The sequence below is a fragment of the Schistocerca serialis genome, chromosome 10 (genome assembly GCF_023864345.2).
Source record: "Schistocerca serialis cubense isolate TAMUIC-IGC-003099 chromosome 10, iqSchSeri2.2, whole genome shotgun sequence".
Taxonomy (NCBI): Eukaryota; Metazoa; Arthropoda; class Insecta; order Orthoptera; family Acrididae; genus Schistocerca; species Schistocerca serialis.
Genome location: NC_064647.1, coordinates 72,485,497 through 72,629,675, shown reverse-complemented (window position 1 = coordinate 72,629,675; position 144,179 = coordinate 72,485,497). Strand labels below are relative to the sequence as shown.

Genomic DNA, 144,179 nt, shown 5'->3' with positions numbered 1-144,179 from the left:
ATTCTATGCAAGAATTTAATATTGGTCCACAAAATAATATTGAGTACTAATGTTGTGTTAATTATATTGTATGTTTGTATATGTATGAGTTCACCAGTCATACTGTAATCATTGGCAGATACTTTAATCGCCCAACAATTAACTGAGAAAATTACAGTTTAATTAGTGGTGTGCATGATAAGATGTCCTGTGAAATTTTACTAAATGCCTTCTCTGAAACCTACTGAGAAAAGATGGTTTGGAGCTCCACTCATTATGCCAATATATTGGATCTAATGGCAACAAGTAGATCTGACCTCTTTGATGATATTCACATCAAAAATTGTATCAGTGACCATGATGCACTTGTGGCAACAATAATTACCAAAGAACAAAGATAAACTAAAACAAGCAGAAAGATTTATGTATGTCCTGCAAACTACATAAAAAATCTGTAGGAAACAGAGATTAATGCATAATATGTGTAAAACAAATCATAGGGCTATAGATAGTGAGATACGGAACGAAAAGTATTTGGCTGTGTAGAGGGCAATGTGTGAAGCCTTCAGTGCCATAGCAGAATACTGACCTGTGATCTTTCACAGAATCCAAAGAAATTCTGGTCATATGTAAAGACTGTTAGTGGCACCAAAGTTAGTGTCGAGTCGCTAGTGAATGAGACAGGAACTGAAACCGAGGGAAGAAACACTTAACTCTGTTTGTAAATGTTCCTTTACAAAGGAAATCCCAGCTGAATTACCCCAATCTAATCCTAGCACCAATGAAAATAGGAGTGAAATAAGTATTAGTGTCAGTGATGTTGAGAAATTGCAGAAATCATTAAGAATGAACAAGGATCCTGGGCTCAATGGAATCCCTGTTGGATTCTATATAGAATTTTCAGATGATTTCCCCCCTCCACCACCACCACCATGACCACCACCACCACCACCACCACCACCATCACCACCACCACCACCACCACCACCACCACCACACCTTTCTTCAAACTATAATCTATTGTACATCACTTGAACAAGAAACAGTGCCCCCATGTACAAGAAGGGAGGTAAAAGTGATCTACAATACTACAATCCAGTATCCTTAACATCGATTTGTTGCAGAATCTTTGAATATATTTGAAGCTCAAACGTAATGAGATATCTTGAACAGGATGATCCCCTCAATGTAACCAGCAAGTATTCCTGAAATATTAATCATGTGAGACCCTACTCACACTTTCTCCAGTGACATACTGAAAGTTTTATATCAAGGCAATCAGGTAGATGCAGTATTTGTTGACTTTTGAAAAGCATTTCCCTCAGTACCACATCTATACTTATTGCCAAAATTATGATCATATGGGGTATCAAGTGAAATTTGCGACTGGATTGAGGACTTTTTGGTAGGGAGGACGCAGCATGCTGGTTTGTGTGGAGAGTCATTGTCAGATGTAGAAGTAGCTTTGGGTGTGACTCAGGGACATGTGATGGGAACCTTGCTGTTCATTTTCTACATTAGTGAACTTGCAGACAATATTAATAGTAAAATCAGGTTTTTGCAGAAGATGCAATTGTTTGTAATGAAGGTCTATGTGATAGAAGATCCTGATATGATTTCAAAGTGGTGCAAAGATTGGAAACTTGCTTTAAATGTCTGGAAATGTAAAATTTTGCACTTCATAAAACGAAAAAAAGTAGTATCCTATAACCATAATATCAATGATTCACTGCTGGTGTCGGCCTACTCATACAAATGCCTGAGTGTAACACTTTGTAGGGATATGAAATGCAATGATCACATTGGTTTGGTCATGGATAAAGAAGTGGAGACTTCAGTTTATGGTAGAATACTGTGCAAGTGCAATCAATCTACAAAGAAAATTTCTTACAAATCAATCGTATGACTTGATCTGGAATATTGCTTGAGTGTGTGGGACCCATACCAGATAGGTCATATACAGAGAAGGGCAGCATGAATGGTCACAGGTTTATTTGATCTGTGGGAGAGTCTTGCACTGAAAAACTGAACTGGAAGACTCTTGAAGACAGATGTAAATTATCATGAGAAAGTCTGCTAAAAAATTTCGAAAACTGGCTTTAAATTATTACTCTAGGGACATATTACAAACTCCTAAATATTGCTCACACAGGGATTGTGAAGATAAGATTAGAATAATTACTGCACACACAGAGGCATTCAAATAGTCATTCTTCCCACACTCCACATGTTAATGGAACCGGAAGATATGGTAATAACTGGTACATTGGGCATATCCTGCACTGTGGACATCATTGTGGTTTGCAGAGAGTAGATGTAGATGTAGGTGTAATGTACTGTTACAATATGAAATTATACTGTGATGATAATGGCTTTGAATATTCATTTCCCTGGTGCGCAAGATATACAAGACAGACTTCAAGACCTAGCGAGGTGGTACAGTGGTTAGCACACTGGACTCGCATTCGGGAGGACAACGGTTCAATCCCACGTTCAACCATCCTGATTTAGGTTTTCCGTGATTTCCCTAAATTGATCCAGGCAAATACTTGGTTGGTTCCTCTGAAAGGGCACGACTGACGTCCTTTCCCATCCTCCCTTAATCCGATGAGACCGATGACCTCGGTGTCTGGTCTCCTCCTCCAAAAACAACAAACAACCAAAGAGACTTCAAGAAGACTACAATAATTTCAATTCCAAAGAATTCAGGTACTGACAAGTGTTAATATTACTGAACTAAGAGTTTAATAAGTAATTGTTGCAAAATATTGATGTGGGTTATTTACAGAAGAATAGAAAAACTGATGGTAGCCGACCTTCAGAAAGATCAGTGTGGGTTTTGGAGAAGTGTAGAAACCATGTGACACCATACCAACTCTACAAATTCTCTAAAAAGACAGGATAGAGAAAGTCAAACATACATTTATAGCATTTGTGGAGTTTGAGAAAGCTTTTGACAATGTTGACTTGAATACACTCTTCGGTATTTTGAATGTAACAGAGATAACATACAGAAAGCTATGAGTCTTAGGACATGAAAGAGCAGCAGTGGTTGAGAGGGGGGTGAGACAGCATTGTATCCTACGCTGTTATGTTGTTCAATTTGTACTTTGAGCAAGGGGTATAGGGAAGCAAGAAGAAATTTGGAGATGGAATTGCAGTATTGAACTTTCCATGCAGATCTTATGAACTATGAGGGTTGATCCTGAATTAATGTTCCCGAAGATCTCCAGCTGCACTGGAAGGTGCTAGGAAAAACTGTGAACACTGCTGTGTACAGCTGTATTGGCTAAGGAGCCATCAGCAAAGGAGGTGCCCACCATAGATTCATACAAGTGCAATATTCATTCATAATTTGCTTTTGCACATGTAAGGGACTCCATGCATGGATATTCATCATCAGTTGACGCAAGTGTATGGTGACAAGTGTATATCCATTCAATGCATTTGAAAATAGTGCACGAAGTTTAGTGCCAGTCAGAAGAAGGTCCACAATGAAGAACAAAGTGGAAAAGCTTCAGTTTCCGAGGCAGTTATCGAAATGGTCCAATGCAAAATGCTTCAAAATAGGAGGTTCAATATCCGTGAATATTTTGCTAGGATTCCTGGGAGTTCTTATGGTACAGTTGAAAGAGCTTTTATGGAAAAATTGGGGTATCACAATTGTTGCCCTTGATGGGCTCCATGTATACTGAGAGCAGAACTCAAGGATATATGACTTTGCTGTGCTGGTCCATTTGTTCAACAGTAGGGAAACTCAGGCAAGCTATGCAGAACCACCAGAGAGGACAACTGGCAGAGGGTGTAATGCTGCTTCACGATAATGCCCGACCTCATGTCTCCCACCAAACCCAGGTACTTCAGACAAAGTTTGGTTGGACTGTCATGCCCCACCCATCTTAGAGTGCAGACCACATGCTTTGTGATTAACACTTATTCCCTAAGTTAAAGGAACATGTGGATGGCAACCACTTCTGGAGTGATAATGAAGCGAAAGAAGAGGTGAAGTGCCTCAGCGGGTTGGTGGCAGAGTTCTACGGCATGGGGAATCCGAAATTGGAGCACCATCTAGAAAAATGCATAGAAAAAGTTACAATTATGTGTAAAAATAGAGCTAAAAAGTTTCTTCTTTCTAACAGTGTAAATTTCTATAAAAATTATCAATGTTGTCTGTTTGTAAAAATGAAGGGAACCTTACCTCTCAATCAACCCTCATTACTTCAAGGGAGTGATTGTTAAGAACATTGCCTCTCTGGCTATCTTGTATTAATGGACTACTTTCTTTGTTATTAAAGTCACCACACTGCTTAACTGATTTCTCCTTTAGCTATTACTCATATAGATTTAATTTTATTATCTCAGGTGTTGATTTCAGTCAGTATACAGAGATTTTTGATCACTTTCTTGAGTACAGTACTGTGTTTATCGCAATACAAATTCAGTCCTACTTTATCATTTCAAACATTTTCCTTTCACTTGCTCATATTTTGATTCCTTTTATAATCCAGGGCTTATCTGAACCATACTCTGTCATTTCATTGGGAAAGCAGCTGTTAGAGCTTGATCAAATCCAGTATATAAATACATTCAACTTGCTGGAATTGATGTCTTTCACATTATATACATCTTTCTAATCAATCTTTTGTAAGACTGCATTGAAAGTTTCTGTTGTTTGTTCATTTATTTGTATGTTTTGTATGGTACAATTTAGTATGACTCGTTGTGCATCATGGTCAGAGAGATCATTCACTATTGGATAACATTTATGTCACTGATTAAATGTTTACTTACGAAAATGTTGTATATTGTTATATTGCTTTTCTGTGTAATTCTGGTGGAAAGTTAACATTATAACTCATGTTCCTAGTGGTAAGCAATATTCTCTAATCATTCCTTTTATCTGAATGACCAGAAAAGTAATATTACTGTAATATACAAAGAGTGTCATTACAACACTGCATGAGCCTGAGTTATTTTAATTTTGAGGCCAGTCTCATTATGTTGTATTTAGGTTGGTATAATGCATATCTGTTTTCATTTTGGAACATGTAGTAGGGCTAATTGAATTTTAAGAGTAAGGCTTCCTTTGCTTAGATGTCGTTCTTGTGAAGTCTCCCTCTGCAGTTTCTTGAGCATTCCTGTGACACTCAAGTGCTGCCCAAGCAAACACAAGACAAGCACAGCAACTCTTCTCTGAATTTTTCTGTCTCTACAGTTAATTAACTTAGGAAAAGTTCCCACAACAAGGAACAATATTCAAGTGATGGTTGAATGATGGATTTATACATGACATCTTCTTCTTCCCTCTCCCATTTTCACATACATTATCACTGAAATAACAATACCTGTAACATGGTCTCTGTTGTAAAATTTAGAGAGAATAACCTGTAGAAGGCTATAGAACTCAGCAGATGTGGCTGGCTGACAGTTAAGAAGAATCCGGAGGCTGGCAGTTAAGAAGAATCCGGATTTTACAGGATAAATGTATCTCAACTACTCCAGTTACCTCAGGAATACATGTAAATCAACTCAAGTTCCAGATACTTTAATTGAAGATTGTACATAAATTTGTTCAGATGTGGCAACACATATGCCCATTTCAATTTAGTTTTTCCTGGGTGAAAAACCTGTTGTGATATAGGCTTAGCTGCTTCGATCCATGGCTTTCAAGATGCAATGTGGGTAAAGCACAAGTCAGATTTTGCACAACTGATGGTTTCGAAAATGGTGTTAGTTGGCACAGAGAAGGTCATTGTACATCATTATGTTTGTATTCAGAATATATTCCAAGACTGATATTCAACTTTACTGTTTCATTCCTGTAGTAGTTTTGATGTGGTATATGTAGGATATAGTAACTGTAGAGCTTACAAATTTATTTCAAAGTTAATTATATGTATGTGAATAACATTATTTAAAGGTAAGAGTAGTTCACAGATCTATAGTACGTTCTGTGAATCAAAATTTTTTAAAGTTGTTTTGTGGGACTTCTATGAACCCTTTTTGTAGACGCACTACAAATGAGAATAACTCTACCAGGTATCTGCTGGATGTTTGTATTGCTATTAGATATGGGGAGATAGGTGGAGACTTGCCTTAAATTACCTACTGTATGTTGCAATAAAATGGATGGTTAAGTTTGTAAGCTTAGAAACACTCTGTATGGTTTAAAGCACTCCCTCAAATTATGAATGTTAAATTTGAAAAAGGCAATAGCTGAGTTAGGATCTGTGAGTAGTGGTTATGAGGACTGCTTGTATTCAAGCAAGAATTAAGGATTAAGGTCTGATTAAGAACTTATTGGAAATGAAAATTTTTCAAAATTTACTGAAGGGTACTGTTACTAATTGTGAAGGTTCCTGTCTTGAAAAAGTATTAAAAGTTTTTGATATATATTAAAGTAATTCTGTTTCTATTCCCATTTAGTAAAGTGTGTTGAAAAGAGAATAATATGAAAATGAAGACATTGAGAACTGATGTAAAACGTTAATGGGATCATTGATGTATGTCACAGTAGGTTCCATACCAGATATTCATGTAGCAATAAGTATTGTGATCAGGTACCAAACATAAGCTAGTATGTGTTTATGGAATGTTTTAAAATTTGTGCTGCATTAAATTACGTGAACCATAAAATGAGCTTGTTGTGTGCTAAGGATGAAAACTGTACTGATACCATAATTGGTTATGTTCACTCTCACTGGGCTGGTCACAGAGAACATAGAAGTGCACAAATGGTTATCTTTTCAAAGTTTTCGGTTGCAGAGTTTCTTGGGCATCTAAGAAACAGCCAACAGTGTCCCTGTCATCAACAGAATCAGAATTTTTAGCCTTAAGTATGGCGAATAGTGAAGGCTGTCAGCACAGTACTAAGTAACATAGTGTTTCTGGCAGTCAAAGAGCTGTTGTACTGCATGAAGATAATATGCCCATAACAAGCTTTTGCAAGAACCCACAGCTCCATCAAACTGAAGCATATATATGTCAAAATTTTGCTCGTGAGGGAGAAAGCTTTTGTGAAGAAGTTGTGTTAATGTATGTTAGGACAAATGAGCAACAAGCTGATGTTCTGACACAGCCAGTAGGTGATAAAATTTTTTAGAATTTTACAGCCTTGCTAGGACTTACTCAAATCTTATAATTTTTGTAACACCAATAATTAACATTGAGGGAGGGCATTAGCGTTACAATGTGAATATTCTTTTAAAAAACTCTATACAGAGACACTCATTAGTGATCTTGATTTACTGCATCTGATTACAAAAGACATAGATCTATTTTGTGACAGTACTCTAAAAGTACTGCATATCCAGAATATTCATTTCTGAAACAGTTCAGTCAGTTTGTCCTATGCATATCATCTTCGAAGGCCTAAGATCAGAGCAGATTTCTCCGTTTTTGTCCCAACGTATCAAACTACATTTCTTGTGTTTTCAGATTCATTCCATGTTCACAATCCATTACCGTTTTACCTCTTCCCTGGTACTGCATGTAAAAAAAACACCACTCCGTGTACGATTATTTAGGAGTGCGGTAAGAAATGTTTAGCTGAAAGCATGTTATTTATTGAGTGGGAAACACGTGCTGATAAAATTTAAACAAAAAACCAACATTGCACTATAATACTGTTGTTGTTGTGGTCTTCAGTCCTGAGACTGGTTTGGTGCAGGTCTCCATAACACTGTATCACATTTTATTTAGTAGTTTTTGAGGAGCTGGCGTACGCCTTTTCTAGTGGCGATCGAGGGAAACTATGTTCGTAAACATATCGTAAGATACTGGCATGTTACATATTTCATTATTCGCCTTTTTAATTTACGTCGGGTCGACAGAAGCGTCCGATCCCACGCGTCGGCTTTGACCCGAGACTTAAGGGTGTTGTCGTGTGTGACGTCATGACGGCGCGGAGTTTGGTTTGTGTGTGGCTGTCTCCACTTCTGTTTTATCTTATTTTATTTACTTTTCTGATCTGTTCGTTCTATCTCGTGAGATTTTTTTTTAGATTTAAAAACACTTATTACTTATTTTAATTATCTGTTTCATCCAATTTCTGTTTTAGTTTATTATATTTATCTTTCTGATCTGTTCGTTCTATCCCGTGAGATATTTTTTTTTTTTTAAGACAAAAAACACTAATCAGCTACTGAAGCATCTTTATCTTCTATAGGTTGCAGGGGTTACGACCCCTGGGTTGGTGTTCATGTATGGCTATCTTCACTTACACGTTGTAGCTACGCAAGGCGTCTAAATTTGTTTATATTTAGTTTGCCCCCCACCCAAAACACCCCATTTCCCGCGCTTGTCCCGTTAGTGTCATTAGGCTTCTTGTGGAAAGTGTGTGTGTTTGTTTTTGTTTCCGCCATATTTGTGACGTCATGGGTCAAAGCAGACGGGCGGGATCGGACGATTGCTCCTTTACGTCCATGTCATGGAAAGCTTTCAAATGTCTGTACAAATCCTTCCTGATTGTAAAACCCAAACCATATAATCCGCACAGTGCCTTCCACAAATACGTATTTCGACTATAATCTGAAATAGAACGCAGAATACCAAAAATTTTAAGAGGTCTTGTAAAGGGGCAGTTAATTTTTATTAGAAAAACTACACAGTTAACTGTTAATTATATCGCACTTCGTGCCAGAGAACTTATACGTTGTGAATCTCACAGCATTCTTATTTCTTAGCAACAATTTCGCGAATTCGGTGGTCTAGACAAAGATATCTCTCCACAGCGCGAGGGTCGTCACGTGACCGATTTCAGACAAACTTCCTTCTCACGCTATCTTATGACAGTCATGCCAGATTGTATTTAAGGCTGGGTTTACACTAGCAACATATTGCAGCAATTTACTTGCGCGGAGGAACTTGCCGCGCGAGTTGCGAGTATAAACTTATCGCCAAGTCGACTTGCGACCGTAGCAATTTATTGCGGAAGTTGCTTGCAGCACGTTTTCCGCTTCCAGTGTGAACACCACGCAAGAGCTATCTGCAAGTGACTTGCAGCTTTTAGGATTTATTTCTATTTCCTGCAAGTAGGAAGCGCAAGTTGTAGTAAGTATGTCGTCTGCATAACACTCATATTTAACAGTTTACTTAATGTGGTGACTTAATTTTATGCAGCTATCTCACGTGTTATATGCCAACAAATTTCAGAAATGGAGGAGAAACGAGAATGGACGAAGCAGGACACTGAAAATTTTATTGAAGCTGTGGAGAGCTACCCCGAAATTTGGGACGTACACAACCGGGACTTTAAGGATCGAATGAAGAAGAAGTGTGCATTGAACGAAATCTCGTCAATATTCGACACGTCAGTAAAAGAGGTACAAAGAAAGTGGCATAACTTAAAGACCCAGTTTTCTCAAGAAGTTAGGAAACTGCAGAAAATTAAAAGCGGCTCTCCTGGCATAGTTTCGGATTCTCGGTGGCCGTATTTTTCAGCAATGAAATTTCTAGAGAGTAGTGTTGCCACAACCTCTAACAGAATATCTTCGCTATCAACAAAGGTAAGTAGCTGTGAAGTTAAGCTGGGATTCCTTGTTTGTTTACTGTAGCTCCTTGTTGGGAAGTAAAAGTGGGGTAGGCTGCTCTTCATTGTGAGATTTCAATTTTATGAGTTTTACCACCTATCTGTATTATGTTAAAGAATTAACTGTTAAATACTGTGATAGTGTACTCTCATGATTTATTTATCCCCCTTGAGATGTTTGAGAACCTTGTTTTTACACCACTGTCTGTTGCCTCAATATTTGTGTAAATGATTTGGGTGGGTTCATATTTTTTAAGGCTTCTTATAACACTTAATAATGATTGTTTAGCATAATATCACTGTTCAGAGCCCAATAATTAAGTATCTGTGTAATATTTCTCTACTGAATGCTTCAGCACAACACTTATCTCCTTCCAGCATTATAGTTCCTCATGTACGTGAATGACCTTCCAGCTAATATCCAAGAAGCAGAATTAGTTCTTTTTGTTGACGAGACTAGTATTGTAATCAATCCAAGCATTCTTCAACAAAAGAATTGGTAAACAGTGTTGTTAAAAGTATCGTTGCCTGATTTTCTGCAAATGGTCCCACCCTCAATTTAAAAAGAAAAAAAAAATCAGTCCTGCACATCCAGGTGTGTACTACACCAGTGATAAGTTAATAGATGGTGAGGAAATAATGAATTGGGTGGAAACTTCAAAATTCTTAGGTGTCCATATTGATGAAAATTAAAACTGAAAGAATCATTGGGGAGAGACAAATCAGTAAGTTGACATATTTTCATACAGTGTTATATGGAATAGTGTTCTGGGAGCAACTCATATCTAAGTAAGAAAGTCTTCATTGTCCAACAGCGTGCTGTGAGAATAATATGTGATGCTCACCCACAATCATCCCGTAGACACCAGTTTAAGGTATTGGGTATTCTGACTACTGCTTCACAGTATATTTATGCCTTAATGAAATTACATTAATTACTCTACATTAAAGTTGTCTTCAGCGCACCATGCTGCAACTAAAAGTTTTGACTACTTACACAGTGATATGAAGTGTCTGACAGATAGTAAAGTAAAAAATTGAAAAGAAACTGAAAAAGTTTCTTTGACAACTCCTTTTCCGTAGAAGAATTTCTTTTACTGTGATGTGCAGTAGGTAGTGGGTACTAACGAGTTTGTATGTTATAGACTTTTATGGATATAAAAAATATATACGCCTTATAAATGTTCAGCATGTAGACATGTTCACAAATTAATTTGCTATGTATAATGACTCCTTCCACATTATTACAATTTATCATGCTTAATGATCCACGTAACATGAAACTAACTATATTAGTCTCTGCAAATTTGATTGCCATTTGCAGTAAGATCATTAGTCATAGTATTGGGTAGATCCAGTTTTTGGGAATGTAAATAAATTATTTTCATAATACCACCACCAACAGAACCAGGGCTTGCAAAGCCCTGTGATGTTCAAAACAATCTTTTGATTGCTGACTTACACAATAGTTGTTCTCGCATAACATTAACACAGATAGTACAAAATGGTATAATTAATATGTATTAGTCACATTTTACATTGTGAACTTAAATTCTATTAACCTTAACTGTCTTTTGGTTGTAGTATGAGCAATATGCTTCCAATGAAGTCTATTGACACTGTATGGAAACTTGGTTATGTTCCATTTGTTTGCCTCTTGTATTCCTTGATCTGCTGTTATATTCAATTTTGTTACTTTCTGCAGGAAGAAGAAACAGTTACAGGAGATGATGTGCCTGTTGCTAATGAGGGGAAGAAACGAAAAAGAAAGGAGACTAAAGGAAGTGGTAATGGGCTCATTGAAAAGGCAGAAAAAATTCTGGGCCAGGAAATTGATGCTTTCCAAACCTTTGGAGATTATGTGGCTAGTGAGCTGCGGTCACTAAAGAATGAAAAAAATGTAAACAAACTGAAAATAATGATTCTGAAAAACATCATTGAAATAAGCGAGATTGACAGTGCAGAAATCCCATCCACTCCAGTTTCGCCAGTGAGAGATACAAGTGCTGCCAGTCAATGCGTACTTAATATTACAGATTTTATAAACATAGAATAATGATAATAGAATATCTGTATGATACCGAAATAAAACATTATTTTATTTTCAGAATGTAGTGTTTATTCAACAACCTTTAAAAAAATGGTTCTCTAAACCTGTAATGATTGGTGAATTTAGGCTCACTGGAATGTGTACATTTTGGGCTTTTGTTAAGGCCTTACAAATAACATCTTCAGAAATTGATTTTTTGAATGTTTCACATACAGTAACAGTATATGCTTATTAAATCTGTATGATTATTAGCTAGAAACTTAAATGTGGTACACTAACGCTGATTGTATGAGAAGTAGTTGTATTCCAATTCTGTGCCAAAATAATTAGCCACAAATGTAAGATTATATTAATAACAAATGAAAGACAGTTCATAAAGAAACTGAATGGTAGGTTGTGCTTAGTTTCTTGGCCTACACAACTCTGTTGAAGCTGTAATTGTACTGTGCAAAATATTTCAAAATTGCAATGAAGGAAGGATTTTTGTAAAGAAACAAAGTGGGTTTCAATTCCTAACCTGACCTGGATCTCCTAGTGAAAGTTACATGCAGAATAGTTATTTTCAAAACTGCAATTGAGGAAAGAATTTTTGTGAAGAAACTCAAAGGTAGGTTGTGATCCTTTCTTGGCCTCCACAGCTCCTTGTGTAAATTGTATTGTGCAGACTATAGTTTATTTCAAAATTGAAATGTTTGGTTGCATGTCAAATGTAGTCTATCAGACATATTAGCTGCCATTTCCCATGTTATCCTCCAATAAAAAACATTGCCTACATATTGCTACCTTCCAGCACAAAACAGTGAACATAAATTGCCAAGTATTGTGAATACCAATTTGCAGTAATGTTGGAGGAACCTGTTTACATTTTGATTCCTCAAATAACTTAAATGCGGTTGGGCCAGTGCCATTATGTCACTTTGTACTGTCACTGACTACATCTACAATTTCTATAAATAAAATAGTATACAGTTCTCCAAATGTGAGATTTTATACAAGACAAGAACGCCATAATGTAAATGGAATATGAATGAATATTCTCCTGTTTCTAAAAATGTGTTAAGGGTTGTAATGGAATAAGCATACAAAACACAGTTCACAATTTAAAGGTATTACACAAAGGTAAGATAAGTTCTGTAAAGAAACCAAACTATAGAAGATTCCTTGTCCGTTCATCATAATTGTTAATTTGTAAATATATTATTCATTAATAGTTGATTTCAAAGAATACCCTACTGCACCACAGCATACCATACACATGATGTTCTATCTTCTGTGCAGCTGCAATTACATTGAGTGCCCATACATTATGGCCATGTAGAACAAAATTAGGCACAACTCTTGTCAAGTAGTGCAAGCTCCAATTCTTCTGATCTTAAACTGAATTTCACTACTTACTAACACACTTCTTTGCAGATATTGATAGGCTTTATACTTCTTTTCACTGCAGCCAATCTTTGCAATTTAACATTAAGTAAATAAGTGTTCAACTGGTCCTGCAGTTGCACGTTAAAAGAAAATTACTCAAAATTACTGAGAAACTTTACTATAAAGTCCAGGAACATGTATGTAATGTCAGAAATCAGTAACTCCAAAAACATGCTTAGGGCCATATAGAATTTAGTGAAATGAGTGCTGGGGCAGCCAGCCACAGAAAAGAACACCACTATTGAACTTAATGGTAAGGCTATAAATGATAAGTCGCAGGCAGCAAATATATTTTCCAAGTTTACAGTTTACATTTTAAATATATCTGTACTGCCAAGGTACTTCACCTAATGGCGATACAAAGTAATTCATGAATTCTTCACGAATTGCTCTAGTATTGTGAGAATTTCTGTTACATTGCCCTGTTTGAATGGGGATTAAATTGTGTGTTCCTTGCTCTTCATTCCTCCATGAGGCCCCTATTACCTCACCATTCTGTACATCCTCTACATCAAAATTACTTCAGTTTGCATAACTGCCATCTTTCCTGTCCATTAAGAAATTGTGTAGGGCACATATAGCTGAAACTATTGTCACAGTTTTTTCTGGACCTAGTAACAATGGACGCCTCAATATCCTAAACCGTTGTGCAATGTGTCCAAAAAAAATTTCCACAACTCTTCTGGCCCTCGATAACCTGTAATTAAACACTCTGTTCGGACCCGGCTGGTTATGGAATGGATAGGGCTTCATTAAATATGACCTCATTGGAAATGCATCATCTGCAATGATTACAAAGGGGGTGTCCTTTTCTCTGCCAGGAAGTGGTTTGGGCAGAGGAATGTCAAGATGTACTTGCTCCAAGGCTGAAGATAAGAAACAGGTACTGAATACACCACCATCTGAAACTCTTCCATTGCAGCCTACATCCATGTATAACAACTTGTAGCTGGCATCTACAAGTGCCAATAATACAACACTGTGGCAATGTTTATAATTATAATAATAGCTTCCACTGTCTTTTGGAGCTTGCATCACAATATGCTTCCCATCCAATGCCCCAACGCAGTGTGGAAAGTTCCAGTTCTCTTCAAACCCCTTTGCCACCTGCATCCACTCGCTTGTTGTTTCAGGAGTCTAGAAACAGATGATGTGTAATTATTACATGTTCTATTTAATTAGCTAGTCACTATCCATTTTATGAGCATTAGAAATTTTTTTTATAAGTATATCATTCTGTAAAATGCAGTTTATTTCAATAAAAATTTAGTTTCATTGTTGTGTTTTCACATACCTTCAAATAATTTTCCCTTTTCAATACGTCAAAAATGGCTCTACATACGTCAGGTACGATCAGGGAAATCGTGCTGACCGGAATACGAAACAAGTACATCAGGGACCTGTATGAGTCTCCTACAAAGAAAAGATTTTAAAATTTAAACTTGTTTTCGTTCTATGTTTCACACAAATAAACGAAAAGGCCTATTTTATTTGTAGCTCACCTGTAGCTATAAATCGTAGAGTGACAAGCAAACGTTCCTTTGCTGAAATAGCAGTACGGAACTTTGTGTCTCGTTTTGATATGACGGGCGCTATTAATGTCAACAAACACTCCAGATCATTTGAGGACATTCTGCAAAAGTTTTCAAACGTATCCATGCTCTCGATACTAAGTTCTTGCAAAAGGTTATTATAGGCACCATATTGCGATCTTCTCATTATCCACTCTCTAACCCAAATACTTCTCTTCTTCTTTTTCACGTTTTTCATTAAAATTACAAGAGCTGCAGCACATCTCACACGCCTACTTGTCATTTTATACTTCGGCAGACACTCGTAGTTGTACTGAAAGCATATGTAAACAGTATCTGCAACTTGTGGACGCAAGTTTCTTGCCAAAGTACTTGCGGAATAATCTTGCTTAATTCTTGCGTTGTAGTGTAAACACAGCTGCAAGCGGATCGTAATAACTTGCAGCAATAATTTCTGCAAGCGACTTGCTAGTGTAAACCCAGCTTAAGAAATTTGCCAGTGGCCTCTATGGTGCTTCTCTGTCGACTACAACCGTGTCGGGCGTTCTTGATCTTTCGAGAAAAGAAAATGTACAATTTTGTTTTGTCATATCTATCACCACTCTCGCTTTAGTTTGCAAATAGTTCATTGGACAAACCATCGTCATCTCAGTAAATTTATCATCCCCGTCAACGAAACATCTTATAAGAAATCATTTGCGGGTATACGAAAAATTAACACAAATGCAACATATTTCCCTGCATTCAAGGGTCGCTGACAACATAGTCCTAATCACACTACGCCGTGGCTGCGGTACATAAAATTTAATCGGGTCATAATTTTATCTTTCGTACACTGCTCATTATTTAAATGGTTTCACTATTGGTATTGTTTCCGTTACATTCTATTTTTTTTTTTTTTTTTAGGAAATGTTGACAGTTTTACCTTATTACGGAAACAGGTTGAACTATCGACAAAATACTTCACTATTATTCCGTTACCACTGCGGATATTTGTGGGATTTATGTCTTTAAAGCAGAATTTCATGTTCTGTGGATTTCCTGTCATCCGTTATTTTTTACTCTGTTGTCGAATTTGTTTATGATGTTCATTACCTACTGTTGGTGCAAAATAATCCAGCATGTAATCGATTATACCACAAAACATGGCATAAGGAAGTTCTATATGTTGGCATAGCTGAAGCAAAGATGATTCACTTTACCTCAGGCGAGTAAAGGAGCGCAGTTTTATTCTTGCTGCATCAGGTGTTGTTGGTGTTTGATAACGGAATAACGCATTTGTCATGGCTGATGGTAAGCGTTGCAAATAGTATTTTGTAAATAGTTTAGACGGCAGAGTCTGTTCAGTGATGCAGAACGCATTGCTAGTCGATTTAAGCATCTGGTATATTATGTAGCGTCAGTTGTAGTAACGTGTTTCCCTAAACAGACGCCTGCATTTTGTTCACAGTACGTTAGCTGTAAAGCGGGATAGGTATACACGTGGTTTATTTCCGATTTTGAATAGTGGTAGAATCCTAGCACTACTACTTACATATGTTCTGGAGCGAAAGAGTTCAAGCACGATGCGGAATAGAAGTGTTACCCAGTGAAATAAAGATCGAGAAAATGAAGGTTTCCGTTTCGTATGCAGTTTAATATTGAACAGCGTGAGCTATGTTACGTATATTATCTTCCCACATATTAGCTATTTTGGATCTGTAATATGGTTTTCATCCTAAATCGAGTCACCGGAAACAGGTGTAAGGTTACAATGTTCTACCTAAATTTCATGCTTAAGTTTAGAACGTCTACTTCTGCTGTAGATATGCTACATATGTTACGTATTTACTTGGCTATGCCACTCTATCCTTTCTTCATACCAGATAGAATTTCGTTACCAAATTATTCATACAGTATATCGTTACATGATTTTCCAAAGAAGATGCATTTTCTTCCATGTACTATAGCTTGCTTCAGTTTTCTGCTGTAACTGTACTGACAACTTTCACGAATAGATATGATGCGCAGTAAAATGAACGCAACTATTCCTTTGAAAGCATTTTGGAACAAATAATGGCATCAGAAAAAACTGCTCTATGTACTGTTACTAAATTTAATGTAAAAATATATGGCTATAGCTGTAAATTAATTTCCATATATTTACAGACATGTCATAACTGATACAGTTTTAAATATCTTGGAATTTTGCAAAACGAAGTAAGAATTATTACTTAAAATATGTTGTTCAAAGTCTCGCCGAAAATTAATGTTCTTTCTTTCTCACCAGGCAATGACTGTCCCTGCTGTAATTTACCAGAACGGCTGGAGATCTTTGTGCGGTACAGTATGATTTTCGTATATATTCTATACAAGTTCATAGTTAATGATTGTTTAAACACTCATTTATGCGTACCTTAGGTTTCACTTTAAATGTGTAGCAAATAAACAGTTACCTGTTCTTGAGTCCAACCAACAGTACTGGACCTCTGATTTGATGTGTGATATAACGTGGCATGTGACGTCTACATGCAGAAGCAGAACAGTCCACTTAACTGTCTTTGCTTATCTAGTAAATGACGTGGTTCAATGGTATAGTCTTCGAAGTTCCTTTTGTGGGCTCCTGCAAGTATCTGTAGTTTGTTATAGATGGCCAGATGTCTATTGTTTGTCTTTACGAAATCATTTAAATCTTGTGAAAAAGAGGGGGAGGGGAGAGTGTCTGTTGTTCATGAAGTTTGATAAAAGCACATACATTTATTTGACATGTTTGCTACATTTGTCATCATTATGCTGTTCTCCTACCATCAGTGAAAACATTCTTTACCTTTTTTGTTTTTGAGGATGTTGGTGTGACACAGTGTACTGAAACCAGAGTTCTGGATTAGGTTGGATGAATTATCAGTTGACCTATTTTGCTCTTTCCCTCTTTTAGTGGAGACAATGTCACCTAGTCTGAGGTCTTGACTATGTCGGGGGGTTGCTTGAGTTGATATTCCAGATCCAAACAATGGAATGAATAATATTATTACCTGTAATGTTATTTATTTGTAGTGTCATTTGTGTAAGCGATTGGCTTGTATGTGGAATGAGTCACAACTTACTGTCAGTACTGGTGCATAAATAACTGTAATATTAATGTGATAAAGAGTATGATGAGTAATGTGTAGAAACAATGGGATAAAGTGGAATTGGGCAGTACTTCCTTAAATCAGCCTTTAGCAAGGATGTTTATTTCTTATGTCTTTCCTACAATCTGGCATGTGAGATGTTACTATCTTGCACCAGAATATTGTGCTGTAACATATTCGATGAAACAGGCTGACATCAAGATGCTGCAGCTACCAAAATGGGGGATCGCTGTGTTAAGGGGATACGGAATCGGATTTTGGGTTAAAAAATCGAATTTTTTTTTATTGGCGTATTATATTCTGCCATGTTTCCTCTTTAAAATGACGTATCATACATAGCTCTACTACAATTATAACTATTTTATTTTTATATATTTGTGAGATCGGGTATTGCGCTTTAGTTATACACGTCTCTCGTGGCTGACCATGAACTTTTTGGCAGTACCTTTAAAGTGACATGAATTCAAATATCCCGGTTTCCAGCGACTATTTATACACTAGTTGCCCGAAAATGTTTCTCTCTGGTTTCCTCAAGTTACTCTTTGACTTTGTGGCGGGACTGTTTTGTAAACAGTGTGATATAAGAAAGTAGTTGTTGTTGAGTTATTTCGTATTTAGTGCTTCATTTTTCGCAGTGAAAATGCCTAGAGCTAAAGCAAAAGTATTTAAAAAGCGTGTGAACTGGCAAAAGAAAAGAAATAATGATTCATTAGCAAAGCAAAGCAGTTTATCATCATCACTGTTGGAAAATGTGAATCCACTTATTACTGATTTGCCGAACGAACTTACACCAAATGAAAACAGTGCTTCTCATAAAAAACTAAGAGATTTGGAAGAGAAATATAATTTACTTGATAGAGGGAATGAAGTTTTTGAACTCATTGATACGAATATATTGTGTGAAGCTCTTGAAAACAGTTTGTGCTGCAAAAAATGTCATGGAAACGTTTCTCTGAAAGTAGAATCCCATGTTGGCCTGGCTGCCCAGTTTAATTTAATATGCAGTGTTTGTAAATACAGCTGTAAGTTTCCAAGTTCGGTTTCAGTAACTGTAAATAATGGATACAAGAAAACTGAACTTTATAGTGTAAATATTAGGTTAGTTTATGGATTGCGAGCAATTGGTAAGGGCAAAGCAGCTGGTGATATGCTATGTGGTGTTCTAAATCTTCCAAGTGCACCTTCAAAGTTTGAAGCTTACAATTATGTACTAGGATCTGCAGTTGAAGATGTAGCACAGAAGTCAATGCAGGTTGCTGTGGAAGAAGCAGTGGAAGAAAATGACGGCAGTCGTGACCTCACAGTGGCGTTTGATGGCACGTGGCAGAAAAGGGGCCACACCTCCAACAATGGTGTTGTAACAGCAACTAGTGTTGATACTGGCAAGGTTATTGATGTTGCAATAATGTCTAAATACTGTAGGTGCACAGGCAGGCTGAAAAATGAACACAGTGATGACTGTATTGCTAATTATTATGGTAGTAGTGGTGGCATGGAGGTTGCTGGGGTGAAGAAAATTTTTCATCGCTCTTCACAGTGGTATAATGTTCGCTATGTCAAATATCTGGGAGATGGTGACTCTAAAGCATTCAAAGAAGTTTTGGAAAGCAAACCATATGGGAACAGTGTAAATATAAGCAAACTTGAATGTATAGGACATGTGCAGAAGAGAATGGGTGCCAGGCTGAGAAGGTTAAAATCAGTTATGAAAGGGAAAAAACTAGATGATGGGAAAACCTTGGATGGCAGAGGAAGATTGACTGATTCCATAATAGACCACATTCAGAACTGCTATGGTCTTGCAATCAGGCAAAATACAGGCAATCTTGAAGAAATGAGGAGAGCTATATGGGCTTTATATTTCCACACCGCATCCACGGATGAGCATCCACAACATGGTTTGTGCCCCAAAGGTGAAAACAGCTGGTGTAAATACAATAGGGGACTAACAACAGGAGAGAAATACATTCACCACCACAGTCTACCATCAGCCATCATGGCAGAAATAAAGCCCATTTTCAGAGATCTGGCTGACAGAAGTCTTCTGATGAAATGTCTTCACGGAAAAACGCAGAACCCCAACGAGTGCTTGAATAGTGTGATATGGCATCGTCTCCCAAAAACAGTGTTTGTCGGAATTAATACACTACATTTTGGTGTGTGTGATGCTGTGGCAACCTTCAATCTTGGAAATATAACTAAATGCCAGGTCCTTCAAAAGTTGGGTATGTGTGTTGGTTCCCGTACGGTACGTGCTATGTTCTTTTTAGATCAGCACAGACTAAGGCATGCTGATAATATAATCAAGACATTAGTGAAAAAAGCAAGACAGGTGCAGAGGGGTGCCAAAAGAAGACTTGAAGATGATTATGAAGACTGTGAAGGGGGTATTAGCTACGGATCAGGAATGTTTTAATCTTCTTTCTCCGTTTCCCGTAAGTTTACTTTTTACTTCATCTAGGAACATTATCTCAGGTACTGGTCAACCTAGAAGTCTGAAATTTTTATGACGTAGTGACATAGGTCCCTATTACATACTGAAACAACGATTTTTTAATTACTTGATTTACAAAAGACTTAGGGGTGATAGTCTAGTAAAAAGCGATGGAAAAAATTTACTTAAAAATAAATGTACAATATCTCTGTAAGAAAATACTTTGACAATAAACTGTTGTTTCAGTATTGTTGTAACATATGAATGCACATACAGTAAAATTTGTACCTCTCTGTCTCCAGTAGTTTGTGAGAAAATGTTCCCTATAGTAGGCATATATTAACATTGCGGGGATAGGTGATTCCGTATCCCCTTAAGACAATTTGTGTCTGGAGAACATTTAGATACTGGATGTTAATAGTGGAATATTATTTTAGTGTAACATACATAGGAACTGTTGCCTCTTAAGTTAGTTTAAGAGGTAATAGAATTTTTTCATTTCAGATTTTTACACTCTGTGTCAAAATCTAAATTATTCTGCCACCAAGCCAACCCAAATCTGTGTCTGTCAGCTCAAATGGAGCCACTTGTGGTATGTACGGAGAATGAAGGTACAGTGTCCCATTTTTGCTTTGGGAGTGTGTTTGTGCTATAAAATGGTGAATTTATATTTGTCTGCTTCCATTCTCCATCTGTTAGTTACTGTTTTCCATGTTTTGTGTGTTGTCTTTCTGTAGTATATTAATGCAGTATTGGTTGTGCTGTTGAACCTCGGTGCAGTTAATCCGAGTGTGACTATTGTGAAAGCAGAACACTAGTGTTTTTCATATAGAGATCAATGTACATTGTGGACCTGGTGCACTAATTCACAATCTGCATTGACTTTGTGGATAAAATGCAAAACCATGGCATTGATATTGTGGGTAGTGCGTTCATAGATTCTGCCCAGGATGGAAAACTGCATCCCTGCTTCTCAGTTGATCCCAGTATTTTACCATGAGTTGCTTATGTTGTGAATGAAGTAGGAGCTTTGAAAGTTTTCTCCAATCCATGTGATGCACAAAAATAATTAATTTTCCTATATCCCAGAACTTAATTATTCCGAGCATGTCAGGTTTAAGCATTTACCTTAAGCTTGAAAATAAATTTTGGGGGGGGGGGGGGGGGAGGGTTGTTCCTTGAGGGAAGACAATATTTTTCTCTTTCATCCCAACATGGTCTAGTGAAATTTAACCTGTTCATGTATACGCCTGAACTGCAGTTGGTCTGTAGTTTTTTTGCGTCCACATTTCCACGACTCCATTAAACTACTAACACACTTTCTGTATGTGAAGTGTTCAGATTGTCTCCTGTCTTGTTTAATGTTCATGTATGAATAAAACATGGTGGAGCTGTTGAATATTTCATAAACAGTGACACTATGTATGTTCGGCTATAATTTTATATGCATGACAGGGTGGTATCGGCATAAATGCCAGTGATAAAATGGCATAAGCTGCACTTTCAACAAGGCAGTTAAATGGATGACAGTAATTGCAGTTGCAGGGACTAGATGCTGATTATGCCTGCAGTGCCATGCCTCGAATCTGCAGGGTCCACCCAAACTTTAGAAAATTTTCTTTGTATCTTCACACTTCATTAGAGCTACCTTCCCATAGCTAACGTAGTGCTGTAGAAAATTGAATAAAGCTTTAATATGTAATGAGGTATTTCTGACTTGCCAGCAGAACTTTCATGTATATTTGTGACACTTCATTTTAATGCATGTACAATTTTTTTAAATTGCTCACTCAATGTTAAAAACTGCAGGTGCATGGTACCACTTCTTAAACTGGGATATCCTCAAACTGAGTTGTTGGTTTTTACTACAAACTTTCTCTTACCATTGCTGCACTGAAAAAACCTGCTTTGACAGTTAACATTGTTTTTGCAGTGTGCAGACCAGACAATCTATTCTGCAGAGCAGGCTGGAAGTCGTACGCCCAGGATGTACTGCTGAGGGCTTGGTGGAAGTCAGGTATGGTTTGTGTAATAGAATGGTTTATTAAGCTTATTTCTGATGCTTTGTTTCATGTTTGCCCGATTGGCAGTGCTAATTATATTGTGTGGCAATATCAATTTATTTTCGTTATGAGATAACTATTAATGAAACACTGAAATTCACAAATAAGAAAAGCTTTGTTATTATGGGTAAGTTTATTGCTACGGCTACAGTGAGTGCTATGTATACTTAGATACGAAAACCTGTTTCTACTAATGGAGGTAATTCTTTAGTGTTTGTGTATTGTTCAGTCACTCATAAAACTGAGCTCTTAGCTGTGGAGTATACAGTCAGAACTCTTCAGTTCCAAAACAAGTGCTTCATTGTCCCACTGTTAAATTGCCAGTTATGACCTCCTGGTATTCTGGTACTTCACAAAAGTGCTGTACTGTGAGGAAGGCATTCTTCACTGTATTCTACTTGCACTGGATTCTGGGAAGTTGGCATCTTCTAGTGGTCTACTTTAGCTATGTAACAACAATATTACATTAAGAGAAATGTCATCAAGTGCTGGTTAGGGTGTTTTGATAAAAAGGCAGGAAACAGTCAACACTAGCTTCTCTTGTCAAAGACACAGATTTTAGCTCTAGCTCCTGATAATTTACTTTCTTCAGTGGTATGCAAAAGTGAAGATTGGTACGATTGTAACAGAACTATCTTTGTGATTAGTCTGTTGGGGTATATTTAGAAAATTGTAGCTTTGTGTCGTACCAGTGTGCATAAGGGTTTACATTTTTATAATCTTGTGGTAGGTTTGATTTTGCATATTCCAGTAGATGGGATTGTCTTCCAGAAGAGGATTTGTAATTGGTGCATTGGCCATGTGTGAAGGGCACTGAAAACTATAGAAGTTGGCTGTACAAAGCTAGTTAGGTTAATTTTACATGCTCAGTTAATGTGGGTATACATTTGTTGTTTAGGTGTTATGATCCTTTCTGATGTTTCTCAATTTGTTAGTTTTCAAAACTGAGCATACAATTGAGCATCCAGATGACCTGATATTTATGATGTATGGTACACCCTTGTTTAAATGGTTTTTATTCACTTTTCATTGGCATTTGTTGATGTACTACGTATCAGCTAGGGTGGCCCCTGGGTGGTGTGGTCTAGGTCAATTCTCTCACCCCCTCAACTTCCCTTAGGATCTAAAAAGCAGAGGGAAGACTTTGGGGTAGCCTGATCTGGCTGTGATTCTAAGCTCACACCGTTGGCATAGTATTCTTTCTGCTACAAGTGTTGTTTGGGTAACATTGGATGAAGTAATGACATTCAGACCCACACCTGTCCTTCAGAGTATTCATGTGGCAAGACTGTGCTTAATTTGTGCTGTTTCTGGTATGGTTCTGCAATTTTAGTGCTACACAGTAACCAGCATTTGGTTGTGTCATTATTGCGTGGAAGTGTCTGCAAAGAGAGCAGTGATGTGCATTGGTTAGTATTGCTATTTCGTTTGAGAGGTAGTCATATATGAGGGATTTGAATTTTTTCACAGGCTTAAAGATAATGACAGAAGGGGTGAAATAGCATTGGAACAACAGACTGAATCACCCAAAGCATGTGGTGTTCCACTACAAATTTTACTGAGAAGCTTAGCAGAAGTACAGGCAATGGGATACTGTGGTCAATAAGTTGTTTCTGTCTTCGGAAAGATACTAATGAAGAACTGTCACTTATTTGGACAATTTCCAGCAGTACATCGTTCATTGTGCTGGTTGGAATTTTATGACTATTGCTTGTTTTCTGAGGCAAAAGGTGGCACATGTTTCAGTACAGTAACACTGGTACAGAAAGTGCAAGGCTAGAAAGGCTGGCTTTGATTCGGAGTTTCTGACGTTGTAGTAGCCAGAGCTAGTTTTCAGAAAAGACAAAATGTCAAGGAAGACCTTCACTTTGGCTCAATCAAAAAGATGATGCCAGAAAACACATTTGACAGGATTCAGAAGGCAATGGCAGGATGAAAGCACTGTCTGGCAAAGAAAACTTCAGTGGGATAATCTGAATATCACTTTAGGCTAATACTTGCATCCTGGAAATCCAGTTATCAAGAAGAGAATAGTGATGTATAGGAAATTCATGTGGTTCATAACAGAATAGTGTTGTTATGGATAAAACCAGTTATCATCCACAAAAACAGAAGAAACTTCCTAAAGGACAATTAAACAACAATTCCCTTAACCCAATAGCATTCAGTTTCTAATTAATTTACATGTATTCTTAATTTCTGGAAAACAGTATTCTGGTGGCCCATTTTATGGAAATATGAGGAAATTTAATTTACTTAGGGCATAAAAGAAAAAAAAATTTGGGCCATTCTCATTTTACGATGCTAAGTGCTTGGCAGTTTTCACCTTGCACTGCTTTGTAGGAAAATGGGTAGTATAAGGAAATTGATAATAAACTGATAACATTTCACTATTATTGTTTATTTTACAATAACTCGCGTTTATGAAAGATTTAACCTATCATCTTTCCAAAACAAAAATTTAATTAAGGCCAAATGCTATGTTTGGAAAGGATTTGGTAGGGAGCGTAACATTCCACTCACCACAATATGTTCTAGCCTTTCCTTTACAATTCTCAGACTGGCATAATCTTCGCTTTTCTCTGACTCACAGTTTGTGGTCGTATCGTGCTGGGGCATGACAAGGGATTCATAAGTGTTCCATTAGTTGACATTTGATATGTTCTGGCAATTTGTTTTCTGAACCCTTTCAGCGGGAGAAGTTCCTTCATTGCACCTCTTGGAAGCCAGTTGTGCATTTGTAACAATCATATCTACAGTTGTTGTAAAAACAAAAAGGAACCAGTATCGCTATTAACCATGTACTGCAATTGTATATTTCTCTTTTAGTTATCCATGAAGATTGGCACCTCCATGATATTCTTGTGTGTTCAGTGCCTGTTGTTTTGGATTACTGAGCTTTTGTTTCTGGGATGAATTCCTACGTTAGACTTTGACCGTGGGGGGTACAGGGTCAAAATCAGTTCCTAGTACAACATACTTCTTAACATTCCATTTTGTGACAAAGATTTCCTTCTCTATCAAATTCAAGCTGAGAACCTCCCCTCCCCACCTTTCTTTTTCATTACCTTATCTGGTGATAAGGATGACATCTTTGTTCTGCTTTCTCTTAAGGTGGCACATGCACAGAAGCCTAGTCCGTACTGGTGGATGTGGTCATGACTAATAATTAGTGACAATGGACAACATATCCAAAAGTACTTTGGAACTCAGTGATAGATCCTCATTGTCATCATTCTGGTCCTTCCCAGTATATAGTAGAAGATTTAAGGCACATCGTTTACATCCAAAGTGTGTGTGGACTTGAGTCTGATAAACTGCTTTATAAGATGTATCCCATATTGAAATGTAATTCAGGTTTCAGTTCAAGGTACCTATTATGACTCAAAGAATATTTCACTGTTTGAACACCAAGGTCATCATCAGACCAATAATTTCTTTCACTGCATAATTTGATAGCCAGTAAAGATTGACAACACAACAAATACACGAATTTCATTACGTACAACCAAAGAATGTGTTTTATTTTTACATTTCCCAGCATATCTTGAGTTTCCTCTCCAGTGATGCTTACTGTTGTTCAGAAGTCTGGGAAGAACAAAATACAGAACATTTACCAAGGAAGTGTTGGCAGATGAGGACAGCAGGCTTTGATGCACTGGAACACAAAATACAATGAAGTATTGACCTACACACACTACTACAGTATTATTTATGCAGCAACCAGAAAGTGACAGTGTCTTACCATAGGTGCTGCCACACTAATAAAAATAGAAATAAGCAGCAGGTTCTGAGAAAGTCCACTCTTTTTAACAGTCTTGAACTGTATAACTGTAAGAGAAATATAACACAAACACTCATTGTCAAAGGAAACCTCACCTTACCACAATGATGGCATTCTTTGTTGGAAGCAGCGTACATTGTAATTGAGGGCAATGGCCACAGAAGGGTTAAACATTGTTCATTCATCTCCTGAAAGCCTTTCCTCTCTTCCCAAAAAATACGTAAATATCTGGCAGACGGACCATTGTACATACAACATTGTGTTGCTGTCACGTTTGTTGAAGACCCTGGTTTTGTACTAAGATTAATATTGATGTGAGAATCTAAAGAATGCTAAACATTCACATAATCAAAGCTAATTTACTTTATAATTTAACAGATTAGTAGCGATAAAATGAATTGTTTGTAGTGTGCCTCCCAAAACCATAAGGGAGAAAATCTAATGCTGCATGAAATACATCCGTTCATGATTTTTTGCACACTTATTCTATTTTGCAGCATACTTCCAAATTTTTTTTCAACCTTAGGTGCACCGTCTCGGAAGGTTGCCATAGTACAGTGTAGAGTAAATGTATGCAATGTAAAGAAACATTGCTGTTGCCAAGTCGGCTTACTAAAATCCTGGTGTAGTGAGAAAACGGTTAAGAATGCATACAGTTCCTACTTTCATTCTCACCTTTAATATGGGGTCACTGTTGTGAAACTTCAAAGCAGCTATGAGCACATTGAAACTGCAAAACAAAGGCAATTAGAATCGTGTTTGGATGAAAGCCTACTCTTGAGTAAAACTATGAAAAAGATTTCTGGTATTCCTCTTTTAACCATGTACCTACATTACAGAAAATAAAAGTAGAAGGGAAGCACAGTATATTTAAAAAATGGATCACCACCACTTTACCAGGCAAAGAAGAAAATTATACATCACTCACATCAAATTTGCAGCATCGCTGCTTTCACACCAATCGAAAATATCTAATTTTATTAAATGTAGAGTGGGCACACATGAATTAAGTGTTATTTGCAGTATTAATGTACGCATAAACTGCTTTCACTTCTGTAACCTACTTACCGGTAGACTTTTCCAATGTCGTATGCATAAGCTGCTTTTGTAGAAAATGGGATAAAAATAGTAAAATAGTGGTTTTTATGAGTACAAAACAGCCCTCAACTGGTCTTCATTTGTTTTGAATTGCAGTATTAAGGTAAAGTGTTTTCCCTGAACAAATAGCCTGTTTTTGTGGCTGTTTGTTCTCTTAATCCTCGTGCTTATATTGGCAAACTTCATTTTATGGAGTCATTCAGTGTCTCTTATGTTTATTATGTAAATTCAAGGAGAGAGGGGTGAAAGGGAGGGAAGGGAATATTGACATGTGCTGCATCAAGACTCCGCACAGCATCAAAGACAATGAGTGAATGTGAGTGCTGGCCTGGGATTCGAAGTTGGGAACCACAGCGCCACCCAGTCACAATGTTTATTGCAACTATCTTGGCATGCCTCTTCCGACCTTGTGCCACCTGTCTACAGTCCCTGTTCATTTCCTCCATGCTCACTACTTTCAGATTCCCAAAGGAGATCGGACACTGAATGTGGTAGATCTATTGCGCATTGAGGCAAATCAGTTATGACTGTGTGGTGTGTGTTCTTTTGAACATGTCTGAAAGAATGGTCACTGTGGATTTGTGTTATTTCATATTAGTCAATGTGCCACGTACTGAGCCTAGAGTGATGTTGTCTGCCCACTCTTGATTTAGTTTCATTCCTGTTCTGACATTTGCTAACATGATGATCGGTTCAGTTGGTATAAGACTCCATACACAAAGGCATACATTAATGGCATATGCTTCACCATAATCTAACTTTGTGGTTTGCACAATTGAGAGTGTTAACAAGGAATCATCCCACGTATGTAATGCCCCCCAGGGGGTCCACAACTCTTTTGTGGATACGTGCGTGGCGAGCACGGGGCCCCGAGCCATTGCAGCCTTCTTTCTCTCCCGGGCTGCATTTCCTTTCCCTTCCCCTCCTTTACCCTCCATGCTCCTTTCCCCTCGCCCTCTCCTCTCCCTCTATTGGTGTCCTTGCTTATGTTGGCCCCCGCTATCCTCCTGGTTCTGTTGGTTTTACACTCTGGCTTTGTTGCGTAATAATCTCCTCCTTTTGGCATTCCTTGGTCCCCCTCTGGGGTTTGACCTCCATTCCAAAATTTCTCTTCCGTAGTGTGAGCCATTTGGGGAAGAGCACCTTACCTAGTGTCTCTGACGTGCGCCCTCCTAGTACATTCCACCTTTTCTTTCACGTCGTTGTCTGATGCTAGGGTGCATAGCCAGCACGGTAGCCAGCCCGTGTGGTGGGGTCGCTATGTACCCTTTTGGTTGAGCCCCCTGAACACACAGGGATCACACTTCTGATACCTGAGCTGTGACCACCTCATGCATGCCTTGGAGTGGTTGCTCGTTATCCTGGAGCATCGGAACTCCCGGCAATGGCCGCCGTGCCAGACGGCCCTTGCTGTGGCTGGGTGGCGCCCGTGAGGAGAGCCCCTGATCGGAGTGGGTGGTATCAGGGCGGACGCTATGCAGATGAAACACATACGGGTCCAAAACTCTGGCCGTTCTTCTGCGACCGTCTCTCTCCGTGGTACTGATTCCTCAAGTGCTGCTTCTCTTGCCCCCTTCGGCCTTCCCTTCCATGGCTACCCCCTGGGAAGAGGGTCAGGCCCGTCGTCTAGGGGCAAAACCTTTCCCCTGTTATCTAGTTTGCACCAGGACTGATGGAGATACTTTCACCAGTGTCAAACCTTTATTCTTTGTGGAACACATTGAAGACAAGTTTGGCGAAGTGGACTCCCTGAGCAAGATGCGGTCGGGTTCGTTGCTGATAAAAACTGCTTCAGCTGCCCAATCTGCGGCCCTTCGTGCCTGTACCCATCTTGGCACAATTCCTGTGTCCATTACCCCTCACCAGTCTCTAAATATGGTACAAGGTGTGATTTTTCACAGGGACCTCATCCTTCAAACTGATGAGGAACGTCAGGACAATCTCGGACGGCGGGGTGTTCACTTTGTTCGGCGTGTTCAGAAGGGTCGTAAAGATAATCGTATTGATACTGGTGCCTTTATCCTGGCCTTTGAAGGGGATACCCTTCCTGAGAAAGTTAAGATTATGGTCTATCGCTGTGATGTGAAGCCGTACATCCCACCTCTTATGCAGTGTTTTAAGTGCTTGCGTTTTGGCCACATGTCTTCTCGCTGTTCCCAGGACCCTCTCTGTGGTGGCTGTGGACGTCCACTCCATGAGGGGAGTCCCTGTGTTCCCCCTCCTGTATGTGTAAATTGTCATGGTAGTCATTCTCCACGTTCACCAGATTGCCCAGTATATAAGAAAGAAAAAAAGATACAGGAGTGTAAGTCCCTCGATCGTTTAAGCTACACAGAGGCCTGTAAGAAATATGCACGACTGCACCCTGTGTCCATGACATCTAGTTACGCCTTGGTTACATCTTCACCCCTTCCTCCCCCTTCCTTACCCCCATCCCGGACCCCTCTCCTCCTCCCCCCTCCCCTGCGGCTCCCACACCTTCTCCTCTGGGTGCTGCTCCCCCTCCCCAGCCGGAGAAGTGTCCCACTCCTTCGGCATCTGCTGGTCAAGGGCACCTCTCCCAGGATGCCCCTTCCCGGCACCTTCCAGGTCAAAGGTCTGCTGCAGCGCGGCGACCGCGAGAGCCGCGCCGCGGTCTGTTGGCCCCCAGGTCGCCCGGTCTCTTTCTGTTCCTGATCTTGCTGCAGCTGGCTCCTTTATGCCACACAGCCCTCCTCAATCTCAGCCTGAAAAGAAGAAGAAACATAAGTCCCGGGACAAAGAGCCTCTGGTGTCACCGGAGGTCCCTTCCCCGACTTCACAACCGGATTCTGACCTGTCGTTCATGGATGTCGCCCCCTCCTTGTCGGTGACGGGTGGGGACCCGGCGGTATGACTGGATTTAGTGTGTTCCGCCCTCATTTAAACCATCGTTCTGTGGTTCTCCTATGGAATTGTAATGGCTACTATCGTCACCTTCCGGAATTGAAATCCCTTCTTTCGTCCTACTCTGCAGCTTGTGTGGTTCTCCAGGAATCTCATTTTACTGACCCTCCGTGGGTTCCGTGTTTTCTGTCGAAATCGGGTTGGACCGTTGCGGGCTTCTGGTGGTGTTCGTACGTTGGTCCGTACAGACATTGCTAGCACGTGGATTCCTCTCCAAACTACATTGGAAGTGGTTGCTGTTAGGGTCCACTTAGACTCTGCAGTCACAGTTTGCAATCTTTATCTCCCTCCTGACAGTACTCGTACACCTGCTGCCTTAACCGCCCCTCTTCAGCAACTTCCTCCTCCCTTCCTCCTCCTTGGGGATTTTAATGCTCATCATCCTTTGTGGGGCAGTGCCTTTCCATCTAGACGAAGTCTTCTTATAGACCAATTTATTGCAGACCTGTGCCTTCTTAATGATGGCTCCCCTACTCATTTCAGTGCCGGTCATGGTACCTTTTCTGCCATTGATCTTTCTCTTTCTTCTCCCTCTCTCCTCCCTTCATTACACTGGTCGCCACACGACGACCTTTGTGATAGTGACCATTTCCCGTTGATTATCACGCTCCCTTCCCGCTCCCCGATGGACAGGTTACCTCGTTGGTCTTTCCACCGCGCCGATTGGCCTCTATACACTGCACAGGTCGAGTTTTCTCCCTCTTTGTTGGGTTGTATTGATGATGTCCTATGTGACGTGTCTGACGCGATTGTTTGCGCTGCTAACCTTGCTGTCCCGCGCTCATCTGGACCATTTCGTCGCCGGCAAGTCCCGTGGTGGAGTACGGCCATTGCCATTTCCATCCGTGATCGCCGTCGAGCTTTGCAACACTTTAAGAGCTACCCATCCGTAGCCAGCCTTACTACCTTTAAGCGCCTTCGCGCTAAAGCCCGTTATTTAATCAAACAGAGCAAGCGGATATGTTGGGAACGATTTGTTTCTTCCCTTGGTTCCACTGTCCCTCTGTCACGGGTATGGGCTACACTTCGCTCTCTCCAAGGTTGCCATCGGCAGTCCACCCTCCCAGGCCTTCACCTCCCAGATGGCATTTGTACGGACCCATTAGTTCTCGCAGAACATCTTGCGACCCATTTTGCAGTGGCATCAGCGTCGGCCTCCTATCCAGCTGCTTTCCTTCATCACAAACAGCAGGCTGAAGCTCTCACCTTATGTTTCACCACTTGTGAGTCAGAATCTTACAACGAACCTTTTACTGAATGGGAATTTCTTTCTGCTCTATCTTCTTCTCATGATACGGCCCCTGGCCCAGATTCCATTCATAACCAACTGCTTCAACATCTCAGTGCTCCACAACGGCAACATCTTCTTCGGGTGTTTAACCGTATCTGGCTCCAGGGTGACTTCCCTTCTCAGTGGAGTGATAGCATTGTGGTTCCTGTCCTTAAGCCTGGTAAGAACCCCCTATCTGTTGACAGCTATCGGCCAATTAGTTTGACCAATGTTGTTTGTAAGTTACTTGAACGGATGGTAGCCCATCGGCTCACTTGGGTCCTCGAATCTCGGGACCTATTGTCCCCTTACCAGTGTGGTTTTCGAGAGGGACGATCTCCAATCGATCATTTACTTCGCTTGGAATCCGCAGTTCGGCAGGCGTTTTCCCAGCGCCGCCATTTGGTTGCAGTGTTTTTTGACCTTCGCAAGGCCTATGACACGGCCTGGCGCCATCACATGTTACTAACCCTTCATCAGTGGGGTCTTCGGAGCCCACTCCCGATTTTTATCCGCCAGTTCCTGATCCATCGGTCATTCAGAGTTCGAGTTGGTACTGCTTTTAGTTCTCCATGGACCCAGGAGACGGGCATCCCACAGGGTTCTGTCTTTAGTGTCCTTCTTTTCCTCATTGCTATCGATGGACTTGTGGCCTCTGTTGGTCCCTTGGTCGCCCCTGCCCTGTATGTGGATGGTTTCTGCATTTGGGTTAGTTCCTCCTCGATGGCATCTGCAGAATGGCAGCTCCAGGTGGCTATACGGCGTGCCTCTGCATGGACCCTCTCACACGGGTTTCAATTCTCTCCTTTAAAATAGCGGGTGGTCCACTTCTGTCGCCGTACTACGGTCCACCCTGATCCAGAGCTCTATCTCGCTGCACAACGATTGCCTGTGGTCCCACAGTTTCGTTTCCTGGGTCTTCTTTTCGACAACAAGCTCACTTGGCTGCCCCATATCAGACTCCTGAAGGTAGGATGTTTCCGTAAACTCAATGTCCTTCGCTTCCTTGCCCACTCTTCTTGGGGTGCGGACTGTTCCCTCCTCCTCCGTCTTTATCGTGCTCTCGTTCTGTCTCGTTTGGACTATGGTTGTCAAGTTTATGGTTCAGCTGCTCCTTCCACACTGCACGTGCTGGATCCAGTCCACCATCGTGGTATCCGTTTGGCCACCGGTGCCTTCCCTACTAGCCCTGTTGATAGTCTCCTGGTTGAAGCTGGGATCCCCCCCTTTCTGTTCAGCGGTCCCAGCTTCTGGTGTCTTATGCCCTCACTATCCGTTCTTCTCCCACTCATCCTTCCTATTCTATCCTGTTCCCAGACCATGGACGTCACCCACCCGACTCCTGCCCTCGGGCGGGTTTACCAGTTGGGCTGCGCCTTGCGTCTCTTTATCGTGATTTTCAGCTTTCTTCTTTGTCCTGTCTTCCTCGCTCCCTCCCCTCCACCCCTCCTTGGTTAGTTCCTCGGCCTCGAATTCGGATGGATCTCCGCCGCGGTCCGAAAGATTCCATCCCCCCGGTGGTGTTCGTTCCTTTTTCCGCCAAATTTTATGGGAGTTTCGGGATGCTGTTGTTTTTTACACTGATGGCTCTAAATCTGCTGATCATGTTGGGTATGCCTTCACGTCCTCTGTTGGAACGGAAAATCATCTGCCGCCACCTACATGTGGGGTGTTTACTGCGGAATTGATGGTAATTTCCTGGGCCCTTACCTTTATTAAACAATCCCAACACAACCGCATTTTGTTATGTACGGACTCGATGAGTGGCCTTCTTGCTATTGACCGGTGTTTTTCGTGCCATCCCTTGGTCTCTGCCATCCATGACCATCTCGCTGATATTCACCGTGCTGCTTGTTCCATTGACTTCCTATGGGTCCCTTGCCATGTGGGTATCCCAGGTAATAAGCTCGCTGATCGTTTGGCTGGGGGAGCAGTTACTTATCCCCCGTTTTCTGTAACCCCTCCTGCAGCGGATTTACGGCTTCACATCAAATCCCACTTCACACAGTCATGGTCCGATTCTTGGGAGGCTACTCCACTATCTAATAAACTTCATGCAATGAAGGTGACACCAGGCCCATGGCGTTCTTCCTTACGCCTCTCCCGAAAGGACTCGTCCACACTGTGTCGTCTCCGCATTGGCCATACCAGGCTGACCCATGGTTTTCTTTTGCGTGATGAGCCACCCCCGCTATGTGGTTGTGGAGCCTTCCAGTCAGTGGCCCACATTTTGGTTGAATGCCCCCTTCTTTTGGCTCTGCGTGCTAAGTACAGACTCCCCCACACTTTACCTTTGATGTTGGCTGATGACTCCCGGATGGTCTCTCTGGTTCTCGGTTTCCTCCGGGAGAGTGGTTATTATTCCCAGTTTTAAGGTTTTTAATCTCTCTCTGGTGTTGGGGCAGGGCGGTGAGTGTTTGGGTGTCTCCCACTGTAGGCAGTGTTCAGAGATTCCCGATTCACCTCCCTGACCGGAATCCTCTTTTCTTCCCCTTTTACTCTGTTTTTACCCCCTTTTTTTTTTTAAGGCTTGATTAGTCTTTCTATTCCCATACGTACTTTCTGCATTATAGCAGTTGTACCTTTTAAGTCACAGGTGGTCGTGCCTATGCTGCTTCAGCATAGTGTTGGGTTCGTTCTCTTGCCGACTTCCCTCATTTGTTTTTTACCAATGACAACGTGACTGCCCTTTTACATTTTTCCCTTTTTCCGTTTTATTGTTCTGACTTTTCTGAGATATCCCGTTAGCAGAATGGAGTATATTTGAAACAAGGGACTGATAACCTTGCTGTTTGGTCCCTTAAACCTCAAACAACCAACCAACGTATGTAATGGTTTGTTTGTGTCCAATTTTTTGTGGCCCTCAGCATAGATATTTTTCCAAATTGTGGAATTGTTGTGTAGACAAAATATCAGTTGATTTTGGATAAAAGGAATTGTTAGATGCTGGTTAGCTTGAGTGAAGGATTTTACATGTTAAGCATACCACAAAATATGTGTATGGCAAAAACACATTTCATTGCAGCTGTTCCTCAAGGTCCCATATCAGAGGCAATAATTGAATTCGTGCTTCTCCATTCAGGTATTGCTTATTGAAGTCCAAGAACTAATGACACAGCTGCGTGCTCAGAAACGATTACAGCTATCTTAGCAGCATAATGAATGGTGCAGAAAATGTCTGCATACAATCTGAAGTTGTATTTGTTTATATCCATGCATTGACCATGTATCTATTTTTATAACTACCTGTATCTGTCCAACTATTGAAATCCTATGGCATGTGAGACAATGGTGTGAATTGCTATTATATTTACGTTGACTTTGCTATCTTTGGTTTCCCTATTACGGATGTAAGTAGTTGATTGATTGTATGTTAAAATATGTTCATCTCACCATTTTGGCTGTAATGATATTTCCTAATGTAACACAAATATTTCAATTGCAGTGCGAGAGAGACACAAAAATACTTCCTGAATAGAGAGGTGCCAATTTTCGCGAGGTATGGTATACTCATGTTTGATATAATTAAATCTCTTCTTGTCCGCCGAATACTTATACTTGATGCTGTGCTGGTCTTCAAATGTAATTGTAGTGTGTCAACTGCCAAATAGAATTTTCTGTTGATAAACTGTCTCAAATTAATATCAGCAACTTTTATGTCTTTACAGTGCACTCAGCGAGACAGGTCCACATCCTGTGGACCTTTATCCCACATCCACCTTGAATCTATGGGCACCAGTATTCCACGGGTAGAGTATAATTGTGTTCAATGCATCATTGATAGTTGCTCATCTAACAGTACCCCTATTATTTCAGTAAAATAACTGAACTAGAAAGTGACATTTCAAGTTAGGCACTGATAATTCAGACATTGGGACTCAGGATGAGGTGTAAATGTGAAAGACCATTTTAACAAGCAACCCATATTTCAGAAGTGGGACATGAGATACAAAAGGAGACAGTTGTGACAGGCTAGTCATACCTCCAATTCTGCTCCACCACAGTGAGAAAGTGTTTGAGACTGATCTGTCTGAGATACCAGTGGGACTCATAAATTTAGTGCACGTTACCTCTTTGCACATCATTAATAATTTCTTACCTACACTGCATTTACAGTGTTTCTTGTGTCCTATGAAAAGCCTATAATCATCATTAACATGAATGAGGCAATGGATTGGAGACATTAGAATTCAGTAAATTGCGCTGTCTTCAAAAAATAGTTTTTTATGACTAAAACGGATGAGCAGTTTATTTATTTAGTCCTTCAAATCCTACATGTATAGAATATATAGAAGGATGTTGGACATGGTTAGTTATTTACAAGATAAAATACCGTTTGTATTGCAAACCTAAGGACTGGATATTGAAGTAATTTAGCAGAGATTCATACATACAACAAACATTACAGGCAACATATAATGTAGAATATTCATAATTCATCTTTATTTTTGTTGTTTGGCGTTCATGTATTCTGTCAGACCGTAAAAGCAATGAGGAATTAAACATGCCTTTACTTCAGCCTTAAAACTACAGAGTTTACTTGCTATTTAACATGGTTAGGTAGATTATTAAAAATGTTTCTGCCAGTATGCAGTGTGCCTTTTTGGCACAATGATGTTCTCACCTGTTTCATATGAAGGTCAGATTTTTACCTTGTATTGTGTGCATATATATCTTCATTTTTAATAATATATCTGGGGTCTATCAATATATTGTTTGATGAAAACTGATGTTTCATAGATAAAAATGCAAGGAAGAGGAAGAACTGACAGTTTTATGAATATGGGTCTGCATGATTTCGTATTGTTTACCTCTTCAATAATTCTTAATATTATTTTTTGCATCCTGAAAGGTTTAATATTTGTTGTTGCATTGCCCCAGAAGATTATGCCATATTTAATTACAGAATGCACATAGGAGTAGTATACATTTAACAAGCTGGCTTTACTGCAACAAATTTTTAAGATCAGTATCATGTAACAGGTTTTGCTTAGTTTTCTTTTCAAATATTCAATATGTACCTCCCATTTTGTGTTGTTCTGGAGCTAGAGTCCCAGAAATTTTGTGCTGTCAACACTTTCAAGAACTCTGTCCTTAAGTTCTATTTCTATGTTTGGGTGGTGTCTTCCTTTTACATTATAGAAGTTCAGTGCTACTATCTTTTCTTTGTTTATAATTAGCTTCTTCTAGCTGAGCCACTGTTCTACACTGTTCATTGTTTGAATAGCTGAGTATTTTAGTTTCTCTTCTGTTTTACCACTAATACGGAAGCTTGTATTGTCTGCAAATTGGAGGGTGATTTGGCAATACTTGTTGTACATACGATCATCGACATAGAGGAGAAACAGAATTGGTCCTAATACTGATCCTTGAGGGATGCCGTATTTCACATTTTCATATCCTGAACAGTAGTAGTTGATTTTGTTACGGTCAGAATATTGCGCTTCAACCACCTGTTTGCGACCACATAGGTATGTCTTGAGCCACTCATTGGATATACCTCTAATTCCTAATTGGCCAAGCTTCTGCAGTGGGGCATTATGGCCAATGACATCAAAAGCTTTGGATAAATCAAGACACATGCCTGTCACAAACTCACTTGCATCCAGTTTAGTATAGATTTCATTAAGAAATTCAAATACTGCACTTTCAGTTGAATAGCCTTTCCTGAAGCCTTACTGTGAAGGAGAGAGAATTTTATTTTTATTAAGAAATCAGACAATCTCTTAAAACAAAACAAAAAAAAAACAAAAAAATTCTAAGTTTTTGAAAATGCAGGCTGTAGGGCTATTGGTATGTAGTTTGAAACACATTCCGGATTTCCTTTTTTTTGGAGAGTGGTTTCAGTTTTGCTGTTTTTTAAGCATGAAGGGAAGGTTCCTGATGCCAGTGAGCTGTTGCACAAGTGTGTCAAGGGTTCAGCTAAGGCAAGACAGCATTTTTTAATAATTGCATCTGGTATTCCATCAATTCCACATGAGTACCCTGTTTTCAAGGTTTTTATAACTGTAAAATTTCTTCAGTATTTGTGGGTGAAAGGAACAAAGATGTAGACACATTTCTCACACTATTGCATGATGGAGGTGATATTTTATTGTGTTCTTCCAGTCCACTCATCAACTGTTAACTTACCTTTGCAAAATATTTGTTGAGGGTCCCTGCAATTTCTGTTGGTCAAGAAATCATTTGCCCTTCATAACAAAAGTTCATATTTTTATATTGTTTAGTTTCACTTGTTTGATTTTTTATAACTTCACATATAGCTTTAGATTTGTTTTTTGAATTTTCAATGTATTTGTCATTTGCCATTGTTTTAGCTTTCCTTACTACATTTTTGAGGATCCTCTTGTAATTCTTCAGGTACAAATGAAATTCATGAGGCATGTTCTGTGTCTTTGCTATATCGTGTAATCTTCTTTTCTCTGTACAAGAGATTCTAATACCTGTTGTAATCCATTTGTTCTTTTTGAAGTTAGGTTGACATTTTTGTTTTTTAATGGAAATGCAGCTTCAAAGTATAACATGAAGATTTTCATGAATTTTACAAACTTTTGTTAGTATTTTCACAAGTATACACTTAATACCAAGTTTCTTCACTTAGTCTCTGTGTAAAAAGGTTTATGTGTTTGTTAGTGAATTTCCTTGCTTCTTTTACAAGTTCTTCTTTCTCAGTTGTTTCACTTGGGGTGTGCAAAGCAAACTGTGCATAGTGATCACTGAAGCCAGTATTAAGATTTCCGGCACAGAAATTGTGATTTACATTTGTGTTTATTAATATCTGATCAATTGTTGAGCTAGTTGTTGGTGTAACTCTTGCAGGAGAGTCTATGGTGGCTTTTATGTTACATGTTTTCAGTAGGGTCATCAAGCTTTGCTGGTCTTTTGATATTTCTTGAAAATTAATATTAAAATCTCCACATATGATCACTGTTTTGTTGAAGTTTTTTGTAGTATTTAAAGCTGCTTCTAGTTGATGACAGATATCATTGAAGTTCCCATTCGGGCTCTTATATACACAGATGATTATTGATTTTAATGCAGAGTATTCAACTGCGGATACTTCAAAAACTTTTTCCTCAGCTAACAGTTAAATGGGTTTTATGTTACAATAGTCAATGCCACTTTTAACAAATTTACATGACCTTCCATGACTGGATGTAATTCTAGAGGATGATGATGATGATGATGATGATGATGATGATGATGATGATGAAAGATTGAAGTCTGCAAGTTTTGTGACTGACATTGCATCTTTAGGCAGCCAGTGTTCAGTTATACACATTACAGAAGTGTTTTGTAGCTCATCCGTACATATAATTTCAACTTCACTTAATTTGTTTAGCAATGATCGGACATTTTGATGAATCGGCATGAAATTAAAGGATTTGTTAGGCTTTGGCATATTTAATTGATCACTTACTTTTACCTTGTCAATATTCATTGTGGTGTGCTGGAAGTACTGCTTTCCTTTTCCCGACTGCACCTATTCTTTTACTATCATCTGCAACAGAGTTTTCTTCTGTGTCTGGCTCCCCTGGTAGTCGTTCAGCTGCTGATCCTACTGTTGATAATATTGCTGCTGGTGTTAAGAGCTGGGTCTGCAATTGGTAGAGCTGTTGCTGCACCTTTTTAGTTCTTGTTTTGCTTTGTTGAGTGTTTTGTTTTTATATAAGTCATTTGACCCACAAATTAGCACAACAAAGTATTTGCAGTTTCATATTCGGCTCGGAAGTTAGTTTTATCACATGCACAATCTTTCTTATCTTGCACAGTTGATTGCTCACTGAATCTGCTTGTAAACACGATATTACGCTCATACAGCCCCCAGGGGCTCAGCATTCGTTTGCTGGGTACGGGCTTGGCGACCCCGGGGTCCTGAGCTGGGGACTGGTCAGCGCCGCCGGTCTCCTGTCACCTTAACCCCCGGACATGCTTCAGCGACCACCGTATGGTGTGGCGGTGGAATGTTGTGTGCTGCGGGGAATGGTAATCTTGGCTTGACCGCCTGGATTGCGAGGAAGGTAAACCTCTATAAAAACCCCTCAATCTTACGGTGTGCTGCGCGCTTATAAGATGCATGGCTGTTGGGGTGGAACAGTCGCTAGCGGGCAACCTCTGGGGCACCTGCCGCACCCCAGTTGTATACGGCTTACTCAGGCAAGCGGGGCTCTGTCTGAGCGGACCTTTAGTTCCCTAGCTGCTCGTGGGACCGCAATGGACCCTTCGACCTCTACATTTCCCCCTACCAGTGGATTGGGTGGGCCGCTGGTAGGCAAACACACCCCTTCGAAAAAGCGACTTCGTGCTTCGAGTCCTCCAGCTCCTGGTGTTGCTAGAGATTTATCAGACTGTTGTAACAGAGCACATGCTGAAAATCAGAATGTGTTTTTGATTATTAAACGGAAGGAGGGTAGCTTTGAGAGGGTTTCTCCCTTTTACATCCACAAGGGTCTTGAAGGAATTGCAGGTACACTGAAATCTGTTAAGCGACTGCGCAATGGTACTCTCTTAGTTGAGACTTCTAGTTCCCGTCAAGTCGCTTCTCTTCGGAAAGCACCCAGTCTCGGAGAGTACGCTATCGAGACCGAGCTCCACTCCACCCTCAACTATAGTAAGGGTGTTGTGACATGTAGGGACTTGGTGGATATCTCCACAGACGAGTTGAAATCTGAGTGGGCTGACGAAGGTATTGTTGACGTGCAGAATATTATGAGGCGAGTCGATGGGGACCTAGTAAAATCCGACTCGTTTATTCTCACGTTCAGTTGCCCGAGACTTCCAGAGCATGTTAAAGCAGGGTTCTTACGTTTGCCAGTACGGCCATATTTCCCCAACCCAATGCGCTGCTTTAAATGTCAGCGCTTTGGGCATACTACATTGGGGTGCAATGGGATAGCCACTTGCGGTAAATGTGGTCAGCCTGCCCATGAAGGAGCCGCTTGTTCATCGCCTGTGAAGTGCGTGAATTGCTTTGGGAGTCACCCTGTCTGGAGCCGGGTCTGCCCCATCTATCTCGAGGAACGGAAGATACAGGAGATCAAAACATCTAAGCGCATCCCCTATGGTGAGGCCAAGAAGCTCTTTAAGGCCATGCAACCTCCTGTGTTTCCTACATCTTTCGCTTCCGCCCTGAAAAAACCAGTACAAATGGCCACTGTTGCTACGCAAATGGAGGTTGCTAGTGTTAGCACTAATACCTGCGTTTGCCAGTGCACTTGTGCTGCTGCGGTTGTTTTGCAACCTGCAGCTCTCCCCGCAACGTCGGACAAGGCCGTGGTTGCTGACATTGGGGTACTTCCTGCCTCTTCCCCTATGGCGCCTTCTGCCCAGGCGAGTAAAGCTCCAACTGCTGACAAGGCTCTGCATTCTAAGCCCCCTAAGACCAAGACGCCGAAGGTGAAGATTTTGCCACCTGCGGAGACTGATCAGGGTCGGTCCGATGACGAGGCCATCGTACTGTCTGACATCTCCCGTGGGTCGTCATCGGAGCTGATGGACATTGATGTCGACCGGGGGCGCTCTTCTCGCCCCAGGAATAAATCTCCGGCCAGTACGGGCTCTCCTCCAAAACACAGAGGCAGGGTGAAAGTTCAGCCACCCTGATCACTGGCTCCCATCTTACAGTGGAACCTGAATGGGTTCAGGACGCATGTGGCCGAACAACAACTCCTTGTACGTGAGTTCCCTTTGTGCTTATGTCTCCAAGAGACACATTTTCGGGCCACTGATGCTCCTTCTTTACGGGGCTATACCGTCTATCGGAAAGATGATCTGACGGGGGAAAGGGCAAAGGGTGGTGTTGCGGTTTTTGTCCGTGACATGCACCCCTCATCTGAGCTCCCTCTCGTTACAGACTTGCAAGCAGTTGCAGTTGACCTTCTTGTGGGTCGGAGGCTCACAGTCTGTTCACTTTACTTACCTCCTCAGGATGCGATAGACTCTGAGGCTCTCTCAGACCTTATTGGCCAACTTCCCTGCCAACTTCCCTGCCCATTTCTTCTTCTGGGGGACTTCAATGCTTATAATGTCTTATGGGGCTCTTCGACTACTTGCCCCAGGGGTCGCATTCTGGAACGCCTCATGGTGTCTGAAGAACTGTGCATCCTCAACTCTGGTGCCCCCACTCATTTCTGTACTGCTTCTGGGTCGTCGTCAGCTATTGACCTCTCCTTTTGCTCTCCAGCACTAGCGGATTCTGCTCTATGGGAGGTTGATGCTGACCTCCATTCTAGTGACCACTTCCCCCTTTGGATTCGCCTCCTGGATGAGGCTATGGCATTTCCGGTACCGCCCCGGTGGCACCTCTGCAGGGCTGACTGGACACTTTTTAGCCACCTGGCCGTTTTGGAACACTGTGACAGCGTCCATGAATGGGTAGACCATGTTACAGCTGTGATATCCCATGCTGCTGAATTGTCAATCCCACGGTCATCCGGTCATCCCAAGAGGCGCCCTGTCCCTTGGTGGACCCCTGAGTGCCGCTCAGCCATCCGAGCCCGCCGTGCCGCTCTGCGCCGCTTCAAGTGCCGTCCCACAGCTGACAATCTTGCAACCTTTCGGGTGGCAAGGGCTAAAGTGCGACGCGTGATTAAAGAGAGCAAACGACGGTCATGGCAATCGTTCTTGAACTCCATCTCCCGCTCCACTAGTTCTACGAAAGTATGGGAAGCCATCAGGAGGATTTCCGGGAAACTCGGCCAGCTACCTGTCACGGCCTTGCTGCATCAGGGAAGTCTCCTCGCGGCGCCGAGAGACATTGCCCAGACACTGGCCATGCATTTTGCGGAATCTACCGCCACTATTAACTGTGATCCAGATTTCTGCCGCTACCGCACTGCCATCGAGAGGGGTCACTTGGACTACCGGTCTCCTAATTCTGAACCCTACAACTGCCCCTTCACAATGTGGGAACTGGATTCGGCGCTGTCTGTGGCTCATGATACTGCGCCTGGTCATGATCAAATCCGGTATAGCATGCTGCGGCACTTGTTACTGCCTTCCAAGGAAGTTCTCCTGAATTGTTTTAATATGATATGGTTATCCGGCACGTACCCTGACTCGTGGAGGGAAGCGATTTTGATACCCCTCCTCAAACCAGGGAAGGACCGAACGCATCCCAGTAGTTATCGAAGTATCGCCTTGACGAGCTGTGTCGGGAAGACGTTGGAACGCATGGTCAATCGTCGCCTGGTTTGGCTGCTCGAGACCAGGCAGCTCCTTAGCCCCTATCAGTGTGGCTTTCGGAGATGGCGTTCCACTATAGACAACTTGACCCTGCTTGAGGCGGCCATCCAGCAGGCCTTCCTGCGTAACCATCATTGTCTAGGTGTATTCTTTGACATTCATAAGGCGTATGACACTACTTGGCGCCGCCATATCCTCAATCAACTCCATGAGTGGGGCTTTCGTGGCCGTCTCCCCATCTTCATTCGGTCCTTTCTTTCCCACCGCCTCTTTCGCTATAGGGTTGGTAATGTGCTATCTGATTTGTATGTGCAGGAGAATGGTGTTCCTCAGGGAAGCGTTTTAAGTGTCACCCTCTTTGCCGTCGCCATTAACAGTATCACGTCCACTATCCGGAGTCCTGCCCAATGCTCCTTGTTTGTGGACGATTTTGCTGTTTTCTGTTCTTCCTCCAGTCTTGTCACTGCTAGTCGACAGTTGCAGCTTACGATACAGCGATTAGAGGCATGGACTGCGAAGACGGGTTTTACCTTTTCTGCAGCCAAATGTGTGTGTGTTCATTTTAATCGTTTTCGACATCTTTTTACCTCCCCTGAATTGCGTCTGAGGGACACCATTCTTCCTTTTAGCGACACTGTGCGGTTCCTGGGCCTCACTTTTGATTCAAAGTTGTCGTGGTTGCCTCACCTTAAAGACCTCAAGGTGCGGGCCCTAAAGGCACTGAATATTTTGAAGTGTCTGAGCCATCGGTCCTGGGGAGCAGATCGGGCGCGCCTGCTGCAGTTTTATAGGGCTTTCGTCCGATCGCGGCTTGACTATGGTTGCACCGTGTATGGGTCAGCAAGGCCTTCGTATCTGAAGATACTTGACGCAGTACACCATGAGGGTATCAGGCTGGCCACTGGTGCCTTCCGTACCAGTCCCATCCCCAGCCTGTGTGCTGAGGCAGGGGAACCGCCGCTCGCCATCCGGCGGCAACTCCTCATGGTGCGACGGGTGTGTCAATTTCTTGCCTGTCCTACATCCCCTGCATACCCTACCGTTGCCCGACCGCCTATGGAACGTCTCTTTTCCAGTCGTCCCAGGGCAACGAGACCATTTGGGATTCGTGCCAAGCATTTGCTTGAGTCCCTTGGTGTGGAACGTGTGGCCCCCCAACGACAAGGTTTTACTCGCCTGCCTCCCTGGTTGCTCCAGAGGCCCTGCGTCCTTTTAGACTTGTCGGAGTACCGGAGGAGCTGCACTCCTGCGTTTGTTTTTACCGCCTTATTTTATGATATTTTAAACCAGCATCCCGACCATGTACCAGTATTTACGGATGGCTCTAAACAGGGGGACTCTGTTGGTTGTGCTGTTGTTTTCCCTGATCGAGTCGTCAAGTTAAGACTTCCTGCGGCGTTTACCATCTTTGATGCCGAATTGTTTGCGATCTTGCGGGCATTGGAGCAGATGAGATGTGTTCCCAGTCGTAAGTTCCTCCTCTGTTCTGACTCCCTGAGTGCCCTTCAGACCATGCAACACTTGTACCCAGCGGATACGGTCGTCCAGAACATCCATGATGCCCTCCTCCACCTGCAGCGGCAGGGGAAGGTGATTTCCTTCTGCTGGGTGCCGGGGCACATGGGTATTAGGGGAAACGAGTTGGCGGATGTGGCTGCCAAAGATGCATGTTCCCTCCCTCACGTTGTTGACTGTGCCGTCCCCCTCCATGCTGTTACCTCCCTCCTGCGTTTTCGCGTTACGCGTCAGTGGGAAGAGGAGTGGCTGGCAGTCGGTGAAAATAAGCTGCGTCTGGTCAAGGCCACCATGCGGCCATGGCGTACGTCCTACCAGTCATGCAGGCGGGATGAGGTTCTCCTCACTCGCCTCCGCATCGGTCACAGTCCCTTCACACATGGTTTTTTACTTCGGCGGGAGGATCCCCCAATCTGCAGTGCTTGTGGCGTCCAGATTACTGTCCGCCACATTTTAGTTGACTGTCTTTTATTCTCTGACCAGAGGGCGGTGGTTTCTTTGCCACCGGATTTGCCCTCTATTTTGAAAGACGACGCAACGTCTGTGTTTAAGGTTTTACGGTTTTGTGTCCTGTCCAATTTGTTGCCGCGGCTTTTAGGGAGAGGTTTTTAATGTGCTGTTGGATGACTGGCTCACCCAGATTTTAGGTAAGAGGTCAACCAGTCACGCCTACCTCCTTGTTTCCCTTCGGTTTCTGTCCTTTCCTTGTGTTTCCTTTCCTTTTCTAGTGCACTCCTTCTCCTCTTGTTTTGCCTCTGTATGTGAGGATTTGGCACTGCGTCAGGTCTGTGTCTTTTAGCTGTTGCCCTTGTTCGTTGTTCGTCTTAGTCCCTTCACTGCATGTGTTCCTGTTTTTATGTGTTTGGGCGCTGATGACCCCGCTGTTTAGCGCCCGTAAACCTCAAACACTCACACACACACACACACACACACACACACACACACACACACACACACACACACACGCTCATACAATAAGCTTCGTTGAGAATGAGGGACTTTGTTTTTCACTTTGCCTGGAATTTTGTGGTAACTGTGAGGCAAGTTTGATGTAGGTTCACACTTCCTGGATGCAAGTTTTTTTAGTTCGCTCATCAGAGTATTAATGGTTAGATGCAGACTACTTACACGATCATTTACCTTTCTGATTTCATCACTACAATTCGTGCACACGCTGTTTTGTTCGGTGTAATTTTCACTTTTTTCGCATGAACACTGTACATCGACACTAGCCGCCATCTTGCACAACCTGGTTACTAGTTTTATCAAAAAATTATAAGTGAGATAAAAAATAGACTAAAGAGTCCGGTCATTCTTAAAATCCGTCCTGCTTCGTTACAGACTGCATGATGGATGGCTAATTAAATGTTTTAGTACTGACGCTTGTGCAGTATGTGAGGATATACAGGGTGGCCGAAATAAATGTGGACTGGAAACTAAATCATGCTGACATGAAATACATTGACCTAGTCAATGAATGTTACATAGAACATGCCAGAAATTGGCACTGTTTTAAATAAGCTACCAAACTAGTATCACAAAACTTTCGTAAGGATGGTTTTATTTTTGACAGCCTTTAGCCTAGTAATAGTCTTGCAATCACCTGCTGTCATATTCTGCTCTATATAGTGTGCTGCTATGGCAGACTGTATACTGCACCAGACTGTTGCCAGTAAGTGTGCCACAGTAAATAGAATTAGCTGAGTGTGTATCCTCCAAATTCAAATGGCACAGAATACTCACCCAAACATGTTAGTGCTATCTTTTCCACATGTTATACATATCAAAAATTAATCTGTAATTTGCTTCAGCCATATCCTGTCACCCAGGATGATGGAATTATATAAAAAGTGAAAGATAAGATATAGTTATTGGTAGTTACTGATTTGACGGCAGTTGAACTAACAAGTGTAATGTTGCAGGTAAAATGTGGCATCTGTCGGTGTAAAATGGATTTTGGATTCTCCACCCACACTGAAGCAGAGAGGATGTGGATGAATCTGTCATGAGGGATTTTTGCCACATTCTCTAGTGCGCACGTGAAAGGGAATTACTGACAAAGGATGTTAATCCTGAACACACAATGGTAAGAATTAAATCAATATGACCTTGATTTTTATGCATGATTAGTAGTAACATTTGTCTTTCAAATAATGATACTCGACACATCATGACTAAATGTAGTTCAGGATTACAGTTACATGAATATATAAATAAAAGAAGTGATTCTCTGTATGTTACATAATGTTTAGCTTCCAGGTACTGTTACATACTGGATTAAAGATTTACTTCGAAAACAGCCATATTTGGTTTCATCTGTGTGTACAATGGCAGATTACTTTGTAGGAAGCATGTTGTGTTTATGGATTCTGTTGGTCAATTTTAGCAGATTTGCTTCAGCTTGATTACAATTTTCCATTGTGTTAAAATCATAAGTATGTGTTTAATAATGCAGCACACTTAGTTTTTACTTAAATATTGATTTCCTTTCATTGCAGTGATCATACTGTTTAGTCTTTAGTAAAATTGCACTTAGGTTGTTGGTGGCTTTAGCATTGTTTACTGACGTTAGTAACAACTCTCTTGACAAACAATGAGAACTGAATCTGATGAGTCAGGAGTTAGTTGTCAGTAGCCCACCTGAATGCTCATACCTATATTTAATAGTTTGTCAGTAAAGTTAGCTGGCTTTTGTTCCATTAGATCAGAATTTGACTAAGTTGTCAGAATTTGAGACAAAATCAGAAATAAGAAACAGTACGTTATTGCAATGATGAACATCTCTCTCCAGCTACACTACCTGTCAAGCTATTAGAACTCTCACATTTTCTTGTTGGCTGTGGGCACCTCAACCAGTGTTACATTCAAACCTAACATAGGCCTTGGGCTATGCTACAGGTCGGTCTATCAGCAGTTTTGTCATTAAGGAAGTACGTAAAACAGTAACCAGATTTGCAATTCATAACCATACAACCAAAAATTACTCTGGTACTCTGCATATCAAAAACAAATGTAATTAATTTGTGCGTTCCACTGAAGGAAGCCATTAAATTCAGTGATTCTCATTGGCTCTTGAATACAATCACCTGTTTGGCTGTGACCAACATTCACAATTTGCCAACATCTGCACACAATTCGGGAGCTGCTGACACTGAAAGTGCCCTTTAGCATAATGTTTGGTTCCATAAATCTGTCTGTAAGAATATTTAAGAAGTCATATTTTAGTATATCTTACAGCTTTCTTTTTTAGCTTCACTTATGTTTGTATGTGTGTTGTGAATTAAGTAGCCCATGGTGCGCTGTTAGTAGTGTCCATGTGTATGCTGTAGTGTTGTTGAACTTGTAGAACTTGTAGCGACGCTGCCGCGCATTAATTAAAGCTCGCCGGTGTGTGTGTGTGTGTGTGTGTGTGTGTGTGTGTGTGTGTGTGTGCGTGCAGTGCAGTGCAGTGCAGTGCAGTGCAGTCGTAATTACTGTACACGACGTTTGCGTAGTTCCGCGCCCAGCGTCTAGAGGCACTGTGTTCTCTAGCTTTTATATACGTTCTGTTTATTATTATTATTCCTTGTTTTTTTAGTTAATTGGTAGTTACGTGCCTCCTGGCTTGTGTGGACAAGTACTTGTTTTCTCTCTAAAAACTACGGAAGTTTTCCCAGGATTAAGGATCCTTCTGTAGAGGCCGGAAGCAAATTTTGTAACTTCAATCAGTCCATGCATGCTGGGTGTTGCCATATACGCGCTCGCAATAAAGTTATTGTTGCTGAACTGAAGGTCTTTATTCTTCTGAATCATGTTAAGCAAAGGTCGGACAGCCACCAATTAAGCTGAACCCGACAAATTCAATTCATGGCAGATGTTGTTTATTATTGTCCCATCTCGAGTACATATCCATAACCACACCCTGGAATTATTTTAGCTCCAAAGAATTTTTCAAATAGTTTTCCTATCATGTATTTTCTTACGTGTGGATTTGTTAATATTTTATAAAAGATAAATATTATTGAAGTGACTGTTCCCAGTTTCATATTTTGAGAATGTTTTGTTTGTAAGTTGACTGTTAAACTGTAATTACAAGAGGTGAAGCATTTCCACCTACTTTGATCCACATCATTTGAATGTAACAAAAGAAAAGCAGTAGGTAAAGTACTTGCACACATTCTTCGGAAATTCCTGAAAAATGATTAAACTGATTCTTGTGTTACAATGTTGATTGAGCTAATATACACAAGCAGAATGTTGCTTTGATATAATTGGTGTACATTTTAATTGTCCATCATTAATTTCCGGACGTCAATTTGATGTACTGACTCAATCCATGACTTGGAGATTCGCTCTTCCTTTTCGTCGTACAGAACCAGATGTGTAGGACGAGGAATGAAAGAAATTCAAAATTATTATGGAAAGGATAGATTGCTATTCATTATAAAGATGACATCCTGATTTCCAGGTAGGCATGATGAAAAGACTATTATATATAAGCTTTGAGTCAAAGCATTCATCAGAAAAGAGAAATGTGCACTCATTCACCAAAGTAGACGAGTGTACACGATTGCTACCTCTGAACTTTTTTTTGCAGTAGACTCTCTCATACTAGCTGTTTGCGAAAGGATTTTTAGACTTCGTATTCTAGAAATGAAATGGAGCAAAGAGGCATTAAGTGTCCTAAAACAGACATACAGTGAGGAAAGGTGTATGCATGACCCACTGTATCCTAATAAGGTAGTAGAAAATAATTTCTTCCCGAGTAATATATGTGTAAAGTTTTATGGTGATTTTTGATTTGTATCGTAATACCTTATCTTATGAAAGCTCATATTTGATTTGACTGCATCTCGTCCTTTATTTCAGCATGCCAGGAAAAAGAAACTGGCAGTGAAAGGGAGAAAGTCCTTGCAGTTTCACTTAGTGTGACAGATGACTGCGAAACTGAGTAGCACCCACACAGACTTTTGAAATGGTGTGCTGTGCTATTCTGTGGGTAAAAGCCAGATTCTTGAGATTGCCCAGTCGCCAGTAAACATAATGTTAAATCCAGCCTGCAACGTAACAGGGCATTTACCGGTATTTTATTTGTGATTTAGGTTGGTAAAATCACGAAATGTATAAACATATGGATTAATTCTTATTTTCGAGAATGTGAGACAGCCTTCATCGTGACTGTCACACCTGCTAATTCCATCTTCTATTATAGACAGCAACTTCTCAAAACAGGCCATGTCCATCCTCACGAAGCCCCGAAATTCGCGCAGATCTTAGACCCTCAGTTCTTTCCTAAGCAGTGAATATAATCCCCTGCCTTTGTCCCTTCCTTAAAGCCAGCTTCCAAGTTGATGACATCTGGATTTTTATTTTTGTCGTTCTGCCCTCATCTGAAGATTTACTGTCACTCCCGGGGCAAAGGGCAATAGCTCCAAATGCAGATGGGTACTCCATGTGCAAAATGTTGTATAAATACATATACCCGTGCAACCGAGTGTCGTAATATAAAACTAACTGTTTAGTCTTTAATTCAGAACAGTAGTAACCTACATAAGAGAATAAGTTACTTGATAAATAATGATATTCATTTTCTTACGAATAATTCAAACGGATGGCATTCCAATATGTCACACAGTCCACCTTTGTTTCATGCAGTAGAACGAATGACTAAAAGAGATAAGACAGTTCTGTTCATGTTCCATGTGTTACCATTGTTCACTGTGCATGCATGCCAGGTATATCCCACATGGATGGTGTAATGGGTCTTTGTGAACCTGCCGGTAGTTACAGAAATGAACGCATGGGGCGCTGGTGCACAGGTCTGCGGTTTAGGCACATTGTGGAATAGGAACTTGAGACTGTCTTTTCTGAAGAAGGTTTGGCTGAAAGCTGATACGTCAGTCTTTCCATCATGTCTATCTGGATATCAATGGTTCGTCTTCACAGAGAGTACCAATGTATCCTTTCCATAATAATGTTTATATTCTGACCTAGAATTTCCGCTGTTTAAATAAATTAAAAATTTGAACAGATACTTGTAATACAGCTGTTGACTTTTCTTTCCACACATCATTATTTTCCATCGATAATTTATACCAGCCCCTTTTCCCAGTACACAGTCAAGGAGAATATCTAGTAGTATATGTTGTGGCACACACAATGGCCACTGAATAGTCAAGAAATATGCCACAAACCTAGTGCCTTAGTTACAAAAACTAGACAGACAGCTGTTGTTCTGGTAGATCTAAAATTCCTAAACCCATGCTGGGCATATTTCACCTATAAAATTAACTATTGGCTTCAGTTACATTCTATTGTTTCAGATAATGTTGGTGTAATAGTTGTTGGTCTGTAATTTCCTGTATCTTCCTGACTGCCGTCTTTGTGTACTAGTATCACTTGACATTGTCCTCTTAAACGTAATGTGAATATTCCTTCTTCCATAGCTAAGATAAGAAGAGCTGTAGGCTTTGCTAGCCACTGCAGACAGCTTTTAAATAGTTGAGTAGACATATTGTTTAGTCCCTCGTAGATTGTCTTTAAACTGTGTTCTATTTTTACTGAGTCAGATGATGAATAAACATGGTCTTGTGAGTACTTTGTGTGCATTTTGTGACAGTAGACTTTTACATAATTAATTGGTTAACATGTTACTGGGAGTCCATGATTTTATTCCCATTATTCTTGATGGTTAAGTTCCCATTGTTCCTTGTGTCTACTCTTTCTTTGAGGATCTATACAGTCTCTGATATTAGTGGAACCCATTTTGTTCTGATTCAGTTTGGTTTCTTTGAACACTTTATTGGATGATCTCTTCTTGCCGCTATAGGTATCACAATTTACTTGTTTCATCTGACAAGTGTTAAATGTAGTTTTTAGTTATTCCCTCTTCCTTATTATGTGTGTTGTGTTCTAGTGTGTGCTTTATTTACCATTATTATTTCTGCTTACCACTGGACCTGCAAGATTTATGTTGTAGGCCAATGTTGTGCAATCTGATTGTCATCCTTTGTTTCGTATTAAATAATCTTTGTAGTTTGCCTAGGCTTGCTGGTTTTGTCGCAATTCATTAAAGCTGTTGTGTAGCATTTGTGTCTTGTCTGGTGCTTCAGTAATATCCCATAACAATCTGCAGTGGCTCTATTTAAGACCTGTAACTCGACTGTAAAGTGGTAAATTGATAATTACATGATCTGTGTCTCTGTAATTTCACTGCACCTTGTAGGGCTGTTTCAGTACCACAGTTGTCTTTCAGTGAGTTCATGTCTAGATCACCTGCTGCCATTATGCAAGAGAATTCACTGACAGTCCAGTGTGAAAACAGTTCTAGCTCTTTCAGAAACCCTAGCCCTGATGTCAAACACTTTTCTCTTTTCAGCATTGTCAGTATTGCTGCTAATTCAAATTATTACATTTCTTTTCACTTGTCCACCGACTATGGAATGCAATTCCTCCTTTCATGTGCTGCAGCCCCTCCACACTTCTATTCATGCCTACAGAACCCCCCAGGGGGTCCACAACTCTTTTGTGGATACGTGCGTAGCGAGCACCGGACCCCGAGCTAATGTGGCCCTCTTTCCTTTCTGGGCTGCATACCTTCCCTTTCCGCATCCTTCCCTCTCCCCCACCTTCGCCCCTCCTCCCCTCACCTCTGGCTCTTTCCTTCCCTTTCTCCCCCTCTGGGAGTATGGTTTGTGCCTACGTCCGGAGACGGACGCTCGTAAATGTACCACATTCCTCGCCTTCTGTACTTGTGTATCTTCATCCTTCCTTTGTCAGTCTCTTTTCCTTACCTCTTCTCTTTACCCTTTTCTCCGCTGCGGCGTTTGAGACCTCTCCTCTTTCCTTTCTCTTTCTTTGTTTTTCCCTTTCTCTTTCTTCCTCCCTGTGCGTGTCTGAAGGCCGACCCACGCATTTTTGTGCGTAGCCGGTGACAGGGTAACGCGTAATTCCCCGCCCCGGGTAGACAGGTAGGACACATACGTACCCCCTGGTAATGGCCAGGCCCAGGGAGGGGTGATTACCCGAGCTGATACCTTCTGAAAGTGCCGATTGGTCCCTCCGTCCATTTGTCGGGAGGTGTGACCTGAGGTGTGAACAATCACCTAAGGCGGGAGTGCCCTCAGAGAAGGCCCCCACAAGGGAGGAGCGCGCCATTGGAGACGCCGGTAATCATGGGGAATTCTTCCGCAATGGTTTCCTCACCTTCCACTATGTCTGCTCACAAGCGTAAGTTCACTTAGTCTCAGCCACAGACAGTTCTTCCATCGTTACCACAGTTTCTTGTTGTTTCTCGGTCTGACGAAGGTCACAACTTCTCCACGGTCAACCCTTTCATTATTCAGAAAGGTGTCGACGCAATTGCAGGTCCTCTAGTGTCTTGTTCCTGATTACGGAATGGCACCTTGTTGTTAGAAACAGTCAGTGCCCTCCAGGCACATAAATTGCTGCGTACTTCACTGCTCCACACCTTCCCTGTCCGGAAGCGCACCGCACTTCAAATTCGTCACGTGGGGTTGTTTATACACACTCCCTCAACAGATTGTCCGATGAGGAAATTCAACACCACCTGTCTGACCAGGGCATAACGGCTGTTCATAGTCATGAAAAGGGTTGACACAAACATCATTCCAACCCGTACTGTCTTCTTGACATTTGACAAAGTTCAACTCCCATCGAAAATCAAAGCAGGCTATGAGATAATTTCCGTTCGCCCTTACGTCCCAAACCCTACGCATTGCTATCGGTGTCAGCGGTTCAATCACACCAGCCAGTCCTGTTCCAATCCGGCCAAATGTGTTACGTGTGGCAAGGATGCCCATGAGGGTGCTTGTCCACCTCCATCCCCTCGCTGCATCAACTGTATGGGTGACCACGCTGCTTCCTCTTGAGATTGCCCCATTTTTAAGGACGAAAAGCTCATCCAGGAAATAAGAATGAAGGAAAAGGTGTCAACCTTTGCTGCTCAAAAATTATTCGCCAGTCGACAGCCCACCGTGCCTCAGACAGGAAAATACAGCACTGTCCTTGCTTCTCCTCGGCCAACAAAGGAGGCGGCCACACAGACTTGCGACCTCACCTTTAGTGCCACGATAGTCAGATCGGCCAGCGCAAAGATCGCCCGTTCAACCTCACCACTTTCACCTGCCCTTTCTCTGGCTCACCCTTCGTCGGGTTCTGCTAAATCTCGAGCCCAAGTCAGACACCACGACTTCGAAAAAAGAGCATACTCGTGAAGATTTTTTACCTACCCCAACTTCACAACCATCAGTTCCTCCTTCATCTAAACATCATCCTTCCAAGAAGGCTACAAAGAAACCCAGTTCATCTCCTTCTCCGCGAAAGCGTGTCCCATCTACAGCACCACCTGGCGGAAATCGCCCTCGGCCGTCTTCTGTGTCGCCGAGGCGCACTGCTGGCGGCCGATCAACTGGCCGATCGCTGGTGGCTGAACAACCTATGGATCAGGATCTTCTGTCTCTGGCTGAATGCCATTCCATGCTGTCGGTCGCACGCTCTGAGCAGTTGTTGAGTTGACAGCAACCTTGGTCACATTCCTCCATTTTCTGTTCACCCTATGTCCATTATCCACTGGAATATCCGCGGCATTCAAGCCAATCGGGATGAATTGTCGATCCTCTTACGATCCTACTCGCCGGTCATCTTCTGTCTTCAGGAAACAAAGCTGTGTCCCCATGACTGCTTTGTTCTCCCTCATTTTCAGTCCGTCCGATATGATCTCCCCTCTGTTGAAGGCACTCCAGCCCATGGAGGACTCATGATTCTTCTCCATGATACTCTCCATTATCACCCAATCCATTTAAACACTTCCTTCCAAGCTGTCGCCGTCTGTCTTTCCCTTTCTGGATACACGTTCTCTCTTTGTACTGTATACATTCCATCGTCCACACCAATGGCACGAGCTGATCTCTTTCATCTTCTTGGTCAGCTTCCACCCCCCTATTTGCTGGTTGGGGACTTCAATGTCCACCACCCACTTTGGGGATCTCCACATCCTTGTCCACGTGACTCACTATTGCTAGACGTCTTCCACCAAGCGGATCTAGTTTGCCTCAACACTGGGGTTCCTACATTTTTGTCTGCCTCCACGACAAATTTATCTGATTTGGACCTTGCGATCGGTACTGTTCCACTAGCTCGGCGCTTCGAATGGTTCGCCCGTGATGATTCACACTCGAGTGACCACTTTCCATGTGTCCTTAGACTGCAGCCTCAACTGCCATATACACGCCCGCGACGCTGGAAGTTTGCCCAAGCCGATTGGACACTTTTTTCGTCTCTAGCGACATTCGACGACCGTCACTTTCCCAGCGTCGACGATGAGGTCACACATATTACCGACGTTATTCTTACAGCTGCGGAACGTTCAATACCACACACCTCCGAATTGCCCCGGCGCCCTCCAGTTCCTTGGTGGAACGAGGCATGCCATGACGCAATACATGAGCGGCGACGTGCTCTTCGCGTTTTCCGCCACCATCCTACTTTGGCGAACTGCATTTCCGTGTGCGATGCCGTCGCGTCATCCGTGATAGTAAAAAGGCAAGCTGGGACTTCTTTACTAGCTCATTTAACACCTTCACTCCCTCCTCGCAAGTTTGGAGTCGGATTAGACGGTTAAATGGCATGCCTAGTTTCTCCCCGGTCTCTGGGCTCACTGTCGCGCATGATACGTTAGTGGACCCCGTCGCAATTTCTAACTCATTGGGTCAACACTTTGCTGAGATTTTGAGCTCTTCAAATTACCCGCCAGCCTTTCTCCCGAAGAAACGTGCAGCTGAAGTGCAACCTCTTGTTTTCCCCTTTCAAAATCGCGAAAGCTACAATACTGTTTTCTCCATGCGGGAACTCCAACATGCACTCTCTTCTTCTCGCTCCTCCGCCCCAGGACCGGATGGTATCCACGTCCAAATGTTGCTGCATTTATCAACCCATAGTCTGCGTTACCTCCTTCGCCTTTATTTTCGAATTTGGACCGACAGTACTTTTCCCAGATGATGGCGGGAAGCTATCGTCGTTCCTGTTCCGAAACCTGGAAAGGACAAACATCTCCCCTGTAGCTATCGCATTTCTCTCACGAGTAGTGTATGTAAGGTCTTGGAGCGTATGGTGAATTGCCGTTTAGCTTGGTGGCTGGAGTCCCACAGTCTTTTAACAACAACAACAATGTGGATTCCAAAAGCATCGTTCTGCAGTTGACCATCTTGCTCTCTCCACTTATATCATGGCCAATTTTCTCCGGAAACGCCAAACTGTAGCTATATTTTTTGATCTGGAGAGTGCATACGATACCTGTTGGAGGACAGGCATCCTCCGCACACTGTTCTCTTGGGGCTTTCGAGGTCGGCTGCCCCTTTTTCTTCGCGAAGTTATGGCAGAGCGCACATTTAGGGTGCGGGTGAACACTACTCTCTCCCGTACTTTCTCCCAAGAAAACGGGGTACCCCAGGGCTCCGTGCTGAGTGTTGTACTGTTTGCCATTGCCATAAATCCAATTATGGATTGTCTCCCTCCTGATGTCTCGGGCTCCCTCTTTTGGACGATTTTGCGATCTACTACAGCTCTCAACAGACCAGCCTTCTTGAACGACGTCTTCAAGGATGTCTCGATCGCCTCCACTCTTGGAGCATCGAAACCGGCTTCTGTTTTTCTCCCAGTAAGACCGTTTGGGTTAATTTTTGGCGATGTAAGGAGTTTCTTCCACCCTCCTTACATCTAGGACCTGTCAACCTTCCGTTTTCAGATGTCACTAAATTCTTGGGTCTTATGTTTGACAGAAAACTGTGCTGGTCCTCCCACGTTTCCTATCTTTCGGCTTGCTGTTTGTGATCCCTCAACACCCTCCATGTCCTGAATGGTACCTCCTGGGGAGCAGACCGAGTGGTCCTTCTCCGCCTCTATCGCGCCTTAGTGTGCTCGAAATTGGACTATGGAAGCATAGTTTACTCCTCTGCTTGGCCGTCTATTCTTAGTCGTCTCGACTCTATCCACCACTGTGGATTACGTTTAGTGTCTGGAGCTTTTTACACCAGCCCTGTGGAAAGCCTTTATGCTGAGACTGCTGAACCTCCGTTGTCCAATCGGCGAGCAGTCCTTCTGAGTCGTTATGCTAGCCATCTGTCTTCCATGCCTGCTAATCCGGCCCATGACATTTTTTTCGATGCCTCCTTGGATTTAGACTATGCAGGCCGCCCTTCCTCCCTACTACCACCGGGAGTCCGCTTCCGTCAACTGCTCCATTCTCTTTCCTTCCGCTTTCCTAAAACCTTCTTCACAGCTTGGGGTACAGCACCGCCTTGGCTCCGTCCCTGGACCTGCCTGCTCCGTGACCTTTGTCAATTTCCCAAGGAAGGTACCCCTTCACTTGTTTATCGTCTGGCATTTGCTGCTCTATGTGCACAAATGAAGGAAGCCACATTTATTTACACGGATGGCTCGAAAACATCGTTAGGTGCAGGGAGTGCCTATATTGTTGGCGACACCCCAAATAGATTTCGGCTTCCCGACCAGTGTTCGGTTTATACTGCGGAGCTTTACGCTGTTCTCCAGACTGTCCAATACATTCGTCGCCATCAACGGATACAGTATGTTATCTTTTCAGATTCTCTCAGCTCTCTCCTCAGTCTCCAAGCTCTCTACCCTGTCCACCCTCTGGTCCACCGGATTGAGGACTGCCTCCACTTGCCCCAATTGGGGGGTGTCTCTGTGGCATTCCTCTGGATCCCAGGACACATTGTTATCTGTGGAAATCAGGCGGCCGATACAGTGGCCAAGGCTGCAGTCTCTCTTCTGCAGCCAGTTATTCACATGAATCCCTTCGCCGATCTACGGAGTGTTTTATGTCGTTGTGTTACTCTTACGGCACGCACATTGGTCAACACTTCCCAATAATAAATTGCGGGACGTGAAAGCTCTTCCCTGTGCTTGGACCTCTTCCTTCCGAACGCGTCTTCGGGAGGAGGTAATTTTAACTAGACTCCGGATGGGGCACTGTCTTTTTAGCCATCAACATCTTTTAAATGGTGATCCTCCCCCACTCTGACCCCACTGCTCTCAGCTGTGGACGGTGAGACACCTTTTACTAGAGTGCCCCTATTTTACTCTGTTACGCGTCCGTCTTACAGCTGTCGCCTGATGTATCTTCCATTTTAGCAGATGATACGCGCTCAGCTGATCGCGTTTATTTAGTGCCAGTGAGATGACGTCTAGTCATTTGAAGCTGTTTTTGGGGACAATCAACCCCCTTCTATAGTGGTTTTTTAAGCTTTCCGTTCCCATTTCTGCCTTTTCCTAAGTAATAGACTGGGCGCTAATGACCATAGCAGTTTTGCGCCCTAAAACCATAACAAGTGAAGACCTTACTTGTCTCTTTCTTGTGCCTATCTGTGACTTATCTCTACTATAAGGTGAGTAGCAACATCTTTTTCATAAAATTGTCAATCAACCATCCTGGATTTTGCATTGTTAAATACAGATCAGCAGCTCATTACCTCAAAAATACTTTCTAGCTCATCTTGATAAATGGTAGGAGTAGGCAAGAGGCATGTCAGTCTTTACAAAAGAAACATTATCTGCTCTGAAGTTGCCTACATGTTCCAATCTCGTGATTACAAATATTGTGTATGTGAAATCCATTTAGCCTGGAAAATTTCACACTGATCTTCTTGAAGACCACTTTGGAAAGCAGAGAATTGGCTGGGTCACATTGACATGTATCGATCAGGCTAATACTTTTAGCGCAGAAAAACTGATTTTCTACATTTTTGAAGATATTTAATAAATCTGTGATAGGTAGACCAACCAAAGTAAATTATTTCTGTGTTTCATAACCATAGAAGGGATACTCACTATTTTCTCACTGTTCTGCCTCTCCCTGTGAATCAGATTCTGACACTAATGGTGTAAGCAGCTACTTACCATTGATCATGTACCCCAGTGGCTGCAAGAAAACTGAAATGCAATGTGTGCTAGAATAGTCTAGTTTTCACAGAGTCATGAATTATGAGGAGTTTGTTAGGCATATGTGGTATGGAGATAGAAGTGGCCTACTTGACATAAGGCCATTTGTCATGTAGGCTACAGCTATATCACTTTTTCAAACTTGTTCATCTTTAATCTGAAAAACCCATATTGCAGGATTACAACCAAACACAAGCGCTGAGGGTTTGATATTGTGTATTTTGTCATCAAATTTTGAGCAGCCTAATTTGTGTGACAATCAAATGATTGAAAACATTCTGAAAATTATTCTATGGTGCAACAAATTTCTTACTGATGTAATAAAAAATACACACCAGGCATTCGGTCAAAAGGTAGCAAGAGGAAAAAGCTGGAAACTTTAAGAAAGTGACAATCCTTTTTAATATGCCTATTCCAGTAGCATTGCTACAGAACTGAAACACTTTCAGTATCAGTGCAGCAGACTGCGATGTGAAGTGTGGAAAGGACCAGTTTGCATGATTGGTTGTCTTATAGTACCGTGTTGTGAATAATTTTCTAGTTTTGACTTTACTCATTCATACATAAATACAACAACTCCAAAGACGAATACATCTTTGTTTTCTTCTTTGTTCCTATACCATTTGACTGATTGCGGTGAAGCTGAAAATCTTTAACACTTTGGGTCCTGAGCCGTTGCACACGGGTGTCTACCATAAAGACTGGCTGATTTTAACGTATTTTAAACTACTTCAACTCACGAAAGGTTTCAGTTATAGCAATAAAATTACTCTTATTGAAAAACGTAGACTTTCTTGTTTAAAACCATATATAATACCTTTCTCTTGCATTAATACATACTTTGGACAAGCATTATTATTATAACATTGTTTTTGAAAAAAGGAAAAATTTGTCAAAGGTATATTCATTGTATTTTCTAGAAGGAAATTTTTTTTATTTTACACAAAAATTGTAACTATGATGGATACAGTATGTCTCATCTACAGTAACCTCCTGTAACTATTTTAGGATGCAATTTTGCTCTTTGTGTGGTGAATTTTGAAGCACGGCATTTTGCACAATGCTACTTTATATTCACTACACTTGTAGCTTGTGTCTTTTTGCCACACTTTTCCAGTCAGTTTTTTCCTCTCAGAGAACACACTACACATTGTTTTTGTTTCTGTTTCTTACCTACTTCTGTCTCAATCTTGTCCAGGAAATGATTTCCAGTTGATAGTCCTGAGAGTCCAGATGGACCAGGTCGGGGTTAAAGACCTTAGCTTTGTGCAAGATCTGCACAGATAACTGTCATGAAGTGAGATATTGTGAGGCATTTTGCAGTAACTTTATTGTATAATATGCAGGAATTTACAATCGCAATTAGTATAACATGGAATGCCAACTTTTTCCACCACTTTGCCATGTCGACGCTACTGAGACTGCCTGGGAAAAAATCGCCGCTCACAAAACCCGACAAATAGAAAGGGAAGCACATCCTTCCACAGCATGCCCGCACCATCTAGTGACCAATACTCGAACTACAGTCCATGCAGCACCTCCAGACAAGCGGGAGCCGTAAGAACACACAAAGGAAGGAAGGGGAAGAACAAGAACATGCTCTCGTAAAATTACGGGCGCTGGACTTCCGGGCAGGCCGCGCAATCCCATATGTTTCGGGCGTTGGCACCTAAGTGTTAATGAGTTGAGCTCATGCCTTCAAAAGTTTGTCAGGATAACAATGTGAAGGTACATGGTGAAAGATGTCCTGGATGTGGTAAAGTTAGAATTTATTAAAGAACAAAAAAATGAAACGCCAATTATAACAGAAGCAAGGACTGACTATGTACGTGAGCAAAGCCGTGGTCAGTAAGGAGCATACAAATGAACAAAAAACATCATTCACTTTCCTTTATACATTTTTTGTTTCACTCTCTCATATGCAGGACTGCTTCAATGTGTTGCTCGAAGTAAGATGTGCAACGAGTGCTTTGTATTATATGTGATTATGAATAAGAGAAGACTTAATAGCAGCATTAAATATTTTTATTGAAGTGAAGTGAGTGAAGCTGGGAGGATTTCCTTCATCTTGAGAGGCACTGGTGTCCTTGGAGTCAACTGTCTGCATCTACAATTGAAATGAAATGTGAGAGGAAGTCCATGGTCCTATTTTGCAAGATAAACATAAGTATAAGAGCTTTCAGAAGATGACATAATAAAAATAAATAAATAAAAAAAAGAACGCAAGGTAAAGTGAAGGAAGACTAGCACAATTTCGTACACACAGATCATTTACTAATAATGCAATTGTACTATCTATTAACTTTCTACATTTATATTATTGTTATAATGAAACTGGTGAGATAAGTACCACTACTTCAGCCTACCAGTTGTAAGTAGGGTTTGTTAACTATTGTTATAGAAAGAGATTTCTGTGACAGTTATTACTCATAAAAACATTGTCAAAAGCTTTCTCTAAGTCTACAAATGCTAGAAACGTAGGTTTGCCTTTTCTTAATCTTTCTTCTAAGATAAGTCGTAAGGTCAGTATTGCCTCACGTGTTCCAACATTTCTACGGAATCCAAACTGATCTTCCCCGAGGTCGGCTTCTACCAGTTTTTCCATTCGTCTGTAAAGAATTCGCGTTAGTATTTTGCAGCTGTGACTTATTAAACTGATTGTTCAGTAATTTTCACATCTGTCAACACCTGCTTTGTTTGGGATTGGAATTATTATATTCTTCTTGAAGTCTGAGGGTATTTCGCCTGTCTCATACATCGTGCTCACCAGATGGTAGAGTTTTGTCATGACTGGCTCTCCCGAGGCCATCAGTAGTTCTAATGGAATGTTGTCTACTCCCGGGGCCTTGTTTCGACTCAGGTCTTTCAGTGGTCTATCAAACTCTTCACGCAATATCTTATCTCCCATTTCGTCTTCATCTACATCCTCTTCCATTTCCATAATACTGTCCTCAAGTACATCGCCCTTGTCTAAACCCTCTATATACTCCTTCCACCTTTCTGCCTTCCCTTCTTTGCTTAGAACTGGGTTTCCATCTGAGCTCTTGATGTTCATACAAGTGGTTCTCTTCTCTCCAAAGGTCTCTTTAATTTTCCTGTAGGCAGTATCTATCTTACCCCTAGTGAGACAAGCCTCTACATCCTTACATTTGTCCTCTAGCCATCCCTGCTTAGCCATTTTGCACTTCCTGTCGGTATCATTTTTAAGACGTTTGTATTCCTTTTTGCCTGCTTCATTTACTGCATTTTTATATTTTCTCCTTTCATCAATTAAATTCAATATTTCTTCTGTTATCCAAGGATTTCTACTAGCCCTCGTCTTTTTACCTACTTGATCGTCTGCTGCCTTCACTACTTCATCCCTCAGAGTTACCCATTCTTCTTCTACTGTATTTCTTTCCCCCATTCCTGTCAATTGTTCCCTTATGCTCTCCCTGAAACTCTCTACAACCTCTGGTTCTTTCAGTTTATCTAGGTCCCATATCCTTAAATTCCCACCTTTTTGCAGTTTCTTCAGATTCAATCTGCAGATCATAACCAATAGATTGTGGTCAGAATCCACATCTGCCCATGGAAATGTCTTACAATTTAAAACCTGGTTCCTAAATCTCTGTCTTACCATTATATAATCTATCTGATACCTTTTAGTATCTCCAGGATTCTTCCAGGTATACAACCTTCTTTTATGATTCTTGAACCAAGTGTTAGCTATGGTTAAGTTATGCTCTGTGCAAAATTCTACAAGACGGCTTCCTCTTTCATTTCTTACCCCCAATCCATATTCACCTACTATGTTTCCTTCTCTCCCTTTTCCTACTGACGAATTCCAGTCACCCATGACTATTACATTTTCGTCTCCCTTCACTACCTGAATAATTTCTTTTATCTCGTCATACATTTCATCTATTTCTTCATCGTCTGCAGAGCTAGTTGGCATATAAACTTGTACTACTGTAGTAGGCATGGGCTTTGTGTCTATCTTGGCCACAATAATGCATTCACTATGCTATTTGTAGTAGCTAACCCGCACTCCTATTATTTTATTCATTATTAAACCTACTCCTGCATTTGAAGCGTATATTATAAAAAAAAGTATAATTTAACTGAATGATTTTCACATATTCATTATTTTGAATCTGAATAGTATGCATTGTTTTATTGTTGGTTAGTGTTTATAAAGTAGATGTTACGCCATTTCGAAATCGGACAGTCAGCTAGAAACCAAGCTTTATTTTCGGATATCTTAAGCTTCATGCTATTGTTTGTCAAAAAGATTTCGACACTCTTGAAAGTGTTTCATGAAGTGGTATGTTGTGTTTCAGTACCTGTGCCAAGCCCGAATCTCGTCCGACACAGAGCGGTATGAAACATCACTGTTTCAATACAATCAGTCCATTCCAAGCACAGGTGGACTGAAACAGCCTTATTTTGAAACAACGATACAGTATCTGTGTTTGGCTCGAGATCAAATCTGGTCCGAGACAGAGGCGGAATGAAACACCACTGTTTCGAAACAGTGAACCACAGTGAGATCGAATCTGGTCCGAGACAGGGGCGGAATGAAACACTACTGTTTCGAAACAGTGAACCACAGCCGTTCCGAAACACTGAAACAGTTCCACGTATCGATACACTGTATCGAAACATAGAAACAGTGGCCAAGTCTACGCAGTTCTATTCTTGCTGTATCATGTGTAGTTGCTGTTTGAGTGTTTGATAATCGAACATTTGTAATGGCTGACGGTAAGCGTTTGCAGTTAGTATTTTACAAATAGTTTAGACGACAGAGTCTGTTGAGTGATGAAGAATGCATTGCTAGTCGATTTAAGTAGCATGCATCTGGTATTTTACGTTGTGACATATTTCCCTGCACAGTACGTTAGCTGTAAAGTGGCATAGGTAAACACGTGGTTTATTTCCGATTTAGGATCGTGGTAGAATTCTAGCATTACTACTTCCATATGTTCAGGACCGAAAGAGTTTAAGCACGATGCGGAACAGAAGTGTTACCCAGTGAAATAAAGATCGAGAAAATGGTTTCCGTTTCGTATGCAGTTTAATATGAATAGCGGGAGCCATTTTACATGTACTGCCTTTCCACGTGTTCGCCATGTTGAATCTGTAATATGGTTTTCATTCAAAATCGGGCCACCGGAAACAGGTTTAAGGCTACACTATCCTACCTAAATTTCATGCTTAAGTTTAGAACGTCTACTTCTGCTGTAGATATGCTCCACGTGTTACATATTTACTTGGCTATGCCACTCTATCCTTTCTTCATACCAGATAGAATTTCGTTACCAAATTATTCATACAGTATAATCGGTAGATGATTTTGCAAAGAGAAGGCATTTTGTTCCATATACTAAAGCTTGCTTCGGTTTTCTGCTGTAACCATACTGAGAACTTTCAAAAAGTTCACGTTAGCCAGGAAAAATTTGAAAATATTATCGGTTATAATCCATGGAGGAAAAAATGAAACCAAATACATATGATGCGCAGTAAAATGAACTCAACTATTCCTTTGAAAGCATTTCGGAACAAATCAGAAAAAAGTGCTCTATGTAGTGTTACTAGATTTAATGTAAAAATATATGGCCATCGCAGTAAATTAATTGCCACATACTTGAGAACACGTCATAACTGATACAGTTTTTAATCTCTTGGAATTTTGCAAAATGATGTAAGAATTGTTATTTAAAATACATTGTTCGAGGTCTCACTGAAAATTAATGTTCTTCTTTTCTTTCTCTCCAGACAATGACTGCCCGTGCTGTAATCTACCCGAATGGCTGGAGATCTTTGTGCGGTACAGTATGCTTACCTTAGATTTGGCTTTAAATGTGTAGCAAATGAACAGGTACCTGTTCTTGAGTCCAACCAACAGTACTGGACCTCTGATTTGAGGTGTGATATAACATGGCATGTGACATCTACATGCAGAAGCAGAACAGTCCATTTAACTGTCTTTGCTTATCTAGCAAATGACGTGGTTCAATGGTATAGTCTTCGAAGTGCCTTTTGTTTTAGAGGATGTTGTGACACAGTGTACTGAAACCAGAGTTCTACATTAGGTTGGATGAATTATCAGTTAACCTATTTTGTTCCTTTTCCTCTTTTAGTGGAGACAATAATGTCACCTAGTCTGAGGTATTGGCTATGTCAGGAGGTTGCTTGAGTTGATATTCCAGATCCAAACAATGGAATTAATGATATTACCTGTTATTATATTTATTTGTAGTGTCATTTGTGTAAGCGACAGGCTTGTATGTGGAATGAGTCACAGCTTCCTGTAAGTACTGGTGCATATATAACTGTAACATTAAGATGCTATGAGTCTGATGAGTAGTGTATAGAAACAGTAGGATATTCAGCAGTATTTTTTGTTTACCACAGACAGTTGATAGGGATATTTCATAGTGTGTAGAATTTGAACATTACAATTTTTTTTTTTTTGTACTGGGGAAAGTATAGATCTTTTCATACTGTAAAGTGATATTGGGCAATACTTCCTTAAATCAGCCTTTAGCAAGGATGTATATTTCTTATGTCCTTGGTACAACCTGGCATGTGAGATGTTAGCATCTTGCACCAGAATATTGTGCTGTAACATATTCGATGAAACAGGCCGACATCAAGATGCTGCAGCTACCAAAATGGGGGATCACTGTGTTACAGCAATTTGTTTCTGGAGAACATTAAGTTACTTGATGTTAATAGTGGAATATTATTTTAGTGTAACATACATAGGAACTGTTACCTCTTAAGTTAGTTTAGGAGGTACTAGAATTTTTTTTACACTCTGTGTCAAAATCTAAATTACTCTGCCACCAAGCCACCCTAAATCTGTGTCAGCTCAAATGGAGCCACTTGTGGTATGTACGGAGAATGAAGGTACAGTGTCCTATTTTTGCTTTGGGAGTGTGTTTGTGCTATGAAATGGTGAATTTATATTTGTCTGCTTCCATTCTCCATCTGTTAGTTACTGTTTTCCATGTTTTGTGTGTTGTCTTTCTGTAGTATATTAATGCAGTATTGGTTGTGCTGTTGAACCTCAGTGCAGTTAATCCGAGTGTGACTATTGTGAAAGCAGAATACTAGTGTTTTTCATATAGAGATCAATGTACATTGTGGACCTGGTGCACTAATTCACAATCTGCATTGACTTTGTGGATAAAATGCAAAACCAAAGCATTGATATTGTGGATAGTGCATTCATAGATTCTGCCCATGATGGAAAACTGCATCCCTGCTTCTCAGTTGATCCCAGTATTTTACCATGAGTTGTTCGTGTTGTGTTTGAAGTAGGAGCTTTGAAAAGTTTTCTCCAATCCATGTGATGCATAAATATGGAAATACGGAAGCGTCCGATCCCGCCCATCTGCTTTGACCCATGACGTCACAAATATGGCAGAAACAAAAACAAACACACACACACTTCCAACAAGAAGCCTAATGACACTAACGGACAAGCGCGGGAAATGGGGTGTTTTGGGTGGGGGGCAAACTAAATTTAAACAAATTTAGGCACGTTGGGTAGCTACAACGTGTAAGTGAAGACAGCCATGCATGAATACCCACCCACCTCCCCAGGGGTCGTAACCAGTGCAACCTATAGAAGATAAAGGTGCTTCAGTAGCTGATTAGTGTTTTTTGTCTTTTTGAGAAAAAAAAATCTCACGGGATAGAACGAACAGATCAGAAAGATAAATATAATAAACTAAAACAGAAATTGGAGGAAACAGGTAATTAAAATAGGTAATAAGTGTTTTTAAATTAAAAAAAAAAAATCTCATGAGATAGAACGAACAGATCAGAAAAGTAAATAAAATAAGATAAAACAGAACTGGAGACAGCCACACTCTAACCAAACTCCGCGCCATCATGACGTCGCACATGTCAGCACCCTTACGTCACGGGTCAAAGCAGACGCGTGGGATCGGACGCTTCTGTCGACCCATAAAAATAATTAATTTTGCTATATCCCAGGGCTTAATTATGCCGGGTATGTCACATTTAAGCATTTACCTTGAGCTTAAATCATGCTTTCTGTGCCCAGCTTCACTTGAAAATAAATTTTGGGGAAGGATTGTTCCTTGACAGACGACAGTATTTTTCTCTTTCATCCGAACGTGGTCTAGCGAAATTTAGTCATCAGGAATTTCATTTCCATAATACCACATATTGTTCATGTATACGCCTGAAGTGAAGTGCAGTTGGTCTGTAGTTTCTGGCATCCACATTTCCATGACTCCATGAACTACTAACACACATTCTGTATGTGAAATGTTCAGATTGTCTGCTTTCTCGTTTAATGTTCATGTACGATTAAAACAAGGTGGAGCTGTTGAATATTTCATAAACAGTGACACTATGTATGTTTGGCTATAATTTCATATGCATGACAGGGTGGTAACTATATAAATGGCAATGATAAAAGTGCATAAGCTGCACTCGCAACAAAGCAGTTACGTGGATGACAGTAAATGCAGTTACAGGAGTAAAGAGAATCCACTGATACGGAAACATCAATGAAACGTGCATGTTGGTGGTGTTTGTCTTGGATTTTGATCATTTCAATTGTATTGTGGATATTAAGTGATTTGTGTAAGGTACATACCATACTATTGTTCTAAGCATTTTGAGTGCTGGGAAGGCAACTTGCCGTGGGGGGAAAAGACTGGATGCTGCTTTTCCTTGTAATTTTACACTTCATTAGAGCTACCTTCCCATAGCTAATGTAGTGGTGTAGAAAATTGAATAAACCTTTAATATGCAATGAGCTATTTCTGACTTACCAGCAGAACTTTCCTGTATATTCGTGACACTTCAGTTTAATGCATCTACCATTTTTTTTATTATTTTCTTTTTTTAATTGCTCACTAAATCTACAGAACTGCAGCTGCATGGTACCACTTCTTAAACTGGGATTTCCTTAAACTGAGTTGTCGGATTTTGCTACAAAATTTCTCTTTCCGTTGCTGCACTGAAAAAACCTGCTTTGACAGTTAACATTGTTTTTGCAGTGTGCAGACCAGACAATCTATTCTGCACAGCAGGCTGGAAGCTGTACGTCCAGGATGTACTGCTGAGGGCTTGGTGGAAGTCAGGTATGGTTTGTGCAATAGACTGATTTATTAAGCTTATTTCTGATGCTTTGTTTCATATTTGCCTGATTGGCAGTGCTAATTATATTATGTGGCAACATAAAATTATTTTCATTATGAGATAACTATTAAACACTGAAATTGTGAAATAAGAAAAGCTTTGTTATTATGGGTAAGTTTATTGCAATGGCGACAGTGAGTGATACATATACTTAGATAAGAAAACCTGTTTCTACTCATGGAGGTAATTCTTTAGTGTTCGTGTATTGTTCAATCACTCATGAAACTGAGCTCTTAGCTGCGGAGTATACAGTCAGAACTCTTCAGTTCCAAAACAAGTGCTTCATTGTCCCTCTGTTAAATTGCCAGTTACAACCTCCAGGTGTTTTGGTACTTCCCAAAAGTGCTGTACTGTAAGGAAGGCAATGTTCACTGTATTCTACTTGCACTGGATTCTGGGAAGTTGGCATCTCCTAGTGGTCTACTTGATCTATGTAACAACAATATTACATTAAGAGAAATGTCACAAAGTGCTGGTTAGGGTGTTTCGATAAAAAGGCAGGAAACAGTCAACACTAGCTTCTCTTGTCAAAGACACCGATTTTAGCTCTAGCCCCTGATAATTTACTTTCTTCAGTGGTATGCAAAAGTGAAGATTGGTACGATTGTAACAGAATTATCTTTGTGATTAGTCTGTTGGGGTATATTTAGAAAATTGTAGCTTTGTGTCGTACCAGTGTGCATAAGGGTTTACATTTTTATAATCTTGTCGTAGGTTTGATGTTGGATATTCCAGTAGATGGGACTGTCTTTCAGAAGAGGATTTGTAATTGGTGCATTTGCCATGTGTGAAGGGCACTGAAAACTATTGAAGTTGGCTGTACAAAGCTACTTACCCGTTTGTTTTACATGCTCATGTAATGTGGGTATACATTTGTTGTTTAGGTGTAAAAATCCTTTCTGATATTTCTCAATGTGTGAGTTTCCAAAACTGACCATACAATTGGGCATACAGATGACCCGATATTTATGATGTATGGTATGCCAATGTTTAAATGAATTTAAAATAGTTTTTATTCGCTTTTGTTGGCATTTGTTGATGTACTAGATATCAGCCAGGGTGCCACTTGGGTGGTGTGGTGTAGGTCAGTTCTCTCACCCCCTCATCTTCCCTTAAGTTCTGATAAACAGAGGGAAGACTTTGGGGTAGCCTGACTTGACTTTGATTCTAAGCTCACAGCATTGGCACAGTATTCTTTCTGCTACAAGTGCTGTTTGGGTAACATTGGATGAAGTAATGACATTCAAATCCACACCTGTCCTTCAGAGTATTCATGTGGCAATATTGTGCCTAATTTGTGCTGTTTCTGGCATGGTTTCGCAATTTTAGTGCTACACAGTAACCAGCATTTGGTTGTGTCATTATTGTGTGGAAGTGTCTGCAAAGAGAGCAGTGATTTGTGTTGGTTACTATCCCCCCCATGAACCATGGACCTTGCCGTTGGTGGGGAGGCTTGCGTGCCTCAGCGATACAGATAGCCGTACCGTAGGTGTAACCACAACGGAGGGGTATCTGTTGAGAGGCCAGACAAACGTGTGGTTCCTGAAGAGGGGCAGCAGCCTTTTCAGTAGTTGCAAGGGCAACAGTCTGGATGATTGACTGATCTGGCCTTGTAACAATAACCAAAACGGCCTTGCTGTGCTGGTACTGCGAACGGCTGAAAGCAAGGGGAAACTACAGCCGTAATTTTTCCCGAGGGCATGCAGCTTTACTGTATGATTACATGATGATGGCGTCCTCTTGGGTAAAATATTCCGGAGGTAAAATAGTCCCCCATTCGGATCTCCGGGCGGGGACTACTCAAGAGGATGTCGTTATCAGGAGAAAGAAAACTGGCGTTCTACGGATCGTAGCGTGGAATGTCAGATCCCTTAATCGGGCAGGTAGGATAGAAACTTTAAAAAGGGAAATGGATAGGTTGAAGTTAGATATAGTGGGAATTAGTGAATTTCGGTGGCAGGAGGAACAAGACTTCTGGTCAGGTGACTACAGGGTTATAACACAAAATCAAATAGGGGTAATGCAGGAGTAGGTTTAATAATGAATAGGAAAATAGGAATGCGGGTAAGCTACTACAAACAGCATAGTGAACACATTATTGTGGCCAAGATAGATACCAAGCCCACACCTACTACAGTAGTACAAGTTTATATGCCAACTAGCTCTGCAGATGACGAAGAAATTGAAGAAATGTATTATGAAATAAAAGAAATCATTCAGATTGTGAAGGGAGACGAAAATTTAATAGTCATGGGTGACTGGAATTAGAGTGTAGGAAAAGGGAGAGAAGGAAACATAGTAGGTGAATATGGATTGGGGGACAGAAATGAAAGAGGAAGCCGCCTGGTAGAATTTTGCACAGAGCACAACATAATCATAACTAACACTTGGTTTAAGAATCATGAAAGAAGGTTGTATACATGGAAGAACCCTGGAGATACTAAAAGGTATCAGATAGATTATATAATGGTAAGACAGAGATTTAGGAACCAGGTTTTAAATTGTAAGACATTTCCAGTGGCAGATGTGGACTCTGACCACAATCTATTGGTTATGACCTGTAGATTAAAACTGAAGAAACTGCAAAAAGGTGGGAATTTAAGGAGATGGCACCTGGATAAACTAAAAGAACCAGAGGTTGTACAGAGATTCAGGGAGAGCATAAGGGAGTAATTGACAGGAATGGGGGAAATAAATACGGTAGAAGAAGAATGGGTAGCTTTGAGGGATGAAGTAGTGAAGGCAGCAGAGGATCAAGTAGGTAAAAAGATGAGGGCTAGTAGAAATCCTTGGGTAACAGAAGAAATATTGAATTTAATTGATGAAAGGAGAAAATATAAAAATGCAGTAAGTGAAACAGGCAAAAAGGAATACAAACGTCTGAAAAATGAGATCGACAGGAAGTGCAAAATTGCTAAGCAGGGATGGCTAGAGGACAAATGTAAGGATGTAGAGGCCTATCTCACTAGGGGTAAGATAGATACCACCTACAGGAAAATTAAAGAGACCTTTGGAGATAAGAGAATGACTTGTATGAATATCAAGAGCTCAGATGGAAACCCAGTTCTAAGCAAAGAAGGGAAAGCAGAAAGGTGGAAGGAGTATATAGAGGGTCTATACAAGGGCGATGTACTTGAGGACAATATTATGGAAATGGAAGAGGATGTAGATGAAGATGAAATGGGAGACACGATACTGCGTGAAGAGTGTGACAGAGCACTGAAAGACCTGAGTCGAAACAAGGCCCCCGGAGTAGACAATATTCCATTGGAACTACTGACGGCCGTGGGAGAGCCAGTCCTGACAAAACTCTACCACCTGTTGAGCAAGATGTATGAAACAGGTGAAATACCCTCAGACTTCAAGAAGAATATAATAATTCCAATCCCAAAGAAAGCAGGTGTTGACAGATGTGAAAATTACCGAACTCTCAGCTTAATAAGTCACAGCTGCAAAATACTAACGCGAATTCTTTACAGACAAATGGAAAAACTCTCTTTCAAATTCTAAAGGTGGCAGGGGTAAAATACAGGGAGCGAAAGGCTATTTACAATTTGTACAGAAACCAGATGGCAGTTATAAGAGTCGAGGGACATGAAAGGGAAGCAGTGGTTGGGAAGGGCGTAAGACAGGGTTGTAGCCTCTCCCCGATGTTGTTCAATCTGTATATTGAGCAAGCAGTAAAGGAAACAAAAGAAAAATTCGGAGTAGGTATTAAAATTCATGGAGAAGAAATAAAAACTTTGAGGTTCGCCGATGACATTGTAATTCTGTCAGAGACAGCAAAGGACTTGGAAGAGCAGTTGAATGGAATGGACAGTGTCTTGAAAGGAGGATATAAGATGAACATCAACAAAAGTAAAACAAGGATAATGGAATGTAGTCTAATTAAGTCGGGTGATGCTGAGGGAATTAGATTAGGAAATGAGGCACTTAAAGTAGTAAAGGAGTTTTGCTATTTGGGGAGCAAAATAACTGATGACGGTCGAAGTAGAGAGGATATAAAATGTAGGCTGGCAATGGCAAGGAAAGCGTTTCTGAAGAAGAGAAATTTGTTAACATCCAGTATTGATTTAAGTGTCAGGAAGTTATTTCTGAAAGTATTTGTATGGAGTGTAGCCATGTATGGAAGTGAAACATGGACGATAAATAGTTTGGACAAGAAGAGAATAGAAGCTTTCGAAATGTGGTGCTACAGAAGAATGCTGAAGATTAGATGGGTAGATCACATAACTAATGAGGAAGTATTGAATAGGATTGGGGAGAAGAGAAGTTTGTGGCACAACTTGACCAGAAGAAGGGATCGGTTGGTAGGACATGTTCTGAGGCATCAAGGGATCACCAATTTAGTATTGGAGGGCAGCATGGAGGGTAAAAATCGTAGAGGGAGACCAAGAGATGAATACACTAAGCAGATTCAGAAGGATGTAGGTTGCAGTAGGTACTGGGAGATGAAAAAGCTTGCACAGGATAGAGTAGCATGGAGAGCTGCATCAAACCAGTCTCAGGACTGAAGACCACACAGTATTGCTATTTCGTTTGAGAGGTAGTCACATATGAGGGATATGAATTTTTTCACAGGCTTCAAGATAATGACAGAAGGGGTGAAATAGTATTGGAACAACAGACTGAGTCACCCAAAGCATGTGGTGTTCCACTACAAATCATACTGAGAAGCTTTGCAGAAGTGCAGGCAATGGAATGCTGTGGTCAATAAGTGGTTTCTGTCTTCAGAAGATACTAATGAAGAACTGTCACTTACTTGGACGATTTCCAACAGTACATCTTTCATTCTGCTGATTCAAATTTTATGACTACAGCTTGTTTTCCGAGGCAAAAGGTGGCACATGTTTCAGTACAGTAACACTGGTACAGAAAGTGCAAGGCTAGAAAGGTTAGTTTTGATGGAGAGTTTCTGATGTTGTAGTAGCTAGAGCTAGTTTTCAGAAAAGACAAAACATGAAGGAAGATCTTCACTTTGGCTCAATCAATAAGGTGATGCCAGAAAACACATTCGAAAGGATTCAGAAGGTAATGGCAGGATGAAAGCACTGCCTGGCAAAGAAAACTTCAGTGGGATAATCTGAATATCACTTTAGGCTAATACTTGCATCCTGCAAATCCAGTTATCAGGAAGGGAATGGTGATGTATAGGAACATGGGTTTTGAAATTTGTGGTTCATAATAGTTTTGTGTTATTACGGATAACAACAGTTATCATCCACAAAAACAGTAGAAACTTCCTAAAGGATAATTAAAAAGTAAATGGTACTAACCCATTAGCATTCAATTTATTATTGACATTTATTCTTAATTTCTGGAAAACAGTAGCCTGGTGACTCAATTTATGGAAATATGAGTAAATTTAATTTACTTAAGGCATAAAAGAAAAAAAATTGGGCCATTTTCATTTGAGAATGTTGAGTGCTTGGCAGTTATCACCTTACACTGCTTTGTAGGAAAATGGGTAGTAAAAGGAATTTGATAATAATAAACTGAAAACATTTCACTGTTATTGTTTATTTTACAATAACTGTTTGTGCTCTTAATCCTCGTACTTACATCGGCAAACTTCATTTTATGGAGTCATTCAGTGTCTTTTATGTTTATTATGTAAATTGAAGGAGAGGGAAGAAAGGGAGGGAAAGGAATATTGACATGTGCTGCATCAGGACCCTGCTCGGCATCAATGCCAATGAGTGAATATGAGTGCTGGCCTGAGATTCAAAGTTGGGAACCGCAGCGCCACCCAGACACAATGTTTATCGCAGCTATCTTGGCACGCCTCTTCCTACCTTGTGGCACCTGTCTACAGTCCCTGTTCATTTCCTCCATGCTCACTACTTTCCGATTCCCAAAGGAGATCGGACACTTAGTCAGGTGGATCTATTGGCCATTGAGGCAAATCAGTTATGACTGTGCGGTGTGTTCTTTTGAACATGTCTGAAGGAATAGACACTGTGGATTTGTGTAATTTTATATTTGTATTGGTTGGTGTGCTACGTACTGAGCGTAGAGTGATGCTGTCTGATAACTCTTAATTTAGTTTCATTCCTATTGTGGTCTGCACAATTGAGGGTGTTAACAATGAATGATCCCACGTATGTAATGGTTTGTTACTGTCCAATTTTGTGTGACCCTCAGCATAGATATTTTTCCAAATCATGGAATTGCTTGTTTAGACAAAAAATCAGCTGATTTTGGATAAAAGGAATTGTTGGATGTTGGTTAGCTTGAGTGAATGATCTTACATGTTACGGATACCACAAAATATGTGTATGGCAAAAAGGCATTTCATTGCAGCTGTTCCTCAAGGTCCCATATCAAAGGTAATACTTCTGTCCATCCTTCTCTGTTGAAGTACTGCTTATTCAAGTCCAAGAACTAAGGACACAGCTTCATGCTCGGAAATGATTACAGCTATCTTATCAGCATAATGAATGGTGCAAGAACTGTCTACATATAATCTGAAGTTGTATTTGTCTATATCCATGCATCAACCATGTATCTATTTTTATAACTTCCTGTATCTGTCCAACTGTTGAAATCCTATGGCATGTGAGACAATGGTGTGAATTGCTATTATATTTATGTTGACTTTGCTATCTTTGTTTCCCTATTACAGATGTAAGTAGTTACTTGATTGTATGTTAAAATATGTTCATTTCATCAATTTGGTTGTAATGATGCTTTCTAATGTAACACAAATATTTCAATTTCAGTGCAAGAGAAAGAAAAAAACATGTCCTGAATCCAGAGGCGCCAATTTTCGTGAGGTACAGTATACTCATGTTTGATATAATTAAATCTCTTCTTGTCCACCTATTACTCATACTTGATGCTGTGCTACTCTTCAAATGTAATTGTAGTGTCAACTGCCAAATAGAGTTTGTCTCAAATTAATATCAGCAACTTTTATGTCTTTACAGTGCACTCAGCGAGACAGATGGACATCCAGTGGACCTTTATCCAGTGTCAAACTTAAATCCATGGGCACCAGTTTTCCACGGGTGGAGTATAATTGTGTTCAATGCATCATTGATAGTTGCTCGTCAAACAGTACCCCTATTCTTTCAGTAAAATAACTGAACCATAAAGTGACATTTCAAGTTGGGTACTGATCATTCAGACATTGAGACTCAGGATGAGGTGTAAATGTGAAAGACAATTTTAACAAGCAACCCATACTTCAGAAGTGGGACACAAGGTACAAAAGGAGACAGTTATGACAGGCTAGTCAGTGACTCGCAGATGTTACTATACTGCTGAGGTTGCAGCTTGCTGGGCACAGTCGATACATGACCATTATTGTTGGTGTGTGTGCATGTACAACTGAGAGCTTAGAACCTGAGAAACAAAGGGGCAGTTTTTTCATTCTGCCGCACTGTTGTAAACCTGTACTGAGGGTAGTGGGACTGTCAACACATCGCTGGTCGCTGAAAATACCCATATTAGTCTTGCTTGTTATGTAGCTGTTTAACTGAACAAATAGTTGCTGCTTCTCCTTTGTACCTTCATACCTCCAATTCCGCTCCATCACAGTTAGACAGTGTTCGTGACTGATCTGTATGAGATACCAGTGGGATTCATAAATTTAGTATGCATTACCTCTATGCACTTCATTAATAATTTCTTACCTACACTGCATGGTGATGTTACATTAATGTATCATGTACAATGTTTCTCGTGTCATATGAAAAGTCTATAATCATCATCAACATGAATGAGTTAATGCATGGGAGACATTAGAATTCAGTAAATTGCTCTGTTTTCAAATAATATTTGTTAAGACTACAACTGATGAGAGGTTGCCAGTTTTATCAAAATATCGTGAGATAAAACATGTACTAAAAGTGTCTGATCATTCTTAAAATGGGTCCTGCTGTCAATTATGCAGTATGAGAGGATACACAGGGTGGCCAAAATATATCCTCCAAATTCAAATGGCACAGAATAATCACCCAAACATATTAGTTCTATCTTTTCCACATGTTACACATATCAAAAATTCCAGTCTGTAATTTGCTTCAGCCATATCCTGTCACCCAGGATGATGGAATTATATAAAAAGTTTATTTATTTATTTGAAAGATAAGGTATAGTTATTGGTAGTTCCTGATTTGATGGCAGTTGAAGTAACAAGTGCAATGTTGCAGGTAAATGGTGGCCTCTGTCAGTGTAAAATGGAATTTGGATTCTCCACCCACACTGAAGCAGAGAGGATGTGGATGAATCTCTGTCATGAGGGATTTTTGCCACATTCTCTAGTGCGCATGTGAAAGGAAAGTACTGACGAAGGATGTTCATCCTGAACACATAAGGTAAGAATTAAATCAATATGACCTTGATTTTTGTGCACAATTAGTATTATCATTTTTCTTTCAAATAATGATACTTGACACATCATGAGTGAATGTAGTTCAGAATTACAGTTACATGCATATATAAAGAAAATAAGTGATTCTCTGTATGTTACATAATGATTAGCTTCCAGGTACTGTTACCCACTGGATTAAAGATTTTCTTTGAAAACAACCATATTTTGTTTCATCTGTACGTACAATGGCAGATTACTGTGTAGGAAGCACATTGCGTTCATGGATTCTGTCGGTCAATTTTAGCATGTTTGCTTTAGTGTGATTACAATTTTCCCTTCTGTTAAAATCATAAGCATGTGGTTAATACTGCATCACTCTTAGTTTTTACATACATATTGGTTTCCTTAAAGTGCAGTGATCATACTGTTCAGTCTTTAGTGAACTTGCACTTAGGTTGTTGGTGGCGTTAGCATTGTGTACTGATGACGGTAACAACTCTCTTGATAAACAGTGAGAACTGAATCTGATGGATCAGGAGTCAGTTGTCAATAGCCAACCTGAATGCTCATACCTATATTTAATAGTTTGTCAGTAAAGTTAACTGGTTTTTGTTCCAGTAGATTAGAATTTGACTAAGTTGTTAGAATTTGAGGCAAAATCAGAAATAAGAAGTGGCAGTACGTTATTGCAATGATGAACATCTCTCTCCAGCTGCACTATATGTCAAGCTATTAGAACTCTCACATATTCTTGTTGACTTGTTGGCACTCGGTAACTCAACCAGAGTGTTACATTCAAACGTAACATAGGCCTCAGGCTACGCTACTGGTCAGTTTGTCAGCACTTTCTTCTTAACAAAGTACATGAAACATTAACCAAATCTGCAATTCCTAATAACCAGATGAGCAAAAATTACTCTGGTGCTCTGCATATCAAAAAGAAATGTAATTAATTTGTGTGTTCCACTGAAGGAATCCATTCTCATTGGCTCTTGAATACAATCACCTGTTTGGCTGTGACCAACATTCACAATTTGCCAACATCTGCGCACAATGCGGGAGCTGCTGTCACTGAAAGTGCCCTTTAGCCTTAACGTTTAGTTCCTTAAATCTATGCCTTTGAGTATATTTAAAAAGTCATATTTTAGTATATCTTACAGCTTTATTTTTTAACTTCACGTATGTTTGTATGAGTGTATTTGCAGAACTTCCACAGGCCACGATACCATAAAATAGTTGTGAATTAAGTAGCCCATGGTACGCTGTTAGTAGCGTCCATGTGTATGATGTAGTGACATTTTGTCATCAGAAATTTTGTTGAACTCAATTCACGGCAGATGTTATTTATTATTGTCCCATCTCGAGTACATATCCATACCACATCCAAGAATTCAAATTGTTTTGGTAGCATGTATTTGCTTACATGTGGATTTGTTAATATTTTATAAAAGATAAATATTATTGAAGTGACTGTTCTCAGTTTCATGCTTTGAGAATGTTTTGTTTGTAAGTCGACTGTTAAACTGAAATTACTAGAAATGAAGTATTTCCACCTACTTTGAGGCACATCATTTGCATGTAAAAAGAAAGGTAGTAGGTCAAGTACTCGCACACATCCTTGGGAAATTACTGAAGAATGATTAAACTGATTCTAGTGTTACTACGTTGATTTTGCTAATATACACAAGCAGAATATTGTTTAGATGGAATTGGTGTACATTTTAATTTTCCATCATTAATTATCGGATGTCAGTTTGATGTACTGACTCACTCCATGACTTGGAGATTCACTCTTCCTTTTTGTCCTACAGAACCAGATGTGTAAGACGAGGAATGAAAGAAATTCAAACTTAAAATAGAAAGAAATTCAAACTTAAAATAGAAAGGATAGATTGCTATTCACTATAAAGATGACATCCTGATTTCCAGGTAGGCATGATGAAAAGACTATTATATATAAGCTTTCAGTCAAAGCATTCATCAGAAAAAAGAAATTTGCACTCATTCACCAAAGCAGACGTGTGTACACATGATTGCTACGTCTGAATTTTTTTGCAGTAGACGCTCTCATACTAGCTGTTTGCAAAAGGATTTTTTCCATTAATAGCTTCATATTCTAGAAATGAAATGGAGCAAAGAGGCATTAAGTGTCCTAAATCAGGCATACAGTGAGGAAAGGTGTATGCATGACCCACTGTATCCTAATAAGGTAGTAGAAAATCATTTCTTTCCGAGTAGTATGTGTGTAATGTTACAGGGTGATTTTCGATTTGTATCGTAATACCTTATCTTATGAAAGCTCATATTTGATTAGATTGCATCTCGTCCTTTATTTCAGCATGCCAGAGAAGGGAAACTGGCAGTGAAAGGGAGAAAGTCCTTGCAGTTTCACTTAGTGTGACAGATGACTGCGAAACTGAGTAGCACCCACACAGACTTTTGAAATAGTGTGCTGTGCTATTCTGTGGCTACAAGCCAGACTCTTAAGATTCCCCAGTTGCCTGTAAACATAATGTGTTTTATTCATGATTTAGGTTGGTAAAATCACAAAATGTATAAGCATATGATTTAATTCTTATTTTCGAGAATGTGAGACAGCCTTCCTCATGACTGTCACACTTGGTAATTCCATCTTCTGTTATAGACAGCAGCTTCTCGAAACAGGTCATGTCCATCCTCACGAAGCCCCGAAATTCGTGCAGATCTTAGACCCCCAGTTCTTTCATAAGCAGTGAATATAATCCCCTGACTTTGTCCCTTCTTTTCAGCCAGGATTGAACTCGATGTCTGGCTTTCTATTTTTGTCGTTGTTCTGCCCTAATCTGAAGATTTACTGTCACTACCAGGGCAATAGCTCCAAACGCAGATGGGTACTCCATGTGCAAAATGTTGTATAAATACATATACCTGTGCAACTGAGTGTCGTAATATAAAACTAACTGTTTAGTCTTTAATTCAGAACAGTAGTAACCTACATGAGAGAATAACTGTTACTTAATAAGTAATGATATCCATTTTCTTCTGAATAATTCAAACGGATGACGCATCTGTTCACATTTCGTGCGTTACCACTATCTACTGAGCATGAACTCTAGGATGTTGTAATAGGTCTACGTGAACCGTCCTGCAGTTACAGATATACACGCTTGGGATGCTGGTGCACAGGTCTATTGTTTAGGCACATTGTGGAATAGGGACTTCAGTGTGTGTCTTTTCTGAAGAAGGTTTTGGCTGAAAACTGATATGTCAGTCTTTCCATCATGTCTATCTGGATCTCAGTGATTAGTCTTCACAGTGATTACCAATGTATCCTTTCCATAATAATGTTTATATTCTGACCTAGGATTTACACTGTTTAAATAAATTAAAAATTTTAACAGATACTTGTAATAGAGCTGTTCACTTTTCTTTCCACACATCTTCATTTTCCATTGATAATTTTATACCAGCTCCTTTCCCCAGTACACAGTCAAGGACAATATCTAGTAGTAATGTTGTGGCACACACAAAGGCTGCTGAATATTCAAGAAATATGCCACAAATGTCTGTTTACCTAGTGCCTTAGTTACAAAAACTAAACAGACAGCTGTTGTTGTTCTGGTAGTTCTACACTTCCTGAAGCCATGCTGGGCATATTTCTCCTATAAAATAAACTATTGGCTTTAATTACATTGTGTTGTTTTAGATAATGTTGATGTAATATTTACTGGTCTGTAATTTCCTGTATCTTCGTGACTGCCGTCTGCAGTGGCTCTATTTAAGACCTGTAACTCGACTGTAAAGTGGTAAATTGATAATTAGTGATCTGTGTGTCTGTAATTTGACTGCACCTTGTAGGGCTGTTTCAATATCACAGTTGTCTTCCAATGAGTTCATGTTTAGATCACCTGCTGCCATTATGCAAGAGAATTCACTGACGTCATGGGTGAGAACAGTTCTAGCTCCTTCAGAAACCCTAGCCCTGATGTCAAACACTTTTCTCTTTTAAGCATTGTCAGTATTCCTGCTAATTCAAATTATTACATTTCTTTTCACTTGTCTGCTGATCATGGAATGCAATTCCTCCTTTCATGTGCTGCAGTCCCTCCACACTTCTATTCATGCCTACAAAAATCCGCCACCTTTTTATAGTTCCGTTTGTTATTAAATAATATTCATGTACTATAATATTGAAATTTGTTAGTGCTGCTGCTACTGTTACTTCTGTTTCATCTGTTTCACTCCATGCATACTGTATACTGTAGTGTTAAACTTCAATAGTAGAACATCTGTATTTCTATCTATATTTTTGTTACCCACACCCCTCCTGAGGCTGGTGCAGAAAACCTAGTCATCTAGATTTTTGTGTTTCTTGGTTCTTTCTCCTCCTCCCCCAATTTCCTGCCATGTGCTCTGTGAATGATAATGCTTTTTCTGGTGGGATCAGTGATGCCTTCTTCTACATGGGTTGATGATGTTTCTCCTTCATTTTCCTAAGTCAGTTATGGTTGTCATTCTGATATAGATTGTTTCTTTCATTGTTGACAGTGGGATTGATCTGTATTTCTTTTCTTGGATAGCTTATACTATCTGGCATTCGTTTGCACAGTATGGTTTTTTAAAGTCATTCCTGTGCAGGACATGTTCCATGAAATGTTCCTTTTCTGAGCTTGTAGCTCCAGGAGAAGACATAGCTATGTGTATTCTTGAACTTTCTGTTTGTACTGTTAGTCTTTATTAACACGCCAGGCTTCATTTAGACGATGCCTCTGTGGAATGCTTACAAGAAAAAACACTTGCTGCATGTGGAATTCTTTCAGAAGTTCCTTTTGGAACCCTGTTTGCATTGTTGTTTGGATTTTTATAGACAACTTTTGCTCTGCCATTAATGATCATTGAATCCTTTTCATCCCTGTCTCACATGTTTTAGTGCTGCCTGTAGGTCACAAGGCTTGTTAATGCCAGTTACTTTGTATTTGATTTTCAACGTAGCCATAACACTTGCTAAGCTTCTTACATAGATATCTGAAAATATTTAATTTTGTCCCTTCTTATTCATATTTGGTGACACATTTTGCTGATACATGGTATTTTCTTGTATCTTCAAAACACATATATTCTTGATTGTGTGTTACCATGGTTCATAGGCCTACTGGGGAACTCACCATGTAAAATATAGAGTAACGCATCATTCTTGGTACCTCTATGGTGATGTGGAAATCCAAGTGGTGTTAATAAGGTAAATAATTTGTGTACATGTTTCTCTTCACCTTCATTGTTCACATCTTTATCCTGTTATGTGTAACTAACAAGCCTCAACTGAAATACATAGCTAATTTTCAGTATTAACTGGACTGAGTATTTTGTAGTGACAGTGGCTTCACTGCTGTTGAAAGGTGTAAGTATCCTCTGAAGTCCCATAAAAAAGTGTATTGTGAACACTGTAATACATTTTTTGTCGTCATTGCAGGTCTATACACTGTGCTGCAGTGTTGTTCTATAAATTAATCTCATCTTTTAGTCATATTATGCCATAAATTGTTCTCCTCAACTAGATTCAGTACCACCTCCCTAGCTGTTAAATTTATTCATAAAACTTTCACCATTCTCCAGTAATATTGGTCCAAAAGCTATTTCTTACACATTCATAAAGTTAATGATATTTCAGCCTGTGTAAATGTTTTTTTCATCTGCCTAAGGGAATACTTGCATAACAAGATGGAATATGTATTTACAGTACTGCATGGATGCTTCCGGTAACTTTCTAGACATGATGGATCACCTGGTGGTGCTTTCATTCTGCCACCTGCAATAATAAAGTGAAACAGTTGAAGTATTCGTTTTGAGAGTTTCTGTATAAAGTGATCAGTGTATTATGGTTATCTTACTCTGTAGAACCTTCAGAAGTGGTGCTACCAGCCTCTGCCAGTTTAGAGCCACTCCTGAAAGTCACTGACTGCTGACCTTGTGAAAGGCTATTAACTGACCCAAATGCCTGGATTCACATTGATCTTGCTCTTGTAGCAGTAATGACACTCATGATTAGTCACTTAGCATCAATAATTGTTGAGATTATCAGTGTGCCATGTTCCTCTAAATCAGCTTTGTTTATTGAAGTGCCAGAGCCAAATTAATTTGGTTATCAGAAACTACATGTGGGGTTCAGTGTGCAAGCTCACTAATTTCTCCTTTTTTGTGGTTGTGGTGACAAACCAATCCATAGTTCAGACCCAGGTATAGATAAGTTTGAAAGGTGAAAAAATTGTTGCACAGCCAACAAATCTGATATGGAAGTAATGATTGTGGTTAAAAACTGCAATTTGGTTTGTATCATAGCTTGATGTCTACATTTATGCCATATCCAATGCACTGTTCATTATAAAAACTGAAACTGCCAGGTGAATTGAGAAAACCTGTATAGAGTAGAAGAGTAGTTCCTGAGAAGTATCTTGGCGGATGTACATATGTCATGCATAAACTCACGGAGGTGTTGGCAATCACTTTCAACCCCATGTAGGAAGAAATTGCAATTTATTTAAGGGCAATTTGTTAAGAACATGAAATTTAGTATAACATGGTTAATACCCTCTGCAACAACAGAAATTTTAGGTACCGTAATACTAGGACCATTTTTTTCACTTTTGCTGTTCCTGCTTCAAATGCACAGTCAGATGAATGCATTGGTGCAATAACCAAATAAGTTACATTTTTCATACTTCAAAGTAAAACACTAATTCCTGAAATAGAAGAACTTCATTAACTGGTGTTGTCTTCATCCAACCTTATTTAGACTACCAACGCAATTATAATTCCCTATTTAATGAATTGAAGAAATTGGACTAGTATCACTTTTGCACCAAAAAGTTCTTTTTAATGTTCAAAAAGTAAAGTAACTAAAACAAACAACTATTGCCACATGAAAGCTTACTGAATATTATGAGCAGAATTGCTACGCTAGTGAATCATAAGTATGTATGGTACACAAGTTCATTATGCTTCTCTAAGTGGCATCTGTAACTGTTGTCACAGATGACCCCTTCATATAATCCATGTCTGATGCTAGCAAGTTCTTGTCCAGACTCGTGATCTGTTTGTTCGTCCGATTTAACTAGCAGAGGCACTTCCTAAACTTCCTTCTGAGGTGTTGACTTTCAACTAGAAGATTAATATTGAAATCACCACAAAGAATAATCAGTTTCTTTTTGAAACTTCCTGGCAGATAAAAACTGTGTGCCCGACAGAGACTCGAACTCAGGACCTCTGCCTTTCGCGGGCAAGTGCTCTACCATCTGAGCTACCGAAGCACGACTCATGCCCGGTACTCACAGCTTTACTTCTGCCAGTATCTCATATCAGCGCACACTCTGCTGAAGAGTGAAAATCTCATTCTGGAGTTTCTTTTTTGTAAAATGTATTTACCAACAATTCTAATTTATCAAAAAAGACTTCTATGTTTCCACATAGTGACCTATACACTGTTATGACTGACTTTTTTCATCAGGCCATATAGCTGGACAGCACCTGCTTCAAAAAACTTTTCCATACTTAAATTCTCTACTTCACATCTCTTTTTAAATTCTAACTCTTGTCCAAGGTAAATACTGACTCCACCACCTTTTCCAATTTTCCTACTCTTAATGATTTGCCAGTTTAAATGGATTAATATGAATACTAATAAATCATGATCCTTACAGCAATGTTCAGTAATAAACAAGACATCAGGTCGGGTGTTACTTACTGCTATTTAAAGTTCACAATATTTTTTCTTGAGGCATTGCACATTTAGAGTCATAATCATTAGAACAGGGGAGTGAGCACCAATGGTATTTCTCCTTTCGTTTAACACTGTTAACGTGGAGTTTTCATTATGACCGGATACCAAAAATCCTGTTGTACCACAGGTTTCTTGTTTCTGTTGTTTTTCCTACTGGAAGTTGTGACCACACATAAACAATTCAACTAGAATAACAAACACCTCCAATAGCCTCATAGATAACATTTTCTCAAATATGTCAGCAACTGACATAGAGGTAACAAACATAGATTTAGGATTATCTGACCACAGTGCTCTCACCATAGAAATCCCTTTAAGGTCAAAGGAAGATCAAGGTGTAAATAATATTTACAAAAGAAACTTCACTGTGGACAGCTGTCACAGTTCTTAAGTATCTTAGAAAATAAAATTTGGTTAGATGTTATGAAACAAACAAGTACAGATGAGGCATATTGTATATTTGCATTGATTTATATGATGAACTTTGAGATGTGTTTTCCAAAGAAACTGACCAGTCAAGTCTACTGGATACACAGTCAAGTTCTTGGATGCCTCTTGGCATTAAGAAATCATGTGAAAACATGAAAAAACTGAATTCAGAGTTGAGGGAGTGTACAGATACTGATTTTATAGAATACGTTAAAAGGTATAGGAAAATATACCACAGAGTAATTGCAAATGCAAAGTTGCTAAGTAATGATATGGGCATAAAACAGTCCAGAAATGAAACTAAAACAGCATGGGAAATTGTGAGAAAAGAAACTGGGGTGCCTATCAAAGACAAGGAAATTATTCTAAAAGATGAGGAGAATAAAATGGTAGATAAATATGCCATGCCTAGTTACATAAATTACTTTTTAAATGTACCCCAGACATTAAGCAGGAATTTTGGGGAGCAGATTAAGATGGAAGCACCCAAGGCAACCAGCAGCATGATGGCAGTTCCAACAAATGAAAAGAAAGTTTTAAAAGTGATTAAAAGTCTCAAGTCCTAGATGTCAGCTGGAGTATATGAGGTGCCAGTAATACTAGTAAAGAAAACAGCTAATCAAATAGCGAACCACTGGTGCACATAGCAAACTTGTCAATGGCTGAGGGCGTGTTTCCACAGAAACTGAAAATTTCTAAAGTCGTTCCCCTGTTGAAAAAGGGTGATAAGCATAAAATAGAACACTACAGACCTGTCTCACTTCTCCCAACTTTCTCTTAAGGTTTTAGAGATACTAATGAAATATAGTGTCACACATTATCTTAATATCCACATTCCGATAAACAGTAATCAGCATGGATTTCAAGTTGGAAGAAGTACCGAAACAGTTGTACTGGAATACACAAAAGAAATAATCACTAAATTGGAAGAAGGAAATAGTGTAGTTGGGATAAATCTAGATCTGTCAAGCTGTAACAAGGACCCGAAGTCAGAAACATGTATGTAATCAAGGCATCAAACTTTTTAATGCACTACCAAAACATATCAAAGAGCTGGAAAATGAGGATAAATGTAAAACTGTTATAAAGAACTTATTACAGCATAAGTGAATATCTCTGTGCAACTGTATACGTAAAATTTTCTGTCGCATCGAACCTTCTGTGTGCAAGTTGCGGCCTCCCATAGTTTCTCTAGAGTTCAGGAGAGCGGGGTGCCACAGGGATCTGTTCTAAGTGTCTGCCTGTTTTTAATAGCAATTAACGGGTTTGCTGTGGTGGTGGGACCGTCTGTCTCAGCTTGCTTGTGTGCTGACAACTTCTGCTTTTACTATAGCTCTATTGGCATTGCAGCTGCTGAACGTCAGCTGCAGGGCGCTATCCGCAAGGCGCAGTCTTGGGCTGTAGCGCATGGCTTCCAGTTTTCGGCAGCAAAGACCTGCATTACGCATTTCTGCCGGCGATGCACTGTTCACCCGGAGCCGCGGCTTTATCTTGCTGGCAAACTTCTTGCTGTGGTGAACACACATAGGTTTGTGGGAGTGGTTTTTGATGCCCGGTTGACTTGGCTGCCTCATATTCGGCAGCTTATACAGATGTGTTGGTGGCATCTAAATGCTCTGATGCTTGAGCCACACCAGCTGGAGTGCCGACCGATCTACCCTCTTACGGCTCTACCAGGCGCATGTCCATCTCCCAGAACGTCGGCCCCGGTCGGGTTGTACGATCACGGTCCCCATCAGAGAGCTTCTCTCTGGGCTTGCGGTTTTCCCTCTTCCACCTCCTTTCCGGGCCACTCTGCATACATCCCCGTGGTGTGTGCCTCACCCATGCCTTTGGCTCTAATTGGCACAGGGCTCGAAGGACTGTCCTTCCGGAAGCATTCCGCCGCCGCTTTTATTCCATCCTAGGCGTGTATCAGGGCCTTGGCGTTTTTTACACTGACGGTTCGATGGTTGCTGGTCGTGTCGGTTATGCTCTAACTCTAGGGGCCATTACGAACAACAATCCTTGCCGGCTGGCTGCAGCGTTTTCACTGCTGAGCTGGTCACCATCTTTCGTGCCCTCGAGTATATCCACTCCTGCTCAGGTGAATCCTTCGTTATCTGTAACATCTCCCTGAGCAGTTTACGAGCTATCAACCAGTGTTTCCCTCACTCTCGTCTGGTGATGGCTGTCCAGGAGTCCCTCCATGCTCTTGCCTGTTGCAGACGCTCCGTGGTACTTGTGTGGACCCCAGGCCATGTTGGGATACCCGGCAACGAACATGCAGACCGCATGGCGAAAGAGGCCACCAGTAATCCATCTCTGGACTTTGGCCTCCCGGAGACTGATTTGCGGGCAGTCTTAGGCCGTGCAGTTCACACTTTTGGACGCTGAATGGCACAATCTGACTACCCCTAACAAACCCCATGCTGTCAAGGAGACGACGTCTGTGTGGTGGTCATCCCTGCGAGCCACTCGCAGGGTCTCAGTAGTCCTTTGCCAGCTCCGCATTGGCCACACCCGCTTGTCACACAGCTTTATACTGCGGCATGAGGACCCGCCTCTATGTCAGTGCGGGTCGGCTTTGACAGAGGTCCACATTTTGTTGGACTGTCAAATTTTAAGTGTGCTCAGGCAGACGTTTGCGCTGCCTGATACGCTCCCTGCCCTTTTAACTGATGACACTGCTATGGCGGGCTTAGTTTTGCGTTTTATTCGGGCAGGGGGCTTTTCTCGCTTAATGTAAGTGTTTGTCTTTTTGTGTTGATTCTGGCCTATGGCCTACGATTTTAGTCTGATTTTTTAATATGTTTCTCGGTGGTTGGCTTTTCCTTTTTTTGTCTCTATGGTTGGCCAACCACCATCACACTCTGTGTGATTTTAGTTCGTCTTGTCTGGTCTTTGTCTAAGTTTCTCTTGTCCTGTGTCGTCTGTCTTTTTTCCATTGTCGTTTTTACTCTGTGGGTATTTTAAGTTCTGGAAAAAGGAACCGATGACCATAGCAGTCTGGTCCCTTTAATCCCACAAACAAACCAACCAACCAGAACTTTTAGATGATGTAAGCAAATTGTAATTAAAAGGTATGGTATGGTACTCAAATAGTGATGTATACAGTCATAATTTGCTAAATGCTAGTTATTAAGCATATTATACTACTTCAACTCTTGCAATACAAATTTGACTGGATCCATAAAATGTATGTTGTGTATTGATCCAATGAAAATAAATAAATAAAGCAAATAAGCTACTGCGTCTGCCAAGAGAAGAAATTCTTCTGAAAGCAGTATTGGTATCTTTGTCTGTCTAAATAAATCATTTTCCTGACAGGATCCAGATCTATTGCAATCAAGAAGCACACACTCCTTGTGGTAGGAGACAGTGTAGCCAATGGGGATGGCTCATTATTGCTGTGACCAATAAATATTGGATCTTTTGAAACTCAAACTGATTATGATTACACATTGATCAAATAATTAGCAAGCATGAACTTCATAAACAAAAATGTTATTGCATTGAATACTAAAAGAACTTTCACAAAGACAGATGTTAACATTTTAGGTGACTGACCCAGGTTGAGGCTATGAGGGTTTCAAAGACACAGGAGATGTTGCAGGAAGAGTTCCCACCTGTGTAATTCAGAAAAGCTGGTATTGGTGGGTAGAATCCACTTGGCAGATACTGTGAAGCAGTCCTTGAAATGAAGGAGGTTGTGTTGGCAGCATGCTCACAACTGGGTGGTCCAGCTGTTTCTTGGCCATAGTTTGTTGGTGACCATTGACGCAGACAGCTTGTTGCTTGTCATGTCACCATAGAATATCCTTACCCTCCTATCCCCTTTCCTGATCCCACTACAGCACTAAACAGCACTCTTCCACAAGTGCGCACAGTCTTCTTTCTTCTCCTTTCACACTGCCCCCGCCCCTGCCCCACCCTGCCCTGCTCCTCCTGACTGCACCACTCATCTCTACTATAAGGTGAGTAGCAACATCCTTTTCATAAAATTGTCAATATACCGTCCTGGATTTTGCATTGTTAAATACAGATGAGCAGCTCATTAACTCAAATACTTTCTAGCTCATCTTGATAAATGGAGGGGGAGGCAAGAGGCATGTCAGTCTTTACAAAAGAAACATTATCTGCTCTGAAGTTGCCTACATGTTCCAGTCTTGAGATTACAGATATTGTGTATGTGAAATCCACTTAGCCTGGAAAATTTCACACTGATCTTCTTGAAGACCACTTTGGAAAGCCAACAATTGGCTGGGTCACATCGACATGTATCGATCAGGCAAATACTTTTAAGCGCAGAAAAAACTGATTGTCTACATTTTTGAAAAGTTCGTTACGCATACAAGGTACTCAGATAGAAGTAGCTTCCTTGGCATAAGGCCATTTATCATTAAGGTTTCAATGCAGGCTACAGCTATATCACTGTTTCAAACTTGTTCATCTTTATTATGAAAAGCCCATATTGCAGGAGTATAACCAGACACGCTGAGGGATTGATATTGTGTAATTTGTCATCAAATTTTGAGTAGCCTAATTTGTGTGACGATCAAATGATTGAAAACATTCTGAAAATTATTGTGTGTTGCAACAAATCTGTTACTGGTGTAATAAAAAATACACACCAGGCACTCAGTCAAAAGGTAGCAAGAAGAGAAAGCTGGAAACTTTAAAAAGTGACAATGCCTTTTAATATGTCTATTCCAGTAGTATTGCCACAGAACTGAAACACTTTCAGTATCAGTGCAGCAAACTGCGATGTGCAGAGAGCAGTTTGTGGAAAGGATTAGTTTGCATGACTGGTTGTCTTATATTACTGTGTTGTGAATAATTTTCTAGTTTTGACTTTATTCATTCATACATAAATACAACAACTATAAAGACAAATACATCTTTGTTTTACTTCTGTTTGTTCTTATACCATTCGACTGATTGCATGGAAGCTCATAAGCTTTAATTAATTGAGGTCATGCCTTCAAAAGTTTGTCAGGATAACAGTGTGTAGGTACATGGTGAAAGATGTTCTGGATGTGGTAAAGTTAGAATTCATTAAAGAACAAAAAATGAAATACTGATTATGACAGAAGCAAAGACTGACTATGTACGTCAGCAAAGCCATTAATTATGAGTGGTCAGCAAGGAGCAGACAAATGAACAAAAAAACATTATTCACTTTTCTTTGTACATTTTTTTTGTTTCACTCTCTCGTATGCAGAATTGCTTCAATGTGTTGCTTGAAGTAAGATGTGCAATGAGTGCTTTGTATTATGTGTGATTCGGAATAAGAGAAGACTTAATAACAGCATTAATTATTTTTATTGAAGTGAAATGGAGCGCAGCTGGGAGGATTTCCGTCATCTTGAAAGGCACTGGTGTCCTTGGAGTCAGCTGCCTGCATCTACAATTGAAATGAAATGTGAGAAGAAGTCCACGGTCCTATTTCATAAGATAAACAGAAGTATAATAGCTTTCAGAATACGACATAATTAAAATACAAAAAAAGAAGGGACGCAAGGTAAAGTGAAGGAAGACTAGCACAATTTCGTACACACAGATCATTTACTAAAAAATGCAATTGTACTATCCATTAATTTTTTCCATTTCTATTATTGTTATAATAAAACTGGTGAGATAAGTGCCACTACTTCAGGCTGCCAGTTGTGTAAGTAGGGTTTGTTAACTATTGTTATAGAAAGAGATTTCTGTGACATTGTTATTAGTCACAAAAACTAATCATCTGTATTTTCTGTTTACATTAATCACAATGGGGAGCAAGTAAAGTAAAAAGGAACAAAATTTTGGAGAGAAATAAGAACTGGACCCTGGTTATGTGAAATTTTCCAGAGTAAGCAGTTTTGTTCGGCGCAGCAAAGATAGGATGGCTTTGCAAGTTGCTTATATGCTTAGAGTTGGTAGCACCTCTTTTAATGTAAATACATAGCTTGTCCTTATTATTCCCTTCCTTGAATTTTATTGTGGAAAATTCATTGGAATTTTCCAGTGTGTTACATGCTGTCAGTGAAACATAAAGAATTATGACACAATAGTTTGCATATCATAATAGATGTAAAACAGGATTTGACATCATGTAAATTACAATTAAGTGCAATAATTAGCATTTGAAATTTTAGCATTTTTGGGAAATTTTTATTTTTGCGTATTCATACATGGCAGAAAAATATGCCCATTGATGATAGCAACAGAGAAAACACAATCGGCTGAGGTGGTATAGATTTGTGCAAACGAACAATTGAAGTTCAGGTGCCATGCATGTCTACTGCAAAAAGTTTAAGTAGGTCAGAGATGAGTGTCCCAGGTGTGACAAATGATAGCGACACTCCACAGCAGAATAACTTTGACAACACAATGTTTACAATTGACAAGACAAATGTCATGCAGCTCCCAGAGAGACATACTGCTTACGAATGAAACAGAACAATACAAATATGAATCTGGACAACGTGTTACAAAGCTGACAGTACTCACAGTAGTACAACTGATGGACTGCTATGACAGTTATTACCTAACATAAACATGAAATTAGATAATGTGCACACCAATTTCAATGATATGGAACAAGATACGAATACTGAAATTGATAATTTGACACAAGATATGAACACAGTAAACTAGCAACAAAAGTGTTACATAAGATCTAAATACAATGAAACAAGAACAAAAACAAGTATTTGCAAGTCAGTTCCACAGAAGTTCAACGACTTAGCCAAGAATGTTCACATTGAAATTGACGAAATATTGAATGATATGAAAAACAAGCAAAGTTTGAAGTACTTTCTGAAGTTAACAATAACATTACGGAGTTCAAACAGAAGGTAGATTCTTTTAATGACCATCATAACTAGTAGAGCAACAGATAAAGAAAATTGCAGATGTGAAGACGTATATCGAAGCAACACAAAATGAGTTGTGCTTGACAGTAAAAAAATTTGCCATGTTGTTAAACAAAATAAACAAACCATGAAGGTGTACCTCTAGCTTATAACATTCTTAACTACTCATAGTAATGGGGTTGTTCATAGTTACTCATCATCTGCCGCAGTCAACATCCTGAGTACATTGACAGTCACTGTAAATTAACTACTGGAGAGTTAATTTACTTCAATCCTGCCTTAAGTTTAATCATTTTTATTATACTTTCAAAACAAAATCAGAGTTCTACTCCATTAGCCTAGAATACTTCCAATACAAAAGGAGCTTGCACAAATACCAAAACAAGACTGACCTACATTGCCAACATCTCTGTAACTATTTATACTTTCTTAACAATCCCAAACAATCCTCGGCACTGTTTAAAATGATTATTTTATTAACTAACAAATAAAACTCCCATCCTAAAACAAATGACACATTTCAATGATTACCTAGATTCTTATATACTAAAAACACATGACTGAATTCTAGTCTCTCTATTAATTGTATCGTGTATAAACACCTAGGTATCAAATGTTAACAATACACTTGTTATATTAACTAATTACAGAAGATTCATATCATGTAAAATGTTCCTATCAATTAACAGACTTCTACACATTAGTGTAATTACGATTCTATAATTATTTTCTTCGTGACTTTTTTTCACAACTACATATTTCCATTCGCCTCTGTTATGAAATTACTGTTTCTGGTTAAAATTTACGTGTTTAAATTAGTTTATTAGACTGTTACTGTACAATTGGACTATTTGTCCAAATCAGAAAGGGGAAGAGGGTGAGTTTGTACAGAAACTGTTGATGTTAGTGTACTAACTTTATTTGCAACACTTCGCAGACAATTTCCTGATATCCCACTGCACGTGAATGGAAAATTATATTACTGTAGGATACATTGTTCAGGAGATGAAGTCATAATAACTGAGCCACGTGAAATTGAATTTTAGGCCAAATTTCGCTACAGACACAGGTGAACTGCTCAAAGAGTTGGGTGGAAGACAATGGAGAGAGGAAGAATAAGGAGATGGAGTAACATAATAACGTAATAAATACACACCGGGACATTGATGGGTACTAATGCAGGTCAAAATATATTAACTCGCTGAACTGTGGTTTTTCATTTCAAAGAACTGACACTCGACACTGTTGTAAGTTCCAGGTGTCGTTTCTTTCCTGTCTGATCATGGAATAAGGGGTAACAAATTAGTCATCGCCATATCATTTCACTTTTCTTCGCTTTATTTTCATTCTAGCTATTGGGACGATACGTGCTTATTTGCTGACTTGTCAATTTTTGAAGTAACAGATCATAAGAAAAATATATTTTGCTATTCTGCAATCTTGAATGAGAAAAATTCTAACTTATGAGTAACATGCATGCACAATACTAATTGTATGTTACAGGGTGTTTCAAAAATGACCGGTATATTTGAAACGGCAATAAAAACTAAACGAGCAGTGATAGAAATACACCGTTTGTTGCAATATGCTTGGGGCAACAGTACATTTTCAGGCAGACAAACTTTCGAAATTACAGTAGTTACAATTTTCAACAACAGATGGCGCTGCGGTCTGGGAAACTCTATAGTACGATATTTTCCACATATCCACCATGCGTAGCAATAATATGGCATAGTCTCTGAATGAAATTACCCGAAACCTTTGACAATGTGTCTGGCGGAATGGCTTCACATGCAGATGAGATGTACTGCTTCAGCTGTTCAATTGTTTCTGGATTCTGGCGGTACACCTGGTCTTTCAAGTGTCCCCACAGAAAGAAGTCACAGGGGTTCATGTCTGGCGAATAGGGAGGCCAATCCACGCCGCCTCCTGTATGTTTCGGATAGCCCAAAGCAATCACACGATCATCGAAATATTCATTCAGGAAATTAAAGACGTCGGCCGTGCGATGTGGCCGAGCACCATCTTGCATAAACCACAAGGTGTTCGCAGTGTCGTCTAAGGCAGTTTGTACCGCCACAAATTCACGAAGAATGTCCAGATAGCGTGATGCAGTAATCGTTTTGGATCTGAAAAACAGGCCAATGATTCCTTTGGAAGAAATGGCGGCCCAGACCAGTACTTTTTGAGGATGCAGGGACGATGGGACTGCAACATGGGGCTTTTCGGTTCCCCATATGCGCCAGTTCTGTTTATTGACGAAGCCGTCCAGGTAAAAATAAGCTTCGTCAGTAAACCAAATGCTGCCCACATGCATATCGCCGTCATCAATCCTGTGCGCTATATCGTTAGCGAATGTCTCTCATGCAGCAATGGTAGCGGCGCTGAGGGGTTGCCGCGTTTGAATTTTGTATGGATAGAGGTGTAAACTCTGGCGCATGAGACGATACGTGGACGTTGGCGTCATTTGGACCGCAGCTGCAACACGGCGAACGGAAACCCGAGGCCGCTGTTGGATCACCTGCTGCACTAGCTGCGCGTTGCCCTCTGTGCCATACGCGGTCGCCCTACCTTTCCAGCACGTTCATCCGTCACGTTCCCAGTCCGTTGAAATTTTTCAAACAGATCCTTTATTGTGATTCTTGAGTTTCTCCTGGCGTATTTGATAGGCACTGCATTTATTCCATACACAGGCGCACTCGGGGAAAATCGCTCGCATTCTGAAGAAACACCGGGTCGGAACTGTGTTTTGTCCTCCAAATAAAACTCGTGCACTGGTGGGGAGTGCCAAAGATGACCTCGGTTTGAGGAAGGCCGGCGTGTACCAGATACCGTGTCAATGTGGCAAGTCGTATATTGGTCAGACGATGCGTACCGTCGAGGAACGATGCCGTGAACACCAGAGGCACACTCGCCTGATGTATCCGAGCAAGTCGGCGGTTGCTGAACATTGTTTGTCGGAAAATCACGCCATGGAATATGACCGCACGAGGATTCTGGTACAGACGTCGAGATACTGGGACAGCGTTGTTAGAGAGGCCATCGAAATTCGCACCAATGACGACCTCATAAACCGTGACTGTGGCTATAATCTTAGCAAGGCTTGGGAACCAGCGATCGGGTTAATCAAGAGTAAATCGAGCAAACGTATAGTTGTGACGACCACGGCGGACAGAGCCATCACTCCGATGTCATCTCAGATGCCGTTGCAATCTGTTCCACCGCGCGACCGTGGCGCGGGGCGCGGACGGCGGAGGGAGCGCGCTGCGGGCGGAGGGTATTTAAATCAGCCGCCGCCGCGACCGAACCCAGTTCCCTCTGAGCAGCCATAGCATACGGATCTCTGTGCCGGCACGTTCACAGGAGCTCAGTCCGTCAGTTCACCTGATGATGGCGACATGTATGATCGCCGAAATATTGTGCCCGTTGGACACTATAGACCGGCAGCACACCCGTGGATATTTTGAAGATCCTTTATTATATCGCTTTTCGGTCCTTTGGTTACATTAAACCTCCGTTGAAAACTTTGTCTTGTTGCAACAACACTGTGTTCTAGGCGGTGGAATTCCAACAACAGAAAAATCCTCTGTTCTAAGGAATAAACCATGTTGTCTACAGCACACTTGCACGTTGTGAACAGCACACGCTTACAGCAGAAAGACGACGTACAGAATGGCGCACCCACAGACTGCGTTGTCTTCTATATCGTTCACATCACTTGCAGCGCCATCTGTTGTTGAAAATTGTAACTACTGTAATTTCGAAAGTTTGTCCGCCTGAAAATGTACTGTTGTCCCAAGCATATTGCAACAAACGGTGTATTTCTATCGCTGCTCGTTTAGTTTTTATTGCCGTTTCAAATATACCGGTCATTTTTGAAACACCCTGTATACGAAAAGCATTTACCTATTACATCCCAAGTTGCAAGAAATTCAGACGCACAAATTATTCTGTTCTTACGAAACGCAATGAAAGTGCTTCTGTCTAGTCCTGACTCCCTCGAACAACTACCGAAACGAATTCTGTAGTTTTCATTGCAGAGAACGCAACAATACCTATTGCCTAGAAAGGCGAAGTGTTGACGCGGCAGGTCACATGACGAGGTACAGCGAGGCTACAGTTAAACTAGCGCCAAAGAAGAAGAAGCTCACAATCAGTATGTGACTGATGATATGGATAAATGTATTATCAGGCAGCAATTTCTATGGCATTATGAACAATAGAAGGAAATACGAACTTTGCGAAAGCTGCACAACTTTTATCAAACAGAAATGAGTTTCAAAGCTAGCTAGGAAACCCTTAGAAGCAATGTTCTGTCTATGGATTTTCGTTTTAGAAGGTGTCAAAATTAACATCTTGTTTTGTGTGGACAAGAGGGCATTGTTGCTAAAAGACCATACCTTCTCAGGTTTTCATCAGAATCTTAGCAACCGGTAGTTAACTAAAATGAAACATGGATTCACATGGATTATACAGTAAATAAATATTGGCAAAGAGATAGTGTGTGAGTAGTTTTGTCAAACAAAAGTGCTGGTCAGAGTCTGTTGTTCATGCATGCAGAGACAGGTGTTTCATGGCTCAGAAACCAAAATGTCCGGCTATCACTCAGCAACGGTTAGCAAAAATTTTCAAAAATACGTCAAAACCCAACTTATGCCAGGCTTATTAGCAATGACTTCATCCCTTGAAATTACTTGCAGTGTATTTACCATTCTGAATACTTCTAGCCATTGTAGGTGTTGGACATCTTTGACTGTAGCAATGCTCAACCATTTTTTTCCATAATTCGGGAAGAATAAAACACTTGGAAACTGCCATTGAAGAGCTTAGCAAAATTGCTTCAGGCTAAACATGTAACAGCAGTATCAAACGCTGCATTCGAATTTCCAAATTAGATTTAGTCTTCTGCAAAATTAGTTGTGAGTAAACACACAGTGCGTAACATGCTGGCAGTGCTTCACTCATAAGAATACTGTCGTGTACGCCAAACTGCTTCTCCCTCTCTGTTCCTCCGGCGTAAACATGACAGTCCTGCCACAGTGCCTTGCGCTGGCCCTGCTGTGATCACTATCCTCTTCGATTTCATTTTCTCGATCAACTACATTATTATCAATAATATCTATGCTGCTTTGCAAGTTTCCATTAACCTCCTCCTTACCATCAACTTACCTATTGTTGTTCACCTCCCCGTTTTCCTCCATAATGACAATGCAGATGAAAAACAATTTCAAAAAATAAAAATGTAAATAATTTTTGTACTTACTGTTGGTTCTCCAAGTTGCAATTTCAGATAAGTATCATTACGTCCTTTGTAGTGTTACTCACTTTTTCTTTGTACTGGTCTCAAAAATGGACTATTATTTCAACAAGCGGGCCAACTCTGAAACAAAATACAAGATTAGTTTACATAATTACACTGTATCCCAGCTCCTCCGCCAATTATAACATTCTTAACTACTCGTAATAATGGGGTTGTTAATAGTTACTCATGATCATTGCCAACATGACTGTAAATATTTATACTTTCTTAACAATCCTCAGCTTTGTTAAAAATGATTATGTGACACATTTCAATGATTACCTAGACTCTTATATATTAAACACATGGATCAATTCTAGTCTCTCTATTAATTGTATCGTATATAAACACTTAGGTATCAAACGTTAACAATACACTTGTTATATTTACTAATTAGAGAAGAATCACATCATGCAAAATGTTCCTACCAATTAACCGGCTTCTACACATTTGTTAGTAACTGACTGTAAGTTATACATAGATGTAGTAGAACAAGCTATTCAGAAAAAATAAAATGAAATAGTGAGCAAGGTAAACATTGACCATTAGCCTATAAGCCATGGAAAGTAGGATCTGCAATCTTTTAGAAGAAAATATTACCAGATCTTGCAATATGCATGTAAATAAGCCACAGGCTAGGGAGCACACCACAACCTGTCGGTATTTATCCATAAATGAAGTAGTATAGCGCTAAATGTAAACTTAACCACAACTCCAACACTTGAGCAATTACCAACTGGAATTACAGGTAACTACAATAACAACATAAATATGACCAAAAATGCCACATGTCTATCAACAATTTTTGCAGATGAAGGTTTGCTGATACATCGACAGTTTCCTACATTCACTACCAAAGGTAAAAGAAAGAATCAGGTAGTATTTATCAGTGCTTTTTTTCTGTATTCCCATGCAACTGGACAGAAGCACAGAAAATCAGATTTGTTGTGGGGTATACACGAGGTTCTTTACTTTCATGGGAAACTGAAATAGCCAAACATTCCAGCACTTGCATACAATTTGAATGAGCTTTCCTTGACAAATACTGCTCTGAGGCAGTACAGGACAGACTGACACACGAGGTTTTCAACCCCGCATCATTCATTGCCAAGTAAGGTAGTCTACACAAATACCTGAGCAAGACACTCTACTGGATGAAGCCAATATCACAGGTAGAAATATTAAAAATTTTGAAAAGTCGTCTAGCATGGAACATAAGAGAAAAATTAGTCAATGCCAGAGCATGACACTGCATATTTTCTGTCAGTGGTTCATCCTATCGACTTAATATATCAAGAAAGACCTGTTCTGAATAGAGCAACAGAAAATCGGGCACAATTGTATAGTTACGTACATCAGGCCATGCAATGTGATCTAAACACACAGCGGTGATGGTACGCAAAACAGTACAGTTACATACCCAGAAGTAAAGAGTATGGGAATGGAAAATACATAAGATTTAAAAGAAATTTTGAAAAAGGAGTAATTTCAATACATGTTCAAATTACAATTCACCATCACAATGCCGTACGCCAAATGCAAACACAGTTAGCCACAGCAGTGGCCGACATGTGCCAACTACAACGTGCTTTATGCTGTACAGCAAAGGAAAACTACAAACTTGTTTCGTAAGATTTGACAAACAAGGAACGTCAAGGATGCTCTCCATCAGCATGAGTTAGATATAATGAATAATATGCAGGGACAACAAGTACAAGCAATTATTAAGCTGAAAATAATTAATATTGACACACAGTTAATTTTAGATAGTTTCACATACAAACCTAATGTCAAAATCATTTTTCTGTGAATTAAAGAAGAGGCAATTTCCAACTTATCCTGTCCAAAATTGCAAGGTGTGAACTGCTACAGGCAGTAACAGAAAATTGCTGACACGTCAGGCACATATTCCATTACAAATTGAACATTTTACAGACAAGTGCAACTTTCTTATAATTCACAAGCTTCTCGTTGTCATATTGGCACGGACACATTTAGAACATACAGAACACAGATTGACATAGGTAATGGTAAATGCTACTTTTACATAAAGGATTAGATTTTTTCTGTTGATTTAGTCAAAAAACCTGATAAAAGTAATAAAAACACACCAGATTCAAATGTAACAGTACAATATTCGTTTCCAAATCTGAATTTTACAAAGTTGATCCCAAACAAGAAGCAAACACTGATGTTAGCAACAAAATGGTAGAGCATACACTACGTGAATCACTGATGCTCAATGATATGCAGCGACAAGAACTTTCAAAGTTGTTCTTTAAGTATGCAGATGTTTTCAGTAAGAAGTCTGTAGTAATCAAACACTATGAATATAAATTTGAAGTTCAACCACATGAAACATTTTGTGTAATGTAATATCCTACTCCATGGGCAAAACGAGAGGCAGTAAGGGAAGAGATCAATCATATGATCAAATGGGAAATTATATACTCTTCATTTTCACCCTATTGGAGTACTATATTACCAGTAAGTAAACCAGATGGGTCTGTAAGTTTAGTTCTTGATGCTAGAGGTATCAATAAGATTTTTTTAACAGTGTGCATGAGACCAGACATCTTGGACCTACAGCTTTTAAAGTATTACAATACAAAATACTTCAGTATACTTGATCTCAAGGTGTCCTACTGGCAAACAAGCTCCCCAAAGAAAGTCGTACTATTTCTAACTACTGTTAAATCCACTTAATTAAATTACAGTAACCTAATTTGAAATGAAGTATTCTGTAAACTGCTACTAGTTAGCATGACTATGGAGAGATCATGTTACTGCGCATGTGTGCTTGAATTAGTCGTCAAATGTATCAGCCCAGGGCAGCCGCTGGAGGCCCCCTATGGGAGGTTTGGGTACCATGCAGTCTTCAGTGTACCATCTGCTGGGGACTTGTGCATATAAATGGGCAGAGCAACACTCAGTGATCCTCTCTGTTCTTCTAGTTGTACCACTCACATCATTTGTTCTGTGTCTTGTTACATGTGGATTGAGACTTATTTCTGTTATTGTTACAGGTTATGAATAAAACCATATTTGTGTTACTTGAATTGTTTTTGTGTACTACTTGGTTGTTACACATTTCTTTATAGAACAACACGAATATTGCAAAATATTTTAGATCATCCTAAAACATTCAGGAACATTGCAAAATGTTCATACATAAAATGGTAAAATTGTGAAATAGAGTGAGCAGTGGAATTTCCATTTGCTCATTGCCGCTGGAATATTCGTTCAAAAATGTATAATATTTATTTGGCAATGGTATGATCTCACTCCATGACAGTTCCCCATTAATTGAAAACAGAGTGATGAATTTATGTTCTTCACTGATCATGTAAGTAGCACAAAATGATGCTATTTCAAAGGAGGTATTGCTTGCTCTCATATTTTATAGAAAATGTTCTGACTTGGTATTTTCCCCAGACATCGTATAATTCTTGTAAAGACACCTTCAGTGGTATTAATTGAAATTTTCTGCTCAAGGAACACATTCCTGGTGTTTCACTAAAGTATTTCTTGGTGCCACAGACCTGAATCACTTGATCCATTTTGCAAGTGATGATGTGTTTCTGTTTGTAGTCTTAAGTGGTATCATAATGGAATGATCCATCTGCCAAACTATAATCTCAACATCTCCTTTTCATTTCTCATACATTAATATACTGCTCCTGTGCTTGTGAATGATGTGTTTCATGAACTTAACTCATTGTAACCATACTTATTGTGTTTCATAATGTTGTTTCTTCAGCAGTTTCTCCGTGTCAGATTGCTGAGTGTCTCACTTGATCCTCATTCCTAATTTATTTTGTTCATCTGTTTTCTCTCAGTCTGTTCATTCTCTTAGGTTTTGAAGCTAAACACACTTCTCACTCTTGATTTGTTTCATTTCTTCACTGCTCTGTTTCTTTCTTGTCAGTTCACCACAGGCAGTATCTTCTCTGCTGTTACATAACAGCATCCTGATAAATGTTAATCTTGCACAACACACTAAAATGCCACTTACTACACAGTTCACTATCTTAAACAATCCACTTCCACTTAACATTATTTCATTTTCACTTTCCCTTGATTGACCATAATAGATTTCCAAAAATACAGTTACACAGTGAGAGGATACAAGATTTTCTGTGGTGTTATCAGTAATAATCCTGAGTAAAATTACTGGACTGATCAGAAAGTCCCTTGCCATCATAGATCATAGAATATAAGTGACCATGACAAACTTCATGTTTGTGAGAAGTGGGGCATCATCACTGTCTAGAGAAAGTTACTTCTGCTTGAAATGATGGTTTCTTTGGGTTATAACCTGTTGTTCTGATTGTCTGTAATATTCCTATTGAGCTTTGTGCAGCACTGAGTATAGTTGAGCTGCATCTGGCATCACCACAAGTGCACTGCATCATACACTGCTCAAAGGAATGTAGACGACATGAACACCCAATGGAAAGTAATGTCAACTGCATTATTTGTATGAGGTTTATTTTGATCACTAATATGTTATCCAGTACAAGTCAGTCATTGTGTGATGCAGAAGAGAAGGTGAAAATGTGCTTTTATCCTCGAGCCGACAGAATACTCCACTGGTGAGGCTGCTAACTACCGTAATGAATACATAATGAGTGTCTGGTCAGAGTCCATAACTTTTACTGAATCCAGAAGAATTTGACAGATGGGAACTCATGCAGCAGTTGTCTCACCATTGCCTATATATACACTTCTCACACGCTTAAACCTCCTGATGTCAGACACACTGGTACTAATCATTGCGTGTTGATAGAGTATCAACAAAAACACTGATTTGGTTGTGATGTATGCTGTCATCCAATAGAAGATGCATGAACAGTAATTAATAGTAAAATCAAAAGTATAGAGTATAGGCAAGACATACCTGTGTAAGGGATAGGGAAAGGACATTTTCGAGTTTGTAGCACTGACCTTTTGACAATCTGCTTTTGCTTCATTAGTTCAAACTACTAAACCTATAGTGTATATATGTATGGATAATCACACCTATTTATAAAAATGTACTCTGTAGGTTTGCTACTTTCAACTAACGAAGGAAAAGCGGGCTACCAAAAAAAACACTGCTACATACTCTGAAAAATCCTTTTACATAGCAGAAATATGTTCTCCCATATAACAATTTCACATGTCATCTGTTAAAATAAATTGCCATTAGAGGGTTCTGAACTCATGACCTTTACTAGAATGATCTGACACTTTACCAACTCACCTACCAGAGATATTCATGTTTAGAGCTTATAGATACTGTTTGCCTAGACTGTTTACACATCTTCTCCTGGATGGTAGCATACAGTACAAACTAAGTCGGTGTTTTGGTTGACACTTTATCGACACACAATGTTTCGTACTGATCTCAGTGTCTGACATCTGGAGGTTTGGGTGTGACCTAGAGATCCCCTCCAACACAAAGCAGGGTGATGAAATGTTCAATATTGCTCTACAATGTACTGAAACATTGTGGAAGATTCTCAAACCTTCTGGAAGACTTTACAGTATTCCAAAACATTCTAAGCCATTATGGAACACTCTGGCCAGTCACAGAAACTTTGGCACTCGATTCCCAGCTGCTTTGCACCATTCTGTAATAATCACATTGATATGAAGCTCTCATTTGGCATCTATATCTTTTAAACCTATTCATGCAGTTCCAAAACAAAACCACTTTCATGGATGTGGGAAGAAAGGGCTACCATACCATATAACCCATACAGTGCTACACAAATAGGGTGCACAGCTATAGCGAAATATGGGGACATGCTGCTTCTACTTTTATTACATGTGTTGATTGATTAGCAGCTTTGTTGTGAAGTGGTATTTTGTATGTGTCCACTCTATACGTATATGCCACAATATATGTTATAGCTGGAAAAGACTTAGCCACACTCAAGTATCAAAGTGAAAATCACCTTGAAGCAGTCAGTACACAGTTAGTTATGAAGACAATGTTAGTATTCTCTTCTCTCGTGTAGAAAAGATGCCTTTCTCTGCTGTCCTCTCTAATCTAATAGTGTAATACTGTAATAGAGAATTCCCGACAAACAAGAAAACAATTCTTAGTTGGCAAAAGAAGGCAATCAGATACAATTCTAGACTGAAAATTGAAGAATTGTACACCATACTACAAAAAAAAAAAAAGAGTACAAATAGTAATGTCCCACTTTATTCTAAATTGTTCAGTACACTCATAGGAAGGGAACACCTCATGAACAATGACAGTTCATCAACATCAGAGGAATTAAAAGCAGCAGACAGACATCCCATCTGCCACACTTGGTTACATACACTTGGGTTTACAGTTACTAATAATTAACAGACTGCTAGCACATGTGTGAGGTCTGACACTGTACTCAAAACACGACAAATAACTGGCTTAGACAGCAGGCATTTGATTCAATGTGAGAATTCAATATTGGTCCACAAAATAATATTCAGTACTAATGTTGTGTTAGTTATGTTGTATGTTTGTTTATGTATGAGTTCACCAATAATACTGTAATCATTGGCAGATACTTTAATCTCCCAACAATTAATTGAGAAAATTACAGTTTAATTAGTGGTGTGCATGATAAGATGTCCTGTGAAATTTTACTAAATGCCTTCTCTGAAACCTGCTGAGAAAAGATGGTTTGGAACCCCACTCATTATGCCAATATATTGGATCTAATGGCAACAAGTAGATCTGACCCATTTGATGATATTCACATCAGAAATTGTATCAGTGACCATTTTGCACTTGTGGCAACAATGATTACCGAAGAACAAAGAACAACTAAAACAAGCAGAAATATTTGTGTATGTCCTGTAAACTACATAAAAAATCATAAGAAGACAGAGATTAATGCATAAAATGTGTAAATCGAAGCGTAGGGCTATAGATAGTGAGATACAGCATGAAACGTATTTGGCTGTGTAGAGGGTAATGTAGCCTTTAGCGCCATAGCAGAATACTGACCTGTGATCTTTCACAGAACCCAAAGAAATTCTGGTCATATGTAAAGGCTGTTAGTGGCACCAAACTTATTGTCGAGTCGCTAGTGAATGTGACAGAAACTTAAACTGAGGGTAGAAAAGCAAATGCTGAAACACTTAACTCTTTTTGCAAATGTTCCTTTACAAAGGAAATCCCAGAAGAATTACCCCAGTATAATCCTAGTACAAATAAAAAGAGGAGTGAAATAAGTATTACTGTCATTGATGTTGAGAAAAAGCTGAAATCATTAAGAATGAACAAGGATCCTGGGCTCGATGGAATCCCTGTTGGATTCTATACAGAACTTTCAGATGATTTCCCCCCTCCACCACCACCACCACCACGCATTTCTTCTAATTATAATCTATTGTAGATCACTTGACAAGAAACATTGCCCAGTTTCTGGAAAAATGCACTGGTCACACCCATGGACAAGAAGGGAGGTAACATTGATTTGTGTAGAATCTTTGAATATATTTGAAGCTCAAACGTAATGAGATATCTTGAACAGGATGATCCCATCAATGTAACCAGCAAGTATTCCTGAAATATTAATCATGTGAGACCCTACTCACACTTTCTCCAATGACATACTGAAAGTTTTCTATCAAGGCAATTAGGTAAATGCAGTATTTGTTGACATCTGAAAAGCATTTCACTTGATACCATATCTATACTTGCAAAAAGTATGATCATATGGGGTATCAAGTGAATTATGTGACTGGATTGAGGACTTTGTGGTAGGGAGGACGCAGCATGCTGATTTGGGTGGAGAGTCATCCTATGAGTATAATATCAATGATTCACTGCTGGAGTCAGCCTACTCATACAAATGCCTGGCTGTAACACTTTGTAGGGGTATGAAATGGAATGATCACATAGGTTCAGTCATGGATAAAGCAGTGGAGACTTCAGTTTATGATAGAATACAGGGCAAGTGCAACCAATCTACAAAGGAGATTTCTTACAAATCACTTGTGTTACTGGTTCTGGAATATTGCTTGAGTGTGTGGGACCCATACCAGATAGGACATTCTTCCCACACTCCACATGTTAATGGAACAGGAAGAAATGGTAATAACTGGTACATTGGACATATCCTCCACTATGGACCCAATTGTGCTTTGCAGAGATTAGATGTAGATGTAGGTGTAATGTACTGTTACAATATGAAATTATACTGTGATGATAAGGGCTTTGAATATTCATTTCCCTGGTGTGCAAGATATACAAGACAGACTTCAAGAAGACTACTATAATTTCAATTCTAAAGAACTCAGATACTGCCAAGTGTTAATATTACTGATCTAAGAGTTTAATAAGTAATTGTTGCAAAATATTGATGTGGGTTATTTACAGAAGAATAGAAAAACTGATGAAAGCCGACCTTCAGCAAGATCAGTGTGGGTTTTGGAGAAGTGTAGAAAGCATGTGACACCATACCAGCTCTACAAATTGTCGAAAAAGACAGGTTAGAGAAAGGAAAACATACATTTATAGCATTTGTGGAGTTTGGGAAAGCTTTTGACAATGTTGACTTGAATACACTTTTCGGTATTTTGAATGTAACAGAGATAACATACAGAAGGTGAAAAGTTATTTATAACTTGTACAGAAACCTGACTGTAGCTATGAGTCACAGGACATGAAAGAGCAGCAGTGGTTGAGAAGGGGGTGAGACAGCATTGTATCCCATCCTGTATGTTGTTCAGTTTGTATATTGAGCAAGGGGTATAGGGAAGCAAGAAGAAATTTGGAGATGGAATTGCAGTATTGAACTTTCCATGCAGATCTTATGAACTATGAGGGTTCATCCTGAAGTAACGTTCCCAAAGATCTCCAACTGCACTGGAAGGTGATAGGAAAAACTGTCAACACTGCTGTGTGCAGCTGTATTGGCTAAAGAGCCATCGGCAAAGGAAGTGCAATATTCATTCATAATTCGGTTTTGCACATGTAAGGGACTTCATGCATTGATATTCATTGTCAGCTGATGCACGTGTATGGTGATAAGTGTATGTCCATTCAGTGCACCCGTAAACATTTTGCTGGGAGTTCTTACGGTACAGTTGAAAGCTCTTTGAGGGAAAAATTGGGGTATCACAATTGTTGCCTTCGATGGGTACTGTGTATTCTGATGGCAGAACTCAAGGATATATGACTTTGCTGTGCTGACCAGTTTCTTCTACAGTGTGAAGAAGATAAGGACCGATTGTTGGACTCCATAGTCATGGAATACGCCATGTGGGTGCTTAATTCACTCCCAAAGCGAAAGAAAAATCCAAACAGTGGCATCACTCAGGGTCAACAGATGCAAAGAAGTTTAAACAAACTCCTTCTGCCTGCAAATTCTTGATGACTGTCTTTTGGGATTGTAAGGGGATACTGGTATTAGCCTTCAAGGAATCTGGGACAACAGTCACTCATACAGTTATATTGAAACAGTAGGGAAACTCAGGCAAGCTATGCAGAACCACCAGAGAGGACAACTGGCAGAGGGTGCAATGCTGCTTCACGATAATGCCCGACCTCATGTCTCCCACCAAACCCAAGAACTTAAGACAAACTTTAGTTGGACTTACATGCCCCACCCATCTTACAGTGGAGACCATGTGCCTAGCGATTAACACTTATTCCCCAAGTTAAAGGATCATGAAGATGGCCACCGCTTCTGGAGTGCCAATGAAGCGAAAGAAGAGGTGAAGTGCCTCAGTGGGTTGGTGGCGGAGTTCTACGGCATGGGGAATCAGAAATTGGAGCACCATCTAAAAAAATGCATGGAAAAAGTTACAATTAAGTGTAAAAATAGAGCTAAAAAGTTTCTTATTTCTAACAGTGTAAATTTCTACGAAAAAAATCAATGTCGTCTGTTTGTAAAAATGAAGGGAACCTTACATTTCGATCAACACTCATTACTTCAAGGGAGTGATTGTTAAGAACATTGCCTCTCTGGCTATCTTGTATTAATGGACTACTTTCTTTGTTATTAAAGTCACCACACTGCTTAACTGATTTCTCCTTTAGCTATTGCTCAATAGATTTAATTTTATTATCTCAGGTGTTGATTTCAGTCAGTATACAGAGATTTTTGATCACTTGCTTGAGTACAGTACAGTGTTTCTCCGAATACAAAGTCAGTCCTATTTTATCATTTCAAACATTTTCCTTCCCTTGCTCATATTTTGATTCCTTTTATAATCCAGGGCTTATTTGATCCATACTATGTCATTTCACTGGGAAAGCAGCTGTTAGAGCTTGATCGTATCCAGTATATAAATACATTCACCTTGTTGGATTTGATGTCTTTCACATTACATACATCTTTCTAATCAATCTTTTGTAAGACTGCATTGAAAGTTTCTGTTGTTTGGTCATTTATTCATATGTTTTGTATGATACAATTTAGTTTGACTAGTTGTGCATCATGGTCAGAGAGATAATTCACTATTGGATAACATTTATGTCACTGATTAAATGTTTACTTAACGAAAATGTTGTATATTGTTATATTTCTTTTCTGTGTAATTCTCTTGGAAAGTTAACATTCTAACTCACGTTCCGAATGGTAAGCAATATTCTCTAATCATTCCTTTTAAATGAATGACCAGAAAAGTAATATTACTGTAATATACAAAGAGTGTCATTACAACACTGCACTCGTTCGACCTATACTTGAGTATTGCTCATCAGTGTGGGATCCGTACCAGATCGGTCTGACGGAGGAGATAGAGAAGATCCAAAGAAGAGCGGCGCGTTTCGTCACAGGGTTATTTGGTAACCGTGATAGCGTTACGGAGATGTTTAATAAACTCAAGTGGCAGACTCTGCAAGAGAGGCGCTCTGCATTGCGGTGTAGCTTGCTCGCCAAGTTTCGAGAGGGTGCGTTTCTGGATGAGGTATCGAATATATTGCTTCCCCCTACTTATAGCTCCCGAGGAGATCACGAATGTAAAATTAGAGAGATTAGAGCGCGCACGGAGGCTTTCAGACAGTCGTTCTTCCCGCGAACCATACGCGACTGGAACAGGAAAGGGAGGTAATGACAGTGGCACGTAAAGTGCCCTCCGCCACACACCGTTGGGTGGCTTGCGGAGTATCAATGTAGATGTAGATGTAGATGTAGCCTGAGTTATTTTAATTTTGAGGGCAGTCTCATTATGTTGTATTTATGCTGGAATAACACATGTCTGTTTTCATTTTGGAACATGTAGTAGGGCTAATGGAATTTTAAGAGTAAGGCTTCTTTTGCTTAGATGTCTTTGTTGTGAAGTCTCCCTATGCAGTTTCTTGAGCATTCCTGTGACACTCAAATGCTGCCCAAGCAAACACGAGACAAGCACAGCAACTCTTCTCTGAATTTTTCTGTCCCTACAGTTAATTAACTTAGGAAAAGTTCCCACAACAAGAAACAATATTCAAGTGATGGTTGAATGATGGATTTATACATGACATCTTCTCCTTCCCTCTCCCATTTTCACATACATTATCATTGAAATAACAATACCTGTAACATGGTCTCTGTTGTAAAATTTAGAGAGAATAACCTGTAGAAGGCTATAGAACTCAGCAAAATGTGGCTGGCTGACAGTTAAGAAGAATCTGGAGGCTGACAGTTAAGAAGAATCCAGATTTTACAGGATAAATGTATCTCAACTACTCCAGTTACCTCAGGAATACATGTAAATCAACTCAAGTTCCTGCTACTTTAATTCAAGATTGTACATAAATTTGTTCAGATGTAGAAACACGTATGTCCATTTCAATTTAGCTTTTCTTGGGTGAGAAACCTGTTGTCATTTAGGCTTAGCTGCTTCGATCCATGGCCCTGTATGGTTTAAAGCACTCCCTCAAATTATGGATGTTAAATTTGAAAAAGGCAATAGCTGAGTTAGGATCTGTGAGCAGTGGTTATGAGGACTGCTTGTATTCAAGTCTGAAAAGAGCAATAAAACGCACTTGTTTACATTGATGATCTGCTGATAGCTTCAACTTCCCTAATTGGAATGGATGCCTTACAGATGTTAGCAAGTGATAACTTCAGAATTAAGGATTAAGGTCTGATTAAGAACTTTTTGGAAATGAAAATTTTTCAAAATTTACTGAAGGGTACTGTTACTAATTGTGAAGGTTCCTGTCTTGAAAAAGTATTAAAAGTTTTTGATATATATTAATGTACTTCTGTTTCAATTATCATGTAATAAAGTGGTTTGAAAAGAGAATAATATGAAAGTTGTGGCGTCATCGCCAGACACCACACTTGCTAGGTGGTAACCTTTAAATCGGCCGTGGTCCATTAGTATACATCGGACCTGCGTTTCGCCATCATTTGACTGCAGACCGAGCGCCGCCACATAGCAGGTCTAGTCTAGAATGACATCCTAGCACTCATTCCAGTTGTACAGCCGACTTTTCTAGCGATGGTTCACCATCTACATACGCTTTCATTTGCAGAGATGACAGTTTATCATACCCTTCAGCTATGTCATATGCTACGATCTACCATATTCAGTTACTATGTCTTCTGAACAGATAATATTGTGACTTATGTACTGTCAAGAGCGACGTTCATGATTAATGGATTAAAGTTAAGTATCAAACTAATTACGTCCACTTTCTGAATTCTCATTCCTTGTTATGTTCCAGACCTCATGTCAGTATAGTTCTTCCCTCCTCACGCCAGCCTGCGTGAGCTAAAACGCGTGCATTTCGGCCTCTAGTTGTAACACGGTGTTGGCTCTTCTGCTAACCCAAAATTGGTGACGAGGAGTAAAAATGGTGTTTTACCTATACTGACATATGTCGTTGAGACTGCCCTGATTTAATGTAATGGCTTCACCACAATCTCCAGATGTACTGTCCGAATTTTATCGCTTACAGAATCAGCAGACGCAGGCATTACTGGATGCCCTTGGACAACTCATCCAGGGTCAACGTGCAATGCAAAACGATGCGGCAGCCGCCGCTCCACCGCTAATGCAGCCACAACACACAGTTGCACCAACCTTCAGACCTTTTGATGCTGCACTGGAAAGCTGGACAGAGTGGTCACGCCAATTTGGATTCCATCTCGCCACCTACAGAATTCAAAGTAACGAGCGGCAGCTTTTTCTTTAGTCGTCCGTCGGTGTGCAAACCTACTGTGTGATAGTCAATTTATTTCCCCGACGTGACATAGCAACTCTGTCCTACGAAGAAATTTTGTCTGCATTAGATGCATATTTCAAACAATCAGTCAAAGTAGTTGCGAAACGGTATACCTTCTTTCATACAAAACGTACGGGAGGTCATACTAAGCGAGAGTGGGTTGCAACCTCGCAAGGCCTTACTAGGGATTGTGCTTTTGAGTGTCAATGTGGACTCCCATATTCAGATACTATGGTACGTGATGCAGTTGCACAGAACGTTTCTGATGTTCATTTAAGGGAACAGATTTTGAAACTAGTCAATCCTTGTCTTCAACAAGTGATGGACATATTGGATAGGCAGGACACACTTGACTTTGCTTAAGAATCATTCGAAATTTCGCCAGCCATGTGTCAGGTTAATCGGCCTGCCGGGCGAGCTGCACAGAGCAGTAAACAGCCCTCGCACCCGGCCGCACTGCTGCCGCCAGGCTCTCAGCCACGTGTGCCGCGCCGGCAAGCAAATGCAGTGCTCAAATCATGCCTGTGGTGTGCTACTAAACATTCACGTGAGAATTGCCTGTCATGCCAAGCTATTTGCTTTTACTATAATAAAAAAGGACATGTTCAGAGTGTTTGCCAGAAAAAGCTCAGATCGGAAACTCAAAACCATTCCAGGCCCTTTGCTTCGCGCCGGAGCCGGAACCGAACCAGGGATACTGAGGCTCGCGAAACTTCGCCCATGGAAATTCATGTCATTCATTCCACTCTGCCCAGTGCCACTCTCTCTAACAGTGACTGTGTTCATACTACAAATAGTGTGCATTGACATCGCCGGAACTCCCGTCAAGTCGCAAGTGATTTTGTACCAGTGTCCGTTCACGTTGCGCGAGACAGTCGCTCTTTTCGTCAGCTGGAAAATAAACTTTTTTTCAACTTGGATATTAACGGCAAAGTGATACCATTCCAGCTCAATACCGGAGCTGCAGTTTCACTGATCAATCACGACACTTTCAAACAGCTGGGCACACCTCCGTTGTGTGCCGCAACTTTTGTAATAACTAGCTATTCAGATCCCTGTGTTAGGACAGTGCAGCCTTCTTGCAACATACAAAGGACAAACACATTTTTTGTCATTTTACGTCCTTTGTTCTTCTTCTGCAGTGAACTTGTTTGGTTTCGATTTATTTCAGTTGTTTGTCTATAATAAATAAGATCCTATCAGTGAACCAGACTATGGCTTCAGACAGTGTTTCTCGTCTATGTGAAGAATTTGCAAACATTTTTGCACTGGACCTCGGTTGCACTAAGAACTATAAAGCATATCTGGAACTGAAAGTAAATGCGCAACTGAAATATTTCAGAGCGCGCAAACATTATGCCTACATGATTTGGAATCACAAGGTGTAATTGAACGTGTGCAGGCTTCTCTCTGGCTATCACCCTTAGTATTTTTGCCAAAAACTTCCGAAAATTGAGACTTTGTGTGGACTACAAGGCAACAGTGAATCCACAACTAGTGATTGTAAATTTTCCTTTACCCCGCCTGGAAGATCTTTTTGACAAACTGTGCCCAGGCACATATTTTTCGTAGTTGGACCTAGCAGATGTGTACTTGCAAATGCCAGTGGATAAAGAATCTAAGCGCGTTTTGGTGGTTAACATGCATCTTGGTTTGTATCAATTCAAATGACTGCCATTCGGGTGTGCATCCGCCCCTGCATTGTTTCAGCAATATCTACAAACTGTTTGTGTGTCGGTCCCTACTGCAGCAAACTGTCTGGACGATATTGTGATCTCCGGAAAGACGGAAGAAGATCATTTAGCCAATCTCAGAACATTATTTCAGGTCTTGCGACATAATGGTCTTCGCTTACGGAAGGACAAATGTGTGTTTCTTGCTCGTGACTTGCCTTACCTGGCCCATGTACTCAATGCCCAAGGCATACATCCCAGTCCCACACACATCCGTGCCATACAAGACTTGCCTTCGCCGCAGAATTTGAAGCAGCCACAGTGTGTGCTGGGAAAAATCAACTATTATCACAGATATGTGCTGCATGTCTCTTCCATTTCAGCTCTGCTTCATCGCTTATGCCGTAAAGGTGTTCCGTTCGTCTGGACGATGGAATGTGAATGTGCCTTTCGCCGGTTGAAATCGGCATTGCTTTCCAATACTTGCCTTACGCCATTCGATCCCCAGAAGCCCCTTTTGTTGATGGTGGATGCATCAGATTCCGGGATGGGTGCTGTGCTCGTGCACAAAGATGGTTCAAATGGCTCTGAGCACTATGGGACTTAACATGTGAGGTCATCAGTCCCCTAGAGCTTAGAACTACTTAAACCTAACTAACCTAAGGACATCACACACATCCATGCCTGCGACCGTAGCGGTTGTGCGGTTCCAGACTGAAGCGCCTAGAACCGCTCGGTCCCACCGGCTGGCGCCCAAAGATGGCTCGCACAATCGCCCTATTGCCTTTGCGTCCAAATTCCTCTCGTTTGCGCAAAGTAATTATTCACAGATCGAGAAAGAAGCATTGGCTCTCGTATTTGGTGTTACAAAGTTTCATGACTTCTTGTATGGTCGTCACTTTACCATAATCACAGACCACAAACCTTTGACATCACTTTTTCATCCAAACAAGCTTGTACCTTTATGTACAGCACAGAAATTCATTTGCTGGTCTATTTTACTCTTGCAGTACCACTACGATATCTTGTATCGGTCCACTGTTAAGCATGGAAACGCCGATGCATTGTCCCGTTTCCCTGTTGATGAGAATAGGGCATTCGATTCTTCCGAACTTGTTTGCATGTTCATTGATTCGGAAACCAATGACGTGGTTGAATCATTTCCAATTGATTTTCGTCGTGTAGCTACATCCACAACTGCCGACCCTGTCCTTGCTACCGTTCTGCATTTTGTTGCTACAGAATGGCCCTTGTCAAAGTTATGGACCAGGGACCTGTTGGTTGGCCGACATTTTGCTCACAAGGAGAGACTTTTTGTTCAACGTGGTGTTTTGCTGTTGTGTTCTGATAATGATCAGTCCAGGGTCATGGTCCCACGTTCGTTACAGTCCTCTGTCTTAAAGCTTCTCCACCGAGGACATTGGGGTATAGTGAGAACGAAACAACTTACTCGTTAGCACTGTACTTGATTCGGAATGGATCCTGTGATTATGAATATGTGCCCTTCTTGCATAGTGTGTGCCGAACAACAATCAGCACCACCACAGAAATTTTTTGCGTGGCCAAAAGCCACTTTCCCTTGGCAACGCTTACACATCGTTTTTGCTAGTCCATTTTGGAATGCTCGATGGTTGGCTGTGATAGATTCATTCAGGAATTTTCCTTTTGTTGCCTGGATGTCTTCCAAGACATCATCTGCCACCATACAGGTGTTATCTGCTATCTTTTGCATTGAAGGACTTCCACAGACAATTGTTTCCGACAATGGCCCACAATTCATGTCTGCAGAATTTCAGTCATTCTGCAAGGCCAATGGTATTCAACATCTGATGTCCGCGCCGTTTTCGCCACAGTCAAATGGTGCTGCTGTTTGATTCGTCAAGACTTTCAATTCACAGATGATTCAGTTTAAAGAGTCACATTCTCGGGAGGATGCGTTATTGCTCTTTTTGTCCTCGTATTGCTCTCAGCCCCGAGATGGTCGCTCGCTGGCTAAGTTGCTGCACGGTTGCCATCATCAAACCTTGATGTCCTTGCTACATCCACTGCATCCGGTTCCTTTGAGGGGCAGATACCTGCTTTTGCCAAAGGTGACATTGTCTACTACCGTCACTATCATGGTTCACGGTATTGGCTCGAAGGGCGCATTCTCTGCTGCCTCGGACGCACTATGTACCTGGTTTTGGGGGCCTCTGGTGAGGTGCGCCAGCATCTCAATCAGCTGCGCCTCTGCCGTCGCACGGGATCTGTCGCTTGCCGTCTGCTTTCAGCGATGGTGCTGTACGGTCAGCGCCCTGGGGACGCATCTACTGGCTCGCCTCAGCCCCATGTGTTACCGACCCTGCCTTCCATTTTGACCCATGGCGATGCGCCACCACTGCCGCCTGTTCTCCTGCCAGGGATGCCCACAGTGGATGCGTCGCTGCATCCGCCAGGCGCCCCCCTGGGTCACACGCCACTGATCGCTCCCCGTGACCAGTTGTCCTCCAACATGGAACCCTTGCCCGCTCCGGACCATATGTCGTCTTCGCCTGTCGGGTGCCCCGGGCCGATGGAGGTTGACCCTTCCGTCCCTCCTGTCTCTCTACGGGCACATACACTGCATGTTGGCGTGCACCCTGGAGTAGGTTTTCAGGCGTTCCCTAGCTCCCCACAGTCCAAATGACAGGGTGTGGGAGGCACTGCCTCTCCTGTTGTTAGGCTCCCCACCTCGTCGCATACGTCAACATGGGGTCCTCCTCACGGCGGGCCGAGGCCTTATACCACAATCATCCGCTGATTTGCAGGGGAGGAATGTGGGGTTACCACCAGACACCACACTTGCTAGGTGGTAGCCTTTAAATCGGCCGCAGTCCATTAGTATATGTCAGACCAATCGCTGCCATATGGCAGGTCTAGTCTGGAGAGACTCCCTACCACTCGCCCCAGTTGTCCAGCCGAATTTGCTAGCGATGGTTCACCGTCTACATACGCTCTCATTTGCAGAGATGACAGTTTAGCATAGCCTTCAGCTACGTCATTTGCTACGACCTTACAAGGCGCCATATTCAGTTACTATAATTTCTTCAAGAATGTATTCTGAACAGATAATATTGTGACTTATGTACCGTCAAGAGCGACTTTCATCATTAATGGATTAAAATTAAGTATCAAACTAATTACGTCCGCTTTCTGAATTCTCATTCCTTGTCATGTTCCAGACCTCACGTCAGTGTAGTTCTTCCCTCCTCAGACCAGCCAGTGTGAGCTAAAACACATGCATTTCGGCCTCCATTCGTAACACGGTGTTGGCTCGTCTGCTAACCAAAAAAAAAGAAAAAAGAAGACATTGAGAACTGATGTAAAAAGTTAATGGGATCATTGATGTATGTCACATTAGGTTCCATACTAGATATTCATGTAGCTATAACTATTGTGACCAGGTACTAAACATAAGCTAGTCTGTGTTTATGGAATGTTTTAAAATTTGTGCTGCATTAAATTACGTGAACCATAAAATGAGCTTGTTGTGTGCTGAGGATAAAAACTGTACTGATACCATAATTGGTTATGTTCACTCTGACTGGGCTGGTCACAGAGGACATACAAGTCCACAAGTGGTTGTCTTTTCAAAGTTTTGGGTTGCAGAGTTTCTTGGGCATCTACGAAACAGCCTACAGTGCCTCTGTTGTCAACGGAATCAGAATTTTTAGGCTTGTTGTTGTTGTAGTCTTCAGTCCTGAGACGGGTTTGATGCAGCTCTCCATGCTACTCTATCATGTGCAAGCTTCTTCATCTCCCAGTACCTACTGCAACCTACATCCTTCTGAATCTGCTTAGTGTATTCATCTCTTGGTCTCCCTCTACGATTTTTACCCTCCACGCTGCCCTCCAATGCTAAATTTGTGATCCCTTGATGCCTCAAAACATGTCCCACCAACCGATCCCTTCTTCTAGTCAAGTTGTGCCACAAACTTCTCTTCTCCCCAATCCTATTCAATACCTCCTCATTCGTTATGTGATCTTCCCATCTTATCTTCAGCATTCTTCTGTAGCACCACATTTCGAAAGCTTCTATTCTCTTCTTGTCCAAACTAGTTATCGTCCATGTTTCACTTCCATACATGGCTACACTCCATACAAATACTTTCGGAAACGACTTCCTCACACTTAAATCTATACTCAATGTTAAAAAATTTCTCTTCTTCAGAAACGCTTTCCTTGCCATTGCCAGTCTACATTTTATATCCTCTCTACTTCGACAATCATCAGTTATTTTACTCCCTAAATAGCAAAATTCCCTTACTACTTCAAGTGTCTCATTTCCTAATCTAATTCCCTCAGCATCTCCCGATTTAGTTTGACTACATTCCATTATCCTCGTTTTCCTTCTGTTGATGTTCATCTTATATCCTCCTGTCAAGGCACTGTCCATTCCGTTCAACTGCTCTTCCAAGTCCTTTGCTGTCTCTGACAGAATTACAATGTCATCGGCGAACCTCAAAGTTTTTACTTCTTCTCCATGAATTTTAATACCTACTCTGAATTTTTCTTTTGTTTCCTTTACTGCTTGCTCAATATACAGATTGAATAACATCGGGGAGAGGCTACAACCCTGTCTCACTCCTTTCCCAACCACTGCTTCCCTTTCATGCCCCTCGACTCTTATAACTGCCATCTGGTTTCTGTACAAATTGTAAATAGCCTTTCGCTCCCTGTATTTTACCCCTGCCACCTTCAGAATTTGAAAGAGAGTTTTCCAGTTAACATTGTCAAAAGCTTTCTCTAAGTCTACAAATGCTAGAAACGTAGGTTTGCCTTTTCTTAATCTTTCTTCTAAGATAAGTCATAAGGTTAGTATTGCCTCACGTGTTCCAACATTTCTACGGAATCCAAACTGATCTTCCCCTAGGTCCGCCACTACCAGTTTTTCCATTCGTCTGTAAAGAATTCGCGTTAGTATTTTGCAGCTGTGACTTATTAAACTGATAGTTCGGTAATATTCACATCTGTCAACACCTGCTTTCTTCGGGATTGGAATTATTATATTCTTCTTGACGTCTGAGGGTATTTCGCCTGTCTCATACATCTTGCTCGCCAGATGGTAGAGTTTTGTGATGACTAGCTCTCCCAAGGCCATCAGTAGTTCTAATGGAATGTTGACTACTCCCAGGGCCTTGTTTCGACTCAGGTCTTTCAGTGGTCTGTCAAACTCTTCACGCAGTATCTTATCTCCCATTTCGTCTTCATCTACATCCTCTTCCATTTCCATAATATTGTCCTCAAGTACATCGCCCTTGTATAAACCCTCTATATATTCCTTCCACCTTGCGGCCTTCCCTTCTTTGCTTAGAACTGGGTTTCCATCTGAGCTCTTGATATTCATACAAGTGGTTCTCTCCAAAGGTCTCTTTAATTTTCCTGTAGGCAGTATCTATCTTACCCCTAGTGAGACAGACCTCTACATCCTTACATTTGTCCTCTAGCCATCCCTGCTTAGCCATTTTGCACTTCCTGTCGACCTCATTTTTGAGATGTTTGTATTCCTTTTTGCCTGCTTCATTTACTGTCTTTTTATATATTCTCTTTTCATCAATTAAATTCAATATTTCTTCTGTTACCCAAGGATTTCTACTAGCCCTCGTCTTTTTACATATTTGATCATCTGCTGCCTTCACTACTTCATCCCTCATAGCTACCCATTCTTCTTCTACTGTATTTCTTTCCCTCATTCCTGTCAATTGTTCCCTTATGCTCTCCCTGAAACTCTCTACAACTTCTGGTCCTTTCAGTTTATCCAGGTCCCATCTCCTTAAATTCCCACCTTCTTGCAGTTACTTCACTTTCAATCTGCAGTTCACAACCAATAAATTGTGGTCAGAATCCACATCTGCCCCTGGAAATGTCTTACAATTTAAAACCTGGTTCCTAAATCCATCTCTTACCATTATATAATCTATCTGATACCTTTTAGTATCTCCAGGGTTCTTCCAGGTATACAACCTTCTTTTATGATTCTTGAACCAAGTGTTAGCTATGATTAAGTTACGCTCTGTGCAAAATTCTACAAGGCGGCTTCCTCTTTCATTTCTTCCCCCCAATCCACATTCACCTACTATGTTTCCTTCTATCCCTTTTCCTACTGACGAATTCCAGTCACCCATGACTATTACATTTTCGTCTCCCTTCACTACCTGAATAATTTCTTTTATCTCGTCATACACTTCATCAATTTCTTCATCATCTGCAGAGCTAGTTGGCATATAAACTTGTACTACTGTAGTAGGCATGGGCTTTGTGTCTATCTTGGCCACAATAATGCGTTCACTATGCTGTTTGTAGTAGCTAACCCGCACTCCTATTTTTTTATTTATTATTAAACCTACTCCTGCATTACCCCTATTTGATTTTGTATTTATAACCCTGTAATCACCTGACCAAAAGTCTTGTTCCTCCTGCCACCGAAATTCACTAATTCCCACTATATCTAACTTTAACCTATCCATTTCCCTTTTTAAATTTTCTAATCTACCTGCCCGATTAAGGGATCTGACATTCCACGCTCCGATCTGTAGAATGCCAGTTTTCTTTCTCCTGATAATGACATCCTCTTGAGTAGTCCCCGCCCAGAGATCCGAATGGGGGACTATTTTACATCCGGAATATTTTACCCAAGAGGACGCCATCATCATTTAATCATACAGTAAAGCTGCATGTCCTCGGGAAAAATTACGGCTGTAGTTTCCCCTTGCATTCAGCCATTCGCAGTGCCAGCACAGCAAGGCCGTTTCGGTTAATGTTACAAGGCCAGATCGGTCAATCATCTAGACTGTTGCCCCTGCAACTACTGAAAAGGCTGCTGCCCCTCTTCAGGAACCACATATTTTTCTGGCCTCTCAACAGATACCCCTCCGTTGTTGTTGCACCTACGGTACGGCCATCTGTATCGCTGAGGCACGCAAGCCTCCCCACCAACGGCAAGGTCCATGGTTCATGGGGGGGTTTTAGCCTTAAGTATGACGAATAGTGAAGGCTGTCAGCACAGTACTATGTAACATAGTGTTTCTGGCAGTCAAAGAGCTGTTGTACTGCATGAAGATAATGTGCCCGTAACAATCTTTTGCAAGACCCCACAGCTCCATCAAACTTAAGCATATATATGTCAAAATTTTGCTTGTGGGGGGGAAAGCTTTTGTGAAGAAGTTGTGTTAATGTATGTTAGCACAAATGAGCAACAAGCTGATGTTATGACACAGCCAGTAGATCATAAAAGTTTTTAGAACTTTACAGCCTTGCTAGGACTTACTCAAATCTTAAAATTTTTGTAACGCTAATAATTAATATTAAGGGAGGACATTAGCCTTACAATGTGAATATTCTTTTAAAAACCAGACACACTCATTAGTGAGCTTGATTTACTGCAGCTGATTACAAAAGACTTTGTGACAGTACACTAAATGTATTGGATACCCAGCATATTCATATCTGAAACAGTTCAGTCAATTTGTCCTATGTATATTATCTTCGAAGGCGTAAGATCAGAGCAGATTTCTCCATTTTTGTTCCAACGAATCAAATTACATTTCTTGTTTGTTTTTTTTTCAGATTCATTCCGTTTTAACTCTTCTCTGGCACGCATGTAAAAAAACACCACTCTGTGTACAATTATTTAAAAGTGTGGTAAGAAATGTAAAACTATAAGCATGTTATTTATTGAGTGGGAAACACGTGCTGATAAAATTTATAAATTATATACATCTGAAACAAAAAACCAACATTACACTATAATACTGTATCACATTTCTTTTAGTAGTGTTTGAGGAGCTGGCATATGCGTTTTCTAGTGGCGATCGAGGGAAACACTGTACGTAAACATATTGTAAGATACTGGCATGTTAACTTATTTCATTATTTGCTTTTTAATTTACGTCGATTTCATGGAAAGATCTCAAATGTCTGTACAAATCCTTCCTGATTGTAAAATTGAAACCATATATTCCGCAGAGTGCCTTCCACAAATCCCTATTTCCACTATAATCTGAAATAAAACGCAGATCATCAAAATTTTAAGAGGTTAACACAGTTAACTGTATCGTACTTCATACCCGAGAACTTATACGTTGCGATGTATCATAGCAATCTTATTTCTTAGCAACATTTTCGCGAATTCGGTGGTCTAGACAAAGATCTCTCTCCACAGCGCGATGGTCGTCACGTGGCCGATTTCAGATAAACTTCCTTCTCACGCTATCGTATGACACCCACGCCGGATTGTATTTAAGAAATTTGTCAGTGGCCTCTATGGTGCTTATCTGTCGATTACACCCGTGTTGGTCGTTCTTGATCTTTCGAGAAAAGAAAATGCACAATTTTCTTTTGTCATATCTATCAGCACTCTCGCCTTTGTTTACAAATAGCTCATTGGGCAAACCATCGTCATCTCAGTAAATTAATTATTCTCGTCAACGAAACATCTTATAAGAAATCGTTTGCGGGTATACGAAAAATTAACACAAATGCCACATATTTTCCTGCATTCAAGGGTCGCTGACAACATGGGCCTCATCACACTACGTCGTGGCTGCGGTACATAAAATTTAATCGGGCCATAACATTATCTCTCGTACACTGCTCGTTATTTAAATGGTTTTACTATTGCTATTGTTTCCGTTACATACAATTTTTTTGAGGAAATGTTGATAATTGTACCATTTTTCGGAAACTGGTAGAACAATCGACAAAATACTTCACTATTATTCCGTTACCGCTACGGATATTTTTGGGATTTATGTCTTTAAAGCAGAATTTCATGTTCTGTGAATTTCCTGTCATCAGTTATTTTTTGCTCTGTTGTCGAATTTGTTTATGATGCTCATTACCTATTGTTGGTGCAAAATAATCCAGCATGTAATCGATTACACCACGAAATATGGCGTAAGAAAGTCGTATATGTTGGCACAGCTAAAGCAATGATGAGTCACTCAGGCGAGACAACGAGCGCAGTTCTATTCTTACTGTATCAGGTGTAGTTGCTGTTTGAGTGTTTGATAATCGAACATCTGTAATGGCTGACGGTAAGCGTTTGCAAATAGTATTTTACAAATAGTTTAGACGGCAGAGTCTGTTGAGTGATGAAGAATGCATTGCTAGTCGATTTAAGTAGCATGTATCTGGTATTTTATGTTGTGACGTATTTCCCTGCACAGACGCCTGCATTTTGTGCACAGTACGTTAGCTGTAAAGCGGCATAGGTAAACACGTGGTTATTTCCGATTTAGGATCGTGGTAGATTGCTAGCATTACTACTTACTTATGTTCAGGACCGCAAGAGTTTAAGCACGATGCGGAACAGAAGTGTTACCCAGTGAAATAAACATCGAGAAAATGGTTTCCGTTTCGTATGCAGTTTAATATGAATAGCGGGAGCCATTTTACGTGTACTGCCTTTCCACGTGTTCGCTATGTTGAATCTGTAATATGGTTTTAATTCAAAATCGGGCCACCGGAAACAGGTTTAAGGCTACACTATCCTACCTAAATTTCATGCTTAAGTTTAGAACGTCTACTTCTGCTGTAGATATGCTACACGTGTTACATATTTACTTGGCTATGCCACTCTATCCTTTGTTCATGCCACATAGAATTTCGTTACCAAATAATTTTAAATACGGAAGCGTCCGATCCCGCCCGTCTGCTTTGACCAAATACATATGATGCGCAATAAAATAAACTCAACTATTTCTTTGAAAGCATTTCGGAACAAATCAGAAAAAAGTGCTCTATGTAGTGTTACTAGATTTACTGTAAAAATATATGGCCATCGCAGTAAATTAATTGCCACATACTTAAGAACACGTCATAACTGATAGTTTTTAATCTCTTGGAATTTTGCAAAATGATGTAAGAATTATTATTTAAAATACATTGTTTGAAGTCTCACCGAAAATTAATGTTCTTCTTTTCTTTCTCTTCAGAGAATGACTGCCCCTGCTGTAATCTACCTGAATGGCTGGAGATCTTTGTTCGGTACAGTATGCTTACCATAGATTTGGCTTTAAATGTGTAGCAAATGAACAGGTACCTGTTCTTGAGTCCAACCAACAGTACTGGACCTCTGATTTGATGTGTGATATAACATGGCATGTGACGTCTACATGCAGAAGCAGAACAGTCCATTTAACTGTCTTTGCTTATCTAGCAAATGACGTGGTTCAATGGTATAGTCTTCGAAGTGCCTTTTGTAGGCTTCTGCAAGTATCTGCAGTGCCAGATGTATTTTGTTTGTGTTTACAATATCGTTTAAATCCTGTGAGAAAGGGGGGGGGTAAAATTTATTTGAGATGTTTGCTACATTTGTCATCATTACGCTGTTCTTCTACCACCAGTGAAAGCATGCTTTATCTTTTTTGTTTTTGAGGATGTTGTGACGCAGTGTACTGAAACCATAGTTCTACATTAGGTTGGATGAATTATCAGTTAACCTATTTTGTTCCTTTTCCTCTTTTAGTGGAGACAATAATGTCACCTAGTCTGAGGTCTTGGCTATGTCAGGAGGTTGCTCGAGTTGATATTCCAGATCCAAACAATGGAATTAATGATATTACCTGTAATGATATTTATTTGTAGTGTCATTTGTGTAAGCGACAGGCTTGTATGTGGAATGAGTCACAGCTTCCTGTAAGTACTGGTGCATATATAACTGTAATATTAAGATGCTATGAGTCTGATGAGTAGTGTATAGAAACAGTAGGATATTCAGCAGTATTTTTTGTTTTCCACAGACAGTTGATAGGAATATTTCATAGTGTGTAGAATTTGAACATCACAATTTTTTATTGTGCTGGGGAAAGTATAGATCTTTTCATACTGTAAAGTGGTATTGGGCAGTACTTCCTTAAATCAGCCTTTAGCAAGGATGTTTATTTTTTATGTCCTTGGTACAATGTGGCATGTGAGATGTTACCATCTTGCACCAGAATATTGTGCTGTAACATATTCGATGAAACAGGCTGACATCAAGATGTTGCAGCTACCAAAATGGGGGATCGCTGTGTTGAGACAATTTGTGTCTGGAGAACATTTAGATACTGGATGTTAATAGTGGAATATTATTTTAGTGTAACATACATAGGAACTGTTGCCTCTTAAGTTAGTTTAGGAGGTAATAGAATTTTTTCATTTCAGATTTTTACACTCTGTGTCAAAATCTAAATTATTCTGCCACCAAGCCAACCCAAATCTGTGTCTGTCAGCTCAAATGGAGCCACTTGTGGTATGTACGGAGAATGAAGGTACAGTGTCCCATTTTTGCTTTGGGAGTGTGTTTGTGCTATAAAATGGTGAATTTATATTTGTCTGCTTCCATTTTCCATCTGTTAGTTACTGTTTTCCATGTTTTGTGTGTTGTCTTTCTGTAGTATATTAATGCAGTATTGGTTGTGCTGTTGAACCTCAGTGTAGTGAATCTGTGTGTGACTATTGTTAAAGCAGAATATTAGTGTTTTTGCTGATACTGAGCTTTGCTTATTGTCAGTGTTCCATATTTCATATAGAGATCAATGTACATTGTAGACCTGGTGCACTAATTCACAATCTGCATTGACTTTGTGGATAAAATGCAAAACCATGGCATTGATATTGTGGGTAGTGCGTTCTTAGATTCTGCCCAGGATGGAAAACTGCATCCCTGCTTGTCAGTTGATCCCAGTATTTTACCATGAGTTGTTCGTGTTGTGAATGAAGCAGGAGCTTTGAAAAGTTTTCTCCAATCCATGTGACGCATAAAAATTTTGCTATATCCCAGGGCTTAATTATGCCGGGTATGTCACATTTAAGCATTTACCTTGAGCTTAAATCGTACTTTTTGTGCCCAGGTTTGCTTGAAAATAAATTTTGGGGGAAGGATTGTTCCTTGACAGAAGACAATATTTTTCTTTTTCATCCGAACGTGGTCTAGTGAAATTTAACCATCAGGAATTTCATTTTCCATAATACCACATTTTGTTCATGTATACGCCTGAAGTGAAGTGCAGTTGGTCTGTAGTTTTTGGCATCCACATTTCCACGACTCGACGAACTACTAACACACATTCTGTATGTGAAATGATCAGATTGTCTGCTTTCTCGTTTAATGATCATGTACGAATAAAACACGGTGGAGCTGTTGAATATTTCATAAACAGTGACGCTATGTATGTTTGGCTATAATTTATTATGCATGAGAGGGTGGTAACGGCATAAATGGCAATGATACAAGGGCATAAGCTGCACTTGCAACAAGGCAGTTACGTGGATGACAGTAAATGCAGTTACAAGTGTAAAGGGAATCCACTGATAGGGAAATGTCCATGAAACGTGCATGTTGGTGGTGTTTGTCTTGGATTTGTGATAATTTCAATTGTATTGTGGATATTAAGTGATTTGTGTAAGGTACATACCATACTATTGTTTTGAGCATTTTGAGTGCTGGGAAGGCAGCTTGCCGTGGGGGGAAAAGACTTGATACTGCTTTTCCTTGTATTTTTTACACTTCATTAGAGCTACCTGCCCATAGCTAATGTAGATGCTGTAGAAAATTGAATAAAGCTTTAATATGCAATGAGCTATTTTTGACTTGCCAGCAGAACTTTCCTGTATATTCGTGACACTTCAGTTTAATGCATGTACCATTTTTTTTCATTGTTCACTAAATGTTCAGAACCGCAGCTGCATGGTACCACTTCTTAAACTGGGATTTCCTTAAACTGAGTTTTCGGATTTTTCTACAAAATTTCTCTTTCTGTTGCTGCACTGAAAAAACCTGCTTTGACAGTTTACATTGTTTTTGCAGTGTGCAGACGAGGTCATCTATTCTGCAGAGCAGGCTGGCAGCAGTACGTCCAGGATGTACTGCTGAGGGCTTGGTGGATGTCAGGTATGGTTTGTGTAATATACTGGTTTATTAAGCTTATTTCTGATGCTTTGTTTCATGTTTGCCTGATTGGCAGAGCTAATTATATTATGTGGCAACATAAAGTTATTTTCATTATGAGATAACTATTAAACACTGAAATTGTGAAATAAGAAAAGATTTGTTGTTATGAGTAAGTTTATTGCTATGTCTACAGTGAGTGATATGTATACCTAGATAAGAAACTCTGTTTCTACTAATGGAGGTAATTCTTTAGTGTTCGTGTATTGTTCAATCACTCATGAAACTGAGCTCTTAGCTGCGGAGTATACAGTCAGAACTCTTCAGTTTCAAAACAAGTGCTTCATTGTCCCACTGTTAATTGCCAGTTATGACCTCTAGGTATTCTGGTACTTCACAGAAGTGCTGTACTGTAAGGAAGGCAATGTTCACTGTATTCTACTTGCACCGGATTCTGGGAAGTTGGCATCTACTAGTGGTCTACTTGATCTATGTAACAACAATATTACATTAAGAGAAATGTCATCAAGTGCTGGTTAGGATGTTTTGATGAAAAGGCAGGAAACATTCAACACTAGCTTCTCTTGTCAAAGACACAGATTTTAGCTCTAGCTCCTGATAATTTACTTTCATCAGTGGTATGCAAAAGTGAAGATTGGTACAACAAATGTAACAGAACTATTGCCATTGCCATGTGTGAATGGCACTGAAAACTATTGAAGTTGGCTGTACAAAGCTACTTATCTGTTTGTTTTACATGCTCAGTTAATGTGGGTATACATTTGTTGTTTAGGTGTAAAAAATCCTTTCTGATGTTTCTCAGTGGGTTAGTTTTCAAAACCGAGCATACAATTGGGCATCCAGATGACCTGATATTTATCATGCATGGTACGCCCTTGTTTAAATGAATTTAAAATGGTTTTTATTCGCTTTTGTTGGCATTTGTTGATGTACTAGATATCAGCTAGGGTGCCACTTGGGTGGTGTGGTGTAGGTCAGTTCTCTCACCCCCTCATCTTCCCTTGGGTTCTGATAAACAGAGGGAAGACTTTGGGGTAGCCTGACTTGACTTTGATTCTAAGCTCACAGCATTGGCACAGTATTCTTTCTGCTACAAGTGCTGTTTGGGTAACATTGGATGAAGTAATGACATTCAAATCCACACCTGTCCTTCAGAGTATTCATGTGGCAATACTGTGCCTAATTTGTGCTGTTTCTGGCGTGGTTTCGCAATTTTAGTGCTACACAGTAACCAGCATTTGGTTGTGTCATTATTGCGTGGAAGTGTCTGCAAAGAGAGCAGTGATGTGCATTGGTTAGTATTGCTATTTCGTTTGAGAGGTAGTCACATATGAGGGATATGAATTTTTTCACAGGCTTCAAGATAATGACAGAAGGGGTGAAATAGCATTGGAACAACAGACTGAATCACCCAAAGCATGTGGTGTTCCACTAAAAATTGTACTGAGAAGCTTTGCAGAAGTACAGGCAATGGAATGCTGTGGTCAATAAGCGGTTTCTGTCTTCGGAAAGATACTAATGAAGAACTGTCACTTATTTGGACGATTTACAGCAGTACATCGTTCATTGTGCTGGTTGGAATTTTATGACTATTGCTTGCTTTCTGAGGCAAAAGGTGGCACATGTTTCAGTACAGTAACACTGGTACAGAAAGTGCAAGGCTAGAAAGGTTAGTTTTGATGGGGACATTCTGATGTCATAGTAGCTAGAGCTAGTTTTCAGAAAAGACAAAACTTGAAGGATCTTCACTCTGGCTCAATCAAAAAGATGATGCCAGAAGACACATTTGACTGGATTCAGAAGGCAATGGCAGGATGAAAGCACTGCCTGGCAAAGAAAACTTCGTTGGGGTAGTCTGAATATCACTTCAGGCTAATACTTGCATCCTGGAAATCCAGTTATCATGAAGGGAATAGTGATGTATAGGAACATGGGTTTCATAAGAGAATTGTGTTGTTATGGATAACACCAGTTATCATCCACAAAAACAGTAGAAACTTCCTAAAGGACAATTAAACAATAAATGGTATTAACCCATTAGCATTCAATTTATTATTAATTGACATGTATTCTTAATTTCTGGAAAACAGTATCCTGGTGACTCAATTTATGGAAATGTGAGTAAATTTAATTTACTTCGGGCCTTTAAAAAAAAGAAATTGGTCCATTTTCATTTGAGAATGCTGAGTGCTTGGCAGTTTTCACCTTACACTGCTTTGTAGGAAAATGGGTAGTAGAAGGAATTTGATAATAATAAACTGAAAACATTTCACTATTATTGTTTATTTTAGAATAACTGTTTATGCTCTTGATCCTCATGCTTACATCGGCAAACTTCATTTTATGGAGTCATTCAGTGTCTTTTATGTTTATTATGTAAATTGAAGGAGAGGGGAGAAAGGGAGGAAAAGGAATATTGACATGTGCTGCATCAGGACCCTGCTCGGCATCAATGCCAATGAGTGAATATGAGTGCTGGCCTGAGATTCAAAGTTGGGAACCACAGCGCCACCCAGGCACAATGTTTATCGCAGCTATCTTGGCAGGCCTCTTCCTACCTTGTGCCACCTGTCTACAGTCCCTGTTCATTTCCTCCATGCTCACTACTTTCCGATTCCTGAAGGAGATCGGACACTGAGTCAGGTGGATCTATTGCCCATTGAGGCAAATCAGTTATGACTGTGCGGTGTGTTCTTTTGAACATGTCTGAAGGAATAGACACTGTGGATTTGTGTAATTTTATATCTGTATTGGTTAGTGTGCCACGTACTGAGCCTAGAGTGATGCTGTCTGATAACTCTTAATTTAGTTTCATTCCTATTGTGGTCCGCACAATTGAGGGTGTTAACAAGGAATGATTCCACATATGTAATGGTTTGTTATTGTCCAATTTTGTGTGACCCTCAGTGTAGATATTTATCGAAATCGTGGAATTGCTTGTGTAGACAAAAAATCAGCTGATTTTGGATAAAAGGAATTTTTAGATGCTGGTTTGCTTGAGTGAAGGATTTTACATGTTACGCATACAAAATATGTGTATGGCAAAAAGGCATTTCATTGCAGCTGTTCCTCAAGGTCCCATATCAGCGGTAATAATTGAGTTCATGCTTCTCCGTTCAAGTATTTCCTATTGAAGTCCAAGAACTAATGACACAGCTGCGTGCTCAGAAATGATTGCAGCAATCTTGTCAGCATAATGAATGGTGCAGGAAATGTCTGCATACAATCTGAAGTTGTATTTGTCTATATACATGCATCAACCATGTATCGATTTTTATAACTTCCTGTATCTGTCCAATTGTTGAAATCCTATGGCATGTGAGACAATGGTGTGAATTGCTATTATATTTATGTTGACTTTGCTATCTTTGTTTCCCTATTACAGATGTAAGTAGTTGCTTGATTGTATGTTAAAATATGTTCATTTCATCAATTTGGTTGTAATGATGCTTTCTAATGTAACACAAACAATTCAATTTCAGTCCAAGAGAGACAAAAAAGAAACACGTCCTGAATCCAGAGGCACCCTTTTTCGTGAGGTACAGTATACACATGTTTGATATAATTAAATCTCTTCTTGTCCACCTACTAATCATACTTGATGCTGTGCTACTCTTCAACTGTAATTGTAGTGTCAACTGCCAAATAGAATTTTCTGTTGATAAACTGTCTCAAATTAATATCAGCAACTTTTATGTCTTTACAGTGCACTCAGCGAGACAGATGGACATCTAGTGGACCTTTATCCAGTCTCAAACTTGAATCCATAGGCACCAGTTTTCCACGGGTAGAGTATAATTGTGTTCACTGCATCATTGATAGTTGCTCGTCAAACAGTACCCCTATTCTTTCAGTAAAATAACTGAACCAAAAAGTGACATTTCAAGTTAGGTACTGATCATTCAGACATTGAGACTCAGTGTGAGGTGTAAATGTGAAAGACAATTTTAACAAGCAACCCATATTTCAGAAGTGGGACACGAGGTACAAAAGGAGACAGTTATGACAGGCTAGTCAGTGACTGGCAGATGTTACTATACTGCTGAGGTTGCAGCTTGCTGGGCCCAGTCGATACATGACCATTATTGTTGGTGTGTGTGCGTGTACAACAGAGAGCTTAGAACCTGAGAAACAGATGGGCAGTTTTATCATTCTGCCGCACTGTTGTAAACCTGTACTAAGGGTGGTGGGACTGTCAACACATCGCTGGTCGCTGAAAATACCTATATTAGCCTTGCTTGTTATGTAGCTGTTTAACTGAACAAATAGTTGCTGCTTCTCCTTGTACCTTCATACCTCCAATTCCGCTCCATCACAGTGAGACAGTGTTCGTGACTGATCTGTATGAGATACCAGTGGGATTCATAAATTTAGTATGCATTACCTGTATGTACTTCATTAATAATTTCTTACCTACACTGCATGGTGATGTTACATTAATGTATCATGTACAATGTTTCTCGTTTCATATGAAAAGCCTATAATCATCAACATGAATGAGTTAATGGATGGGAGACATTAGAATTCAGTTAATTGCTCTGTTTTCAAATAATATTTGTTAAGACTACAACTGATGAGAGGTTGCCAGTTTTATCAAAATATCGTGAGATAAAACATGTACTAAAAGGGTCTGATCATTCTTAAAATGGGTCCTGCTGTCAATTATGCAGTATGAGAGGATACACAGGGTGGCCAAAATATATCCTCCAAATTCAAATGGCACAGAATAATCACCCAAACATACTAGTTCTATCTTTTCCACATGTTACACATATCAAAAATTCCAGTCTGTAATTTGCTTCAGCCATATCCTGTCACCCAGGATGATGGAATTATATACAGTTTATTTATTTATTTGAAAGATAAGGTATAGTTATTGGTAGTTCCTGATTTGATGGCAGTTGAAGTAACAAGTGTAATGTTGCAGGTAAATTGTGGCATCTGTCAGTGTAAAATGGATTTTGGATTCTCCACCCACACTGAAGCAGAGAGGATGTGGATGAATCTCTGTCATGAGGGATTTTTGCCACATTCTCGAGTGCACATGTGAAAGGAAAGTACTGACGAAGGATGTTCATCCTGAACACATAAGGTAAGAATTAAATCAATGTGACCTTGATTTTTGTACACAATTAGTATTATCATTTTTCTTTCAAATAATGATACTTGACGCATCATGAGTGAATGTAGTTCAGAATTACAGTTACATGCATATATAAAGAAAATAAGTGATTCTCTGTATGTTACATAATGATTAGCTTCCAGGTACTGTTACATACTGGATTGACGATTTTCTTTGAAAACAACCATATTTTGTTTCATCTGTACGTACAATGGCAGATTACTGTGTAGGAAGCACATTGCGTTCATGGATTCTGTCGGTCAATTTTAGCATGTTTGCTTTAGTGTGATTACAATTTTCCCTTCTGTTAAAATCATAAGCATGTGGTTAATACTGCATCACTCTTAGTTTTTACATACATATTGGTTTCCTTAAAGTGCAGTGATCATACTGTTCAGTCTTTAGTGAACTTGCACTTAGGTTGTTGGTGGCGTTAGCATTGTGTACTGATGACGGTAACAACTCTCTTGATAAACAGTGAGAACTGAATCTGATGGATCAGGAGTCAGTTGTCAATAGCCAACCTGAATGCTCATACCTATATTTAATAGTTTGTCAGTAAAGTTAACTGGTTTTTGTTCCAGTAGATTAGAATTTGACTAAGTTGTTAGAATTTGAGGCAAAATCAGAAATAAGAAGTGGCAGTACGTTATTGCAATGATGAACATCTCTCTCCAGCTGCACTATATGTCAAGCTATTAGAACTCTCACATATTCTTGTTGACTTGTTGGCACTCGGTAACTCAACCAGAGTGTTACATTCAAACGTAACATAGGCCTCAGGCTATGCTACTGGTCAGTTTGTCAGCACTTTCTTCTTAACAAAGTACATGAAACATTAACCAAATCTGCAATTCCTAATAACCAGATGAGCAAAAATTACTCTGGTGCTCTGCATATCAAAAAGAAATGTAATTAATTTGTGTGTTCCACTGAAGGAATCCATTCTCATTGGCTCTTGAATACAATCACCTGTTTGGCTGTGACCAACATTCACAATTTGCCAACATCTGCGCACAATGCGGGAGCTGCTGTCAGTGAAAGTGCCCTTTAGCCTTAACGTTTAGTTCCTTAAATCTATGCCTTTGAGTATATTTAAAAAGTCATATTTTAGTATATCTTACAGCTTTATTTTTTAACTTCACGTATGTTTGTATGAGTGTATTTGCAGAACTTCCACAGGCCACGATACCATAAAATAGTTGTGAATTAAGTAGCCCATGGTACGCTGTTAGTAGCGTCCATGTGTATGATGTAGTGACATTTTGTCATCAGAAATTTTGTTGAACTCAATTCACGGCAGATGTTATTTATTATTGTCCCATCTCGAGTACATATCCGTAACCACATCCAGGAATTCTTTTAGTTCAAAACAATTTTTCAAATTGTTTTGGTAGCATGTATTTGCTTACATGTGGATATGTTAATATTTTATAGAAGATAAATATTATTGAAGTGACTGTCCCCAGTTTCATACTTTGAGAATGTTTTGTTTGTAAGTCGACTGTTAAACTGAAATTACTAGAAGTGAAGCATTTCCACCTACTTTGAGGCACATCATTTGCATGTAAAAAAGAAAGGTAGTAGGTCAAGTACTCGCACACATCCTTGGGAAATTACTGAAAAATGATTAAACTGATTCTTGTGTTACAATTAAACACAAGCAGAATGTTGCTTAGATAGAATTTGTGTACATTTTAATTGCCCATCATTAATTTCCAGATGTAAATTTGATGTACTGACTCGCTCCACAACTTGGAGATTTGCTGTTCCTTTTTGTCCTGCAACACCAGGTGTGCATGATGAGAAGACTATTACATATAAGCTTTCAGTCAAAGCATTCATCAGAAAAAAGAAATTTGCACTCATTCACCAAAGCAGACGTGTGTACACATGATTGCTACCTCTGAATTTTTTTTACAGTAGACTCTCTCATACTAGCTGTTTGCAAAAGGATTTTTTCTATTAATAGCTTCATATTCTAGAAATGAAATGGAGCAAAGAGGCATTAAGTGTCCTAAATCAGGCATACAGTGAGGAAAGGTGTATGCATGACCCACTGTATGCTAATAAGGTAGTAGAAAATCATTTCTTTCTGACTAATGTGTTGAATGTTACATTGTGATTTTTGATACGTATCGTAATACCTTATCTTATGAAAGCTCATATTTGATTTGATTGCATCTCGTCCTTTATTTCATCATGTCAGAAGAGAGAAACTGGCATTGAAAGGGAGAAAGTCCTTGTAATTTCACCTAGTGTGACAAATGACTGTGAAACTGAGTAGCGCACACACACATACATAGTCCAAACTTGGAAGAGTAGCACAAGTGCACCTTTAAGTACTGTTTCTTTAAAGTGTTGCAATCTGCAGTGGGTATATCCACAACTACTTTTGAAATGGTGTGCTGTGCTATTATGTGGCCAAAAGCCAGACTCTTAAGATTCCCCAGTCACCAGTAAACATAATGTTAAGTCCAGCCTGCAATGTAACAGGGTATTTACCGGTATTTCTTTTGTGATTTAGACTGGTATAGACACAAAACTTATAAACATAGGATTTATTTCTTATTTTCGAGAATGTGAGACAGCCTTCCTCGTAACTGTTACACTCTGTAATTCCATCTTCTATTGTACACAGCAGCTTCTCGAAACAGGCCATGTCCATCCTCACGAAGCCCCGAAATTCATCCAGATCTTTGACCCTCCGTTCTTTCCTAAGCAGTGAATATAATCCCCTGCCTTTGTTCCTTCTTTTCAGCCAGGTTTGAACTTCATAACGTCTGGCTTTTTATTTTTGTCGTCGTCCTGCCTTAATCTGAAGATTTTACTGTCACTACCAGGGCAATAGCTCCAAATGCAGATGGGTACTCCATGTGCAATATGTTGTATAAATACATATACCTGTGTAACCGAGTGTCGTAATTTAAAACTAACTGTTTAGTCTTTAATTCAGAACAGTAGTAACCTACATAAGAGAATAACAGTTACTTGATAAATAATGATATTCATTTTCTTATGAATAATTCAAACAGATGACATTCCAATATGTCACACAGTCCACCTTTGTTTCGTGCAGTAGAACGAACGACTTCGAGATAAGACGGTTCTGTTCACATATCATGCATTACCATCGTTTACTATGCATGCACGCCAGGTATATCCCACGTGGATGGTGTAATGGGTCTTGGTGAACCTGCATGTTACAGAATTGCACGCTTGGGGCGCTGGTGCACAAGTCTACGGTTTAGGCTCATTGTGGACTAGGGACTTGATTGTGTCTTTTCTGAAGAAGGTTGTGGCTGAAAGCTGATACGTCAGTCTTTCCATCATGTCTATCTGGATATCAATGGTTCGTCTTCACAGTCAGTACTAATGTATCCTTACCATAATAATGTTTATATTCTGACCTAGAATTTCCACTGTTTAAATAAATTAAAAATTTCAGTAGATACTTGTAATAGTGCTGTTCACTTTCCTTTCCACACATCTTCATTTTCCATGGATAATTTATACCAGCTCCTTTCCCCAGTACAAAGTCAAGGAGAATATCTAGTAGTATATGTTGTGGCACAGACAAAGGCCTCTGAATAGTCAAGAAATACGCCACAAACTTCTGTTAATTTAGTGACTTAGTTACAAAAACTAAACACAGCTATTGTTCTGGTACATCTAAAATTCCTAAACCCATGCTGGGCATATTTCTCCTATAAAATTAACTACTGGCTTTAGTTACATTCTGTTGTTTTAGATAATGTTGGTGTAATAGTTACTGGTCTGGAATTCCCCGTGGCTTCCTTCCTCAGTAGATTGTCTTTAAACGATGTTTTATTTTTACTGAGTCAGATAATGAATAAACATTGTGTTGTGAGGAGTACTTTGTGTGCATTTTGTGACAGTAGACTTCTACATAATTAATTGGTTATAATGTTAGTTAAAGATGTTACTAGTTTACTGAGAGTCCCCGATATCTTTGTAGTTTGCATAGGCTTGCTGGCTGTGGCACAATTCATAAAGCTGTTGTGGGATCATTCTGTCTTGTCTTGCACTTCAGTAAATACCCCATAACGATCTGCAGTGGCTATATTTAAGACCTGTAACTTGGCTGTAAAGTGATAAATTGAAAATTACATGATCTGTGTCTCTGTAATTTCACTGCACCTTGTAGGGCTGTTTCTGTATAACAGTTGTCTTTCAGTGAATTCATGTTTAGATCACCTGCTGCCATTATGCAAGACAATTCACTGACAGTCCTGTGTGAAAACAGTTCTAGCTCCTTCAGAAATCCTAGCCCTGACGTCACACAGTTTTCTCTTTTCAGTATTGTCAGTATTGCTGCTAATTCAAATTAAATTTCTTTTCACTTGTCCACTGGCCATGGAATGCAATTCCTCCTTTCATTTGCTGCAGCCCCTCCACACTTCCATTCATGCCTACAGAAATCAGCCACCTTTTTATAGTTCTGTTTGTTAGAAAATAATATTTGTGTACTATAATAGTGAAATATGTTAGTTCTGCTGCTGCTACTGCTACTTCTGTTTCATCTATTTCACTCCATGCATACTGTATACTGTAGTGTAAAACTTAAACAGTAAAATATTTGTACTTTTATCTATATTTTGGTTATCCCCCTGCCTGAGGCTGGTGCGGAAAACAGGTAATTTAGATTTTTGTGTTTCTTGGTTCTTTCTCATCCTCCCTCAATTTCCTGCCATGTGCTCTATGGATGACAGTGCTTGTTCTGGTGGGATCAGTGATGCCTTCTTCTGCAGGGCTGATTTTTCGCCTTCATTTTCCTACATCAGTGATGGTTCTCGGGGGGGGGGGGGGGGGGGGGATATTTATTACTATTTCTTTCATTGTTGACAGTGGGATTTATCTGTTTCTTTTCTTGGACAGCTTGTACTATCTGGCATTTCTTTACACAGTATGGTTCCCGGTGCAGGACATGTTCCATGAAATGTTCCTTTCTGAGCTTGTAGCTCCAGGAACGAACATAGCTATGTATTTTCTCGACCTTTCTGTTTGTACTTTGTCTTATTTACATGCCAGGCTTCATTTAGACCATGCCTCTGTGGTATGCTTACAAGAAAAAACACTTCCTGCATGTGGAATTCTTTCTCAAGTTCCTTTTAGAACCCTGTTTGCATTGTTGTTTGGATTTTTATAGATACCTTTTTTCCCCCCCATCATTAATGATCATTGAATCCTTTTCATCCCTGCCTCACATGTTATAGTGTTTCCTGTAGAGGGACACCAAGCTTGTCAATGCCAGTTACTATGTATTTGATTTTCAGTGTAGCCATAACACTTGCAGAGCTTCTTACATAGATATCTGAAAATATTTGATTTTGTCCCTTCTTATTCATATTTGGTGACACATTTTGCTGATACAATGTATTTTCTTGTATGTTCAAAACACATTTTATTGATTGTGTGCTTACCATGGTTTATAGGCCTACTGGGGAACTCGCCATGTAAAATATAGAGTAACGCATCATTCTTGGTACCTCTATGGTGATGTGGAAATCCAAGTGTTGTTAATAAGGTAAATAATTTGTGTACATGTTTCTGTTCACCTTCATAATTACACATAATAGGATAAAGATGTGAACAAGCAAGCCTCAACAGAAATACATAGCTAATTTGCATTATTAACTGGACTGAGTATTTTCTTGTGACAGTGGCTTCACTGCTGTTCACACGTGTCAGTATCCACTGAAGTCCCACAAAAAGGTGTATTGTGAACACTGTAGTACATTGTTCGTCATCATTGCAGGTCTATACGCTGTACTGCAACATTGTTCTATAAATTGATCTCATCGTTTAGTCAGATGATACCATTCTCCTCAACTAGATTCGGTACCACCTCACAAGCTGTTAAATTTATCCATAAAACCTTCACCATTCTCCAGTAACTTGGTCCAAAAGCTATTTCTTAAAGATTCATAAAGTTAATGAGATTTCAGACTGTGTAAATGGTTTTTCATCTGCCTAAGTGAATACTTGCATAACAAGATGGAATACATATTTACAGTACTGCATGGATGCTGCCAGTAGCTTTCTAGATGTGATGGATCACCTGTTGGTGCTTTCATTCTGCCACCCACAATAATAAAGTGAAACAGTTGAAGTAATCTTTTTGAAAGTTTCTGTATAAAGTGATCAGTGTATTATGGTTATCTTACTCTGTAGAACCTTCAGAAGTGGTGCTACCAGCCTCTGCCAGTTTAGAGCCACTCCTGAAAGTCACTAATGACCTTGTGAAAGGCTATTAATTGACCCAAATGTCTGGATTCACATTGAACTTGCTCTTCTAGCAGTAATGATACTGATGATTAGTCATTTGCATCAATAATCTTTCAGAATATCAGTGTGTTGTGTTCCTCTAAATCAGCTCTGTTTATTGAAGTGCCAGAGCCAAATTAACTTGGTTATCAGAAACTACATGTGGGGTTCAGTGTGTAATAGTACTGTGTAAGCTCACTAATTTCTCCTTTTTTTGTGGTTGTGGTGACAGACCAATCCATAGTTCAGACCCAGGTATAGATAAGTTTGAAAGGTGAAAAAATTGTTGCATGGCCAACAAATGTGACATGGAAGTAATGATTGTGTTTGCAAATTGCTTTGTAACATAGCTTGATGTCTACATTTATGCCATATCCAATGCACTGTTCATTATAAAAACTGAAACTGCCAGGTGAATTGAGAAAGCCTGTATAGAGTAGAAGAGTTCCCGAAAAGTATCCTGGCGGATGTACGTACGTCGTGCATAAATTCAAGGAGGGGTTGGCAATCACTTTCAACCCCATGTAGGATGAAATTGCAATTTATTTAAGGGAAATTTGTTAACAACATGAAATTTAGTAAAACACTGTTCATACCCTCTACAACAACTGAAATTTTAGGTACTGTAATACTAAGTTCATTTTTTTTCACTTCTGCTGTTTCTGCTACAAATGCACAGACAGATGAATGCATTGGTGCTATAACCATATAAGTTACATTTTTCATACTTCCAAATAAAACACTAATTCCTGAAAGAGAAGAACTACATTAACTGGTGTTGTCTTCATCCAACCTTATTTCGACTACCAATGCAATTATAATTGTCTATTTATTGAATTGAAGAAATTGGACTAATATCGATTTTGCATCAAAAAGTTCTTTCTAATGTTCAAAAATTAAAGTACCTAAAACAACTATTGGCACTTCGAAGCTTACTGGATATTATGAGCAGTATGTGACTCAAAAAGAATTGGTACCCTAGTGAATCGTATGTATGTATGTTACACAAGTTCATTGTGCTTCTCTTTCTGACAAACTGTAAGTGGCATCTGTAATTGTTCTGTCACAGAGCAGCAGAGGCACTTCCTAAACGTCCTTATCAGGCAATGTAGCTGAGGCTTCCTGAATGATGAAATCGTGATAAGACAGGTTGTCATAATGATGCACTACTACAAACTACATGCTTATTTGCAATGGAGTACTTACAGACCCTTTATTTTGGAGAAGTAAACTTCTTGTTATCAGCCATCTTAGTGTTAAGCTTATATAGCAGTTTTGAGGGAGACCAGAAGAGTAAAACTACATCTTGTGTAACATCAACCACAGTGAACTCCTTGGATGTATTTCACATGGCTGAATGGCTTCTGTTTGTTGCACTGAGAGTGCAAGCTATTGACATGTCTGGTTCTTGCCCCAGAGACCCAATGTCGAAAACTCCATTCCCTGTGCTACCCTGAATTGGATACACGGAGAGGTCTCAATCTTGCATCGTGTAATGGAGCAATTTTCCAACAATGTAGTGGTACTAAAATCGTATTTTTGGCCAAACTGTACATTCCTGGCTAATGCACCAATGCCTTCATGAAAAGGGAAGTATTAAATTTTAGAGGCAAGTGCTACTAAGGTCTGAATATATTATGTTTATAACAGGTGGCAAAGATAGGTACCAAGAAACAGTTTGAAAGAACTTTTAGATGATGTAAGCAAATTGTAATTAAAAATTATGGTATGGTACTCAAATACTGATGTATAGTCACAATTTGCTAAATGCTAGTTATTAAGCATATTATACTACGTCAACTCTTGCAATACAAATTTGACTTGATCCATAAAATGTATGTTATCCAATGAAACAAAATAAAGAAAGAATATAAGCTACTGCGTCTGCCAAGAGAAGAAATGCTCCTGAAAGCAGCATTGGTATCTTTCTCTGTCTGAGTAAATAATTTTGCTGACAGGATCCAGTTCTATTGCAATCAAGAAGCTAGATGCAGCTATAAGTACACACTCCTTGTGATAGGAGACAATGTAGCCAATGTGGATGGCTCATTATTGCTGTGACCAATAAATATAGAGTCTTTCGAAACTGAAACTGATGATGATTACACGCTGATCAAATGATTAGCAGGCATGAACTTCATAAACAAAAATGTTATTGTGGTGAATACTGAAAGAATTTTCACCAAGACAAGATGTTAACATTTTAGATGACTGACCCAGGTTGAGGGTTTCAAAGACACAGGAGATGTTGCAGGAAGAGTTCCCTGCCATGCAATTCAGAAAAGCTGGTATTGGTGGGTAGAATCCACTTAGCAGAGACTGTGAAGCAGTCCTTGAAATGAAGGAGGTTCTGTTGGCAGCATGCTCACAGTTGAGTGGTCCAGCTGTTTCTAGGCCATAGTTTGTTGGTGACCATTCATGCAGACAGCTTATTGCTTGTCATGTCACCATAGAATATCCTTACCCTCCTATCTCCTTTCCAGTGTTCAGCTGCCGTCGCGCATCAAAGCGGGCTATGAGGTTATTTCTGTTCGCCCCTATGTCCCAACACCTATGCGCTGCTACCAGTGTCAGCATTTTAACCACACTGGCCAATCTTGTTCTAATGCGACTAAATGCGTCACTTGCGGCAGGGACACCCACGAGGGTGACTGTCCGCCTCCGTCTCCTCGTTGCGTGAACTGTCAGGGTGACCATGCAGCGTCCTCTCGCAACTGTCCCATCCACAAGGATGAACACTGTATACAGGAAATTCGGGTCAAAGAGAAAGTGTCCACCTCAGCTGCTCGCAAGGTTTTTGCTAGTAGGAAGCCCGCGCTGCTCCCAGCGGGGATATACAGTACCATCCTCGCCTCTCCGCGGCCTATCAACGCAGACATGTGATCTGATCTTTAGTGCCACAGTCGTCCATTCGGCCAGTGCTAAGATCGCCTGGTCAAAGTCTCCTCTTCCTTCCGCCACCCCTAAGACATCAGCACCTTCATCAGCTTTTGCCAAGGTTAAGACCCAGAAGTCAGATGCACAGGCCTTCAAGAAGGAACCGTCCCGTGAAGACTTCTTACGTACCCTGAACTCCCAGCCATCGAGCAGTACTTCAAATAAACGACCTTCCAAGAAGGCTCATAGGAAGAAAAGTTCTCCTTCTCTGCCACGGTGCGTTTCTGCTCCTGCGCTACCCAGCGGTTGCCGCCCCAGGCCGTCATCCGTTTCGCCTGGTTGCACCGCTGGTAGCCGAACATCTGGCCGTCCACCGGCGGAGGAAGTTCCCCCTCCAGACCATGTTAACATGGTGGCTGATGAACCTATTGAAAAAATGGACGATGACTCTCCACGTATTGATAACGCCAGCAATGCTTGCTCGAAGCCAGGCCCTCAGCGGCCTTCAAAGTGACCCCTTCTTGCTTCTCCTTTTTCTTCTCACAATAGCAGTTCTTTGTTGTAATATTCAAGGCATTCACTCCAACCGAGAGGACTTAAAGTTGCTGCTACGCTTGCACTGTCAGCTGATAGTAGCTCTCCAGGAAATGAAGCTACACCCATGGGATCGTATTGACTAGGCACACCACCTCTGTGCATTTTGACCTACCCCCTGTGGCAGGTATTCCGGCTCATGGGGGGGGGGGTTATGTTGCTCATCTGGGATTATACCTACTACGATCCCATCACATTGCACACCGATCTGCAGGCAGTTAATGTCCGAATTACTCTCCCCACTTTCACATTTTCCATTTGTACTGTTTACACTCCATCATCGTCTGCCACTACTAGGCCAGACATGATGCAAATTATTGCTCAGCTACCTGCACCATTTCTGTTGACTGGAGACATCAATGCCCACCATCCCCTTTGGGGGTCTCCAGCATCCTATCCGAGAGGCTCCCTGTTCGCAGACCTTTTCAACCACCTCAACCTTGTCTGCCTCGGTACTGGTGCCCCTACTTTTCTTTCGGACATAACTAACACCTATTCCCATTTAGACCTCTCTATATGTACCACCCAACTTGCACGTTGGTTTGAGTGGTACGCTCTTTCTGATACGTATTCGAGCGACCACTTCCCTTATGTTATCCATCTACTGCATCATACCCCATCTCCATGCTCAACTAGATGGAACATCTCCAAAGCAGACTGGCAGCTCTTCTCTTACAGCTGCGAAAGTCAGGTTGCACACTTCACTGAAGTCATTCTCACTGATGCTGAATATTCCATCCCTCATACTACCTCTTCTCCACGTCACGTACCAGTCCCTTGGTGGACTGCAGAATGTAGAGATGCTATACGTGCTCGTCGATGTGCTTAACAGACCTTTAAACGCCACCCTATGATGGCGAATTGTATTAATTATAATCTAATACGTGCACAGTGTCGTCGTGTTAAGCAAGAAAGCCAGCTGGGCTGCTTTCACAAGCTCCTTCAACAGTTTTACTCCTTCTGTTGTCCGGGGTAGCCTACGCCGGCTATCTGGCACTAAGGTCCACTCACCAGTTTCTGGCTTGATGGTCACGAATGATGTCCTTGTGGCCCCTGAGCATGTCTCCAATGTCTTCGGCCGATTTTTTGCTGAGGTTTGGAGCTCCGCTCATTACCACCCTGCCTTCTTCCCCTGAAATCAGGCAGAGGAGGCAAGGCCACCTAATTTCTGCTCCTCGAATCATGAAAGTTATAATGCCTCATTCACCGTGCAGGAACTCGAAAGTGCTCTTTCCTGGTCATGGTCCTCCACTCCGGGGCCAGATTCTGTTCATATTCAGATGCTGAAGAATCTTTCTCCTGCGGGTAAAGGTTTTCTTTTTCGTACTTATAATTACATCTGGATTGAGGGGTCATGTCCCCACATGCTGATGCGAATCTATTGTCCCGATTCCTAAGCCGGGGAAGGACAAGCACTTGCCTTCCAGTTATCGACCCATTTCCCTTACAGCTGTGTCTGTAAGGTGATGGAACGAATGGTTGACTCTCGTTTGGTTTGGCTGCTCAAATCTCGACGCCTTCTTACCAACGTACAATGTGGATTTCGTAGGTGACACTCTGCTGTTGACCATCTGGTTACCTTGTCGACCTTCATTATGGATAACTTCTTGCAGAAGTGCCAGACAGTGGCTGTGTTCTTTGATTTGGAGAAGGCTTATGACACCTGTTGGAGGGCGGGCATTCTCCGCACCATGAATACATGGGGTCTTCGCGGTCGCCTCCCTCCTTTTATTCGTGCATTTTTAATGGATCGAAAGTTCAGGGTACGTGTGGGTTCTGCCCTGTCTAATGCCTTTCGCCAGGAGAATAGGGTGCCACAGGGCTCAGTTTTGAGCGTCGCTCTCATCGCCATGGCAATCAATCCAATAATGGATTGCCTCCTAGCTGATGTATGAGGCTCCCTTTTCGTGGCCGATTGTACCATCTACTACAGCACGCGTTTCCTGGAGTGCTGTCTTCAGCGTTGTCTTGACCGTCTTTATTCCTCGAGTGTCGCCAATGGCTTCCGTTTTTCTGCCGAGAAGACGGCCTGTACCCCTAAATGTCCTTCGCGTTCTCAGCGGTATGTCGGGGAGTGGATCGAACCGTCCTACCACGCCTGTATCGGTCGATTGTCTGCTCAAAGCTGGATTATGGGAGCTTTGTATACTCCTCTGCATGGCCATCCATCTTATGCCGCCTTAACTCCATACAACATTGGGGGTTACGTCTTGTGATCGGAACATTCTATACTAGTCCCGTCCAGAGTCTTCATGCTGAAGCTGGTGAATTGCCACTAACCTACCGGTGCAATATACAGCTTTGTCGGTATGCCTGTTGGCTATTATCAATGCCCGACCACCCGTCTTATCGTTCCTTTTTTGACGACACTCTCAACCGTCAATATGGGTTGTATGTATCTGCCCTGCTACCCCCTGGAGTTCGCTTTTGTCGCCTCCTTCGGCAACTCGATTTTCCACTCCCTGCAACCTTTAGACTGGGCGAGAGCCAAACGCCACCTTTTCGCTCCCAAAGGAGGTTACCCCTGCTTCGGTATGCTGCTCCCAGTTTGTCGAACTTTGTTCGAAGTTCATTAATACGATCTTCATTTATACGGATGGCTTTAAGACCAATGACGGTATCGGGTGTTCTTTTATTGTCGGGGCACACAGTTTCAAATACCGGCTCCATGACCATTGTTTGGTCTTCACAGCTGAGCTGTTTGCCCTCTACCAGGCTGTTCTTCACATCTGCTGCCACAGACATTCTGCTTATGTCATCTGCTCTGATTCCCTGAGCGCCATCCAGAGCCTCAGTGATCCGTATCCGGTTCACCCTTTTGTGCACCAGATCCAACGCTCTCTTCAGCAGTTGGCGGACCATGGTTCTCCGGTTACCTTTATGTGGGTTCCTGGCCATGTCTGTATCCCTGGGACCAAAGCTGCAGATGCCACGTCTAAGGCTGCGGTCCTCCAGCCTCGGACAGCTTCTTGTTGTGTCCCTTCATCCGACTGTAGCAGGGTCATTCGTCAGCGCATTTTATCGTTGTGGCATGCCGATTGGGTTACACTTACGGACAACAAGCTTCGGGCCTTGAAACCTCTTCCCACGGCTTGGAAGAGCCCTTCGCGCCCTTCTCAGTGGGAGGAGGTCGTTTTGGCCTGGTTACGAATTGGACACTGCCGGTTCAGCCATCGCCATCTGCTGACGGCTGCGCCGGCGCCATTCTGCCCATGTGGGAAATTGCTGACGGTATGCCACAGTTTAACGTCCTGTCCGAATTTTAATACACTGCGTGTTGATCTTGGTCTGCCATGTACTCTGGATGCCACTTTAAAGGATGACCCAGGAGCAGCTGCTCGCATTCTTCGTTTTATCCACTTGACAAACCTGCCTATGGACATTTGATTATGCTGTTTTCCTTTAATCCCTTGCCTGTTAATGTGTCTTTTATAGTGTTGTCCTTTTTAGTTGCTGTTTTAACATTGTGCCTCATGTGCATTCATAATTTAGTTGGCGCTAATGACCTCTGTAGTTGCGCGGCCTAAAAAAAGACCAGACCAAATTCACAACCAGTTTCTTTGCCATCTCTCGGCATACTGTCAGGGTAAATTACTCACCCTGTTGAACCGCTTCTGGATGGAGGGCGTTTTCCCATCTCGTTGGCAGGATAGCATTACCGTCCCGGTGCTGAAACCTGGTGCAGATCCACTGGTGGTTGATAGCTATCGCACTATGAACCTTACCAACGTTATGTGCAAACTCCTGGAACGGATGTGAGTCGGCGGCTCAAGTGGATCCTCGAAGCTCGGGGCCTCCTGGCCCAGCAACAGGGGGGCTTCCGTCAGAGCTGCTCAGCGATAGAATATTTAGTCTCGCTAGAGTTGGCTATTCATACAGCTTTTACTCGGCGAGAACATCTAGTTGCTGTTTTCTTTGCTCTTCAGAAGGCGTACGATACCACCTGGTGCCATCATATCCTTGCTACGCTGCACGAATGGGGCTTATGGGGTCCACTTCAGATTTTTCTACGGAATTTTCTCTCCAATCGATCCTGACGGGTTAGTTGGCACTTATTTTAGCTCTGCTCATATTCAGGAGAACGGTGTCCCGCAGGGCTCGGTTCTCAGTGTTCCCCTCTTTTTGGTGGCAATTAATGGTCTTGCGGCTGTGGTGGGCTCATTGGTCTGTTCCTCTCTATATGCCAATGACTTTTGTCTTTATTACAGTTCCCCAAGCATCTGTGTCGCTGAACGGCGGCTGAGGGAGCTATCCTTAAGGCACATTTTTGGGCATCCAACCATGGTTTTCAGTTCTCAGCCTCTAAGACCCGAGTGATGCATTTGTCGGCGGCGAACGGTTCACCTCCATTCAGAGTTTTACCTTGCCAATGCACTCCTTCATATTGAGGAGACGCATCGCTTTCTTGACATGCTGTTTGATGCTCAGCTCACTTGGACACCTCATCTTCGCGAGCTTAAACAATGGTGCTGGCGGCACCTCAACATCCTTTGCTGCCTCAGCCACACCGTTTGGGGGGGGGCTACACAAACAACCCTCCTACACCTCTATAAGGCCTTAGTACAGTCCTGTCTCGACTACAGGAGCATGGTGTACGACTCAGCAGCACATTCAATGTTGCAGATCCTCGACCTGATTCTCCATTGTGGCGTCAGATTGGTGACAGGTGCCTTACACACTAGTCCGGTGATTAGCCTTCTTGTAGAAGCTGGAATCCCTCCCCTACGATAGTTGCTTGTGTCATACATCGCCCGCGTCCATGCCTCACCCAACCACCCAAACCGCAGGCTCCTATTTCCATATTCTGCACTCCCCTCCCCACGACAGTGGCCTAGGTCGGGTGTCTCGATCGTGGTCCTTGTTCGTTCCCTTCTCTCGTCACTTGAGTCCCTTTCCCTTCCTCCATCCTTCCGGCCCTCTTCTTCTACCCCTCCTTGGTCCCTCCCTCGCTTGTGGCTTTGCTTGGATTTGTCCTTCGACTCCAAGTCCTCCGTTCCACCTGCCAGTCTTTGTCAACAATTCATGGCTCCTCTTGCCTCATTTCGTGATGCAGATGTAGTCTACACCGATGGTTCTGTGGCCGATGGACGCACTGGGTTTGCTTTCATCCACGGCGACTACGTTGAGCAGCATTCCCTGCCTTGTGGGAGCAGTGTTTTCACTGCGGAGCTGGTGGCTTCTAATCGTGCACTCACTCACCTTTTCTCCTGCTGTGAGGAATCATTTGTCATATGCAGTGACTCCCTGAGTGGATTGGAAGCACTCAACCAGTGTTTTTCTCAGGACCCTTTGGTGCGCGGTATTCAAGATGCTGTTTTTGCTCTCGCCGAGTGTGGTCATTCAGCGACGTTTTTTTGTGGACCCCGGGCCAGGAAGCAAATGTGTCGATCAGTTGGCCAAGCAGGCCACCACTTCGCCGCCCCTTGAGTTTGGTCTCGTGGAAGGAGATCTCCAGTCGGCCCTACATCGCAAGGTCCGCGATGTCTGTAGCTCTGAATGGTGTGTCTTGAACATGCCAAATGAGCTCCACATGGTCAAGTCATCCACGGCTGCATGGAACTCATCCTTGAGGGGCACGCGTAGAGACTCAGTTGGTCTCTCCCGTATCTGAATTGGACATACACGGGTGAACCACAGCTATTTCCTTCACCGTGAGAACCTGCTGAAGAAACAACATTATAAAACGGAATAAGTATGGTTACAATGAGTTAAGTTCATGAAAGGCATCATTCACAAGCAGAGGAGCAGTATATTAATGTATGAGAAATGAAAAGGAGATGTTGAGATTATAGTTTGGCAGATGGATCATTCCCTTATGATACCACTTCAGACTACAAACACAAACACATCATCACTTGCAAAATGGATCAAGTGATTCAGGTCTGTGGCACCAAGAAATACTT

General features: G+C 40.5%; 2 protein-coding genes and 1 long non-coding RNA gene across 3 annotated transcripts; 2 read left to right on the top strand and 1 right to left on the bottom strand.

Annotated features, from left to right (window-relative positions):
* The first annotated feature begins 9,393 nt into the window (after positions 1-9,393).
* On the top strand, positions 9,394-11,564 carry LOC126424551 (uncharacterized). The gene is made up of 2 exons (XM_050087298.1): positions 9,394-9,485; positions 11,214-11,564. The coding sequence occupies exons 1-2, from the start codon at positions 9,423-9,425 to the stop codon at positions 11,562-11,564; spliced, it is 414 nt and encodes a 137-aa protein (XP_049943255.1). The 5' UTR covers positions 9,394-9,422.
* A 1,532-nt stretch (positions 11,565-13,096) lies between these two features.
* On the bottom strand, positions 13,097-15,006 carry LOC126424969 (uncharacterized). Its single transcript, XM_050087848.1, has 3 exons — positions 14,486-15,006; positions 14,278-14,396; positions 13,097-14,120 (listed from the first exon to the last, which is right to left on the bottom strand). The coding sequence occupies exons 1-3, from the start codon at positions 14,796-14,798 to the stop codon at positions 13,506-13,508; spliced, it is 1,047 nt and encodes a 348-aa protein (XP_049943805.1). The 5' UTR covers positions 14,799-15,006; the 3' UTR covers positions 13,097-13,505.
* Positions 15,007-34,561: 19,555 nt separating this feature from the next.
* LOC126424984 (uncharacterized) lies at positions 34,562-89,179 on the top strand. The gene is made up of 9 exons (XR_007576240.1): positions 34,562-34,698; positions 34,868-34,948; positions 45,821-45,984; positions 63,615-63,666; positions 66,884-66,967; positions 73,748-73,801; positions 73,955-74,035; positions 75,182-75,346; positions 88,837-89,179. It is a non-coding gene; the product is annotated as an uncharacterized LOC126424984 (long non-coding RNA).
* The last annotated feature ends 55,000 nt before the right edge of the window (positions 89,180-144,179 follow it).

What these genes read in the sequence shown, in the direction of transcription:
- LOC126424551 (XM_050087298.1), top strand. Translation starts at nt 9,423, where the DNA reads ATGAAATTTCTAGAGAGTAGTGTTGCCACAACCTCTAACAGAATATCT. An exon ending in TATCTTCGCTATCAACAAAG is followed by an intron (nt 9,486 to 11,213) that starts GTAAGTAGCTGT and finishes TACTTTCTGCAG; the next exon opens with GAAGAAGAAACAGTTACAGG.
- LOC126424969 (XM_050087848.1), bottom strand. Translation starts at nt 14,798, where the DNA reads ATGACAAGTAGGCGTGTGAGATGTGCTGCAGCTCTTGTAATTTTAATG. An exon ending in TCTACGATTTATAGCTACAG is followed by an intron (nt 14,397 to 14,485) that starts GTGAGCTACAAA and finishes TTTTCTTTGTAG; the next exon opens with GAGACTCATACAGGTCCCTG. An exon ending in AAAGGGAAAATTATTTGAAG is followed by an intron (nt 14,121 to 14,277) that starts GTATGTGAAAAC and finishes ATCTGTTTCTAG; the next exon opens with ACTCCTGAAACAACAAGCGA.